Source organism: Emydura macquarii, unplaced genomic scaffold, assembly GCF_026122565.2.
Source record: "Emydura macquarii macquarii isolate MOO-44397 ecotype Brisbane River unplaced genomic scaffold, CSIRO-AGI_Emac_v2 contig_2897, whole genome shotgun sequence".
NCBI lineage: Eukaryota > Metazoa > Chordata > Testudines > Chelidae > Emydura > Emydura macquarii.
The window spans coordinates 3725913-3870091 of NW_027133034.1; the positions used below are offsets into that span (position 1 = coordinate 3725913).

At 41.4% G+C, this 144179-nt stretch overlaps 2 protein-coding genes across 7 annotated transcripts; one reads left to right on the forward strand and one right to left on the reverse strand.

Annotated features, from left to right (window-relative positions):
* The first annotated feature begins 20043 nt into the window (after positions 1 to 20043).
* Positions 20044 to 76074, forward strand: GDA (guanine deaminase). Of its 4 annotated transcripts, XM_067568465.1 has the most exons (15): positions 20044 to 20571; positions 29578 to 29666; positions 33089 to 33162; positions 36145 to 36316; positions 38051 to 38138; positions 44492 to 44597; positions 47590 to 47617; positions 49638 to 49745; positions 52772 to 52879; positions 55537 to 55634; positions 57756 to 57823; positions 58291 to 58443; positions 68310 to 68428; positions 69453 to 69480; positions 70237 to 76074. In XM_067568465.1, exons 4-15 carry the CDS (start codon positions 36155 to 36157, stop codon positions 70305 to 70307), a joined length of 1137 nt encoding a protein of 378 aa, XP_067424566.1. In that variant the 5' UTR covers positions 20044 to 20571; positions 29578 to 29666; positions 33089 to 33162; positions 36145 to 36154; the 3' UTR covers positions 70308 to 76074. The 4 variants fall into 4 exon arrangements, with proteins under 4 accessions (XP_067424566.1, XP_067424563.1, XP_067424564.1 ...); XM_067568462.1 differs by lacking the exon at positions 33089 to 33162; XM_067568463.1 differs by lacking the exon at positions 33089 to 33162 and having other exon boundaries at positions 36145 to 36298.
* A 25954-nt stretch (positions 76075 to 102028) lies between these two features.
* On the reverse strand, positions 102029 to 114829 carry ZFAND5 (zinc finger AN1-type containing 5). 3 transcript variants are annotated; one of them, XM_067569133.1, is made up of 6 exons: positions 114406 to 114829; positions 109983 to 110140; positions 109427 to 109535; positions 108679 to 108779; positions 103998 to 104123; positions 102029 to 103692 (listed from the first exon to the last, which is right to left on the reverse strand). In XM_067569133.1, the coding sequence occupies exons 2-6, from the start codon at positions 110131 to 110133 to the stop codon at positions 103544 to 103546; spliced, it is 636 nt and encodes a 211-aa protein (XP_067425234.1). In that variant the 5' UTR covers positions 110134 to 110140; positions 114406 to 114829; the 3' UTR covers positions 102029 to 103543. The 3 variants fall into 3 exon arrangements, with proteins under 3 accessions (XP_067425234.1, XP_067425233.1, XP_067425232.1); XM_067569132.1 differs by lacking the exon at positions 114406 to 114829 and adding an exon at positions 112513 to 112668; XM_067569131.1 differs by lacking the exon at positions 114406 to 114829 and having other exon boundaries at positions 109983 to 110166.
* Positions 114830 to 144179: the final 29350 nt, after the last annotated feature.

Below are 144179 nucleotides of genomic sequence, written 5' to 3' on the forward strand. Positions count from 1 at the left end.
GGCTTGGCAAAATAAGCACCTGCACAACTTAGAAACCCCATCCATTCAAACCCTATGATTATTTTGGGGATATTTCCCAATGCAGCCACCCTGTGTTGCAGTAGAGCAATAAAGGCCTTGCAAATCTTCACGACCAATGTGCCAGCAGTGGATTTGCCAACAACAGATCTGTATCTATCTGAGGTTGCCAATTTGCACAGGGTGATAGCAACATGCTTCTGGACCATTATTACCTCTCTCATCCAGGGTCCTAGTGCTCAGATAAGCGTCTCACACAGCTCCAGCAATGTGGCCTTCCTCATGTGAAAGTTCTGAGCCCACCACTGGTCATCTCATATTTCCATCATGATGTGATCCTACCACTCTGTGTTTTGGTCCTTGTCCAGAGGATGAGAATGTGGGTGTGGGGGAGGAGTGTCTGTCATGTTTCCATGGCTATGTCATGCTGATCTTGTTTCCTTTGGTTTGTAGCAGTGAGCTGCTTCCATCTTCTCCTGCCAAAAATCCACCTCTAAAACACCCATCAGTATCTCTTGGTGACAGCTCCTGCATGCTAAAGAAACACTGCCTCCATAGAGGCCAGCAGGGATTAGTTCCGGTTGTTAAGGTGAGTGGTATTCATACCTTACAGTACAAGGAGGTACCAGCACGTTAGCTTGGGTCTGATCAGGAAATGAGTTTCCTGGGCCTACACCATTTCTGCCCACAATCCTCATTTGTAGGTGGCTGCAGCACCTTTGTACACATCCCTCCTTCCTCCCCGCCCCACTTCCTCTGGGCCAACCCAACAACATGGCGGGTAATCCCTGCAAAAGCGAGCATCAAGCAGCATAGTGAACCAGAGGTATGCACCCAGAAAGCTTTGTCTCTTTCCTGACTGGATGCAGCACCAGTGTGGATACAGGGCATGACAACAGGCGCACAGAACTTGACTGCCATTCTGCAGTGCAGTCATGCTCTACAAAGTTAGGGTAAAGCAAGACGTCTAACTTGCAATTGTCCAACTTGAGGATAAACCCATGAATTAGTTTTATAGGTGTTAAACATATTGAAATTAGACTTTTAAAATATGAAATACTAATATTAAGAATAAGAATGCTTTTCTAATAGCAACTGCAATCTTTGAAAGGGTCACTCTTTAGACTGAAATTGTCCATGTTTGCTCTTAGCTGAAAGGTGATTATTTTGTTTTAAAATGTAAACAATTCTCTTCAAGCCATTTTTTAGTTCTGAAAGGGTGAAAGAAAAAAATACACTTTTCACATTATAAACAATTATTGCCACACCTTTTACATCATCTGAATAACTAAAGATATAGTCAGTAGCATTTCCATTCTTCCCTGCAGCCCCCTGGATACAAATCAGTAAGGATAAATTAACCTGTATATTGGAATGAAACAACGAACAAAGGGGAGAATTTTTTTTAAAGTATCATGGTGAACAGTTCATCTGAGATCAGAAATACAGAGTAGTTCAGTTGCCAAATGAAGACACCAGCTCAGTAAAAATAGCTGAAAGTGTCCTTCCTCCTGCTTTGGACAACATATAAAATCAACAGATGTTTCCAATCAAAAGAGGAATTGACATTAGAACCTTAGGAGTTGAGCAAGTTCCTAGCATGGCTACTGTTTTACAGTAACACGCTAAGACTAATTTGCAAACATGGATGCTTAAAATTAGACTTCCCACAATGTGCCTAAATGTGGATTTAGGAATATGCTGATCTAAATCTTTTAATACATGTAGGGACATGATTTTTTAAGAAGTGCTGAGCAGCTGTAGCCCTCATTGAAATGAGGGGAAAATAGCAATGCTCAGCACCACTGAAAACTAGTCTTTATGCATCTAATACAATCATGAAATAAAAGAAGTCAAATGGTCTCCAATGTGGGGTTAGAAAAACCACGTAGTAATGATGTACAGGAGAGAGTTGGGTGAAGTATATATAATAAAATAGGGGGCTGGGTCAAATTTCATTGCTTTCCAGTCTGGAAAATGTTTGTGAAATTAAAACAACTTTAACAAATGTTGGAAATTGTTGACAATTAATTCAGTTTATTTGCTTCAATTTTTCCCATTAAAATCACTGTGGAAATATTGCAGCAAGTGTTCACATCACTAATTACTTACACAATCACACCATGACATGAAATGACTTCTTCATCCATCAGTGATTACTTCAGCTACTGTTGCAACTGCATGAAAATACCACCTTGATCTTGTTTTGGTGTAGAGCTCAGAGACAGAGATTGCTCTGTGGTCTTGCATATGGCTCCACACCATCATGTGGTAATTCAGAGATCTGATGAGGTCTACAGGCCCCACATTGAACCAGGGGGGTGAGTAGAGCAATAGTGGGACAGGGAGGCTCTGCCCCTCACCAAGTGCAAGGCGTGTTCTCTGTGGATGAACAGTTTAAAAGGTAGCGCAAGAGAGGTGGGCAATTTTGGAGGGAGTTGAAAGCCGTAAGAGAGATTGGCTAATTGAACTGGACACTCAGAGACTGAGCAGAGTCTGCTTAGTTTGAGTCCATGCCCCAAACTGAGGAGTTCCAGATTGGTAGGAAGTGAGCTGGGGGTAATATAATTTGGGGTAGCTCAGTAATTGGGCTGCACATTTTTGAGAGACCCCTGCGGCCCTGTGTTGGGACCTAGTGGTGTGGGTGGGCCCAGGTCCTCTTGCCTTGTCCCCCTGCTCCTTTGTAGTGATGAGCTCTGGCAGAAAAAGCAGAGCACGAGGTGGTGATTGAGGCTGCAGCTGGGGCTCCCTCTGGGGTGACTAGATCGGCAGAACCTGTAAAGCCATGAGCTGACTACTAGGTCAACTGGTCATCAGACCTTCGTGCTACAAGAGAGTCAACAATTACTTTTTAGCCATAATCTCAGAAAAATATTGTGTGTTGCTCATTTCTAACATCTCAAACTACGCTCAGGAAACTCACTTTCATGCTGAAAATCTGTATCTCCTTTCTCCAAGGCACAGTGCAGCTCAGGTATACGCAGAAGGAATAACTACAGTGACTTTGCTGTCTCCATGCTGCCACACTCAAAGGAAGCCAATTATTTGTTTGCGGGTGACTTTTTTGGAAGCCTGACGTGCCCTTGTCCACATATATATGGGTAGGAAAAATGTTTATTTCTCACCCTGACAAACAACCTCTCTCGCATTCTGTCAAAAACTTGAAAAGCAATACTCCTGGTTGTATGGAATTGACTTGCTAACGATTTTCCTCTGGTACGGATGCTTCTGCTGCTCCCAGCTCTCAGCAAACTGTTTGATCTATGCAAGCTGCCCTGCAAAGTGCTCTCCCGCCCAATGCTGCCACAAGTGTTAACTTGTGCCAGCCAGGACCCTATGAGGAAGTACAAGGCACTTCACACACTGTTGTTTCTTTGTCAAACAGGTTTCTACAGAGGACAAATGTACATAACAGTAAATGAAAGGAGTTTTGACCCTTTAGTCTTTGTAGCTGAGTAGGAAATGCACAAAGATTGCCAGAAGCTGGGAATGGACAACAGGAGATGGATCACTCAATGATTATCTGTTCTGTTTATTCCCTCTGAAGCATTGGCCACTGTCGGAAGACAGAATATTGGGCTAGATGAACCTTTGGTCTTATGCAGTATGGCCACTTTTATGTTCTTGTGTAAGAAGCAGTGATTATCCAGATTATTCATCTCTCCTGCCCTGAACAACAGCTCACTAAGCAGGAGAGAGATGTGCCTTCTTCTTCCTCTGCACCACATGACCTAACCAGTTAACCCTTCCTAGGGTGAATCAGTGACAGGCCCATTCTATAACCCCCAGCAGCTCTTAGTCCCAGAAAAGCAACACTGAAGATGCACATAGTGATAGCATGCACAACTTGCTGGGACAAGCAAGCAAGTGATCAGGGGTATTAAACAAAAGTGTCATATAGGAATTGCCAAACCAGATCAGATTAGTGGGCCATTTAGTCTGGTACTCTGCCTCTGACAATGATCAGTGCAAGGTACTTCAAAGGAAGGAATGAAAAACCCTGAAATGGACACATATGGAATAACCTGCCCGCAGCACATCTGGATCCTAAATCCTGTCAGCTCCTTCTGTCTGACACCAAGAGACATAAGAATTGCAGGCACGCTAACAAATCAGCTATCCTAAGGGAGCCAAGAGAACAGAGGTTAGCAGTTCATACCAATGACTCCACTCTTTCTGGCAGTTGCATTTGTGGCATGAGTGTGCGCAAAGATGACTAACGTGTTTAAATTAGCCCTGCCCACACATAACCCAGTTTAACTCTGACATCACACTGGCTTTCAGACTGTATTCAGTGTATGAAATATCTCAGAAACCCAGATTTGCAGCAGGTTACATCGGAACCTTGGTCTCTACACAGCCACTACAGAAGCATGCTGTTGTTGCCCCTTTATGACCCAAGTGGCTAGCCAATATTTGGGGTCTTGCAGGTTGTTTCCATTAGGAAGAGCAAATTGCTGATGTTGTCAGGTATTTCTTTGATGCAGTCCTGTTTATTTACAAGGAATGAACACAAAAATCCTGTTCTCCTGAACACAGCAGGAATCAAACAACGTGCGACAGTTTCTTTGCTCACAGTTCCAGCCCGCACTGTAGCCAAATACTCTAGGCTTTCTCTCAGGGCCATGCTCCCAGTGCTTGTTCTTCTTGTCTCCTTGGCTTTCTGCTTCTTCACTGTGTCTGTTTCTGTGATGTTTCTCTCTGCTTTTCTCTCTCCCACACACACACAGCTCCACCAATCAATGCCCAAACTTCTGCATTTGAGATAGTCTCCAGGGAAACCCTGGAGCCACATGATTCAGCTTCTCCTCAAGCCTTGCCATGTGGCTGTGTTTTGGGTGGTACTCCTATTGTTTTAGCTGTCTGGTTCCATCAAGGAGTTCAACTGCTTTTTTTACACTTATGCTGAATGGAAAGCAATTGTTACATCCACCAGCTTCAGTGAGATTTAACCCAACCCATAATACTATCTTTAAAAACAAAATCTTAAAGTGATTTGGCAGTATGTCGTTAGCCAGGACTCCACTGCAGTGCCAGTTGTCCTCTGTGGAGACAACAATATCAAACATGTGTCTTTTATTAATTCCTTTATTCCCTCATTGTCAGCCTACTAAGTGACACTCTTCTTGCACTGTTGCATAGCAATGGCAAGCTCACACTCAGGAGTGATCCCTAAGTGCAATATTGCTTTGTGCACTCAGTACATAAATCAGGCCCCTCCCACCCATGTGTGCACAAGTACTGCACCTTACTGATTTTACACTGACACCAATGAATACCAGTCACGCTCTGTACTCTTAGGTGTCTAATTTATGCACAGATGTGTACTTGCGTTATAGATTGAATCACTCCTCGCTCCTATTTGTCTGTATTTTCACTGGGCTTGTGCGTGCTGCCGTAGGAGAAAGAAGCATTGATGAATTTCATGTAATACAATAAATAGAAGATGCTGTTAAAATAAAATATGTATTGAGTTGATCTATGATCACATCAGCCCTGAAAACCTGGCTTTCATCCTGAATATTGGCATGTAGGCCAACCCAATTCTTCTTGTGATTCTCTAGACTAGATGTAAAATCAGGTGACTTTTTGCCAATTCAATACAAATAAACGTTCTTTTACTTATTTAGTTTTTCCTTTTTATTCTTCTTCATGCAGACTATGCTGTGTGGGCTGCTTAAGTACATACATAATGTATTGTACAAGTGCTTTTAGTACATATTCTGCAGAATGCTTCCCTCATTTCTTTCTAGTTTCCCTAGATACAATCAATTCTTCAGAGCAGTCAATATATACCATTCTAACAGTACCAAACACTCATTTTCATACACTCATAGACAGAAAAAAGCAAAGTGTTTTTTAATTACTTCTTCACAGTGAATAGGATCTGAGAACATATGATTCAATAAAATACACTAGTTTGTTCAGGGAGAAGAAGGAAGTCAGGATCCATAGTGAGGCACTGTAATGATATTTTAGACTTCTGGCTATGCTATCTTTTAGAAGGCTGATTAGAAATATAGGACCAGATCCTCAGCAGGTGTAAATCAGCTCTACTGACTACCACTCCACACGGCATGCTGGCTTTGGATGTCAGTGTAACATAATTGCATGCTGATGTTGAGATGCTATTTTGATACTCTCTCAAATATTGGGAAATTCAACTATGGCCATGAGGATTCTCCTTTTTCGTGGATCTGATATAAATCATAAGCAAAGACAATGAAGTACTAACCTTCTCTGTTTCCCTCGGCTGAGACTAAAATGTTGTCTGACGCCCCTAAGCAGAGGAAGTAGATAACTTAGATGCATAGGCTGTCTAGGGTACTGGGGCTAATTTAAACAAACGGACAAAACCTGCAGTGAAAACAAAAATGCATTGGACATTGCATTACAGTGCATTGTAATGGTACACACAGCTAAGTCAAATTGAAACAAAATGCAAAAATATTATGAAAACGTTCACTGGTACATCCCTTTTCTATCCCTTTCTGAAGGCTGGATGTTGCCCCTTATTTATTGTGGCCCTTGACCTTGACTCATAGATGACTATTTTCACCAAATGTAGGCATTTGAAGAAGTGGCTAGGTATATATGTCGGTGTTCAGTGTCATTACAAATGACAGTTGCTTGAAGTCTGAAGGATTCAAGACTCAAAGGACTCAAATCTGAAGTCTTACTGCTGATGAAAAAATAGGGACTCTCTAACATTAATGGGTAACTAATGAGGATAATTTTACTTTATTTTGCTCAGGGTCACTACTGACATTCATTGGATTAATTTTTTTCCAGGACAATACCTGTAAATTGCTTATCTGGTCCTTTTTCACTCTATTGCAGTGGGTCAGTCCCAGCGCCTGTAAATATAGCATTGACCAAACTACATTGTGTTGTAGATAAAAGAGCTCCTTTATGCCTTTTTCTCATATAGGTTTCATGAAAAGCCAAGTGACTAGCCAAGTAAGTGACATGAGACTAGAGGCCCCTCAGAAATTAAAAAAAAAAAAAAAAAGTGAATGAGGACCAAATTGACAAAGTAATCCTCTTAGTCTAGTGTACTTCCAAACTACATGCTGTAAAGTTCTGGATTAGGGGACTGAGATGAAGAAGTCCCCTTAGAAAGCAGACTCATGGGCCAGATCTTCAGATGGGTATAAACTGGTATAGGTCCACTGACATCAGTGGAGCCAATGCTGATTTGCACCAGTTCAAATAGCTCAAACCGATGTTTTCTTTCAAATGCACAAGCTTAGCTACACCCTCATGGAGATATTTTGCTATCAGATATACTATCCCAGTAAAAGTATATACAGTCGTGTGTTTATGACCCCCAAGACAGTATTTAAACTGAGTGTGATTTAAAGGAATCGGACGTGTGCAGTGTGGATGGATGTATGTGGGCAGTGAATGGAAGTTTGTTATGGATGTGAAGAGTCTGTGAATGCTTATATGTGTTGAGGCATATGAACTGAAGTTACTGTGAACATTAATATAGCTTTAAACTGGTGATTTTCTTGATTGTTATCAATTATACTGATAGGAAATGCAGCTGATCAACCTTAACTCTAAGTTAATTAAGGTTTTGTAGGGGAATAGAAATACAAGAAGTTCACTCTTCCATAAACAAATCCTCCATACAGCATTATTCCATCATAAAACCACCCATCATAATACATCACCACCTGGCATCATCTCCTCCTCCAGAAATCTCTGCAGCATACAAATAAAGAGATCTTGATAATAAAAATGAATTACAGTTCTGCTTCATGCCTAGTTCCCCACCATCAGCGTGAAAGTGTGTGCACAAAACATTTCTGATTTTTTGCAGCCTGTTGGCTGTATGAACAGATTCAGGTGAACCTGCTTGCTTTTCCAGTGGTGTATAGATAGATGCCAGTCTGGTTTCCTCGGCAGTCCAGTCTGCACTGAAAACCTCACTCGTTCTTTCACATATGTTAAGCCAAATGCAAGAGGCATAAATGACAGTCACTACATTTGTCACTAAACATTTATTGTGATTCAGATATCATCTTTGTTTTAGGTCTCCCAAGTGTAAACTCTACTAATGTTCTACAACTGAATGTACAATTGAATCTACACATTCTAGCTGTGTTTAGTCAGGAAGAGGTTTCATTAGGCATAGCCAAAGGGGCATGCCAGGTCACCCAGAATCACAGTATGAACAGAAACACCACTAAGGTCAATGTTGTTCAGTGAGAATAGCATTCCCCTTTTAAAAGTCCAGAAGTTTCAGAAATTCTGCACCATGCAGTTTGCCTGCCCACCCTACATACATGTCCATGAACACTCCACTAAGTCCTGCATGGCCCCTTTCTGTTTAATATGCTCCATACTCGGTATATTGCTGAGGGACACCATAGTTGGCACCTGGGTTTCATCAATCCAGGAGGCCCCTAGTGCTTACATCCCTCAGTGTTCCCAGGCACACTGGTTTTATATGCCCTTGCACCACGTTATGCATTGCCTTCACCACAATACAACAGTACTCACTGCAGACCTCCCAACATCCAAATGGTGACTAACAGGCTGTTAACTATTGGTTGGGGCCCACCAAATACATGGTCCATTTTGGTCAATTTCACAGTCCTGGGATTTAAAATATAGTCAATTTCCCGGTTTCAGATGTTTACACCTGAAATGTCACAGTGTTGTAATTGTGGGCGTCCTGACCCAAAAGGAGGTGTGTGGGGGTAGAGGGGGCGTTGCAAGACTATTGTGGGGGGGTTGTGGGATTGCCATCCTTCTGCATTGCTGCTGGTCGGGTGCCAAGCTTTAAAGCCAGCACCACCTCCAGCAGCAGTGCAGAAATGAGGGTCACAGGGTACTGGGCGTGCGGCAGGGGGGCAGGGGGTTACCATACATCAGGACTGGGGCCTGACCACTGGGGCCGCAGTCTCCCACCCGGGTCGGGGTGGGCGACAGCTACTTCTGGGCTGCCTTCAGAATGGAATTTCCTGCAGCTGGGGGAAGTTCCCAGAGGTGGGTCTGTGCTGGTTCCAGGAGCTGCCCCTGCACTGGAAAAGGAAGATCCATCCCTCTCTCTTCCCAGCCTGGGCCAGGACTAGCAGCTGGAGCCTGGCACACAGTAGGAACTCCTAGCAGGGGCGCCACCCAGCCCTGTCTCTCCTCTACAATAGCCAGATTTCATGGGGGAGATCAGATTTCATGGTCCACGATGCATTTTTCATGGCTGTGAATTTGGTAGGGCCCTAGCTATTGGGGATAGCCCGTTCACTTGGGACAATTGCCATTCTCTTTTTCACAGTGAGCATGGCTCTCACCCTCATAGTCTGGGGTGCGGTGTTGGGGCCAGCGAACTACACAGCTACAGAAAACTCCCCATCTTCATCATAAACGGCTGCTTTTTCCAGATCTCAAGTACAGCTTGGCCCCACCAATCTGTGTCGTAGTCTCGACCCAAAAGCAACCCTTCCACCTAACAAACATCATCCTTGGGTACAGCTTGCAGCGACCTACATGGGAGATGCACGACAGTTGCAAGATAGCTCCATGAGCTGCTTGCCTTGGTCTCTGGTTCTCCGCAGGCACAATACCTTCCACTGTCTGACTGCAGCTGCCTGCTTGTCTAAAGTTCCTGCAGAAACCTTTCCTGATGAGCAAGGAACAAAAATTGAGCATTCACCGTGGCCTCCATTTTGAGAAAAGGACAAAGAAATGGTGCCAGCTTCATCAGATTTATGGGAATGCTCCTGGGGACTTAAGGGATTTTCCTCTCTTCTCTCTCAATTCCCCTCTCCAAAATTGCCCCAGAAGGTCTTTCCAACTACTCCAGGGATCTGGGAATTCTGGGATAGGTACTCAGAGGGCAGTTTAACTGCATTAGTGTAAAATGTGGGTCTTAGGGCAAAAACGCAATGGTCCTAAGCCTAAAGCAGCATCTGGACATGCTGCACTATTATTGCTTAAACTGGTGCTATCCCAGTGGTTCATTTCTGTAACATAGAAATGGCCAAAGTGTAACAGCTTGATGTACTCCTCCATCTAAGCAACTATATTAATTATGAAGCATTCCCAGAGAACTTGTGCAGGTGCAATGCTGGCTGTACAAGTGACTGAAACAGGAGCTGCATCCTTTTTATTTGTATAAGATAATTCCTCCGTACATCCTTTGTATCTGATTCAAAACAAAGTGCAGCACCTTAACCCAGGAAGTCTGTGAATGAGTGTGATATGCCTGAAAGTAGAGTTCTTAAAGAGAATACGCCAATTTCTTGCTTCTTCTGTCTTTCTGCTAGAGCTTGCTATTTAGAGCTCAGAACATACATATCAAAAAGGCCTATGAGTCATGTCAATAATCGTGAATCACAGAAACAACCTTCCTTAACAACTCTGTTCTGTAATTTTTTTAACCCAGTACTGATGGCATTGTTGAAGTGACATTTATTTATTAGCGTGAGCTCACCGAGCTGATGTGAGTAGGTGTTTAGAAGCAACAAACCCCACTGTTGTTCTCTGCAAACACCAACGGGAGTGGCGGGAGGAAAGGTCTCGTTTCCCCATTGTTTTTTAAAATCAGGAATGCCATTGCTATGGTGAAATGAAACACACACATAACAAGCCTCACTTCCACACTGACGTCCAATGCCAAAACAAAGTCCATTTGATACCAAGAAGCAGCGGGGCAGATTCACTGTTGGACAGCACAAAGGAAGCAGAGACTGACAGCAATCTTCTCGCTGGGAATTCCCCTGACCTGGGGAGCCCCAGTGGCCTCAGAGCCAGCACCTATGCCACACTCCTTGCAGCCCTGAACAGCAGGGGCATGTTGGGGGTATGGACAGAGTGTCCTGTGCTCCAGCAAGCTCCAGCTGACAGATGGCCCTTTGGGGACCATTGACAGCTGGTGTGAGTGAAAGTATCCTCATGGCTGTTCTGACCTGTGCGTGGGGTGTGGAAGGGAATCAGGAAGCCACATTCAGATCCCTGATGGTATGCCTTTTGCCCCAGAGCTGGGCCCAGCAGATGCTGGATGCAGCAGAGAGTCTGGCCCTATGTTTACTAGTGGTCAGAGCAGGGGTTGACTATCCTGGTTCTATGCAGCATACACCTCTGGCTGCCTCCTTCCCAGGTGATATCAGAGTGCATGTGCACAAGGGAAATCATTCCCCTCCCCAAGGGGGGAATGTCCACATGGACAGCTAGATTATCCAGGAAATATGGAGTCTCAAATACTGCCAAACTAGTCACCCTGCTACTGCCATTCCCAATGAATCAGATAGTAAGGTGACAGGTGTGGTACAAAAGCCTAAATGGAGCTAGACAGATACACACAAGTGGTGACACAACACACTTCACCTCAACCTTCTTGTCACAGCTACTCATTACAGTCTTATTTTTTAAAGCTTCCCTTCTTCTTTTGCTTCCAAACCTCCCTCCTTTCCTTTCTACCTTCTAATCAACAAAGAGTTTTTATAATGGAGAATATCTGGTATAACATTTCTAGCAAAATCCAATTTGTATTAAAGTTTTCAAAACTTCTGCCATCTCTGAATGTTGTTATGAATGAACTTGTGGTCATACAAATCCTGGCAAAAAACAAACAAGCAGGACCGTAAGCCAGTGGCACGGTCCGGCTGGGGCGTCGCGACCCTTCCTCGTTTACTACAAGGACCATTCCAGTAAGAGTGAATTGACCCACAGGTTTAATTTGTTAAAATGTTCTCAACTTCTTTTTATAATTATTTGCCCCACTCTAGCTATGTACAAAAAGGGAATAACATAGACATATCTATTAGTCAGAGCATTGCAATCTCCTTAAGTACGGTGTGTTTCAGCTTATAGTTGCAATCATTGATTAAGTCTCTAAATGTCATTAGTCTAGCAAACTGAAAAGTATAGCTCCTCTAAAGGTGATGTTTAGCATTATTAGTAAGGTTCTGAGGCATCAGAGGAAGAGATTGTATGAGCGATAAAATCCTTAAATGCTGCAGTGACACTTTTCTGAAACATGAAACAACGTTGGAAGCAAACCTGAAGCAGAATCCAACACAATCTGCAGAAAAGCTGCAATATAAATAGACGCTAGATAAAAATAGAACTGAAATAACACATGAAAGAAAGCAGTTAGTTACCCCTCTCACTGGAAAACAAAGATGAAGAAAAAAACAACAAAGCAGTCACCACATGAGGAAACAGTGTCCTTGGTAGTCCCAGACAATACTCAGCAGCAAAGACTACTGTTCCAATGCCACCACTCTGACAGCCTCCTAGCTAACTATGCATTTATAGTGCACCTGCCACAGTGGTGTCAGGGCACCTTCTATGGTGGTGTTTCCAGCAAAACAAATAGGGATTCTTAGCCTCCGGCAATGACTTTGAAGATGTCTTCTACTCCTTCAGTAAGCTCCATCAGCCTTCTCTGCTGGAGGCCTCAACGGTAGCACCCACTGTACGTTAGTCTCACATGACTATCACTTGGAGATTTACAGATAGAGATCACTATATAAAAGTGCAAAATATTATTGTTGTTATTTTTATCTCAGTAGGTAAGGAATGACTTCCACATGCCTTAGAAATAGTCAAATCATCAACAGTGTGTTCCAGAGCTGCATGTATCTAATCTACCCGACAGTGCTTCAAAGGACTATCACTGAATGCCTGAGCATCAACAAAGCGAGATGAAAATAGCAACACTAGGAAAAACAAACAAATGGCAAACAAGCTGCTAGTACAATAGAACCTCAGAGTTACGAACATGAGTTACAAACTGACCAGTCAACCACACACCTTATTTGGACCCAGAAGTATGCAATCAGGCAGCAACACAGATAAAATAAAAAAAAGCAAATATAGTCCAGTACTGTGGTAAATGTAAACTCCTAAAAAAATAAAGGGAAAGTTAAAAAAAAATATTTGGTAAGAAAACTGTTTCTGTGCTTGTTTCATTTAAACTAAAATGGTTAAAAGCAGCATTTGTCTTCTGCACAGTAAAGTTTCAAAGCTGTATTAAGTCAATGTTCCATTGTAAACTTTTGAAAGAACCACCATAACGTTTTGTTCAGAGTTACGAACATTTCAGAGTTAAGAACAACCTCCCTTCCTGAGGTGTTCGTAATGCCGACTTTCTACAGTAAATAGAAATAAAAAAAAGGACATGGGAAAGAACTAGGTACATGAATGCCCACCCTTTTGCAGTTTCAAGAAATCCACCATGTTTTTTATATGCCCACACGATCCTGTCAGATGATGCATGCCCAATATTCTAGATCAGTGTTTTTCCAGCCAGTGGCTTGCGTACCTCGGGGCAATCAGGAGGGTCACAAGATGTTGACAATTGTATTACAATCTAAAGTGAGGAAAATGTGGCTGTGCCCTGCTCCCCACTATCTTTACCCTTAAAGGTCAAGTTTGTCGTTAACCTCTCAAAACACACACACAAATTATATGGTCTTATAATCGATACATTTTTTATTCCTACTTTTATAGTAAATGTAAGGGGGTCATGAAAATTTTTTACTTTGAGTAAAGCGCTGCCAACCTGAAAAGGTTGAGAAACTCTGTTCCAGGTAAGAAAACAAGCCTGCTGCCAAGAAGGCATAGGAAAAACTCTTGTCTTCAGATCTGGCAATCAGTTCAACCGTATACATGAGAGCAAGACTCATGATCGTTAACTATTTATTCCTGTTTATATATCCAGCAATATCATTGGAATTCAAGTAATTGTTCAGATTTTTCTTCAATTTTGGTAATGCATATTCTTTGGAACATCCTGGGAAAAGAAGCACTGACAATGATAATGCTCTTGTATTTAAAGTAGATTTCATCCAAATTGATCCTAAAACATTTTACAATGATTTTACCAACTGTTAGTATTAATTACATATATAGAATCCCTTTGCCCACCACTGACATGTGTGAAAATGCCCACCTCTGGGGCGTGAAAATGGCAATTGTTAAGCAGCACATCACAAGAGGATTTGGGTGTTGGTACTGTGCAGTTACACATGCAGTGCAGACATTCTCAGTACAGCTCATTAAGTGTAAATGAATGCTGAAGAATTTAGTACAAGAAGCTCTCAGCATGCTGGTGTGTTATGTTCATGAGACTTCCTACAACAACGTCAGCCAATCACAGGCTGCCAATATGACCCGGAAAGGAGAAAAGCAATATTTACTGTTTTCTGTGTAAAACAGAAAATGGTTTCATTTGCAGCTGAATCTTTAGAGAAGAAACCAATAACCGCTGCTGGCTTCTGTTTCCCGTGACATTTTCATTTTGCCTATGTGTCAATGTTTTCACCTTCGGATAGCAATTCAATGCACACTAAAAGTTATATAGCTGTCCAAAGAGAAACTATGACAACGAACATAATAGAGAACTAAAACTTTGAAGTATATTATTTTGGTTGTGTGGGAGATATGAATATAAGAAAACAGGATTAGAAGGAAAGCTTGTATCAGCTCTCATTATAGTGGTGCATGTTGGTGTGACCAATAAATAAATATATAATATGATTAATTAATAAGCAAAAATATGCACTCTCTCTCTCTATTGCATATAATGCATGGGATCACATACCTTGCAGCCCCTGCTTGACCCTGGTCTTGCTCATCCACAAAAAGCCTCTGTGACAAAGTCACACAACAGCTGTTCTACACTACCGCCTCTAAATGTGAGGAGGAGTGGAGAGGTCGAACTATTTCACTGATTCATCCTAGGTATCTGGCAGGATTGAAAAGTGTGTTGGCCAGAGGCCTCAATGCTGAGGTCATACACTCACCATTCTACTTGATGTACATGGTATGCTTTATTCATCACCTGTGTAGTGGACTCTAGTGCTCTGTGAGAACTCCTTTGGCACAGTCACTTGACCCATGAATGAGGACTCACTCAGGTCCATGATCATGTATTAACTAGAACCAGAGTGGCAGGTCCATTCAGTAGCTCAACTGCAACTTTATACCTAAATCAGTGGGATGCACTGAGATGCTGGCCCTATAGCCTTGATTTTAAAGTAGCAATGCACAACACCACATCTCTCTCTTTTATTTCAATGAAACACTTCCCTCCTCTCTCTGCTTTCCAATAAGTGACTGTGTATCAACCGTCAATGTCTCTGCCATCACATTTGATCCATAAGTCTTAACAGTTGTGGGTCAGGAGTTACTAGCACTTAAACTGGTTTTAATGCTGATGCAATATTAACTATTTATAACTGCATAATAGGTATAGCCAATACCCTCTTCAGGTGAATTTATGTCAGTGATATTTGATGTGGCTGGCATGCCCTCTGGTGAGAGGGTTACATTCTGATAACAGGATGTTTTGCGATGGTTCATGGGACTACTCAGGTGGCTATTCAGATACAGTTGGTAGGCTGTGTTTCTTCTTATTGGTAATGTATGCCCAAGTCACAGGTGTCGTGTCTCTAACTCCCATTTGTGGATGTGTCAATGTAGACCCATGACTCTCTACGTTCCACATTGCGAGCTCTGTACTGTAATGCACATTGGATCCCCATGACAGAAAACAGGAAGTAGCCTGGCTATTTGGTCATAGCATCTTATATTTTTTTCTGTCACAATCTTTGCTTTTCATGAACTCTTTGCAGTGTGCTGCATTGCAGCACCATATATCAGAAACTATTTCAGCATTTTGTCCCTCAATACCTCTGCTGGAGAGTGCTCCAAGACAGTCACATTTCTAATCTCTTTCTTGCCTGATGCAATTATTTTGTGAAACACTGATTTAACTAATTCTCTCAGCCTTTTGTTTAGATTATACATATTCTGGGCTGGAATGACTGAGCTGCATCCCCCACATTACACATTTCTCTGCTTGCAAAAAGAACAGAGATACCCAATAGTTTACAAGGTGTGGCATGCCTTTTCAAGAAGGCTTTTCATTTTGTAATCACAGAATTTTCTGATTTGTGTGGTAAACACAGGAGTTCTGGATACTTGGGAAAATAATCTATTAGGAGCAGACATTGATGAAATATCTACAATTATCCTGTGCCAAGGTAGCTTAGGAACCAGTGAGGCTATAATGGATCTTTGTTGTTATTGTTGTACAACCTTTGTTCCTGACACATTCTGCATCCTCCTATCAATTGTTCTATGTTGTGAATCAATAAATGGTGTGTGGCTCATTCCTTTTGTTCTTTGAATGCCCAAATAATATTTGTCATTTATTTACTGCCTTCATCTTCCAAGCAGTGTGCCAGGTCAATGATATTTTGTAACTTGCTAACTTTATTGCCCTAGCCAGCTGCATAATTATCAAAGCAAATCTTGTGTATGTTTTGTAATCAAGCACATATTAAAAGGTTAACTTGTATAAAGGAATAATAATTAACTATTGTTCCTTGAAACCTGTACATGGTAGAATGCCTTTGAACTTTCCATCTTCACTGAAGTGGTTGAGCACATACCACAGAACTTATCTAGTACATTTGATCTAAATTGGAGAAAAAGACTCCCCGACTTCTCAGCTTTTCTAAAGTAGCATATGACTTACTCTCAGGAGCACTGAAGTTACTATTCCAATTTACAGAGTAGCTCAAACATTGAAAGCAACTCATTTAATCCATGTGTTGTACAATAAAGGAAGCAAACTACACTAAGTGAAATGAAAGATCAAAAAGTAGAAACCACAGACCAGGTATGTGACCACCTTCTAATGCTGCTAAAATCTTTCCTGCTTTTCCTAGAACTATTTTGCTGCATTTCCAATTGTTACTCAGCATTAGAACTCAAGTTCTAGCCCCATTGTTAAGAGCTAGCTGAAGAATGAGAGACTGAAATGCTACTGAAGAGTGATTGAGACACTGAGTTTTTACCGTATATAGCAGTAGGCCCAAAACAAAAAAAGTGGTGGTGTGGTGTAATAGGAGTGTGTTACAACACCAGAGGGTTCTTACAACTACGTAAATTATGTAACCAGGCTTTTTGGAAAACAATCAAAACAAACAAAACCTTCCCACAATGAATGGTTTGCAATGCGAGGTAAAAAGGGACTGCCTTCACCCTGGCTTCCAAATGAATTTAACCAAAAAAAGGGTTGGTGCAACAAAAGCTGACATTAGGGAAGCAAACAAAAATAATTACGAGCTAGCAATTTTCTATTTCTCCCAGGGAGGCCCAAGTTCCTAACTCAGAGGAACCCAGCATAGCATTCTTATAGTGTTACTGGTGAACTAACCTAATTCATCCCAGCTGAGCCATCCCTGCTATTCTGGCAACTCCACAGCAGTTAGGAGCTGCGCTCATTCCTTTACTTAAAAAAGGAAAAGAAAGAAAGAAGTATGTTAACCTTCCTTCTGCCAAGTTCAACCCCAGTAAGGAGTCTATGCACTCCATCACATTAGAGAAAGAGTTAGAATCTAGTTATATGTTGCAACCTAACTTTTAAGTGCCTTGAAAAATCACAGAAACAACACTGTGATCCACAAAGCTGAGTTAGGCTATACAATGGCACAGGGGAGAGATAGGCGCTTAGAAGTGCAATCCACAAAAGCCATCATGCTAGGTGAGGAGCCACCTAAGTTATCCAATGAGAGATGCCAACGACAAGGGTGCGTGCTGAGCCTGACCCTGCTCTCATAGCCAGGGACTTAACTCTGTTTAGCAAACTGGGAATGGAGTCAGCTGGTTTAGGTGCCTAAGCCATTTCTTGCAGGAACAAATTAAGTGCTTGCCTCACTCCATATAAAATGGGGTGACTGTTGCACCCCCCTTATAACTTTTAGCCAACTGGTTAACTCAGTTGGGATGTGAGAGACCCAAGCACAACTTCTCCCTCTACCAGAGAGGCAGAAAGTATTTGAACAGGGGGACACCGTCCTCTCAGGATGGTGCTTTAACCACTGAGCTATGGGGCATTCTGATGTGGGGAGCCTCTTCAGTGTCTGCTGTTGAAGCTGCTCCATTGTGCCACACCTTTCAGCATGAGGCACCCCAGGAGTTCTTAAAGTGTGGCTCACACCACTTCCTAGCTTTGCAAAAATATAAAGCTCTACAATAAACAACCCCAGATCTCTATTTTTTAATTTGTAAAAAGTCCAAATTGCTCCTTGATTTTGAAATCAAATTTCAGACTTCATATATCTACCCTGGATTCCTGTTGGAGGCACAGTCTCCCTGGGTTCCCAGTGCTGACCTCTGGACAAGAAGAAGGAACCAGTGCAGATATCTGTTAGAGTATAATGGAATAAAATTCCCCTGAGCAATTCTTATTTCTATCTCGGTGGAATTTGTACTTTCCCTCTCCTTCAGCCCCTATTTCTTACCCTCTCCATGCCCCACATTCTTTTTCCCATCTCATGGTGCTTTTCATCCCCTATGAAGTCCTCGCTCATTTTTCTCTTTTCCCATAGACCTTTTCTATTGGGTCTAGACTCAACGGCTTTCTGCTTACAGTTCAGGCTGTCTGTTGGCATCTCTGTTAATCTCCACTCCTATATCCTGCACAATGAGGGACTCATACATATGCACAGCACAGGAACTAGCAACCAGTCCATATTAAGGGAGGGAGCTACCTTTTCCGTTCACCAAGGATACAAAAATGCCTTCCAGCGCCGGGTGTGAATTTGAACAAAGCATAACTGTTAGTCAGCATATGTAGTGTAAGAATTACAACCCTGTTAAAACCAGGTCTGTTCTGCTGAAATTGTCAACTGGTGTCCTACGGGTTGGGGCTCAGGGTTGCAAACTTACCTTCTGGGACCTAATAAACAAGCCTGATATGAGAAGTACTTTTTATACTGGTTACTCTCCTGTCCTGGTTACACTCCAGTACATAATTGTTTACTAGATGTTTTGCCAACAAACTGTTGTCTCCTTGGCAGTTCTCCCATAATTTGCACTGGAAAAGTGCAAAATATGTTTTAAACTCCAATATGCAGCCCACCACATTACTGTGTTCCCACATTAAGCAGGTCTATCTCTTGAAACCTTGCAACTCCTTGTTTTTAAATAAAAGCAATTTATGAAGGACAAAAACCAGTGTGTAACCAAGTTAACAAGACTGACGGCTGGCTATCATCTTGTACTTTGTGAATACTATGTTTTAAAAACTGAAGTCTTGTGTACTTTGTGTACTTTTTGATAAAAAGTATTTATCTGTCCAAAAGGCCATTTTTCGTACATTGAATTAAAAAAAAAAAAAAGGGAAATACACACTTCGCAGAATTAAATAATCACATGCTTCCTTTCTTATCTGATGATTTCAGGTCAACATTGTAAATGAGCACATTAGAGAAGTGCCAATCCAGAAGTGGTTTGCTGTAGTTTCATTTTTGCGATATCTTGTTGGCTGAGTTTTCATGCTGACAAAGCAAAAGCAGTACTGATATAGATTCAGATTCTATTTTACTGGAACCCTTCAATCGGTACTTTGGTGGTTCTGAGTGGTTAGAAACATTTTTGCCCCCTCACCTCACTCTCGCCTGCATTCTGCCCTGAAGATATCTTGGCTGTCGCTGAGGATCTAGACTAGAGAAGGAAGAATTCACTGGGATTCCAGAAGTTGGGATCATTTCAAGTTTTTCTTTTTAAATTATGAAAAATTCATTTTCTGTGGGTACTTTGGAAAGAAAGGAGTCTTTAGGAGGGAAGAGAGATTGGTAGCCTAGCAAACTGGGATAGGAGTAGGGTGAGCAGATGTCCTGATATTATTGGGACCGTCCCAATATTAGGGGCTTTATCTTATGCAGGCAAATATATCACCCCTTGAAGAAAAAAAAAAAGGGGGTCCCGATTTTTCGCACTTGCTATCTGGTCACCCTAGATAGGAGAGGGCAGTCTCGTTTTATCTGCAGCTTAACTCTGTCAGGAGTTGGGCTCCAGATCTGTCCCTCTTCCCCCTCCTTTGTTGGTTGTTTTTGTTTTAAGAAGAAGTAGCCAATGTAGTTTGCACAGGTGTTTCGCGCTGAGTGCCGAGGGCTGGCTGACACGAGTGCAACAGAGGGGGGCGTTTGGGGATGCGCCTGCAGCCCCAGGGGTGGATCACTGCCAGGTTCCCCTCCTTCTAATCGCAGGAGATGCTGCTCCCAGCCCAGCGGCTTATCAAGTAAGCGGACTTTGGTCTCGGCTGGCAGGAGATCGGGAACCTGTAGCGTTCAAGGCTGACTCGGCAGCCGCGGGAGAAAGGGAAGCCTTCCAGGAACAGTAACCACTCCCCAAAGAGAAAGTCGTTAGGGGGTGGAGAGACAGCGCTAGGTGCAGGGGGAGCTGCTATTGGTGCTAAGGGAATAAAGACACCACCCCCTGGAAGCAGCCAGCAGCCCCCTGAGTGCAGGAGGCAGAGGCACTGGCAGCCAGGGAGCGCGAGCGGCCGCCTAGAGCAGCAGCAGCATCCGCATCCCACCGCCACGCCCGCCCGCCCGGTCCATGTCTCTTCCAGCGGCAAGTCTGAGCGCCTCCAGTCGCCTCCCTCTGGGCACCGCGATGGGCTCCCCGCAGAAGCCGCCCCTCGCTCACCTGTTCAAAGGGACCTTCGTGCACGCCACCCTCTCCTCGCCCATGGACGTGCTGCACGGCCACCTGCTGGGCGTGGGCGACGACGGGAGAGTGAGTGTGGGCGGCACGCGGGGGCTTAATCCCCTGTCGACAGGGGAGGGGGAGGGGGCTGGAAGAACGGGGCGCGTGGGCAGAGGCGGGCTATGGAGCGTGGGTGTGGCGGGGTTAGGTAACAGTGAGGTGTGCGTTGCCCTGCAGAGGCGAGGAGGCCTGTAGTACTGGGGGGGAGGGGGAGTGATAATGGGAGGGGTGGGAGGATACAGTGTTGGGGATTCGCATGTGGTACCAGGCGAGCGTGAGAGGGGCTTGCTGCAGCAAAGGGGGCTAACAGGTGTGGGGTGCCTGTGGGCGCACGCAGGCTGTGTTTGGGAGTGATTGTCTTTGAGATGGTAGAAGGAGCTTTTTAGCAGAGGGGACTGAATAGCTGTCCAAGAAAAGCAGCGAGATGCCACGTGGATGAATTTTTCTCTCCGCCTTTCTTTAAGAAGATTTGAAATGTCAGACTGTAGCGGCGGTGGTATGTTAATGTCCAGCTATACAGATGTCTCCCAAAGTAGCGACGTGCTCCCACTTGTGGCTTGAAATTGTTAAGTGATTTCTTGAGTCCCTTTTCTGCAAAGGCCAAGGGAGAAAAAAGATGTTCTAGACTCATTTTTGCTGCAAATCTTTAGGAAGAGGTTGACAATGTTTAGAGAAACAAGGTAAACGGGAAAGCAATAGAGGCAAATATTTTATGATAGGTAGGAGTTATCCAGAGCTAACTGGAAATTCAAAGACTTAGATTCAGAGACGGGATAAGCCTGTTGGCATCTTTAGGAAGGAACCTGCACCTACTGTATAGATTTTATTTTCACTTTTTTCAAAACAGCAGTTAATCTGGATCATAAGTGTTTCCTCCAATTTTTAAATTTTATTTTCCATTTTCAGTGGAAACCAAATATAGAAATAATTTTAAAAGATACATTCTGAAAAAAATAACACATGATTTTTTGTAATAATGATGAATAGTCTCCCTAGACATTTTCTCTGGTCAGACGCAAAATGTACATTCAAAGTCAGAGTAATAATTAACTGATTATACAGAACTTTGAAATTAAAAAGTACTCTATAATACTGAGTATTACTAATATAACTGATGGATTACTGATTCAGTGATGTGAGCCAAGTTTAAAAAATATAAATTACTTTTACTATTTGTGCAAGATCAAATATGATGGGGAAGCTATGTTAGTGCCTTAACATTACTAAATGTAGGCCTCAATCCTACAATGAGCTCTGCACAGGTAGACTCTTGAACCTTGTGGAGTCCCACTGATTTCAGTGGAGCATTATGTGTAGATAAATTGTAGAAAAATCATTTTCTTCATCACCATGTCCCCTTTTTGTTATAAGGAGGAACACAGCAAAAAGTTTTTCACTAGGAGGGTGGTAAAGCACTGGAATGGGTTACCTAGGTGGTGGAATCTCCATCTTTAGAGGTTTTTAAGCTGTGGCTTGACAAAGCCCTGGCTGGGATGATTTAGCTGAGGGTAGTCCTGTTTTGAGTAGGGGGTTGGTCTAGATGACCTCCTGAGGTCCCTTCCAACTCTAATCTTCTATGATTTTATGATAATTTATGTCTGACTTGCATGACATTTGACAGTCATAACTAGCAGACTTTGAACTTTGGAGCCCTTAAAACACACTTTTCCCCCCTTATTATTCTCATTATTAACTGAATTTTGCCCTTTCAGGGTTCCCATCACAGGCAGATTTGATAGGATTAAGACCTAACTTCCTTTTTCAGGGGCCATTGTGGGAGCTTTATGACTCATTAAGACTTGCTATAAAACCTATCAAAGTCAATGGAAAGACTCTTATTAACTACAAAGGGCTCTGGATAAAAACTTAAATTTTTATACATTTGAGTGGCTACCATCCAAAGACAAAATAGCTGAGTGGTTAAATAGTTTGCTTAATATATTTCAAAGCTAGTCAGTTCAATTCTTCTACTGTTGAACTTCAGTTTTATGTTATTATTGCAGTTTCAGCTGAATCGTATTTTTCCACACATATTGCCTGATTCTGTAGTTTTAATTCATGCAGAGCTCCCGTTAGAATCAATGAGAAATTGATTGTGTAAAGACTGTCAGATTAGAAACTTGATTAGCCTGATCATCCAAATATATTCTATATATTCTGAATATATTTCAATACTTTTGTTGAAGGATTAAAATGTAAGACTGTAAAATGGGATACTTCAGACCCACAGAGCACCCCAGGGGTTGTGTGTGGGAATCTCACAGAGGTCTCTATAGGGAGGAGTGAGCCCCACAGAGGGATGTGAAGGAGGAGCTGCTGGTCATGTGATACACGGGAAGAGGGAGAGACTGTCCCATGCAGAAGGGGTGGCATGGAAGGCAATAAAAAGGTGATGGGGAGAAGGTTACAAAAGAGAGGAGGGGACTTGGGCTGAGCAAGGGGGAAGCAGGAGGGTAGGTAGGAGTGGAGCTAGTTAGGGCCTTTGAGGGAAGGAGAAGTCTGACCTGACTGCAGGAAGCATGAGGAGGACAGGGAAGACTCTGAAGAAGTGAGTGATCGGAGCTGAACAGCAGAGGAGAAAGGTGATTATAGCTGCAGCACTTTGGCTGAGCCAAGTGGGAGCAAGTCTCAGCTGGGCCAGAGAGGGAGGCAGTTGCAGGAGTCCAGGGGAAAGATGACTTAAGCAGGGGGAAGAGTTTACTTGCTATGGGGGGAAGGGGCAGGGATGGAGAACAGAGAGAATTCAATGGCAGCTTGGGTGTGGGCATCATGGAGGTTTCATGCCTGAATGGGAGGTCCGGGACAGAACAGAGAAAAAGAAGGAGTAGATCAAGGCAACAGGAACTGATTGTAATGAATCTTATTTTCTTTTGCCTACAGTTGGCCTGAGGTGAGGTGGTAGGGGGAATTCACTGAGGCTGTAAAGTTCTTTCAGATCCTCAACTGGGTGGTGTTTTAGGAGGGCAGGGCATTCTAGTTCAGGGATAGAGACTAAGTTCCTGCTCCTCCTACGACCTACTGCAAGAGACAATTCTACTGGTTACTTAGCAATCACGTAAGCCTTGGCTTGTAGGGTTGTGGCACCACGCGTCCAACCAATTCCAAAATTTCCAGGGATGTTCAAGGCACCAATAGATAGAACTCTAATGGTTTTGGTGAAAATTGGAAAATTGTAAAAGACTGATTTCCAGTGGTGTGAGAAGAAAATTAGGCCCATAGACTGCTTCTTTGGTGCTGAAGTCAAGGTAATTTCTTTGGTGCCCCTGCTGCTGCATACACATATCAAGGCATCAGCTTAAGATGCTGCTCTTCCTCTTTGGGTGTGCAACTCAGCCTCCAGAAGCAGTGAAGTGTGCAACCCTCTAGAATGACATCTATTTGTATACGCTTTGCATCTGTGGGGGACACAGTCAGAGGCATGATGGCTGGGTGGTTTGGGTCATAGGCAGGGTCCTAATCTTCCTACACTCAGCCAGTGCTCAGAAGCCATCATTAGGGGAGAAGACACCACATGGTTTTTTGCCATGTCATTGCTGAACACACTTCTCCCTTAGAGGAGGTATGCCTGTCTGTCTCTGCACTGTGCAAGCATAATGCTTTCAGCTACTGTCATGCAGGCACTACATCTCATTCCATCCCTATGCACTTCTAAGAGCTATAATTAAGCCGCAAAAGCTGTGAGATCAGGCACACAAAAAGCAATAAAGCACAGAAAACTCCACCGCTAAGGCTGATTCAGCAACATTAACTCATTCATATTACATATCCTGTGTATTTTAAAGGTGTCTTAATAGTCAAAGTAAGACATTAAGGTTCATAGTTAAAATTACTTCATATATATAATTGACTTTAGCATAGCTAGAGCAACCTTAATTTGGTAAAACAGTGAGAGTCCTGTGGAACCTTAAAGACTATGCCCAAATAAATTGGTTAGTTTTTAAGGTGCCACAGAACTCTCGCTATTTTGCTAAAAACAGACTAACATGGCTACCCCTCTGGAACTTAATTTTGTAATTTCTTCACCTTTGAATGTTTAGACTGTCAGCCGTAATATTTCACTGCACATTCTTTTGCATTTAAGTTCCTATGATTTATTAAAAATAATAAAAAGTAATTGGTTTGTGCAGTTCACAGAGTTTTCTGCCTTCACTGGAGGATCATGTGAGTGTCTTTTTCTGCTGTTAGTCTTGCATATCATACAAGCTCTGCTGGCTTGTCCACCTCAGCTTGTCAATTCGTTGAGCCAGCAAATGTTTATCTAATCAGTGGCTCACTTAAGAAACTATGCATATATGGGCAGAACGTTTATCTTAAAGTGGGCAGCTAACAATTTATTGGAATGTAATACTGTGCATGTTCAGATGTACATTTTCTAATGTGTACTGCAATGACATGATGATGTGGGGTTTTATGATGGTTTAGTTGGCATGAATTTAGGATGACTACTTTCCAATAGTTATACAAGTCATCTAAAACAAATGCCAAAAAATCCACTTCTTTCTCACCACACGATCATATATTCTGTTTATTCCATGTTTTACAGAGGTTTTAGAGTGTATGTGTGGGTTTTGTTTTTTTAATGGCCTAATTTTTCATCCCTCTGCCCTCATAGATTCAGACTCTAAGGTCAGAAGGGATCATCAAGATCTTCTAGTCTGACCTCCTGATCAAAGATTCTGTCTGATTCTATCTTTAATCAAAGATAGAAAATTCCAGCCATATAAAGATGGGATAATGATATTTGGTGCAAAGTGGATCTGCCAAGATGGAGCTTATTTAGCCTGGTTGAGATAAAAGAGGTTCTGTAAATATCACCATAATTTGATAGTAATTTAAGTAAACAATTAGATGTGAACTTGCCTCAATTGAATAACAATGTGATCTTATTGCTGTAGACCTTTTTCCATCCCACGTCTTCTGTATGTTATATTGATTTGTCCCTTACTGTCTAAAATTAGGCTCTGGTCTTGCAAAGGTTCACACACGTGTTTAGCTTTAAGTATGTGAGTAGTCCTAATTGATTTCTATGGGATTAAAATCTTTATAGGATTGGGACCGCAGATTTGCAGCTTCATCTGTGAAGTGCCAAGCCTGTTATAATAATAATAACAAATATATTAATAATTAATGACCATACTGAAAAGAGTTGGAACATAACTGCAAACTTCAGACTACGTATCCTCTGAAATAAACCATGTTTAAATTCCTCTCCCATTGGTGACATAGTTTATTTAGAGAGGTTTATTCACTAAGGAGCAAAAATGTACATAAATGACTCACCACCTCTTTTCAGCAGTGGAGCGTCAGTTTCTACTGTACTTCAATATGATCAAATAGAAGTTTGGGCAAATTTCTATTCTGACTTGTATTTACATCTGAAGTAGTAGGTAGTGAAAAAGGTAGGAGTGTGGGATGTCAACTTATTGTGCCCGTGAAATAAGAGCCTCACAGTTACAAACAGACCTGTAAAGCAATTTGCTCTCTTAGTTTCCCACACTGCAAAAGTTGGTTCCCAAATGCTGTAGGCTACCAGGAATTATGGCTGACTGACTGATGTGGAGAACTTTGTTTCTGTTTTGAATTTTACAGAGTTTTATTAACTCATTCTACATTTTAATAACTTCAGAAAGCCCAAAGGTACTCAGGAGTACCAGCAATCTCTTCTCAGTACTAATCAGCAGTCCCATCAATATCTGGGTTAATTTCATCTGAAGCTATTTGACCATGGGAGCTGTTCCATTTCTTCCTATTACAGTGCACTAGATTGAAACTGGACATCAGTTTCAATTTAGTATTCTGTCACTGGTACAGCCAATACACCCTGGCCATATGGGAGAACTGGTTCCAGATCATGTAACTGTACTTGGATGGGAAAAGGGATTTTGTTTGATTCCTCTGAAAATAATATATTTGGAATTAATTTTCTTGGTGCATTCATCTATTTGAACTATTAGGCAGTAATTAAAAAAGTTCTCTCACATCATAAAGTTCCTGGTTGATCTCTAGGTCTTTCTCAGACACAGATGCTCTGATTCTCCAATGTCATTGTTTACACCAATGCAAGATGAGTGCATGCACTACCATTCTGATTTGAAAGCATTTTGCCTCCACTTTCCATTGATATCAATAACTGTGCAAGGTGCAGAACAATGAAAAATGTGACCCAGTGACCATTATTAATTAGGTGTCAGTTGTTATACACAGGCACATAAGACTCAAAAGCAAAGACACGTTGGTTGTATAGGTGACTCCTTGGGGAGAATCTACATTTGTGTGAACAGCATCAGCCCATGTGTATGCATGTTCATTGACCTAGGATGATTTTCATGGGAAGTATTAGAACCCACCCTTACTCTGCTTTCAGTTTCATTCATGGGTCTAGACTAACCTTTCACACAGCCCTATGTTATTGTCTAATTTTTCTGTGTTTTGGAACTGTATATTCCTGCTAGGATGGATTTTGCATGACTGATTACAGTAAGGCTTTCTGTTTTTTCCAGAACTGAATCATTTCAAAACATCTTGAGTAATGGTTTGCTATGAATAAAATACCCACTCCCGTTCCATGGCAACAAGTCTGTCTTCAGCATTTGCCATCTGGTATTTCATGTTTGTCTCTCTCTTACTTACTCTCAGCTAGTTTTTGTTCAATAGCTAGCATTAGTCATTCCCCATCCATTTTTACTTCAGTATCTCTGTGACATTTTCTTTATTGCTCATCACAAATTTCAATAGGTCTGGATTATAAAACATATGCAGGTGCTCTACTTATTGAACTGGCAAAACACACCAAACATGGTTTAAAAAGAGAGAGAGAGAAAGAGAGATGTTGCCTTAAGTGAAGTGTCAATAGATCATTACACTTTTGTGATTATTGTTAAATATTTATTTTTTTGTGGTGTCCTAAGGTTCCAAAGGAATTTAGTGTTAAATCTGCAGTGACACATCATTTTAAAAAAATCTGCAGGATTCTGCACACCACCAAAAAAAAAAAATTCTGCTTTTTCAGTTGAAGTCTTCATTATTGTTTAAAAATTCTTATATTTTCTTCATGGAGACCCTTATTTATATCTTTTCTTTAAATAAAAGTAACGTATAATAATCATGAATCCAGTTAACTAGCTGATCCATGTTAAACCATGGGTGGGTTTTCTGGTTTTTTGTTGTTGTTTTGGTTTGGTTTTTTTTGTGTTTTTTACTCTTTTGTTTTCCTTGTTTCCTCCCTTCCCCTGCTCTATCCTATTGTTTGTTACATCTACTGTTAAAGCTTTTTTAAGGACTGGTCTATGTACAGCTTTTATACCACTATAACTATATTCATGTAGAAATCAGAATAGTTAAAATTGTACAGCCCCCTAGTGTTGATGCAATTATGCCAATATAAAGTTGCTTATAGCCCCATAACTTTTTCCTTTACATTTATGCTAGGCAATTCTTTTGACTCTTATGTTGCTAGATACTATACAGGTGTATTCCTGTAAGACCACCATAGAGCTGCTGCTTCTTCCGTATGGTATTTGAAAAGCAATTGGCTGAGATTATAGTTGAATTTTAAGATTTGAAAGCCATTCCAATGCTTCTGGGGTAGCTAGGTGGATCCCCCTCATACCACCATCGTAAGTGTGAAGGGGGCTGTTGTCCATGATGTGTTGCATTGTTTCTACCTCACCACAGTCACAATTTGATGATTTTTTTGATTTTGTATTTGTGGAGGAAATATCCACACCATCTGTGCACTGTTTAAACACAGTTGAGTGCAGGTCCCTTTCTACAGGGAAGGCAGAATCTCGGGACGTCTTTCGTTGGCTCTTCAGTTGAGTCTTTGTTTGGGACGTCACAAGTAGCCCAAGATTCATGCCAGCAAATGCTGGCATCCTTTTGGTTGGCCTGTAGTGATGATGTGTGGATCCAGAAAGACTTATTGGATTTGAATTGGGAGAGTGGTAGCAAATTGAGCTCTTTGTGTATTGGCAAATCCAGGAGCCAGGATTTTATTGTGCTCTTGGACCACAGCAGCATCTTGCCTGATGGCTGGCATGATGCCCACCAAAACTGGGAGATGTTGGCGTTGATTTGAGAGTGTTGCTAACAATCCTGAGCATGGCATTGATTTCAGTGTCAACAAAATTGGTGTGGGAGTAGTTGCACTACCTGGCATGCAGTGCTCCATTGGTGACAAAACCAGGGCTTGTACTGACATTCGATGTGTGCATGCATCACATCTCCAGGATGTATCAGCAAGCTTCTGAATGATGTTAACCCTTCTTTTTATTTTGTTTTTGGTATTGTCAAGGTGTTGTCTATAGCTCGGCATCTGATTAAGGGTAACTCCAAAGTACCATGGATTATGGTCATGCAATAAAGGTAGACCACAAAAGTTCACTTTCAATGAATTTTGGCTTGTAGTTTTTCAAGTGGAAGGCAGAGATCAGTGATTTCAAAGCATTGGAGTTCAGTAACCAAACTTTGAAATACATCTCAAGTGTCTGAAAGTTGTTTTTCATAACCTTCTCTGTGGCCTTCAGAGAGGATGCTTGGGTTGCTGGCGCAATATCATCTGCATTGATGAATTTACAGGATGATGTGACTGCAATGTCACTGATATAGAGATTGAACAGTTCAGGCGCTAAAACAGATTCATAGAACTGTAACCTGAGAAACCCAGTACTGCTAACAGAATTGTTGTACACTAGCTATTATGAAGTGTGAAGGTGCGTGCTGGCACTATGCCAATTACATAGTGATGGACTTCTTCTTAAGTATATATAGTGCCTGCGTTCACTTCCCATAAGAAGTTACAGGTACAAGCTGGGTTGGCTTGCTTAATAGCCCATGAGTAGGCATTTCAAAGTCAAACCTAGGTAGTCAGGCAGAACTTATGTTTTAATACAAACTAATTTCTGCTGTAAAAAAGTGTGCACTTCACAAAATCAGATGTAGTAAAATGATTACTATTTTGTGATCATGTGATGTTAATGGTGTATATATATTTAAATGCAATATACAATCATTTAACTATTTTGTTTTTTTCTTTAGATTGTGTTTTTGGAGCAAGCAGATCAGCAAGAGCAACTAGCTAAGAAGTGGGGCTTCAAAGCATCTGATATAAGAGAGCTTAGTAATCAGTAAGTGTTGAGTTTAAGTTCAAGTAGTCATTTTGGTTTCAATTTGTTCCCTAGATGACTGATGTCCCTGGATGACATATATGTATGTGCATATATGTGGGCTAAAAACGTTTTATGGATCCAGACTCTGATTCTGTTCTTTGGGTTTTGCCTGTGTAAGGCATTTCTGAATGGGCTGTAAGTGTGTACAGTGAATATGCTTTTTTCATTCCTTGAGTTAAGAGTTTAGCCATGAGTGCATTGTGCTAGCTGATCCATAACTCACAGATTGAAAAGCCGTATTAGACTCTGCAAATAACCTATTCTTTTTGTATAGCAGTAAACAATGTTCTCTATATTTTTTTTAGTAGTTTAAACTTACATTCTGTTGTCCATTTTGTTGGCAGCAGGCTATGCCAGTGGATCCTGGCTGAAAACTCCACAGCTGAGTTAATAAGTATGTGTAGCGCTTCAGTTTGAAATTCTGGCTCAGCTGCCAAGTAGCATGATGTCTGTTTGCTTTAGCTACATGTCTGATAAGCCTGGGGGATAGATTTCAAAAGTATGACACATTTGTGCATTTCACACTATTGAACCGAACTGAGTGAATAACACATACAAACAAAATTCAGCTAATATTCATCCAAATTAAAAAATGAATTTTGATTCAACCATATTTGCAATTCTTTTGTGGTTGCTTTTTGAGAACATTCAAATTGTCAATATTTATTGAAAAAAATAGTAATGAAAAGCAAATTTGAAAAAAAAAATGCGTGCATATTTGGTAAATGTGAATTTTGACTTGTATTCTTAATTGTAATATTCAAAACACATGCTGTGTAGGTTAGTTACATATGTCACCCAATTGCGGGGGCAGAAACTGTAGCATGTACTATGGAACAAACCAACCCAGAGTAAATTTCAAAAGTTTCAATATAAAATGTTCTTAATTAATGATGCACAAACTATTCATACAGGAAAATGTATGAAGAAATTTGTGAATAATTTTGATCCACAAATAATTTTAAGATTTTCATGGTTTGTTTATGAATAAATATTTCATAATCCAAAAAAAGTGAAATTCAGCAAATACATTATTATGGACTATTCACTCAGCTCCATTGCCAAATGCATTTTTTTTTTAGAGAGCTCATCACATTTAGAAGAAATATTTATATCCATAGAAATTAGTTTGCAAGAAAACAAGTTTAGAATATGAGAAAAAGAGTCTTGTGGTACTATAAGAGGGGAAAATTATTATTTTCTACTATTTTAAAAATATTTGACATCATATTTACTTTAATTGCTGGCAGAAGCTGTCAGAGGCCAGGACCCAGGGCTTCTGGTGCTGAAAGTCTACTCAGAGGAGTAGTTGTGGTGACACAAGGCAGCATCCAGGAGTGCCTGATGCTAGCCAGTATTAGGAAGCAGGCAGCTTGGCTAGAAAGGGGATATGGCCATTGGTAGGCCCTGGTCGACATATGACTGAGGGCTTCCTCCTGTAGCCTTGGTTGGTAGGGCTCCTTTAGATCCTTTTACTGAAGCCAAAACTGCTCTCTCCTGACAGAGCCCTGTGAAAGTGCCAGTGAAAATACTTTCGATCCTCCTTGATTATGTTGGAAGCTGAGAAGATAAAGGGTGTGTGTGTGTGTGTTCTATAAATATAAAATATGATATTTTTAGGGTCACTAACCTTTCGTTCTTTTCCATTATGGGGGGGAGGATGTGAATAGTCCAAACAATTTTCACTTTAGGGCATAATCCATTTCCCAAGTCAGTGGGAGTAGGCTCAGACTTATCAGCATGACACCCCAGGTTGGCTCTGGTAGCTGCTTCAGTTTTGAAGAAAATCACACACTCTGAGATTCACTCAGGGTATGTCTATACTGCGACAAAAGAAAACAAAAAATCCAGAGCAGTGAGTATTAGAGCCTCGGTAAACTGTCTTGGGCTCATGATGCTCGTGCTATGGGGCTCAAAACAGCAGTGCAGACGTTCCCAATCAGGCTGGAGTCAGGGCTCTGAGATCCTTTCCCCTTGCTGGGTCTCAGCTGGGCTCTGGCCTGAGCGGAAATGTCGTCGCTGCTATTTTTTGCCCCATAGCATAAGCCCCGTGAGCCCGAGTCAGTTGACCAGGGCTCTGAGACTCACTGCTGTGAGTTGTTTTTTTGCGCAATGTAGACACACACTGTTCTGATTTTGCATTAGAGAGACTGAAAATCAGAATTTTTCTTGCATGACATTTCTCATGTACTTTTTCATTGTTAACTTTTCTATAATTTCACACTCCAAATTTTGTGTTTATTTGCAGTTTTGACAAAATGGTTCTTTTTGTATGAAAGGATATGAAACCACAAATCTCCAAATGTCTGTCTTTAAAAAAAAACAAAAAACAAAAAAAATCTTTTTTTCTTCAGAAAAACCAGCCCATTTTCACTGGAAAAGTAGCTAATTTTAGCTTTAAAAATATTATAAAACTTGCTTTTCTTAAAAATAAAATGTCTTTACAGATTTTAAAACCATTCTATAAAACTATGCATTCAATAACATACATGTCAACAAAAAGCAAACACTTTACATAAACAAGAGCTTGACTTTTTATGTATAAGATGCTTGTACGAAACAATGTCTGCCATATCAGCATCCCAGTCTTTTAAAAGTGTAACATAAGAGCTTTATTATCATCTCTGGATGAATCTTTTTGTATATTCAAAGGAAATAACAATCAATTTTTTAAGATTGTATAGTTCTATATCTTGAAGAAGATCATGTAGCAAATATAGCTCTGACTCATCTGGTGAATGATGATGCTATATTATTTCTGAAACTTTTATATCTTTGACAAATATTTTATAATATTAGGACTCTGTTAAATAGTGTTTTCAGATGACCACCTTGATTCTCTCACCACCAGCACACATCGTTGCTCAGTATGCCATCGCATAAGTATGCAGAAGTCCAATATATGATTTAAATTTGATATAACTTCATTTTAGAGTTGCTAGCAGATCTTGTTGTATAAATATTTTTGGTCTTTGTCTCTCATCAAAGCATGTATTTAGCATTCATTCTTCTCTGTCTGAGAGAGTGAAATGCACAGGTAGAATAAGACAATCACTCAACAGTTTCATAGAAAACCTGTCTTCTAAACTCCTGTATTTCAGTCATAGAGTTTATGACCAGAAGGGACCACCAGATCATCTAGCCTGACCTCCTGTATAACGCAGGCCACGAAATGCCATCCAGCCATCCCACAACTTTTTATAGAGCCTTAACAACTTTACAGACCTAATAATATTAAGGTCACTTGAACCTAGGTTTTCTTTAACTTACTTACTCCACTTATTCATTCCTAAAAATCCTCCGAACTGGTTGTTCTGTTCAATAAACTGTATAAGGAAATAATCTCTTACCACTAACCTAAATATGCATTTTTATTTAAGGCTTGATTCTACGGCTTTTGCTCACAATGAGTGTGATTTACTCCTCTGAGATATCCCACTGGCTAGTTTCATGAGTAAGTACTTCTCAGTGGGAGTAAAGTTAACAAATTATTCCACTGTTGTTTCCTCAGTCAGCATTTGTATCATTTGGAATCCCCTACGTCCCCTGCACTGGTCTTTTACTGGCCTAATAAAGTGGCTTTCAAACTCTCCAGAATACAGTACCCCTTTCAGGAGTCTGGTTTGTCTTGCGTACCCTCAAGTTACACCTCACTTAAAAACTACTTGCTTACAAAATCAGACATAAAAATACAAAAGTCTCAGCATATTATCACTGAAAAATTGCTTACTTTATCATTTTACTATATAATTATAAAATAATTCAACTGGAATATAAATATTGTACTTACATTTCAGTGTATAGTATATAGAGCAGTATAAACAAGGCATTGTCTGTATGAAATTTTAGTTTGTACTGACTTCGCTAGTGCTTTTTATGTAGCTTGTTGTAAAACTAGGCAAATATCTAGATGAGTTGATGTACCACCTGGAAGACCTCTGCATTGATGTACCCCCTGGAAGACCATGTACCCCTGACTGAGAACCACTGGCTTAATATATCTGCAAGAATTTTCGTACTTTGCCTTTTCATTCTGTCTAAGAGGTTTATAATAACCACCCAGATCATCTTCCTTTCTTCCTTCATTCCTTTTTACCTAAATCCAAATAGCACCTCTTTTGTCATACAAAACAGTATATCACTTCTTTCTCTTAAAACATTTACTTTCTCATATCTGTTTTGCCAACTCCTTCTCCTGCTCTATGTTTTTCTATTCCTTCTGGTAATATAATCTGACTCACTGGGTTAGTTTAACCAAGCATTTGTCACTTGAATTACATCACACTTCTCCCTCAACATGTGTTTCTAATTCAGATATGTTATTACATATTAGGGCTGTCAATTAATCACAGTTAATGCATGCGATGAATGCAAAACAAATTAACTAGATTAAACAAAATAGTTGTGATTAATTGCAATTTTAAGCACACTGTTAAACAATAATCGAATACCAGTTTAAATTTATTATAAACATCCAAAAATATTTCTGTACATTTTCAAATATACTGATTTCTGTATCTGTTGCTGGTGTCAAAACTAAATGACTCCTATTTTTCCTTTTGTGTTGCTCTATTCTTTCATCTACCTTTATCATATTCCAGTTCTCATTCATAGTCTCAACCTGTTGGGTTTCTGCTAATTGTCTCTTTCAGGATCTTCAGCTTGTGTTTCAGTCCCTCTGTTTTCTTCTATAGAGAGGAAACTAGTTTTCATGCTGTGTTATGGGTTATCCTGTAGACAAAGGAAAATTGACAATTAAGGAGGTGTGTTTAACACTAGATCTCTGTTTTTCATATCTTTTCCTATCTTTGTGTACTCACAATCTTAAAAACCTCCAAAACTCATCTCCTTAAGGCATGTATTCCCAAAACTAAACTGCATGAATCATTAATGCAGCATAAAGACAAAACATTTTTAGTTCCTTTGCACAATATCCATGTACCTTGATTTCCAGCAGATAAGCTCATGAACAGTAGACCTCCTTTCCTATTTACTTCATTAAGTAAATTACAAATTTGCATTTCTAGTGACAAAACTAACTTGTCTCTAATGAGCATTAGCTCTATGTATGCACAAACGAGCTGCTTTGTTTATGAAAAACCTCCATGAACATGAGAAAATTAGAGTGTGTGAATTAATTTTCTACTATTCTACAGCAAGGGTGAATTACTTTTATACAGAAACCCAGTATTACTCAATGAAATTCATCTTGTAGGGCAGGAAATCCCCCTGCTAGTCAGGCGGAGTGAAGAAGGTCTAGGACTGTACCTACCATCACTTTACATATCAAAATATCAGCTATAAAGAACTTATGGCTCTAGAATTCAGAGTCTAGAGCGAAAGCAGCTCTTTAGGATTATTGTGCAACTCTTATGAAATCTGTGTCTCATGTTGGAGCACTGATCATAGGAAGTGGTTAAATTACAAGAGGTTTCCTCATAATGCAAAACGCCTGAAATGGCAGGGGGGAAGGGGAATTGCTGAACACATGGATTAGATTTATTGGGTTCCCTCTGCAAATGTCCAGCACCCAGGAAGTCGGGAAGTATGGCAGTGATAAAGAGAAGAAACTCCCATTCTCTGTGCAGTCAGGAATTTGTGGAGAAGCGGAGTTTCAGAGAGCCACAAAATAATCACAAAGGGACTTCCATAATGTAAACATCCCAGTGCCAAGTCAAGACATCACACTGAGATTATTTTATGATTCTGTAACTCCATTAGTGCCAAATGGATCTTTATCTATTGAAACTTGAGTTCCACTGATATAGACAGAAATACCATGCTATGGAAGAGAACAGCATTCCCAATATCCTGATCAGTCAAGTGAACCTGTCTTAATACGCCTATGTTTGGAAACACGATTGGGCCTGGTTCTCCTCTAATTTGCACAGATTTTACAATGGTGCAACTTTAATGGTTATCCCACTGTTTACATCAGTGTAAATGAGAAGAGAAACAAGTCTATTGCTTTTACTGAGAGACTATAGTAAAAAAAATGCATTGTGAAGAGAGCAGGAAAATAATTCACTGTCTCCAGAGGCCTATTGAAATAATTCTTCTGATCTTGATTACATTTCCCCCATTTATGTGTACTTTCAGGTTATGGTATTGGGTCTTGCTTTCATCATGTTCTGACTGCATTAATTACCAGCAAATATAAAATGCTTTCACAGTGTGTGTCATTTCCCCCTCTAGTGGCTAGTCCATATAGAGGATAACAGCCTACTACTGCACACAGTAAAAGTATTTACTTCCTTAGTAGAAGTCTGTACTTTGGTGCTGAAGATCTGGGTTTCAAACCCTGCAGACCACTCATGCTGGGGGCTATCACACAAGCATATTGTACAAGACAAAAGCATAAGTTACTTTTTAAGAACAATTATTTAAAAATCCAGACAAACTACTATGATTTACTTTTTTTTTTTTCTTTAAACAGTGAGTTCTTCATGCCAGGAATGGTTGATACACATATTCATGCACCTCAGTATGCATTTGCTGGATCAAGAGTAGATCTACCTCTTTTGGAGTGGTTAAACACATACACATTCCCAACAGAAGTCAAATACAAAGATAATGACTTTGCTGAAGAGGTATACACCAGAGTTGTAGTAAGTACAGCAAATGTCTTCTACCTACTATTATAAGGTAAAGTGCACATTAATGAACCATATAAGCTTTCTGAAGCTGACAATACAACTCAAAAACAAATAAAACCCTATCCTTTAAATAGCATAGAAATTAAATAAATTGGGAATGTTGCCATTGTTCATGGTTGTCAACCAAGATTATCCCTTTCTAGTTCTGATGTCTAGCAGTGTGACTAGTAAGGATACGATTCTGCCATGGAGGTCACTGATTCCGTGACTTTCCATGACTACTTCTGGGGCAGGGCTAGAGCAGACCCATGGCCATGGAACAGCTGAGAGGCTGCCAGCCCTGGGAGCTGCTAACTAGGTGCCAGAACAGCTGAGTGGTGACCAGCCCCGGGACCGCCAAACATCTGACCACAGCCAGCCTCAGGTCCATCAGAGCAGTGGCCAGGATTGGGTCAGCCCGCCTGGGTCTGGAGCAGCAGCAGCCCCTGCCACAGCAGCAACTGCAAGCCCCAGCAGTGCTCTCTTTGTCCTTCTCCCACAGGGTATTTTTAGTAAAAGTCAGGGACAGGTCGCGGGCTTCTGTGAATTTATGTTTATTGCCCACACCCTGTCCCTGACTTTTACTAAAAATACCCGTGACAGAATCTTAACCTTAGTGATTAGGGATGGGTGAACCCAGCAAAGTTCAAGGTATTCTTAGCTTCTCTGGTTTAGGGTTTAAGTGGTTTGCAAAGCTGGTTCAAGTTTAGCTATCAAGTACAATAATCATGATGTAGTTCCACTGAAATTGGAAATGCCAGCTTTATGCTCCTTGTCAATATGTATTTCTGAGCAAAACAGCATTTGATCTATGACGTGGTCTCATCTTTATTACAGAATGTATTTTTACATTAAATATGTACTTTGCTAAATATTAAGATACTACTGTGATGGGGACAAATATAAGAATCTAGACAGTCCTTTATATAATGTGCATCACCAAGATAGTTCCTACTTAAACAGTTGTAAAAGTCCATACAATTTAATATGAAAAAGTTGGGAAATTCTCAGTTAAGATGGTCTATGGATAATTTGCATGAATTTATACTAAATGTATATGTGTCTTTTTTGCCTAGTTGCTTACATGAGAACTAATTTAATCACATAATAGGCAGCAACCATCATGTATATCACCTGTCCTAGGCTCCAGGCACCTTTGCCAAAATTTAAAAATACAATCAACACAACTAAAGCCAGTGACTGTTGCACAACCTCAAGCCAAAGGAGACTATCAACATCTACTTTAGGGAGACTGTGCCTAGATACAGTTTCTCTATGATGTTTTCCAAACATGAAAGATTAGATAGTGTATTGTCAGCATCACATGTTAGTTTACTGAGTACAGGACTCATAGCAGTTTCCTTAAAAGATGCCTACTTCCTGGAGCAAATGTTGATAGTCTCCTTGCAGTTCACCATTGAGGAGTACATGAATCCAAAGGCCACATGGTGGGATGAAAGGAAGTATTACAGTTTCGAACTAATAACTATATCAGCCCATATCAACCATAGTTTTTCTTTTAAATACATTAATAAGAATCTGCTATAAAATGTAGTGTATTTTTATTCCTGTCTTCACTCACAATACCATTAGTGCAAAATTCAGTAGAACTATCTTGCAGATTAAAACCACTGATTGCATGTTCTGTCATTTTGGCAATGTGACAATCTTTTTTTCATACAGCTGAAAATTGAATTCTTTTTATAGAGAAGAACACTAAAGAATGGCACGACTACAGCATGCTACTTTGCAACAATTCACACAGCTGCTTCTTTGCTACTTGCTGAAATTATAGGTAAGAACATGAGTGAATTTTAAGAGAAACTTCAGCTGAAATAATAATTTGCCTCAATCAATGGATCTATATTGATTTACACCAGTTAAGAATCTTCCCCCTATTTATTATTTCCTCCTTCATTTTTATTCTCTCCCTGAAATCCAGCTATCCTCACTCAATTGTTCAATCCCTTTCCCATTCATTCACTCGCATTTACCCTCTGCTCCATCAGTTACCACCATTGCCACCCCATGTTCCAAAAAACAATTAAAGCCCCCAAATCAACTAGTCCTTCGCTCACCTCTTTATGTGGTACTGCTACTACTGCTCTGTTGCTGCTATTCCTGAAGGGCAGGAGAGAGAGTCAATATTTTCACTCCCCACCCCACTGTGCCAAGATCTTTACTCACCCTTCAATTATGGAGAGAGGAGCTGCACCAGGATCTTATCTCCAAACCACAGGGAAAGCAATGTTGTCCGCTCCCACTATTTTATTGCAAGGCTTGGCTCCTTTTAACGCTGTCGGCTTTACCCTGTGGCCTGTTCTCGGCCCAGAGGGTGTTAACTGAAGGCCTGGCAGTGGTAGCTGCGCACTTGAGGCAAAAGGGGGTGCAGGACTTGCACAAGGCAGGTCCAGGTCTCAAGTCAGAGCAGTGTGAGCCAGTCAGGCGCCACTTGCGGCTGGTGGGTCCTGCTGGTAAACAAACAAAAGTTCACGTTACCTCAGGTACAGCCTATGGAATGTGTCGGCGTGACCGGTTGCTTCCCGAGCCAGGCCTTTGTGCTGTGAGACAGCATCCTTCAGGATGGCCCACCTGCACAAATGCCTGACAACAACAGCCAAACGTGGCCAACAGCTGGTAGGTCACAGGGTGGCCTGCACCTATGTGGTGAGACTAGCGAGTCTGACGCTTAGGCCGCTTTAGTCACGGCTAGCGTCTGTGTACAGTCCGAGTAGGGATCTTCTGCTACAGTCCCCTCTCTTCTCCCCCACCTTCCCCAGTCCAGTCCCCCCCAAAAAAAACCCAAACAAAAATAAAACAACCAACCAAACAGCAGCAAGCCCTAGCTTCCTTAGACTGGTGGATGACTCCTCAGGAGGTGTGAAGGGGTGTTCAGTTTGTGGAGCTGACTCCCTCAGTTACCCTGATGTCGGACGCTCCGGGCAGAGGGTGAAGTGCCGTATTGGCACTGACCTCGGCTCACAAGGTGTCAGGCCAAGGGAGGAGGGGCGTCGGCACACCAATGTAAAGATCCACGAAACGCTCGCAGGGCTTGCAGAATGTTCCTCCGCTTATCGAGGGCAGGGTAGTACAGGTGCTGACAGACAGCAAAGCATCCATGTACTACATCGACAGGCAGCGGAAGCCCATTCGTCAGCTTCATGAAGGGAAGCTATCGGTCCTTAGGACCTGGCGGTGATCACCTCCCGGGGTGATGAACGATGAGGCACACCGCGTCAAGGGGTCGCTCTCCCTCACCACAATGGGTCGCTGTGCCCACAAAGGGCGTCTACGGCCGTCTGGAGGGGGGTTTCCCCAAAGGGAATCTGTCCGTATCGGACTGGAGCATGAGGTGTCCACAGTGCTGCTCTTTCCGTGATCAAGGGGCGGGGGCAATCACCAACGCCATCCATCTGTAGTGGTCATAGAGTTTCATATTCACTTCCTGCCTTTCCCCTCCTGCATACAGTCCTGCTAAAGATGAGGAGGGGTTAAACAGATGCTATCTCGATTGCTCCGGCCTGGCCACGCCAGCACAGTTCAGCATACTGCTGGGCTTCTTGATTGCCCACCTCAGGAGCCTCCAGGACAGCGTGATTCCCAGATCCCAGGATCACGGTCACCGGCGGTGCCCAGACCTGGACCCTTGACACCTCAGGGAGTGGTGGATCGGTAACCAAGAGATGACAAGCGAGCCGCTCACAGCAAGTCCAATGAATCCTGCTGGGTAGCAGGAAGCCCTCCACGAAGGTCATTTACCAGGTTAAGTGGAAGTGGCTGTGGCCTGCAAGGTAGAGTCCAAGAATATTCTGCCCAGCCTCTCGCCAGTGCAGGTGATCCGGGAAATACTTGCCACAGTTAAAGCTCCAGGGACTGGCTGCAGCCTCCCTGAAGGCCCACCTAGCAGCCATATCAGCCTTCCATCAGTCACTGGAAGGGGGATTGCGGTTCTGATGTTGGTTAGGTTCCCGGGTGGGGCTGGGAGGCTCTATCTGTAGGTCTACGACCCGGTGCCTCCCTGGGATCTCGACCTCATCCTTTCACGGCCCACGGGGCCCCCACCTTGGAACCTGCGGCGTCATGCCCTATAATCCTGTCTTCCGGGAAGGTGGCCTTCCTGGAGGTATTTACCTTGGCAAGGAAGGTCTCCAGGATCAGGGCTTTGACCTCAGAGCCCCCCCCCGCATACTGTATCCTATAAAGATAAGGTTCGGTTGAGGCTGCACCGGGCCTTCTGGTCTAAGTTGGTTCCCTAGTTTCATTGTGACCAACATATAGTCTTCCTATATTTTCCCTGAACCACACGGTTCGGAGAGAAGGTGGCACTCGTTAAACATGAGAAGGGGCCCTGGCTTCTACATCAGGTGTACGAGGCCGTTCTGGAGAGCGATGCAGCTCTTCGTCGCAGCAGCCGACCGGATGAAAGGTTCACCGGTCTCCACCCGGCGCATCTTCCTTGTGAATAACTTCCTGCATCGATTTTGGCTGCGAGCAGGTGAAGGTGCTGCTTCCAGGTGCCGCCGCAGCTCACTCAACAGAGCTCAAGCTCCATCTACAGCAGGGGTGTCAAACTCGCTGATGGTGACAGGCGAAATTAACATAAAGTGCACTTCACGGGGGCCATGCAGTACCTGCCACTGAAAAATTCGGGCCATCTTCCCCTTTTCGGCAGCGGAATTTCACGGTGGGCCCTGTTGGCGGACTAACTGCATTGCTGCTTTAAGAGATTTCTAGGAGCGATGCCCTCCGCCGAAAAATTCAAGGCATCTTCAGCTTTTCGGCGGCAGGGTTCTGCGGGGAAAGGTATTGCCACTTTAACACTCTCTTAAAGTGGCAATGCCATACGCAGAGAACTGCGTCAGCACGACTCACTTACGCTGGCCGAACACGGGCCAGATCAAAAAGGTTTGCAGGCTAGATCCAGCCCGCGGGCTGTATGTTTGACACCCCTGATCTACAGCCTTCCTAACAGAAGTGCCAGGGCAGGGCATCGGCAGAGCAGCTGCCAGGCCGGCGGTACAAATCTTCACTTCCCACCACACCTCTGTCCAACGGGCGCGGGAAGACACAGGCTTCAGCAAAGCTGTGCTGCAGGGAGCTCACCGCTAACTCTGGCCCACCTCCAAGGTATTGTTTGTTAGTCACCTATAGTGGAATGGACATGAGGAAGCACTCGAAGAAGAAAACAAGGTTACTTACCAGTAACTGATGTTCTTCGAGATGTGTTGCTCATGTCCATTCCACAACCCACCCCCCGTCATTTTTGCACAGTTCTAGAAGCTCAACAAATCCTTGTTCCCTGGGTAATTCAGCCAGGGTTACTCCAGGTCAGTTAGGTCAGCTGAAACCAATTAAGGAGCTTGTCACAGCAGTTAAAAGCCTCCATTTCAGGCAGACAGGGGCAGCTGAAAGGGAGTTCAGAGAAGGAGCAGAGCTGCTCTGCTCCACTCTGCTCCAGAGCTTGGTGCTATTGCTATCAAGGTATGGGAGTTAGGGAGAAGCCCATCTGGGCGGGGCCGAGGGTCATAGGCCCACAGGCCTGAAGGAGGACCTGGCAAATCAGACAACCAAGTGAAGGAGTTGAGGTGGGGGAACCTCACCCAAACAGGGGAGGATCAGAGATGGAGAGACTCAAGATGAGGAAGGTGGAAAAAACCCTCTTCCCTGGTTCCAGGAAGTGGACTGCAAGCAGAGGGGCCACGGACAGGCCAGCCAGGGAAGATAGTAGTTCTCATGGACTAAGTAGTTTGAGGCTACTCCTCGCAGGGTCCCTGGGTTGAGGCCTGGGGTAGAGGGTGGGACTAGCCCCCTCTCCCGCTTCCCACTGCCCCCGCTTCCACCCAGCCACACCACCAGCGTAGCCGAAGAGAGCGCAGGAGCCGCAGGGGCAGAATAGGCCTCCCTAGCCACACTGTCTATACAATTCATGTCTCCTGGTTTCTGCTGTTCACATCACAAAATTCTGTCCAGTACTGGTGTCTTTTGACAGTTTGTCATTCTTTTGATTTTCTTGACAAATTCCATAAACTCTCTGAAAAATATGTTTGTCTTTTTTTTTGGTGTAAGCTTTAATGGGCTTGTATCCTGTGTGTCTTCATAAACTGTAGCTCTCTCACAGAGGTAGAAATGAGATAATTAAGGGGGGTATGATCGATGTCTATAAAATCATGGCGAAAGTGAAAAAGGAAGTGTTATGTACCACTTCACGTAACACAGGAACCAGGGCTCACCTAATGAAATTAACAGGCAGCAGGTTTAAAACAAACAAAAGAAAATACTTCTTCACACAATGCACAGTCATTCCCATTGCACATCGTTGCCAGGGAATGTTATGTAGGTCAAAACTATAACTGGATTAAAAAAAAGAATTAGATAAATTCATGGAAGATATAGTACATTAATGGCTATTAGCCAAGATGGTCAGAGATGCAATTCCATACTCTGGGTGTCCCTAAGCCTCTGATTGCCAGATCCTGGGACTGGATGACAGGATACAGATCACTTGATAATTGCCCTGTTCTGTTCATTCCCTCTGAAGCATCTGGCATTGGGCACTGTCGGAAGACAGGATACTGGGTAGATGGACCATTAGTCTGACCCAGTATGGCTGTTCTTACATTCTTCTGTCAGTATCAAAATGGCCATTTTTGATTAGTGAGCACTTTGATAGAAGTCCAATATGAAGCTGTTTATTGTCATCTCTAATACTAATACTGAACTGTGCATAAGTGTTACTGAATTAAAAAGCCAATTTTTAGCCTATTTCAAAGGCTAGTCCTGTATGCAGAGGCAATTACAAATTAAAACCTTCTACCAGGCAGACTAGATGCTACATTGTACATACCAAAGCTTACAAATGGAAGCATTACAGTTGCAATTCACATATATCTATCTCTACCCACTATGCAATACAAACTATGGGCACGCATTCTACTGCTACTTGTACACAACCTTCAGTGTGAGACTGATCTGGTCAGCAAATTTCAATTGAAAATATAGAAAACTATCATAATGTGTGAGGTACTTTGATAATTAAGAACATTTCATGCTAGTATATTGCAAAATGTTGATATTTGCCATTTTTGCCAGATGCTAAACAACTGCACCATTTCTGGAAAAAAAAAACAATGCTTGTCCATTCAAAAATACAAAATGATCTTTTAATGCATTGTCTGTTGGTAGTGTTGACCTATAATTTCAACACCTTAATGTGATGTTTAACTTAAACGGAAAAACTGTAGTCATATTCAAGTTGCAATGCTTCTAGAACTGCGCAAAAATGACACTTTTTCATTCTGGGTACCATTGTTTTTCCTCACCTACAGGCCTACAACACCGCTTGACAACTCCATATTATACCTCTTCTAAATGTACATAAAATAAGCTTTCAAATGGTGTGCGTGTGTGTGGGGGGTACATTAACCTCCAACAATATGGCCCTTTTTGGAGAATTGCCACATGCCTATGAGGACAGCAACAGTATATTAATTAATGACTAGATTCTGCCTGGCTCTTATGGAGGTGTGCAGCAGTGGGGGGGGGAGAGGAGAGGAAAAGGGGAGATGAAGACTCCCCTTTCAACCACCTTGGTGTGGCCTATGAAAGATCTGGGCAGAATTGCAATCACTCCCCAATACCTAGTGCATGCACAGTGCCCCAAAAGGGACAAGTAGGTGGGTTATGACCTCCAGGCTCCACCTGACCTGCACAGTGAGACTGGCATAAAGGAAGGAGCAGGCTGCATGCCACAAAAGGTTGTTGTGGCACATGCTGCCCCTGTGGATTGGGGAATTCTGAGAAGCCTTCTGCCTCCCGGGGCTCTTCCTTCAGCAGTGCAAGTGTTGCACTCTGGATTATGTGTAATTGATACAATCTAGCCTTTAATAACGTTTGCAGTAGTGAGTACTAAGGTAATGTTCAGAATTTCCATTTAAATCCTTTTTCTCTACTGATCATTTTCCATTTGGGCTAAAAAGTAACATGGACAGTCTCAGTCTAAAGACGAAGAAAAGAACTTGGGCACTGCTCACTCTTAAATGATGTTATCAGGGCTAGAATTTGTTACGCTGGTTTTAAGTGTAGCTTTTACTAGCAGTTTGTGTGGAAAACAAAATGATTTTTAGTTTTATTCTGTTAAACATTTCACAGATAAATTTGGTCAGCGAGCATTTGTTGGCAAAGTTTGCATGGATCTCAATGAATTTGTTCCAGAATACAAGGAAACCACGGATGAATCTGTCGAGGAGACGGAAAGGTAAAATGATTATATTGATCGTATTATATTTAGAAATTGTATTTTTAATAAAAGTAGAAAAGGAGAGGAAGGCAATTTAAGGATTAAGCCTAAAACTTTAACATGTAGGAAGTAACTTTTATTCATCCATTTAAAAAAAAAGTTCTGATTTTCATCTCACACTAGTTTTTCACCAATGCAACAAAATCTGCTTCAGTGGAATTGCTCCTAATTTACAACAGTGTAAATGGGGGAAGAATCTGGTCCATATAATGCACATCTATGAATTTGTGAGTACACATTCTTCTTTTAATGTCTCCTCTGAAAAGGCTGAGCTTTATCACGAAGGACCTGATATTACAATGGATTAGATGGGGCATCAGATTGTTGTGTGGAAACATGCTGATCTGAGAGTCATTTTGTGAATATATAGATCACTACCCTGCATGTATTTAAGCACATGTGTAATGTTACTCATATGTTACTCACACACATGCTTAAGTATTTGCAGGATCAGAACCATTGAGGGAATACATGTTAATGTACCATACAGCAATCTAGATATTTTTATGGAGTGAGTTTGGAATTGCCACATGACTCATGCAGGCCAGTAAAATCTTTTTACCACTACAAATTATCATGGATTATTTTAATGGCATATATTTAAAGAAGAGGTATTTTTTTTAAAAAAAGTTAAATTGTTATTAGTACTGTACTAATGTTTGTTTTCCCTTGGCTGTTCACCCATGTTTCCTTAGTACCAAGTCCTGCTGTGTAGGCCTTAGAGAGAGAGGACTTTTTGTTCTAGTACCTTTTTAAAACATCAGAATTATCTAAAAGAGTAAATTCTGTAAATTCCTTTCAAGTGTTTTGAGATCCACTATTTCATGACTTTATTAATAATGGCTGCACTATGGTTTTGGAAAAGAGAAATTACAGCTCTCATGGATAAGATAGGTGTGTCCAGCCTGGAAGGTTTGCATTTTGTGAGACCTGGACTTCAGCTATGAACTATGGGAGAAAACACTTCCTTTCTGTTAAAAAAAGGAAACCTTTTTGGCATGTTGAACTTAATTTTTTTAAATATGGCCACTGTTTGAGAACTGCTCAGAGTTTTGGAATGTTGGAGGAAAATTAGTGAGCATAGTTAGGTTAGGAAGTCAAAAGAATGAAATAAATGTGGTTTATCCCATAGTCCCATAATTTATCACCTGAATTCCAATAAATTACAGCTAATTGCTTATATCATGTATGTGGAGGTGATATATAATACCTTGCATTTATCTTGCACCAAAGTGCAGAGGGAAAGTGGTAAATAGGCAGGACTGGGGGAAAAGTAGGTGGGAAGGTCTTAAGCCTAGATGAAATACTTTGTACTTAAACCTGAAACAAGGTGAAACTCACTGATTTCAGTTTTCAGTGTAAACCTCAGAACTATCCAAGATTTTCAAGAGCCTCTTCCCCCCAGTGAACTTCTAGGACAGTGGTTCTCAACCTATTTACTATTATGGGCTGCATATGCAATTTTCTGTGTTATGTGGACCACATCCACACAATATCATTGGTGATCACTTGTGAACGAGTAAGATTGTCTTCCAGGGATCTCAGTAGTGGGTTCGCAGGTGGCTCCATAGCCCAATCCTATATCCACATGTCTTGTCACAATAAGGACAGGTGTTTCCAGGAGGGATAGGCACAGTGTTGCTGTGTTGAATGTTCTGATGTTCTTTCCACTTGTTCCTCTTTTCCTCTTCTACCTGTCAATGAGCTGTTTCAAAGTATTGAGATCCCTCCGACAGAGTCTTCCTCCATTTTGGACAGTCCTGAGCGAGAGTCTCCCAAGTATTTATGTCAGTGTTACACCTCTTCATGTTTGCCTTCAAGGTGTCTTTGAACTGCTTTCTTTGCCCTCTGCAACTTCGCTGACCTTCTTTCAGCTGTGAGAAATGGATTCTCTTGGGGAGGCAGGAGTCAAGCATGCGAACAACATGACCTATCCAGCGAAGTTGGCTTTGAATGATCATGGCCTCAATGCTGGTAGAATTGTAGGGCTCTGTGGATGTCACATGGGCCACAGTTGTGTGCTGATTGGGCCACAAGCAGCCCATGGGCCGCAGGTTGAGAACCATTGCCTTAGAGGTCTAGTGCTGGCCAAGGATCTTTCCTACCCCTATCCAGCTACCCATTGGTGGGCCCCCAGGACCCTCTCACCTACAGGAACATTAGAATCCTGTCTCTCTGATCACAGCCCTCAGGGTACTCCCACATTCCAAAATGTGGGGACATGGTATGATTTGGGGACAAGCTTTAGCTCATCTCGAAGGTCCAGACCTGATTTTAAAAAAAAAAAAATATATATATATATTTGTAGAGCCACTTGTGCGCCATTCTTTCATTTTGAATGGAACAAGCAAGTCCATATCATGTTTTCAAATGTGTAAATACTGTATGCTCTAAAGCCCACATAAATGCTCCCTGGAAAATCAAGGTATAACTCTTTGGGCCCTTTAAGTGAATGAAGGATAGGGGGTCTATCACTTTAAATCTCAATATATGTAACTATTGTAAATGAAGCATAAAATATTGCAATATTCTAAAAATAGGATTTTAAATAATAGAATAGATTCAATGCCATGATTTAAATTCATGTACAGCCAAAATTAAGGTGTCTCTTTTTAATACTTCTGCTATAGCATATAATTATGCTTTCAATTGACTTAATATAACATGTATTTGGTTTCCAATGAGAACACAGAGTAATTATCACATGTCTGGGGGTTAATTACTACAAGTGATAAAACTTCTGCAGATTTAGGGCCAGATTCTCAGCTGATTTAAATTGGTGTAGCTCCACTGACTTCAGTGGCTCTGTGTTGATTTACACAAACTGAGAACCTGGCCCTTAGAGTTTTCAACTTTCAGCATAAAACTGATTCATGTGTGAAACACTTAATAAAACACTAAAGTAAAGATTTTTCTTAATTTATAATACAGATAATTTTTTCCCTTTCAGGTTTGTTAGAGAACTACTAGAAAAGCAAGTAAGTAGAGTTGCTGTTTTATCAACTGCATAACTTCAGTTCTGTGCTTTCATGTATTTTTTTATTTGCTGTCTGAATTAGAAAAAATTGACTTCTTTGTTTATATTCACTTTTGTATTCTATTTTTTCTATGGAAATAAAATGACGATTTGGAAGAAGGCAATTCAGTTTGAATGAATACAATTGTTAATGCTTGTGACAAATCAATAAAGATAGATCCTTCAGTATATTATAAATAAATATAACATAGTCCCTTTAATGACCAATTAAATCCTGAATCTGTACAAACTTGTTTGGGAGTTATGGGTTTAGTGTTGGCAAGTGTCAGTGTGACACCATATATTCAACATGGTTTGGTCAGAGCCATTGTAGCATGCTATACTTTGAAAAATAACCTTTATTTTCTTAAAAGCTGCTCAGCTTCCTACAAAGAACAATTCTCTGGTCATAGGAGGAAATAAGCTAATAAATCATTTCACCATTTATAAACGATGCTGTGAAGAGAAATCTTTGTTTAACTCACAAAAATAGGTGCCTTTTAAGATAACAGCAGTATGGTGCCATTGCAGTTAATAATCCTTTTCCACATTGGATTTTTGGATCAATACATTTGGTCATGTGTGTGAAGGAATTTCTAAAGAAATTCTGCAGATACATTTTATGGCACTGTTACTACAGTCAAGGAATTTTACTGCTTTTCCCTGTCGACCTTCCTTTTTCAATGGTTTCATTTGTTTTACACTTGTTGCCAAGATTTAAGCTTGATGGCTAAAGGTTAGGCACCTAAATCCATGTTTAGTTACCTAAATAAGTGACCTGATTTTCAAAAGTGCTGAGCAGCTATAACTGGGAGCTGAGTTGCAGAGACTGTAGGCCAAAACATCCGGCACTCTCCTCTATTGGTGTCACACACACAGTGAACAGGAAAAGTGACAGGCCGGACCGCTGCATGTGAGGACCATCAGGGAGAACAATAGTTTCCTGGCACTTTCCTCTGGGACCCCTTTGAATGCTATGCCATTTTCATTTCTGTTTGCAATCTTCAACCCAAAATACAATGCCTAAATTTAACAGCTAATTCTAGTTTGTTGAGTATAGTTATCTTAGAGTCATAGAGTTTAAGATCAGAAGGGATCCTAGATCATATAGTCTGACTTCCTGTATCTCATAGGTCATAAATGCCTTTCTTGCTTAATATGTCTAGTCATCCCACTTATCTTCCTGTCCATGGAATCCAGGAGCCAGACTGTAGCTAACACCTGCATGAGTGGAAAAACTGAAACAAGAGGAAGGCAACGGAAGCCTGTTGCTTCCTGGAACTACCTGCAGCCTGCATCAACCCCTACTCTAAGATGTGTCTTAAGTCATGTCTATACTGCAATAAAAAACCTGCAGCACCAAGTCCAAGAGCCTGGGTCAGCTGGCTTGGGCTTGCAGGTCTTAGGCTGCAGGGCTAGAAATAGCAGTGTAGATGTTCAGGCTTGCGCTGGAGTCCAGGCTCTGAGATCCCATGACCCAAGCCCAAATGTCTACACACTATTTTATAGCCCCACAGTCCAAGCCTCATGAGCCTGAGTGGTCGTGCCACGGGCTTTTTATTTCACAGGAGACGTACTCTTAGTGATACAATCTGAATCAGAAAACAGAGATAGGAAAAGCATATTAAATTACCTAATTCACCCCTCACTGGCCAATGCATGGCTGTCTTTTGACAATGGACATGAATATGTATTCTTCCAGTCCAGGGAAGGTTGCCTATGAAAAAACCTTTATAGTCCACTAAAATGATTTACTGAAAAAACTTTGAATTTCTATTCCTCTGACAATGATTGTAATAAAAATCAGAAAATGGCTGTACAGTGATTCATTCATATGAGCAATGGATGCAGTAGGAATAGAAAACCATACAAAACAAAACCCATTCCTTTTTCATCATCATGTAAGCTTGTAGGTCAGCGCACTCTTGACTCTGATGCACAGATTATTTTCAATCTCAAGTATGCAATTTGAATATTTTCAGTATCAGAGGGTACAACCCATAGTGACACCTCGTTTCGGACCTTCCTGCACTGAGTTGCTGCTGAGTAGACTTGGTGACTTCGCGAAGGCTCGTGATATCCATGTGCAGGTAGGATTTGTGAACTCTCTAAGTCAGTACATTTTCACTGTGAGAAAACCCATAGGCCAGGACATTTTTCATGAGAAATCAGTTTCAAAAGCTTCACTGTTTATCTGATACTGCCTGTCACAGTTCAGGGCAACTGCACCTGTATTCCCCTTCACAGACCTCACTAGGCTCCCAGCTCCTCATCTGTCACCTGACTCTTTCTCTCTCTCTCTCTCGACTGAAGTTTTACTAGGTTGCGCGGTCCTCTGCCTACACTGTGATTTTCCCGGCAAGTCAGATTGCCTAAGCAGGCCTGTTTTGATTTCTCCTCTGAGGCTACATACAGTGTAATTGTCCACAATTAGAAGTTCCCAACCTTTTCTAAGCAAGCATGTTTATTCTTAAGATAAAAGCATTACAAGGAAAACATATTTAAACAATAAAAGAACCAACACACATGCTGATAAGTTTACCCAAGATCAACCCCCTTCTCCAACATAACTCTGGCTGGTGGTCAGTCCTTCAAGCCCCACTAAGGGGTTTTTCTGTGATTATGAGTTCATAACAGCTATTAGCTCAGAACAAGCACATCGATACATCTGAGAGTCACTCTTTTATACAGTTTGGGCCTTTGAGCTTGGAACGCTGGGAACAGGAAATCAGCAGACAGTCTCCCTCGCCTCAGGGCATAGCTTCACAGGGCTGCGATTTTGCATAACTGGAGGCAGGGGAGGAAACTTGCATTCATTTCCGTCTAGATATTTCCCAGTTCACTTGTATTATCTCAAAAGTTCATTCTTGTCTGCCACATTGTTCAACATGGTCCTTTGATAACTGAGGCCTACAATTATACATAACCTTTGCATTTAACACAATAGACTCCAAAGATACATAAACTTTTAATTCAATAAGATCTCCCAAAGATTTTGCAGGAAATTGCCATATCAGAGTGCTCAGTTCAGCAAAACACTTCATCCTCAGACTTAACTTTGAGCCTGTCTTAAAATTCTACTGGGCGTGGACAGGAGGTCATACCTGGACCACTGTGTGCTTCAGCAGTCCCAGCTGGTGCACGGCCCTTGGGGACCATAACTAGTCCTTTGTATAAGGTTGTTGCTCTCTGGCATAGGTGAAATCATCCCGGAGAACTATAACAAACAGCCCCTCATTTCTCTGGCACAAAGCAGATCTCAGCACAAAAAAGAATGAGCCTTTGTATTCAAAGCATCTTAATTTAACTTCATTAAAAGAGAAGTGCATCTTACTATGTCATTAAATTGCTGCAATTGAGAATTAAAGTGCTTTTTAAAGCTTACAGCTGGGTTAAAGCTGGGAGAGGCATTTTTGGTTACATAGTCTTAATTACATACTACACTAAAACTAGCCTACTTTGGGGTTATTTAACATGACAAGAAGGGATATTTGAAAGTATTGGAAACGTATTTTCCAGAGACAGCACACAATGGACCAGATTCTCAGCCATACCTGAGGAGTGCTCAGCAGATCAGAGGAAGCGGGGGCAAAGGAGTCCTTTGTGCTGGCCTGATCCTGGGTCTATTCAGTGTTGGTCCGGTACCCTCCCCCTTATCCCGGTCCTAAATGCTGCTTTAACATTTGCTAACCAGCAGTGACCCTATGGGGCCATTGTGGCATCTGGAATTGCTGTGCTGGGATACCCCAGCCATACCCCCTTTTCCTGGTCTTACACCGATACCAGCTTTAGGAGAAGAGGAGTGTAGGAGTTGCTATGCTGATTTCTTCTATAGTGGGGAGAGCTTCCAGGGACAGGGTCCACAGGTTTAGAATTGCTTTGTGCTAGTAGAGCAGCACAAAGTGTCTAGTCATCATTATGCGATTGTAGTCATGCTGCCTGGAGTGGCCCAGGACCATGAGTGCCAACCTCAGGGCAGACCATCAAAAAGGACAGAAACACCAAACTGTTCTATACAGTATGTTCTATACTTAGATTTCACCAACCCAGTAACCAGTGTAAACTCCTCAGGCAATATTCAGCCTTAACTTGGAGTCACAGACAGTCCCCTTGGTCATTCTGATCTATCTTGCCAGCCAGGCAAGCTTGACTCTGTGACAGATGGTCACTTTACACCAACGATCACAAAATATTCAGGGCACTCTCAGTCCCAAAGTACTAGTCACTTACCCCAGGTCAATTTGTACCTTAGCTCTCACACCAAAGACAATGCTTGTAGCCCATCCTGTAATGAACTAACAAAAGATGTATTAACTAAGAAAATAAATGAGTTATTTATAAGGTTAAAATAGGAAACAAATACACACAAATGAGTTACAGTCTTGGATTTAAAAAGGTCATATGAGCTTCTGTAATAAACAGCTCTATATGTCCTTTAGAGCTGACCCCAGCCAAATAGCATGGGGGATCTCTTGCTTATGTTAGGAATCTTTGCCCCTCAGACTCCAGACAGCATAAAGCTCCAGTTTCTTCATGTCAGGGATTTTCATCCTCTTTTCCCTGAGTCCAAACTGATAGAACACGTGTTGGCCTCTGATTCTTCTTCATGTAAGTGGGGAGGGCAATCAAATAACTCTTTGCCCTTGTGATGCCTTACAATGACTCATTTGATTTCAAAGGCCCTCTTGTCTGCAGGACCTGCACTTTACATTAATTAATGTTTCTTTCCTGTTTGGCGAATTACACAATTACAGATATTTACAATGCAAACACTCAATGTAACTTTATACTATGCGCTTCAGAGGTTATAAGTGAGATCAGTACTTGCAGCATCCTACACTATTCATAAGGGCTAGACACCAAACACATTCTTACAATTCTAATATTTATCTTAACAATGCTAACACACAGGGCAAGACAGACTGGTTTCCAGCTATGTATTTGTCAGTGTTCACTGAGGTTTGGGTCCTTGGCATGAGCTGGCACCTGGTCTTCCAGTGTCACAATTGTAAGTCTAGTTAACTGTTAAGACACCCAGAGTATTTGTATGGTCAGTTTTTTACATCTAAATAAAAAAGAAAATACTGACTACTGGTTGTTCTTTTTTTCCTTACAGAGTCATATAAGCGAGAATGATGGAGAAATCAAACTTGTGAAGCAAATGTTTCCTGCCTATAAAAATTATACTGATTTATATGATAAAAACAAGCTACTAACAAGCAAGGTACAATTAAGGAAAACTCTATAGTATAATTTGTTAGATTTATCAATGTGGACACTATACTGGCGAATTTTATTCACTGCCCTCAGGCTTGAACAAGTTGCATTGCTGTACCTCCAAGGAGATGCAATGAAATCTGAGAGAAGATAATGTAAATATAATTTATTATAGGACAATAAAAACTTTGGATCTTCAGGTGTGCCAGAGCTCTGCTCAGTACTCTTTAGGAGAGGAGAAGGCTATAGACAATTAGTGCTTCCACTCTGGCTAGTAATGGCCCCCTAGCGAAGTGGGTTGGAGAGGGGACAGGAGCAGATGGTTTTGAACTGATTGTGCAGGATTTTGGGATACCCCCAGAGGAATCTCCAACTGTCCTGCTACTATAGTTTTCCTGCCCCTTTGTGCTGCCTGAAGGTTTGGCCTATTGACTTGTGTATGATTCACTTCATTTTAAAATTCTATGGATTGTACATTTTAAATTTATTTATTATTACTAGCTCTTGTCACACACACACTTTTTCAAAATATTTCAAATGATGTTTACAAATTCCTAATAAGTTGCATGAAAACTTGTTTATATACATGTGTGTGCACGCATGTGTTTGAACTAGTGGTAATACAAATCTCCAATTTATCACACACATCTTGTTTGTGTGATGTTTTCCAAACCATATTTTAAGGTTGTAATGTCAACTTCCAATTTATCAATGAATACAGTTGTGTTTAATGTTACTATCAGGTTTATATTAACATTTAAATTTGGAGGACAAATGTGCATATATTACTTAACGTTTTCAAACATTTAAAATCTTAGGGGAAGATTTACAAGGCAAAAAGGGCAGTTGGAATGTCCTTGTGAATTAGGCACTGAACTCCCACTTAGGCCTTGGAAAAGCCTCCTCCAAGTGTATACATCTACATATAATTTTAATTAGACAAACCAATATAAAATTACTAGTTTATAATGCAGTATTAACGGCCCTTATCATGCAGTGATAATAATTCTGTGCACAATAAGTTGTTATGCAACTGAAGATACCACAGATAAAGACTGACTAATGATAAACAGGGGTTACTAAAATACATATCCTTGCCTCTTGTACTGTTATGTAAAGTACTGAACATTCCTATGGAAAATAGAGCAGCCATACACTGCTTTCTGACACAGGACTCCTTGCTCTATAAATTGTTCCTTTAAAACTAATCATAACTAAAGGGTAAAAAATTCTAAAACATGTTTTACTTCTTAACAGGTAGTGCCAACATTTCAAAATACACTTGGCAGGTTTGGAGCTGATTCAGTGGAGAACTTTATGCATGTGCTTAACTTTAAATGTGACCAATCCAGTTGGGCTGGATTTTCAACTGCCTGAATTTAGGGAGTCCTGAGCCAGGTGGCCCTTGTGCAAGTTAGAGCAGTTCCCTTGCAGTCCTAATTTATTTGTCAGCAGAAGATTGGGCCTAACAGAGTTTCACTCTACCATGGCCACTCTTTCACTACACCAGTTGTTGAGGGGGCATCTGGAACAATTATGGTAGACTCAGCAGAATAGAAAATCCAGCCCAGGGGCTCCAATGGGATTACCCAGGTGGAACTACTTAAGTGTTTAAAGTTAAGAATATGCTTAAGTTTTCTGCTGGGTTGGAGTCCATGTAAATGTTTAGTACTCACCGTGCAAAATGTCACTGCCCAAAACTTTTACTATATTTCCAGATTCCAACACCTTCACAAGGTAGGTGGCATGCCTCAGTCATAAACTAGTGTGTGACAAACTTCATTAAAACACTTCTACCGTGATCCAAAATGCCGCACGCCATTTGTCCAACTTAAAAAAGCAATTTTAATCTTTTGGGCACTCTAACATACTGTGCTCTAAAACAGTGAAACGAAAAGTGCAGCCCTTTGGAATCTGACATTTATCTGGGGAAAGGGACAGGCACTTGTTATCTTTTGAAATGTCAGACTGCTAGTTGGAGAGTACTTGTGTTTATGTCTTTGTTAAATAACCTAAAGCCTACAGGTATAGGATTTTATATATGTTGTGTGCTATGAAAATGTTGGGTTTTTTAAAAATCTACATTTTAAGAGGGAAAAAAAATGAAAAAAAACCCCAAATCTAATTTCCACACCAAACTTTAATTTAAAAACGTTCCAGAGCAGATATACTTGTGCAAAACATAAGAGGGAAATGCAGGAAAGAAGTTACTCCTAAAAAGTAGCCCAGAATCTCTATTGTGTTGAGTGCTACCCTCATGCCCTCAATTTACCCCAGCATATTCCCTGTTTCAGGGCCTGTGAGGGGTGCAATGTAAGTTTACTTACATCAGCCCTGTACTGCTCATGCACCTGGGGAATTCATGCCCGGTCCCTTGCAGCTCCTGCATGACAACTGTAGAACCAGGGCAAGAACCAGCTCCACTATTTTTCCTCTAAAGAAAGAAGAGAAAGCCAGGGGAAATGATTAAATCATTTAAGGCCTGATTCAATGCTCAATGAAATTAATGGGAGGTTTCGTCTGACTTCAATAGGTATTGGATCAGGTCCTTAATGCACACTTCACCTCTGACAATGGGAAATGGCATTTTGGATAATGAAAACAAAATAATAAATTCACAGGCAAAAAAATAAGTAATTTCTGTGTTATGTTGTTTCTCTCTAGACGGTGATGGCCCACGGCTGTCATCTCTCTGACGAAGAACTGAAACTTTTTAGTCTTCGAGGAGCTGCAATTGCCCATTGCCCCGGTTCAAACATTTCGTAAGTTAAGATATAGCTAGTGGGATACAATAGACAGGGCTGTGGTTTCGTGGTGTCATTTCTACCTGCAGTGAATAGGTGTCCTGGTTTATAGGACCATAGTCCACCAGGAGTAGCCTGAAATACTAGAGTGAGGATTACTTGCTCATGTTCCATTGCTGCATGATGTGGATTAGGAACTGCTTTGTGCTGACTGAGAGCTCTTTGGTCATCCATTGAACTGTGAGAACTGAGGTATCTTCCCTTTTAGTACATTGCTCTGGTTGAAGCACATAACAGATTTAGTAGGAAATCCCCACCCTTACCTCTGGTTTAACAAGAATCCCCATTTACTGTTCCCCTCACTCTCTACACAAACTCAGACATTAGTTCCTATTCTTTCCTCATATTCCTTGTAGGACTGAAAAGCACCCATCAGACGTGGCCAACCAGTTTGGGGAAGGTACAGGGGGAGAATGTAGAGTTGATCAGAAATTTCCCAACGGAACACTTCAATCAAAAAATGCTGTTTTGTCAAAATTGAAGCTTTCTGAAATGTCGATTTTGATTAAATTTCATTTTAAAAAATTGAAGCAAAGCATTCTGGCAACATTCTCTTTGGAATGGAATATTTTAATTTCTCATTTCAAAACAACTTTTTGTTTCAAAATTTATTTTATATTATAAAAATATCAACATTTGAAGAAAACATTTGACTCTAAAACAAAATATTTTGCAGAAAATTTCTCAATTTTCTGGTTGTGTTCTTATCTGGAATGAAAATAAATGTCAAAATCATGGAATTGCCCATGGAAGAGAAATTCCAGTTCCTGCTCAGCTCTAGTGCCATGCTAGTTTACATTAGGGTTTGCACAGGTGTGAATTACCTTGGGAACACTGTCAATGCACGTTACCGAGATGAGTCACATTGTGGCAAGCCCTGTTTTGCTCAGTGCAGTGGGTCTACATTAGAGCTTTGCATAATTTCCCTAGAGCTAGACAGGCCCTGCAGCCAGATAGCCTCAATTATTTGACTCGATACGGAGTCCCAGATTTGTTTCAACTGCTCTCCTGAAACAGATTTTATAATCATAAAATGGATTTTGTTTTAATTTTTCATATTTATAAATCAACCACCTTGACTTTCTACAGCAACATATCACTTCAATATATATATATATGTAAAGAAGAAGGCCAAGATATTAAAAATGGAAGCCTAAAGCTAGGCTTAGTCTATATTTAGGCACTTAAATAAGTGACCTGATTTTCAAAAGCACCCAACCACTCCTATTGACTTGAGCGTAGTTACTCCTGACTTACACTGGTGCAAGTGAGATCAAAATCAGGTCCTAAAGAAATCTCCACTGGTATTATTTACATGCCAAAGGATAGAAGACATGTAAGTCAAAGAAGCAGGGAATCTAGCCCCCCTTCTTGCCTTAACTCATAGCCTCCTCAGTTTGCTTCTATGGCCATCTATTCTCCTCTAGCTCGCTACTCTCTTGTGTAATGTAACCATTGTCCCTTCATGAGCTGTCTGGAGAGCTGTGGTCATCAGTCTCGGCCCTGAAACAATCCTTGGTGGTGTGCCAAATATACCATCGTCCAAGCAATCGCTGTCCATGCTCCTAACGCCCTCTATGTGTGGCTCAATAATCCCTGTCAACCATCTTCCAACTGCCATGGAACTTTCCCTTCCTGTCAGTTGATTCCTTTATGGCACTAAGTTACACATTACCTATGTGTAATTAACACTACTTCATTTCTGCTTTTGATTTTTGGCCCTCTTTGCCTTCTTTCCTGAATATATTTAAGGCCCAGACTTTCAAAAAGTGAGGCACTCAATGAATATGAGACTACAGAAGTGTCATTGTGAATTTTTATTTAAATTTTACTTTATCCTTTTAATGATCAAGGTTTTATAATTCAGGTTTGTGAACACAAATTGTTTATTTCTATTGTGTAGGACTCATCTTTTACATACATTTTGGGAAATGCTTTGTATATTGAAAAGACTGTTTTATGGCAATGTCTCAGGGCCCTCGTCTGTCATCACTCAGGCAAAATCCCCACCGACATCCTGCTTGACTGCTGGAACAAGCTTTTAATTTTTTTGTGTGTATCTTTTTCTTTCCAATCCAGGTTGTGCAGTGGCATTTTAAATGTACGAAATGTTCTAAAGCACAATGTGAAGCTTGGTCTTGGCACAGGTTAGTAATTTACTGTGGAACCCCTTATTTTAAAGTCTATTTAGTGCACAAATGGCTAGCCACATATTCACATTAAAGGATTAACATGCTCCCAATCAGTGGACCTGATTTTCCACTACCTTGCATCTAGAAGTAGTCAAAAAAATGTAGAGAAATGTTTTGAAAGTGAATGAGGATAGTTTTGTTCTACTAGTCAGAAATAACTGGAGTGCAGTCTGGAATTATGATTTTCTAGATTATAGGAAAATAATATTATTCTGTATATGATCTGTATTATCCTTATAGAAATGATCATGCAAATATAATAAAACCTTCTTTAGGAATTCTGCAATAGACTTCTTGAAGACCGAGCATAATGATGAACCTTATCTTGTTTGCCATTACGTAATATTAAATTAAAACTCATACCGTTTCCACCCAGATCATTATCCCGAAAAGCTAATTTTTAAGATTTTGATCTATTGTAGACGTTGCTGGTGGGTATTCAGCTTCCATGCTTGATGCTATCAGGAGAACGATGTCTGTATCTAATGTCCTTCAAATTAATGAAGTGAACAAGACACAGACAGGCTTAACCCTTAAAGAAGCTTTCCGACTAGCAACTCTTGGAGGGAGCCAAGGTAAAGAAACATTTTTTTCTTTCTCTAGAATATGTATGTGATGCATTGATCACAACTTTGCAGTATACAGTCCTCTGTTCTTAAAATGGGGCCATATTTTAGGATCCCTACACTTAGAACTTCTGGCACCAATATGGAGTTGTTTGACACAGTGGCATACCATGGGGCCAGTGTTTGCATTTGCCCTCCGCCCCTCCCCCCCCAGGCCTCCTGCGCAGGGCAGGAGGGGTCCTTGGCTCCCACCAATTGGCACCATCCCTCAGCTGCCCCGGGGAGGGGTTGGGTCTGTACTTGTGGGGGAGACATGCCACTTTCCTTCTGCGCCCCAGGGACTTTTGGATGCTCATGGTGGCATCTCCCCCGGCTCTGGCCAGGCTCCACTGACGCTCCCCCCCTGCACTTACCTGCCGTGCGGCACCTGCCTCTCCTGCTCCAGCCCCGCAGCCCAATCAGGTCCTGCACCAGCTCCCATCTGAGCGGGGCGGCCTCGCCCCGCTGCCAGGAGGTAGCGGGAGGGAGTTCCTCCTTCTGGTCTCCCACAGTTCCCTGCCCACTGCCTGCCCCTGGGCTCCATCCAGCAGCCCATCAGAGCCTCCTGCATCCCTCACCCCCTGCCCATTCTGAAGGGCTCAGCTGGTGCTCCCCCTCCCAGGTTGGTACCCAGGGGTCTGGCCCCTTTCCGCCTTTCCCTGCCTCCCATTGGTCCATCACTGATTTGACAATGGCCTTCCTTTCAGTTTGGTAACTGCTTTAGCCTCTGACTTTTGCAACCACATATGTTGTGCAGAGAAAGATAAGATTTTCTGAAGTGGTATGAACCTAACACTGGTAGGTGATTCATGGAGATACCAGTATGATGGCAGAAAGGCAGTAAAGCCAGTTTGAGTAGTTGAATCTTGTTAATTTTTAAGTACTTTATTTAATTTTTTGAAAAAATCCTCAGACTTTTCTTTCACTGGAGGATGATGGATTTCTAAATGTCGCAGTAACTTAAAGGCTTTGTATTCTAGGCTGCCAACACTTCAAAACATTGCACAATTGCTGTAAAACCATAATCTTATATTTGTCATCACATTCATGCATTTTCTTTCCTCTTTTTGAGTCCTCATTGGGACAAACTGCCAAAACAAAACAATCCTTCTTGCCAAATCACTTCTGAGCCAGACCTGAGCTCCAACAAACTATAAACAACATATGCAACATGTTTTTTGTGAGACTCCTTAGCCTATAGCAGTATAGCCAGCACATCCGGTGTTCCAGTTAATGATATGTTTTGAATGAATTCTTACACTTCATGTTTTCTATATGGTTTTTAATATAACCGAGGTTAGTCCTGCTCTGAGCAGGGGGTTGAACTAGATGACCTCCTGAGGTCCCTTCCAACTCTAATCTTCTATGATTCTATGATTATACTGTTTAGTGGAAAGCAAACCCAAGATACATAATTAATACTGTTTAATTAGCAGAGGTACTGTCCTCAGTCATATCGTGCACTAGTCTACATTTAACCACTAACTGAGGTTCTCAGGTTCCAGTAATCTGGTGTCTTTAAAGAGGCACACCATTATATAGCTTATGTTACATATTGATTTTTCAAAATTATTTAAATTTTATTGAATTGCCTTTTTGTCTTTTTCTTTTTCATAAATTAATTATTTACACAACCCCCTGCTATCTCCCTTACATCTCCGCAGTTTGGTTAACTCTGGATTATATAGATTTCTTTTTGTTGACATCTGCTACACTCTCTTATTACATTTGACTGCTGTGACTACTGTTCTTTTAGTACCCTCTTGTGTTTAGCATAGAAACTGCACTAGGCACACTAGAGAAAAATCTCACTATGCGCTTTCAGGTGAACTAGGGGTATGTCTACACTGCAAAGAAAAACCCACGGCTGGCCCATGCCAGCTGACTTGGGCTTAGGCTGTGGGGCTGGACATCTACACTACAGTTATGCAGCCTGAGCCTGAGTTGGCTGGCATGGGCCAGCCATGGTTGTCTCGTACTGTGTAGACATACCTTTGGTGTTTAATTACATTCAAAACTATGTTCCACAAAGTTAACGTTTTATCATTTATGATATTTTTAAAAAAATCTCGGTAATGCTGTGAAATGTCTGTGGCTCTCAAATTTCTTCAAAGACTGAAATTCCCTTGCTATCCATTAACCATTTAAAAAAACAAAATAGCAAATTCTGTGTTGATATTACACCCTATGCAGTTCCAATGCCCAGGGACTTCTCAGATAATTTTGGGGTGTTTGTAAAGTTTATTTCACGTTACAAATTATTCATACAAACATAAAGTTATCCTAGATCATTTCAAAGGAGACTAGAATGACAAAAGCCCTGATTTTTAGAGGTGCCGAGCAAATCCCATTAACTTCAAATGAGATTGTGGACGCTCAGCACTTCTGAAAATCAGACCCAAAGGGCTGCTATTTTATATTACTGTATGAGGCTCAAAATAATAAAGAAAGAAAAAAAAAAAAAGGAACCTTGCTAACAAATAAAACAAGCCTTACAACCCTCTATTTGGCCTTCATTTCATCATCTGCTGGCCAAGTGCAAGGAACAATTCTGCAGACAATGTACAGCTTTAAAGAATCTGGAGTTCTTTTCAGCAAGGCTTTATTTCCAGCACCTTCTTGTGAGATTTACCTACTGAATGCTAGATCAGTTAGAGATGAACCAGAAAAATATAAACTGGTTGCAGACTCAGTAACATCACAACAGAATTTTTGCTGTGTTTTAGTTGAGAACAAATGACTTTATAAAGAGCAATTTCATCCAAAGAGCCCAAAGCAATCTGAAGACATGCTCACCTTAATTACAAAGTATGTAGACACCCATCATTGAAACTGAAGGGGCTAATCCAGTGCCCATTAAAATCAATTTGAGTTTTTCAATTGACTTCATTAGACATTGAGTCAGGCTCTAAATGAAGAATGCTTTATCTGATTGGACTATAGCACGACACGTCTGCAGGCAAAAAGTAATAACTACATAACTGGAATTTGCCCAGGAGTTGTCTACAGGAGAAGGCTTTTAGGCTTCAATCCTGCAAATGGCTCTGCACAGATAAATGCTTGAAGTCAGTAGGGCTCTATGCAGACACTACCTATGCAGATCCAGTTGCAGGACTGAGGCCATGTTGTGTTCAGGTTCAGGGCTGCACTAGCTACACTACTCACACCAAATCCTGGCAAGGACAGTTTAGCTCTACACACTTTAAGCTAGAGAATTAGAGTTTCACATACTTCTATGAGGTATTCAGCGCTTTCAGCTTCCATTTAAGGGAACTCAGCACCATGCATGATCGGACTGTATATGATGGTCTGTTAGATCAGATCTTGGGGAAGAAAAATCAGGCTAGCGTGAACCTTATGAAGAAAGTGTGAGGTTGTGCAAACATCTAGGACAATTGGGGGTGGGGAGTTGCAAAGCTAGTCTGAGTACACAAACCAATTTTTATTTATAGTTTAAGCCCATTATATTGCAAGTATCATTCCATTTTAAAAAAAACATTTGCACCTATGATGCTTGAGTAGATTGTTATTGCATAAAATTATGTTGTAAAACAACTTCTCTGTGTGGACATTAGACATCCTGTGACACTTTTTATATAAATTAGTGATGTGTTCCATTGTCCTGGTCCAAAATTTTCCCTAACTGTTATGATCTGTGTGCTTATTGGTTGTTACACCCTCCAGAATAATAATACATACATACATTCCAGACATTAATGAGCTAAGCCTAACATCCCCATCTTGAGATAGGCAAGTATTATGTCCATATTATCCCCATAAGTGGCTGAATTTCAGTAGTCCTAGAAGTACATAGCTTTAAAGTGCTTTCGGATTCTTCAGGACAAAAGGAATTTTGGAAATGTAACGATTATTCATCCTGGTGTTTGAAATTAGAATAATCAATCACTTGATGACACAGTGGAACCTACATATGGGACGCTGTTAAAGAGGTAAAACAAAAAGACATTTAACAAAACAAACAAAACAAAAAGACATTTAATGAAGTGTGCCTCCGTGCACAGCTACCCGGAACTTTTTTCCCCTTAGCAGATCCTGTAGAGCGGGCTCTGGCACCCCCTGGAGCTCCACGCACGTGCCACGGTATATGAGACACTGCCAGCCCTACGCCCCCTCAGTTTCTTCTTTCCACCCGTGATGGTTGCTGGAACTAGCCTTGCCCTCAGCAAGAACTATTCCCCTTGTTCGGACTTGTTTGATATTCTAAGTTAGTTTTAGTTAGTTTAGTAGTTGTTAAGTGTTGTTAAGAGTAGTTAGAGATAAGGCAAGGACTTCGAGGGGCCGGGCTATGCCCCGGTTGCCGGGATCCAAGCCATGTGACTCCTGTGGGAAGGCTTTCCTACTCAGTGACCCCCACGACCGCTGCCTTAAGTGCTTGGGGGAAGCCCACAGAAAAGAGAAGTGGAAGATCTGCAGGGCTTTTAAACCGAGGACTCAAAAGGACCGAGAGAACCGGTTGAAAGCCCTGTTGATGGAGGCAGCATTCTGCCTGGCGTCCGTACCGGCCTGCTCCACCTCGGCATCACCAGCACCACTCTCAACTCGGCACCGTGCAACATTGCCAGCACTGAAGAGGAAGAAGCAGCGTGCGGAGCGCGGACATTCCCCTGTGCTGTCGGTATGGGCAGAGTCAAGTTCGGAGATGCACTGGACCTCACCTGTCGAGTCTTCTCCAGTGCCTGCATCTCTGGTCAGGGAGCTTCCCCGACTCCTGGGAGTGGGAGAGTGCCCCAGTTGACGCCGTCGACACTGGAGGCTTTTCAGGCGGCAAGAGCCTTGTTGGCCTTGCCTACGCCATCTCCGCGCCCCGCCCCCCCTCCACTGAGGGAGAAGGAGCCAGTGTCACGGGGTAAACCTGCGTTGGGTCCCCCTGAATGGCTGTGGAGATCCCCGGTACAGGGAGGAAGATCTCCCGCCGGACGGTCTCCGAGGGTAGAGCAGAGCCGCTCCCCCAGTAGTTGCTTCAGGTCGGCATCATCAAGCTGACCTGCCCCAGCACCGGACGTGGAGTCCCCCTCTCGGCATCGACGTCGATCCCCGGCACTGGAGGCAGTGCATGCCAGGAGGCGGCACCGGTTGAGGTCTGCCAGGAGGCGCTCGAACAGCTCCTGTCCCAGATCCCCGGCACCAAGGAGTTTGCTCGTACCTAGATGGCGCAGAACCCGGTCGCCGTTGGAGGACATGGTACCAAGGAGTTTGCCCACACCGAGATGGTGGGGAACCCAGTCGCCGGAGGAAGACCCGGCACCGCGCAGTCCACGACACAGAAACAGGTTGCTGGAGTCTGCATCGGCACCAAGGAGTTTGGAGCTGTGCCAACCTCGGTCACCGAAGGTGTCTGCTGGGCCACAAGGCAAGCGACAGTGGAAATCATCGGTACCGAGATGACGTTCCGGTACCTCTAGCTCTTTGGAGCGCACCTCTGTTTGTCGGCACCGCTTGCGGCAACGGCGGCAGTCCTCATCATCCTCCAGGTCGGAGGCATCGAGAGGGCAGTCCCCGGCACGGAAGGGTGCCTGGGACCAAGGATGTACACGGCACCACTGATCCAGGGCCTCTGACTATGAGGATGACTTGAGGTCTCCCAGGGGGGACAGTTTTCGGGAGAGCCGACGCCCCCACAACATGTCACAGCCTGTGGCGCAGTCAGCTCTGGGTTGGCCCCAGGGACAATGGCCATAACAATGGCCTTAAACAATTGGCCGGGGCCCCAATCCATATGTCATTGGGGGTGCAGTCTGTGCCTCTGGCACAGGAGAAGGTCTGTAGACACTACTCCTTGGACGAGGAGTCGGACCCCATGGAGGGACCCTCAGCAGGTGCAACCCTTCGTCAGGAGGGGACTCACCCATAGGACGCACCTCAGCAGACTGCCTCATCAGGTGAAGAGGAAGAAGTCTCCCGGGACCACTCGGTGCCACTGGAGGATTTCAGGGCGCACCAGGAGCTGCTCAAGAGGGTGGCCTCCAACTTGGGGCTGGAGGTGAAGGAGTTAAAAGAGGCCGAAGATAGCCTCTTTAATGTGCTGGCCGTGGCTGTCCCAGTGAGAGTGGCCTTCCCAGTCTACGAAAGGGTCCTTAAGATTGTAAAGGCCCTGTGGCAAACCCCTTCCTCGGTCACCCCTATGTCAAAAGTGGCCGAGGAAAAATTATGATGTCCCAGCTGAAGGGTTTGAGTATTTGTTCACACACCCCTGCCCGGGAACCCTGGTAGTAAACGTGGCTAACCAGTGAGACAGGCAAGGTCAGCCAGGGTCCACTCCCAATAAGAAGCTGGACTTGTTTGGGAAACAGGTTTATTCCACAGCAGCCCTGCAGTTCAGGATTGCCAACTATCAGGCCCTCCTCGGCAGATATAATTTCAACCTGTGGGACTCCCTCAGGCGGTTCGCTGAGGCCCTGCACCAGGACCAGGCTGCAGACTTAAGCACCATCGTGGAGGAAGGAACCGCAGTAGCTAGGGCAGTGCTCCAGACATCCTGCGATGCTGCTGACTCGACGGGCAGGGCCATAGCCTCCACCCTATTCTCCAACTAGACCCATGCGAAGTTGCATGGTCTAAAGGACTCCAGGGACATGCATCGCTCCCTTGGCCTTTACACGCCCCAGTTTTCCAGTCGTCAGTCACGGCCCCAGGCACAGCAGCAGCCAAGGCCTCCGCCCAAGTCTTTTCAACCCTATAGGAATAGGAATAGGGGGTTTAGAAGATGGAATCAGCCCCCCTAGCTCGTCCTCAGCTCCCCAGCAGGGGCCCCCAGGAGGTCGGGCAACCAGAGGAGGCAATTTTGATGGTGCGCCTGAGGGTGGCACACCGACTGCTCTCCTGGATCTTCCCCGCCCCTTCCTGACAGGTCCCTTCTATCCCAAATGGGCAAAAATCACTTCGGACCGTTGGGTCCTTTGGGTAGTCTCAGGGGGCTATGCCCTACAGTTTACATCTACCCCCCCAACAACCCTCTCCCTCCGTCCCTCTTCAGGGACCCCTCTCACGAGCATCTCCTCTTGCAGGAGGTGGACACCCTCCTCAACCTGGGAGTGGTGGAAATGGTCCCTCAAGGCAGAAGGGGGAAGCGTTCTATTTGAGGTACTTCCTCATCCCCAAGGCAAAGGTGGGTCTGAGACCCATATTAGACCTGCATCGTCTAAACAAATATGTCAAATGACTCAGGTTTTGCATGGTCTCCCTAGCCTCCGTAATCCCTTCCCTGGATCCAGGAGACTGGTATGCCGCCCTCAATCTCAAGGACGCATACTTTCATGTGTCTATCCTCCCCAACCACAGGCGCTTTCTTCGCTTCACGGTGGCTGTCAGTTTACAGCCCTGCCCTTTGGCCTATCTTCAGCTCCAAGGGTGTTCACCAAGTGCATGGCGGTAGTGGCTGCCCACCTGAGACGAAAGGGTGTGCAAATTTTTCCTTATCTAGATGACTGGCTGATCAGGGGCAGGTCCAGGTCCCAAGTGCAGGAAAGCGTGACACTCGCTCCATGTTCAACAGGCTGGGACTGCTCGTAAACAAGCAGAAGTCCACACTAACCCTAGTGCAATGAATAGAGTTCATTGGGGCTACCCTGGACACTTCCCAGACCAGAGCCTTCCTGCCTCAGCCACATTTCGAGGCGATGGTCTCTATCATCTCCTAGCTGCACCAATGCCCCATGACAACAGTCAGGCACTGCCTACAGCTGTTAGGCCACATGGCGGCCTGCACGTACATAGTTAGACTAGCTTGCCTGAGGCTCAGACCACTTCAGGCATGGTTGGCCTCGGTATATATTCCAAGCAGACACCCATTGGACCGGGTGGTCACAGTTCCTCTGTCCGTCCTAGCCTCTCTAAACTGGTGGCAGACTCCCAGGGCATTGATGAAGGGCGTTCAATTCAGGGAACTGGTTCCATCAGTCATCCTAATTTCCGACGCTTTAGACGTAGGATGGGGAGCCCAGATCAGCGTCAACCTAGGCACTCAGGGGCTCTGGTCGGGGGAGGAGAGACGCCTGCACATCAGTGTGAAGGAGCTGAGGGCCATTCGCCTAGCGTGCAAGGTATTCCTCCAATTTCTGACAGGCAGAGTGGTGCAGGTGCTGACGGACAACACCGCAACCATGTTTTATATAAACAGTCAGAGGGGAGCGCGCTCCTTGGACCTCTGCGAGGAAGCTATCTGTCTGTGGGACTTTGCCGTGAGGCACGATTTCTACTTGACTGCCTCTCACCTCCCGGAAGTGAGGAATGACGAGGCGGATTGCCTCAGCAGGTCATTTCTACCCCGCCATGACTGGTCGTTGCACTCTTAGGTGGTGGCTATGATCTTCCAGAAGTGGGGCATTCCCCAACTGGACCTATTCGCATCGGCCTGGAACACAAAGTGTCCAAGGTTCTGCTCGCTCCGGGGTCACAAGACTGGGTCGATTTCCAATGTGTTCCTCATGGACTGGACGGTGACCCTCATGTATGCATTTCCGCCCATTCCGCTCCTACCCAAGGTCCAGCTGAAAATAAAGAGGGACAGGGCGAACGTTAAACTCATCACTCCGGCCTCGCCGAGACAGCACTGGTTCAGCATGCTGCTGGATCTTTCGATCGCCCCACCCCTGAAACCCCTGAGGCGGCACGACCTTCCATCCCAGGACCACGGTCACCTGTTGCACCCAGACCTGGACTCCCTGCACCTCATGGCCTTTCATGGAAGGCAGCCTTCCTGGTGGCCATTACCTCAGCCAGGAGGGTCTCCGAGATTAGGGCCTTGACCTCAGAGCCCCCTTATACAGTATTCTATAAAGATAAGGTTCAGCTGAGGCTGCATCTGACCTTCCTACCCAAGTTGGTTTCCCAATTTCATTGTAATCAAGATATCTTTCTCCTCATGTTTTTTCCCAAACCTCCCGGTTCGGAGGAGGTGAGGAGATGGCATTCGCTGGACATGAGACGAGCCCTGGCCTTCTACATTGAGCACACAAAGCCGTTCCGGAAATCGACGCAGCTCTTCATCGCAGTGGCCGACCGGATGAAAGGCTTATCTCCACCCAGCGCATTTCCTCGTGGATTACATCATGCATCAAGTTCTACTACGAGCAGGTGAAGGTGCCGCTTCCGGGAACCATCACAGCGCACTCACCCAGAGCTCAAGCCTCATCTACAGCCTTCCTGAAGAGAGTACCCCTGCAGGACATCTGCAAAGCTGCTACCTGGTCGTTGGTGCATATCTCCACGTCCCACTACGCCATCGTCCAGCAGGCAAGAGAGGATGCGGGATTTGGCGGAGTGGTGCTGAGGGCAGCTCACCGGTAACTCCGACCCACCTCCAAAGATATTGCTTGTGTTAGTCATCTATAGTGGAATGGACATGAGCAAGCACTCGAAGAAGAAAACAAGGTTACTTACCAGTAACTGATGTTCTTCGAGATGTGTTGCTCATGTCCATTCCACAACCCACCCCTCGTCCCCACTGCCGGAGTTGGCAGAAAGAAGGGACTGAGGGGACTTAGGGCCGGCAGCACCTCATATACCGTGGCATGTGTGTGGGGCTCCAGGGGGCGCCGGAGCCGGCCCTACAGAGCCTGCTAAGGGGAAAAAAGTTCCAGGTAGCTGTGCACGAAGGCGTGCACATACCTATAGTGGAATGGACATGAGCAACACGTCTTGAAGAACATCAGTTACTGGTAAGTAACCTTGTTTTTCACTATTTTAAAGGTTTGTTTTTCCTCATAGCAATTTCCATCTGGATGTAAGTCTCAAACAATTTTTGCCAGATACTTGCACATAGTGGAAAGTGGAATGTGAAGATGAAGGCTCATTTATTAATTAATTTTCTTTCACAGCCCTAGGACTAGATGATGTGATTGGAAACTTTGAAGTTGGCAAAGAATTCGATGCACTGCTCATCAACCCCAAGGCTTCAGACAGTCCTTTTGACTTGTTTGCTGCTGACACTTTTGAGGTAATCAAAGCACTGAGTTATTGAAATGCTTCAGAAAGTTACTGAAAAAAAAAATGCTGCAGATCCAGGAGGCAGGACGGGGTGCTGTAGCATTCAGGGGCTGAAGCATCACCAATCCCTTCAGGAGCACCTTAGGGACAGCGAGCATACTGCATCATACAGTATTTCAGCCATATTACTCAGCGTCTGTAATGTGGTTGACAACTGTGACAATATTGGTGAGGCTAGCCCCATTAGTCCCTAATTACCAGCTGCTCCTGAACATTGGCATTATCCCATTGCAGGATTTACCTACCTCTAGTAAAAATAATCCCTAGGATTGTTCCACTGAAGTCTAGTGACATAGACTCACAGACTTTAAGGTTAGAAGGGACCAATGTGATCATCTAGTCTGACCTCCTGCACAACGCAGGCCACAGAACCTCATCCATCCACTCCTGTAATGGAGCCCTGACCTATGACTGAGTTATTAAAGTTCTTAAATCATGGTTTAAAGACTTCAAGGTGCAGAGCATCTACCAGCAAGTGACCCAGTCCCCATGCTACAGAGGAAGGCGAAAAACCCCCAGGGCCTCTGCCAGTCTGCATGAATTTGAACCTGTTGATTTCAGTGATATAAGTCTTTTTTTCTAATGCTAGCATAATCTTTTAGCTAGGTTCATTTGGTAAAGAGAAAAAAACAAAGATTTTACTGGACAGAAATAAACAGTTATTAGCTGATCAGTGGGAAGACAAAAGAATGGGGAGAGGGAAATGTTATACTTGAACAGTATACTTGTTGAAGTGTTATCCAATTTATAGTGGCACGTTTTTCTGATATTGGCTCTTTGAAGAGATATAACCTCTATTTAAAATATACATAGTTATTAGCAAATAGACAAATTAAATTTTGATTTTACAGTTAAAAAGCATGTATTATGAGAATTTGTCTTGGCAGCCTTCTTCTAGTCTCATACAGTCATAAGTTGTGTTTTGAGAGGGGAGGAACTGCTTTCTGAAACTTTGGCTTTTTCCATATTTTCAGGATATTATCCAGAAGTTCCTGTATCTAGGTATGTCCCAGCCTTCATTATACAGAAAAATTCTCTTTTTCTCATACTTATCTAGATAATCTTCTGACATAATAGAGAAGAGATGGATTGCTTTTCCTTTTTTTTTTTTAATCACAAATGTTTAAATAAGCATTTTTGCTTTGTTATATGGTTATACTGTTTTACACAATGTTATAATGATCTTCTAGGCTAAGGTTAACCCAACCAGCTAGCAGATTTTTAACCATGACTATCTGTGTTGACACTGGAAGCTAAGTGCTGTTTAACAGTGCATTAATCACTTTTTTAAACACAAATCTCTTGCCCAGTCTATACAAAGCCTAATGCCCTTTCATGAATTGGTCTCTAGTGTGCCTTTGTTTTCAGGAAGAAAGATGGGAAGTCATTTCTCATGAATACATTACCCACGCTTTCTGTGGGATTGGCTGGACTAAGGGCTGACCTACATTCAATTTTTGCATCAATTTAACTAAATTGTTTGAATAACCAAATTGTTAAACCGGTGCAAAAATGAGCATAGACCAGCCTTTAGTTGTACAGAACTAGCACTGGCTGTTTCATTCTCTCAAGATTCAGGGCAGGGTATGGAATTCTTAATAGAAGGCTCATGAACCCTTTCCCAGTCCAAGAGGGGGCTGTGTGCTGCAGTCTTTGGAAGTGATCAATTCCACACCTGGTGCTGAATATTGTGTCACTTACACTAGTTGCATAAGACATGTAGATTTATGCAAAAATCTTTTGGCTTTATTGTTTCAGGTGATGATCGGAATATTAGTGAAGTATATGTGGCTGGCAAGCAAGTGGTTCCTTTTTCAAGTTCAGTATAATTTCATTTCCCTTCTGCAAAACATTCTATGGATCATTCTGCATCTGGGTTAAATGCAATGCCTCATTGTCAAGAGTGAAACCTCACTTTCTTTGGTTAATGCTATTAATTTGCAAAATAATTACAAGCCTTGTTAGATTACAACTTACCTTACCAATATTATCACATTTGTAAGAGGAAAAAGGCTTTTAAGTCCATCTTTACAAATCACATCTATAAGCATTGGGAGGGTGGGGGCGGGCGGGAGAGAAAGCAAGGGCAACAATTGCTCCTTTTTGTATAAGCACCATCCAACCATGAAAATGTAGGAAGTGTTAACAACAGTGACAAAACTCCAGGTCCCTGATCCATCTGAATCTAGAAAATACCAGCAAATCAATTTTGCAAATAATGAATGTCATTTGACAATGCAGTTTCTGTAATATTGTCACTCAGTATGAGAAACTGAGTGTCCTTTCTCGAGTTCACAAATTTGGAATATTCTTTTAAAAGTTTTGGAATGCTCTGACTTATAAAATATCTTTTCCTTTAGTTTAAAACATCATTTTTCAATAGAGATGTAACAAAAAAACATGTATTTGTAAGGAACTGCAAGTCTATGTTAAACAAAAAGTAAAGATTGTTGTTTGATAGTGTGTGCGCCCTGCTTCCTAGGTCTAAAGGTATATCTATGCTGCAAGTGAAAGTGTGATTGTAGCACAAGTGGGTAAACTCTCATTAGTTCTAATCTAGCTAGCACAGGTTATAAATAGTAACATGGTAGTATGGGCTAGTAATGAGAGTACAGCTTGCCTGTATATACCCTGGTTGCTAGCCTGTACTGAATCCCATGCAGCCACATCTACACTATTATTATTCATGCTATCTAGATGAAAGCTAGTGCGGGTATACCCACCAGTGCTACAATCATACCCTCTCTTGCATTGTAGGCGTACCTTAGCAGAGGTTCCAGATAAAAAACGTGCAATTGTCTGGTGCTCACAGATTGCCAGAGCCAAATGGAACTCAAGTTTTTAGTTCTGTTCTAAGCCTAGAAACCATGGGCCTGCTTCTCTTCACACACAGCAAATTATATCCATTAACTAAATTGACTTCAGTGGAGTTACTCCTGACTTAAACTGGTGAGAGATCAGACTCATGATTTCTGCATGGACCAAATTTTGGTAAAGAAAATGCATAGATTTTAAGGCTAGAAAAGGCAAGGTATCCCACCCCAATTGTCACAACTGTCCAAATGATCAAGAAGGTTTGTATAAAAACCTTTTCCTTTTTATGAGAGAAATTAGTGGATAAAAAGAAAGGATCCATAAATTTTCCTTGTCTGTTCACAGTATTTATAATTCCTTAATAACAAAACCAAAGCAGTCTAAATTTACAGAATGTATTTGTTCCTGCAAGTGCTTGTCAGGAACTATTATCTGTGTTTGAGCACAGAAGCAGGCATAATCCCAGTCTGGTTCGTTTCCAGTTAAAGCTGCCCTTTTTATTTTTGAAAAAGTCTGTGATTAAACTCCTGCCTTGAAGTGCACACATTCCTATGTGTTAGCTCAGCCATTTTGCCTCTGGGGTTAGGCGGTTGGTTTACTTCCTGCTGGCCTAATGCCTCTTTTTCATGATTGCTTTGTAACACAAAGGAAGCACACTTGAATTTAAATATCCGCAGAGACCTTTCCTCTTAGGCCAGGTCTACACTAGGAAATTAGGTCGGTATAATTATGTTGTTCAGTGAAAAATCCACCCCCCCCCAAGCGATGCAGTTAAACTGACCTAACCCCAGGTGTAAACACTCAATGGGAGAATTCTCCCATTGACGTAGGTATTGCCTCTCAGTGAAGCGGAGTACCTATGCCAATGGGAGAAGCCTTTCCATCGGCGTAGATAGCGTCTTCAGTCACGCGGTGCAGATGCGCAACAGCAGTGTTTTAAATATAGACCTGCCTTTAAAGACAATGCTGTGTAGAGTAACTTAATTGTTCACAAGCTGAGCCAACATGTGATTTTCAGGCATGATCCAAACCCTTTTGAAATCAGTGGGCATTGGATCAGATCTTTAGTTCATCGCTTAGTGCTGCAAAGGACGCTGACCTCCCCTTTTTCACTGGACTGGGGAGATCCATCTCCTGTCACACAGTGTTCTAAGACAATGATTGGGCCCAATATTGCTGATAACATATGCTCCAATTCAAAGACTATTAGTTTCAGAGTGCTCAGTTACCATTAGGATACAAAGAGCCTTCTTAGTATCCATCATACTTAATCATATCTCGAGTCTTGAAAGTGATTAGGATTTTTCACACTCTTACTCTTGAAAGTATTCCTAGAATGTGTAGAATTCTATTTTTCATCTGCTCCAATCTCCCACATAATAATCCATTTTCCTGGCCAAGACAGCACCATGACTTGATTCAGGTAGCATTTTTCCCCATTGATTTAATTGGCCTCATTTCTCCCTTCCAAAACCAAAGATCTGTGAGGCAAACATTGCAATCTTCCTAGCTATTGCTTGAGACTGTCCTTAGAAAAATGTGTGGTTTGCAGCTATGGCTGTCCTGCAGGAATTTATTCTGGGCTTGAGATAGACTACACGGGTACCAAGTGCCATACAGTTTTATACTGCACTTTTTTCCTGCCCAATTTGTGGGCTAAATAAAGACTTCTATTAGGCCATAAGCCAAGTTCTCCCCTTGCCTTCTGCGTAGTTGCACTAGTGTAAGTAAGAGTGGGAATTGGTTCTTCTTTTAATGTTTGCTTTTACTGGATGTTAGATATATAAAATATAACTAAGCTGAATGAAGCTTAGCACCACCTCCAACTGGCTCAGCTACGGGAAGACTCCCCAGTACAAACTACTACCAATAAGTGTTCCACTTTGAGTCTTGGCTGTGGTCAACACGCAGGATGCACTCCCAGCAAAATCCTGCCCCCCTCCCAACCTCATTTACATAAAATGGCCTAAATGAAGGCGAATCAAAGCACAAAACCGCCACAAAAAATAAACACAAACAAAATATGAGCTGGCCACAAGGCATAAAGGGAAGGTATGAAACTACTAAGGAAAGGGTCAGATCCTTGGCTGGTGTAATTTGCCATAGCACAGTAAACTTCAGCTGAGCATCTGGCCCCAAGAGTACAAATGGGTGAGAGAATCTCTGGAATGCATATAACCAGCTGCTTCCCGTTGTCACTCACCTTAGTTGTCTGCCCAGACTGTGGATGGAATCTTTTATGTTGACTGTGTCTTTCATTTACACTCAATGGCAGCATGCAGTTCAGACAAATATTAAAAAGGATGGGTTGTGTGAGGCTAGCTTGCTGGAAAAATACGCTTAATGTGCACTATGTTAAGACCAGCACTTTTTATTTATTATAAATTGAATCTATTTGAAATGTTATCTGTCTTTATCTTACTGTCACTTGTTAACCTACTGTTTTTAGTTATTAATGAAATTGCTACTAAATATTGCCTATGCTTTATGCAACATTATTTGAATTATTCATGTGTAGCAAGTGGTGATCTGCACTTTAAAATGTTGCCTTGGCCTAATGTTTATAGTTAGTCTGTAATTTTTGCAAACAGAAGGCATTGTAGACTGGGGAGAGAGACTGTATTTGTTCATTTGTACTGAATGTTTTCATTGCTGGAATGTAATTTCTGCTAGTAAAGAAAGAGTTAAAGGAACCCTGTCAAGTAGTTTATGCTCAAATGTATGTTGTGGGGGAGGGAAGGTAGGGAGCTTTTAATAGGTTTATAAAACCTGATGTGTATATAAATATTTTCATTGAATTAAAAAATGTTCTGTGGAAACAGGCTTTTAAATTTAGCCTACAGTGTGGACAACTAAACACAACAAAAAGTAACATAAGTGGACAAAGTAAATTGGAGTTTTTTTAAAGAATATTTCAGCTCTAAAAATCAAAGCTATTACCAGCATAATGAGACAAGGACATCAAAACGTGTATAATCTTAAATGTTCCCAAAGGTAATCAATAACACATGACAAGATGCACAAGTTTTGAATTTTATAATACGTTTATATAAATCAATGGTACAGCGTCATCTGGAATACTGTAGGCAGCACTGGTCACCCCATCTCAAAAAGGATGTTGCAGAATTAGAGGGAAAGACCAATAAGAATGATCAAGGGCTACAAAAACTCTCATATGACAAGAGACTGAAAAACATGGGATTATTTTCCACAGAAAAGTGGTGAGTAAGAGGGAACATAACAGAATATAAAATAATTATTAGTATTGAAACGGTATGTCAAGATCGTCTCTGTGTCTCATAACACAAGAACAAGGGGACACTGAACGAAATTAAAATGTGGGACATTCAAAACTGATAGATGGAAATATTTTTTCATATATGGTGAAAATTGTCACAGAAGTCAATGAGGCCAAAAACTCGACAAGATTAAAAAAGGGACTGGACATTTACATGGATATCAAGAATATAATTATAATTAGCAGTGGGTGAATAACTGATGTTTTGGCTCCCTGGCAGTTCTGAAAAATAAAAAGTCTAATCCAGAAATTTCAAAAATTTTTGATGAATCAAAAAAATCCATTTAGTAATGTTTTATTTCAGATATTTTTAAAGGGCTAGAATCATAAAATGCTGTTGGTGGGAGGTACCCTCCTTATGACTTTTAGCCCAGAGGTTAGAGTATTCATTTGAGATGGGGAAGACCCAGGTTCCATTCCCCCCTGTGCTTGATGTGGAAAAGGGATTTGAACTTGAGTATCCCACAGTGCAGGAGAACACTGGGCTATGGGACAGTCTGTGGTAGGCCTTACTCTCACTTTCTCTTGCTGAAGTTGTTCCACTTGTTATAAATGGTAATTGGAGCAGTGACTTGAACTTTGGTCTCCTACATCTTAGGCAAGTGCCTTAACGTGACTTGTCCTAGTCTACACTGACCACACAGTCATGGTCACCATCATCTCACCTAACTCAAGTGCTCCCAATTGTGTTGAAACACAGTAACATCTTCTACTGTAGATGAGCCTTCAACAGCTTGTCTGCTGAGACTGCCAACAGGGAATGATGGTGGCTTTTGTTAGGTGGATGCCTATCCCAGAGAATCTGCATTGAGACTATCCCCCTTTACCTTTATATTCCAGTTCCACATGTAGTAGAGTTCCAAGCTAATAGGTTAGGTTCATTCCGGGTGACAATGACCTATGTTGATGTAAACTTTAATGTAGGTCACTGACAGTAGAAAATTCACTAAGGGACCAGGCTGCAGTTGTGCAAAGCAAGTCATACAACCTCTACTAGACCGCAGTAGCTACGGGGGGCACAAGAAGCAGTGCTGGGCAGCACATCCCCTCAAAGGATCCTGGGGGGGAAGCTCCTAGGAAGCTGTTGTGCAACTTAAGCTGTTCCCTAGGCAGGAACTTTCAGGGAGGATTGTGGCAGCAATACTGGCAGGTCTTCTCATGCAACGCCCCCTTTTCTCCCCAGAGTGTAATTTATACCTCCTTGGGCCAGTTTTACTGAAACTGGCCAATGGTTTCATCTGCCTGGTTCCTGTTGTACCTAGGTCCTGGTTCTCTCTTTCCAACTGTTTCTGAGGAAACATCCAACAGAAATAATGTTGTTCGGTTCCTCTTTCTGTTCTAATTATGTATATTTGGGCGGGGGGAGCATATTTGGAATAATAAGAATTGCTTTTTGCACTGTTCTGCTTGTTTCTGATTGTGCTGAATGAGCACCCATGTACTGCTGAAACAAAATAAAGAGGCCTTGTGTTTACATTAATCACCATCTTATTCAGTGTTTGACTTATAAACCTGGCCAGCTCAGTATGTAAAACATATACGGTGAGGATCACTGCACAGTGCAGAGTATTTGCCAGATCCACAGAAGTTACCTTTTGCCCTATCGATCTCTGACATGCACATTACACGTAATTTGTAAAGCCTGCTTAGTATGTATAGCTTTGTTTTATGGGAGCTACTAATCTTTTTTAGAATCAAAATGCTAGTTGTGCTTTATGTGACTTTATTACCAAGTTTACTGCCCTGATAAATCAGCGTAACTGCTTCACTGACACTTTTATTATTTTGTGCTTAAATAGACCATCCTGAAATGCCTCTTTCATGCATTTGGCAGCAAGTATACAAATGCAGAAAAGAATCACTTATTTTTTAACGTATTTTTCTCCACTTTATAATTTTGCAAAGGTTAGGCATAAAAGAGTTCCATATCTCAACAGTTATGAAGCACACTAGATGAGGATTTCCTTAAATAAAAATCCCTTAGGAGAACCATTAATTACACACTGAGGAATTATGTATCAAGGTTTTGAGAATTATGCACAAGTGATTACTAAAATATGCAAAGTTATGTGCAAATGATTTTTTTTCCATCAAGCAGCTTGTCAACAGAAGTCATCCAAATTGGTCAGAAAAATATTGAAACTAAACTGCTTCCATTTGTTACAATTCTTAATAAAAAGACCCATTTAAACTGCAGTACAGGAATTCTGTTGCTGTAAATACTTAACACTTCATTTTGGAAAAGAGCTGTGATAACTGTTTTACTAAATGTTTGTTAGAGATGCTAGGTAAAGATTTTTCTAAAGGATTGTCTACCTACAACAATTGTACTGGTTGTATAGTTAAAGTGGTGAATGCAGTTAGGCCATGTCTATACTATAAAAATTACGTCAACCTAACTTATGTTGGCATACAGCCACTGCAGCTATTAGATTGCTTGTGTGTGTGTGTACACACTTGGCTCTCTGTGTCTGCAGTGTATCCCCTCACAAGGAGCACTTGTATTATCAGTGTGGGGCATTGTGGGATGGCTCCTGAAAGCCAGTAACAGTTGATGTAAGCAACGCAGTGTCTAAACTGACACTACATCGACCTAATTACATCAACCCTGACTCTACACCATTTGGGGAGGTAGTGTTACTAAATCGGCATAGAGGGGCACTTACGTCAGCAGGAGCCAAATTTAAGTGAAGACATTTCCACAGCTAGGTTGATGCAAGGCAGCTTATGTTGACCTAACCCTGTTATGTAGACCAGGCCTTGGACTGCTTATACTTATATAGGTGCTTATACTTACATAAAAACTATGAGTAGACCAGGCCTGAGAGCCTTTGGGTAAGTAGCCCAATAAATCTCGGGAGACAATTAGATTTTTCACTACAGGGAGTCCACATGGATGTCTTGTAAAAGCCCAAATGAGCACAAAATTAGGAAGTAACTAATTTTTAAAACTATCTGTTGAATTTTAACCAAAATAAAGATAACCAGGATAAAAACATTACCAGTATGTTCTTCATGGATCTCATCCCAAACCCATGAAAGGAAAGATTTTTATTGACTTCAATTAGTTTTGGATTAGATCCAATGTTTGCATCATTTATAAATTAGTTTATTGGTTTACAGTTTGTGGATAAGGGCACAATTACGATGCAAGAAGCATGGTGCTTACACTCTTCTTTCCCTCTGTGAAAGCCGTCTGTTTGAAAGAGCAATGTATGTATAATGAATTCACAAGTGCATCCTTGTATCTAATTGCAAGCAACAGTCATCTTTTAGATAGCCAGAAACGACACAGGAACAAGATTCAGCAGCAGCAGCTCCTTCATTTAGAACGGATTTATATTCAGAGTCCAAAAGATAACTTTTTGTGGCCACACCTTCTCAGCATCCCCTCACAACATGTATCGAGGACCTAGATCTCCTGCTACACAGCCGCCACCACCCTAACTTGAAAGGTGAATTTAGACTCCAGTCATTTTCCACCTCATCTCCAGTGGCAAGTGCCATAAGCCACCTCTCAGCAAACCAATTCACTAGGAAAAAGCACACTACTGTCCACCCCCGAAATACAATGCACAGGTTATGGACGTATGTGTAAGGCTCCCTTGCATGTTTTATTTTCAAAAGGGCCCACAAAGCCTCAGTCTGGTCTTGCCCCCTGCAGTTGAACATGTATAGAAGAATTTAACATAGACCTATTTATCTGGCGCTTTCCCTTTCCGGAATGCCCTGCATTATTCACAAAGACATACATGGAACTGACCCATTTAAACGCTGATATCAGGGCTTTTTAACTATGAAAACGGCAGTCTTTCTGCTAAATGCTGATGCAGTGCATGTTTTCTGTATCCAGATTCTACTGAAGTCCCACTTTCTAGAGGGATAAAGTTTTTCTCCTGAATTAGTTACTAAAAATCAAGCCTAAAAAGCAATTCAGATAAACACTCATTTCTATCAAATATACTTCTCATAACAGATTTTTGCTGTGTTTTTCCTATTCTTTTCAACATATACTAGAAGATGGCCCTTTTTTTGTGTTTGTTTAAGCAGCTAAAGCATGAAGTCTTCCTGCAGGAAAGGAGTGGCAATTCTTGCATGTTTTCCATCAAACTACATGGGAGACGTGCAAACTCCTCACTGCTGCCTAGATGGGATGCTTCCCTTTTTGGTTGTGTTAATAGTTTCCTTTTCATTGTGAACCAAGAAGGGACAAAAATGTCAGCACTAAGACAAACATCCCCGTTCCCAACTGGAATTGGGCAGTGGGCGTTAATTGGTCTTGCCAGTCAGCCAATTACAGAAAATTGTGAATATTCCATTCGGCAGAACAAAAATATTTCCCTAATATTATGCAATAATGTCCAAAACTAATAACTAGGGGGAGTGGTTCTGCTCTTAGATATGTGGGTGAAACTCCCACTGATTGAAGATAGAATTCTGTTCTGTCAGTGAGTTCCGCTTGATACCACTCATTCACTCTCTGGCTACCCGACTGCCTCTCACTCTATGTGGTTTATCTGTAGCATCATTTAAAATTAACAGTCACCATTGTTATACTTTATGACTGATGAAACTGCGAATAGACGTGAGAAACAAAAACCCAGCTGAAATGCCGAATAAACCCGACTTTACTGAAAGTTGCTTCATACCCGAGCTGTGTGCCTAAAGACGTTGGTGTCATTTCCAGCATCATAATGATAAAATTCACACCCTCAACAAAAATACTTGAGAAAGAAGAGGAACTGGTGCTGCATAGAAGAGTCCATTTCCAATTGAAGCTTCAGTAAGGGGTCATTAAATGAGAGATTCATAGGAACAGGAACACCAACAGGAACCATTATAATCATGTAGTCTGATCTCCACAACAGAGGCCATAGCAGACGGGGAATTAAGGCACCAAAAAACGATGAGGCAAAGTAATAAAAATATTTAGGCACCTAACTCCCTTAGAAATCAGTGGGAGTTAGGTGCCTAATACCTTTACAAACCTGCCCCTAAGTGACCAGCTCAGGGTCACATAGGAAACCTGTGGTGGAGCAGGCAATTGAACCCATGTCTGCTAACCTAAGCTACTGCACTAACCACTGGACCTTCCATCCTTCAACACCCTCTTTAACCTTATTGATTAGCATAACCACTCTACTACGAAGGCAAGATACACTCAAGGCCTCCATAATACCTCACCCAACATGGAGTAATAAATTACTTCTATTCAGGGCCATAACCAGGGCGGGGTGAACGGAGCTCAAAGATGCAGGGCAGAAAAATGATGGGGGAAAAAACCCCAGTAGGGGGCACAAATATGCTTGCTCGCCCCAGGCACTAAAATGCCTAGTGATGGCTCTGCTTCTATTTAACTTCTTTGCTGTTTTCTCAGTAGCTCAATGCTCCTAAACAGGTATTTTAATTAATCAAAACCCACTCTTGCCATGCTTGTCCCTTATATTTAATGCTGCCTTTTTGTCTGTGGTTGATTCTGGGATGCACAAAGCAGGAGGCTTTATTTAAGATTCAGCCATGAGATCTACGTGTACAGACTCTGAAAAAGTGATGGCAGTGGGGGCTCGTGTTGCCCCCCCCCCCAAAAAAAAAAAAAAAAAAAAAAAAAAAGAGGCAGCATGACCCCAGTGGTCAAGGTCCCACGTTGGGCGTCAAGAGATCTAGGTTTTCTTCCCAGCTCTGTCACTGACCTTTCTTCGTGAACAGGGACAAGTCATTTAACCTCCCTGTACTTCAGTTTCCCCCTCTTTAAACAGGGATCATATTTATTTAATAATCCTTCTAGCCCCACCTTTACAGAATTCTGGTAGTTCACTTTAGTAGATTCTTATTGATAACAGAGGGTGAGATAATAAGATTACAATCTGCCCTGAGTAAGGGGCAGCATCTAGCTGCGTCAGCCCAGATGCCAACCAGAGAACAGTTCCTGCATTTGTTATTTAGGACCCCATGGCCTCTCATCTGGCCTGCCCCATTGTAGCCTTTTGTTCTGGCCAATGTGGGGCCAGCATGGAAGCGCCTCCACCCAAAAAATGCACAGGCTCCCTAGAGACTGCTTCATCCAGAGTTCTCACGCCCAGCCTCTGTCCTGGATTAAGCAGTGCAAAGGGCCTGGCACTGGCCTGCTATACCATGGGAGAATTTCATCTGGAGTAAACGTTTCCTTCTCATTCATAAAGTAAAAGAGATTAAAATAAAAAGTTTGCCAGACTCCAATGCGCTACAAGGTGAGAGCAGACAGTTTTAAAGAGAGAAAACACAAAGCAGCAAGAAATAACCAAATCCTAAGAACGAACACCTGCTCAGCCCAGGACACTTCAACCCCAGCACATCAGCAATAATAGCAGCTGTAAGTTAGGCGAAACCCAGGAGACCATCATGTGAGAACAGCCTTCCCCACAAATGCACACACTCTGCTCCTTTCAGCAACCAAGCAAGTAGATTTAAGCGGGTTTATGTTTACGCATTTGCTACTTTTGCATTTGCTACTGGCAGGAAAAAAAGCCAAAATTATTGCCCCATTGTGCTGCTTTGAGGGTGCCCTGCTGTATTTGTCACTATCTAGCCGTACATACATTTTTCCATACATGACTATAGTTCAGTTATAAAAAATTATTCCCATTACTAAAACAAACAACTTGATGGGAGAAATAAATAAACAAATAGCCCCCCGTAAGTCTTTTTTATTTAGCCAACAAATTAATGGCATGTCTGGTGCTATCGGGGTCAGAATATATATCAGCATCTCTAGCAGCACTGGCTTCCCTCGAACATAAAGGGAAAGAGACAAAAGGAAGCAGGAAAATCTCCTGAAATTAAATGTGTCTTACTGACTCTTATGAAAGAATAGGACAGAAAGATTGTATATGACTTAAAAACAAACAAGTGTTAACCTGCCACTACAAGGTACGTGAAATATAACAAACATTAAATCTCACTCTTAGAAAGGATGTATGTGTTTCATACACTGGACAGTGTGACAGACTCGTTAGACATTACATGTAACAGCCGCAAGCCACTTAAGCTGCTCTTGTATGGTTATCAAAAGCTTTTGATGGAGTTGTACAGAGCTGTGTAGTTCTCTTTGTGCTGTAGGTTATATTTCTCTCTTGCCAATCTATGCTGTAGGTTCTGGGGCCTGATTTGGCACTGGTTCAAACTCTACTCTCTGAAGTCCAAATTCAAGACTCAGGGCTCTGATTCTGGCCTTTGTGTTATAACCCCTTTAAGTAGGATCTGCGCTCTGGGAAATACCCCTGGGTAAGTGGCTTCCTTGGGTAGCACAAAGCTTCCAAAAAGACACTTTGCTATTTCCCACCCTCAGAGTCCCCAGAATAGGGGTGTGCTGAGGACATGAGAAGGCATGGCTGGGGAGCCCTCTGGCTACTGGCCAGAAAAGGACCACAAATAGTCAAAGCATAGCAGCTAACGCAGCCCTCCGGCTTCTCTAACTCATGACAAAGACTGGACCCAGCCATCCCCAGAGGCCATAAAGGTAGCATCTGTGCTCCCGCCCTTACCCCTAAACTGCACATAGCTTAGCTCAACCACAGTTCAGAACTGAGGCTGGGTGCTTATATTTGGATGGACATTTTGTCCACTTGATTATTACAGCGTCTCTGATTCTTTCCCTCATTTTTTCACCACTAAAAAAATTTTGAAGCCTCTGGGAGGACTGTTCTTCATCTTTTGGCTGCACGAATACGTTATTTTTGCAAGGAAGTCAATTGTGATGGACTTCTGTGAAGGCATCTGGAGGACAACAGGGTTATTATCTGTGTGTGACATTAGGATGAGCTTTCTGCACATGGCAGTTTAATTAATGTCTTGCTCTCATGATTTTAACTACTTCACTCCACCTGATCGCACAGCAGCTCATCTCAGTGTATTCTGGGGCTTCTTGGCTAGCAGCAACAAAACCCTTGGAAATTCTTATCTGTGTTGTCTGCATATGAAAAAATCAGCTCTCACTACCTGTCAGAAGAAATTACTCTTTTTCCTCCGTGCCGTCTTGGATTCACCTACTCAGTATTTAGGACATCAACAGCTGCCAGAAGATAATAAGCAGTACTGTTAGAGCAAGCTACTGGAAGTCATGAGATTCATATACGTTCATTTAACCTCTCTGTGCATCTACTTCCCTGGCAGAAAAATAAGGTTTATGCTACCTTACTTCATAGTGGCATTATATGGAATTAATGTTTGTAGAACACTTTGAAATCCTCAGATGAATGGTGCATAAGATACATAAGCAGTAGATGAGAAGAAATATATATCTGCTACCAAACAGTTACCACTATTTTAGACCCTCTTTTGTTTAGTCACTTTCAATCATTCCTTTAAAAACTGCTAGGTTATGGGAGAGTGCATGTCCTAGAGCTACACCAGTGGCTAAAAATCTAGTGTAGACAAAGCCTAAGAATTGTAGCTAATACGATGTACAAGAATTGGATACTATTCTTTCCAAGCATTGTTCAGTCATCTTGTGGTGCTCACCACGTGTTTTTAGAACCCACTAAAAGCCTACCAGAGAAGCAGTGTATATAGGTGGCTAGGCCTTGCATGTTACCTATAATTAATAAACACAGTTACTGTGCTCATATGGTTCTTTAGTTTATGTTTGTTGTGTAAAAAGTAAAAGATACAGCAAGCAACAATGTCATAGGCTCCTGTCCTGGAAAGACTTAGACACGTGCTTAACTTTGTATAGGTGACATCACCGTCTTCTTATTTGTGTGAAGTTTGTATAGATGCCTTTGTAGGGTCAGGGCCATACTTTGTAACCTAAACGTCTGACTCCACTAGCAATGTATTTAGCAGTATTACTCTAAGACGTGTTTGCATTTGACTCTTGTATTTTGTGATTTTCTCTCTATTTCTGTCAGTAAACTTTATTTGAATTTAAGGTTTCTGGAATTGTCGTTTAAACTATTAGCTCAGGGAGAGCTACTGTTGGGGGAAAGGGAACCTGACTTCTGACCTTCAGAGAGTGGAACGAGAAATAAAGAAATTATCTGAGCAACCAGTAATGGGAGAAGGGGCTTGCAATCCCCATCCCAAAAGGTGCCATGAAGGGAGTGGTCAGGAAACCAACTTTCTGCATCATAAAGGAGCAGCAAACACTCCTTTGCATTTCAGCTTCAAAACTTTTTCGGAGCATTGTGTTTTAGAGTTTTTACTGGTAATTATTGGTAATTGGTTTTATTGGTAATTATTTTATTGGTAGAGTTTTTATTGGTAATCATGGCTCCTGGGCTCCATGAAGTTCATTATTAACAGCACCACTGTTTTGTGCACACAGCTATAACTCACTCATTCCCTGGCTTCCTTTAGTTTCAGTAAGAGAAGTTAATGTAGAAGATTTTTAACAGGGAAACTAAGAATGAGTTTTGGCTCTAGCTGCTAATAGTATGGAAATAAGAGCAGCCTATAAGATTTCTTTTATGGCTTAATTATTGCATAAAATAAAATAAGTTAAATATCTGAGAGTGGCAGAGGCAGGTTTAAGAACAGGGGAGAGGTGTCACTTACTCATAAACACTGAATTTCAAATAAGCCAAAGGCATAAGAACTGTCTCCGGTATTAGCACTGTCTTTGGGAGTTAGAGATACACACCTCTGAGGTGTGGAAGAAAGACGTAGGGATGACAGGGTAGCAAACTGAGGCTGGTGAAAGGAAAGTTATATGGCCAACTTCAGACTGAGAGATGCTGTGCATGCCATTTGCTATCAAAAAGACCCCCAACACAATCTACATTTCTAAGTACTGCTGGTGAAGATGTTGTCATAGACTGAGCAACATGATGAATACTGTGTAATCAGGTATAGACATCTCGGTCATAGAAGAATCCTCAGCTGATGTTAATTCTCTTTAGAGAAACGAAGTGTAGGTCAAAACCTGGAAACTTGAGTGTAGCATCTGTGACAGATCCATCTCTTTAACTATGTCATAAACACTTCAGTAAGTAAGTCGAATGTTTCACCTTCAGAAGGCTACTGCCTTTTTGCAAATGTTGCCAGGAATTGAACGCTGGTGTAGTAAGTATAAGACCTGTCATAAGGCCTGTAAAACAGGCTAAGGCATAAGTGAAAAAAGCCAAGTGAACAGGAGTATAAGTGGAGAAAACCAAGCTAACTGAAATTGGCAGAGAAAAGTGCTGATACTGCAAAACATATATATTGCCAAAATATTATTAAAATGCAAATTATGTAATAGGTGCAGAAGGCACCAATATACCAAAGAGAACTAACTCCCTAAAATGACACTTTGATGAAAAGAAATGACTAAAAGGTGATAAATGGAGTTGTTTTGCCCAAATCAGCCAATTAATGGAAAAAGGTGGTATTAGACTACGTCAAGAGGGTGGCAACTACCTACGTCAAAGGAGGCAGAACGAAATTGTATGAAACAATGTATAAACGAGGGTGTCAGAGGGAATAATATTGTCCAGTCTAGGGGATAACGGAAAGCCCCGTCGTTGGGCCGTGGCCATTGTAATGCCACCTATACGAAACTGACCCAGAGATACTCTGTAGGTCATTTCTCATTGGGCCGCACGCAATAAACCTGGCCTGGGTGCCTTTGTTGCTCAGCTAATCCGTGGTTGTGTTGATTCATTCGATCGTGAGAGCCGTCTCGGTTTCCTGATCAGAGCTGGGACAGCATCTATTCGGGGATACACGCACGCAGCCTACACTGACAAACATCGGTGACCAACATATCGATTACCACAGCTGGGTAATTCAAAATGGAACTCCAGTTCTTCTCTTGATAGGAAGGAGAGGTAAAATGAGACAAAAACAGGTGGCTTAATTGCTGAATTCCAACACTGACCATTCTCTGACCAGCTTCTGAAGGTTAGGCCTTTTCTACACTACACAGTTTTGTCAACAATTGTCAGGTTTTGACGACAAAACAGTGGAGGGGTATACACTGCAATGCTCCTCCTTAACTCGCCTGCTTTGCTGACAAAATAAAACCATTTCGACAAGAGGTGTAGAGCTTTTTGTGGCAAATAGATTGACACATTGTCAGTGTAGATACTGTGTTTGCCTATATTGCTGTAAATGGCCCCCAGGAGGTGTCCCAAAATGCCCATCCTGACCCCTTTGGTCAGCAGTTCAAACTCTGCTGCCAGGTGCACAGGCATCCGCCCCTCCCCCTGGAATTTTTGAAATTCCACTTCCTGTTTGCTCAGCATGGACAGCTCACATCGCATCTTTCCAGCTGACCATGGCGGCTCCACACACTAAATGATCACCCACGTGGAGTACACCGGAGTGGTTGGATCTGCTGGCTCTGTGGGAAGAAGAGGCTGTGCAGTCTCAGCTCCACGCCACTTGTAGGCACTTTGATACCTACGAGAAGATTTCTCATGGCATGGTGGAGAAGGGCTACGAAAAGGACACACATCAGTGTCGTGTGAAGATCAAAGAGCTGAGGCAGACGTGCAAGAAGGCAAGGGAGTCAAACCGTTGCTCAGATGCTGCACTGAAGACCTGCTGCTTCTATAAGGACCTGGAAGCCATTCTTGGCAGCGACCCCACCTTCACCATCAAGAGCCCCATGGATACTTCGAGGGGCAGAACGCTGGAGACAGTGGCTAGCAGACTGAACCCTGAGGATGAGGTGGTGGACAAGGAAGTGGCGTTGGAGGATGAGATGGCACAGGTGACAGGATTGTCTGCTAACATGGCGAGCCAGGATCTCTTCTAGAGCCAAGAGGATTCAAGCCAATCCCGGCACTACAGCTCTGATGCACATGATGCAAGAGAGGGGCGCTCTGGTGCTTATTTTGATTTGATAATGATTGGTTACATGAGATAGAGCTGTCCTTTGTTTCATTACATTCTAGAAGTGGTTTAAGGGATAGAAATGGTCAAGCAGTGTTTGCATCTGCTTCCCTTTCACCTATTTAGCTAAACAGTGTGTGCCCCGTGAAAAAGTATGTACTTCCCCGAGATCTCATGGGTAACATCCAGAGAGATCTCTAGGAAACTTTCCTGGAGGTTCTTGCCAATCCTCTTCTAATCCTATTGTGTAGACCAGACCTTAGACTTAAAGGACAGGTAAAACAGAAGGTTATGACCAATTTTAGTAAGCATATAAACCCTAGGTTCTGGTCAAATTTCAGCTCAGGCAAATTTATTCTGCCTACTTGCATTTCCTTTGATGATTCAAGCTGATGCAGGAATGTTCAAACTTTGTGATATTGGGGGCTACATTTGCACCAAACCTAAATACACAAAAGAATATTTGCTTTTGCTTGAAACTTCTTGGTGACTAGGAATTTCAGGTTTTATCCTTGGCAAACTTAACTAACAAGCAAGCTGATCAGTTTTGTACGTACCCTGCACTTGTGGTAAAGGGAAGTCACGAATCACATTTGGCTTATTTATTTTATTTCAATTTCTGTGTAAATAAAAAGTGCCTCTCCTAAGTTTAGGGTGCCATGGGCTAAATTCAGAGGCTGCAGACACTGGGGCTGCTTTCAATGAGCTGGAGGAAATAAAGTGAGGAATGACTCATTGTGGTGATGATTCAAACACAGTGTAATGTTGTTTAAACTGATTTCTCTTGCTCAGACAACCAGCACTGACCACATTAACAGGCCAGCCAGGGGCAAAACATCAAATGGAGCTCTCTGGGCTGACTTCAATGGAATTATGCCAATTTACATCAGCTGAGTGTGAACCAGGCCTCTTTGCTGACCTTTTTAAAGCTACTTAGGCACCTAAAGATGCAGATAGGCACCTACTGGGATTTTCAAAAGCACCTAGAGCCCTAGCTCTTTGAGATCAGGTGTGAGTGATTCCTTGGGAATTAGGTGTCTAGGTGCTTCTGAAAATCCCACTTGGTACCTATCTGCATCTTTAGGTGCCTAAATAACTTCTAAAATGTGCCCCTTGGTAAATGCTATGTCAACTAACTGCTTCGGACTTGCCTCACTCCTGTGTAAGTGGCATGGGGGTAGGAAGGGGCAAAATCACAATGTGCTTAAGTCTAGCAGTATGTCCCTTGGGAACTTTTTCTGCCAGGGCAAGTTAGAACAGCCTTGAGACTGCACTAACTTGCACCCCAGGATAACAGGAGGTGCTGACAGAAGGTCACCTATGTCCCTAGTGCGGCTGAAACACATAGGAATATAGGACTGGAAGGTATTTCCTGGGTCACTGGGTTCAGTCTCCTGCTATCACATGCGATCCTGTCATAGAATGACCTCAGCATCTGCTCCAAAGTTTCAGTTCCACCCTTAGAAATGTCAGTGGGGTTACAAAGGCAACAAACTTTGGCCATAAGAGAGCTATCTGAGCTTGAGTCAGGCCTCTGCTGTGGCTTTGTTTCTCTCTTCGTGCAGAGAACTGGTGTGGCCGATTGCAAAGAGCTTCCCTCAAACCGAAACAGCATGACTATAGACCAGTGTCCGTAACATGCTGCACAGGCAAGTTCTTTAAAAAGCAACAACATGCGTTTGAGTTTTGAAAACCAATGATTTAGCTCTCCACAGGAAGCAATGAGTATTGACACTGAGGGAGCTAGAGTGGGTAAGAAAGACTATATTCTGAAAGAGAAAAGGTCTTGCAGTATTAGTGTTCATCTAGAACAATCCCATAGATGGAGGAAGACAAGCTCTTTAGAGCAACAGAGGCAATTCACACAATTTTTAAACAATTTACAAAAAACAGGAAACATTTGTTTCAGGAGAATATAGGGACTTGGTTTGTATTCAGTTAAGCAAAAACTATATAAATGTGCAAATTATACAGAAATAGAGGGAAGCTATCAAAAATCCCTTGGCATTTACCACCAATAATGATCTTCTTGTGTCAGCTTATTTTTTTAAATATCTTGGTATTTTTAGCTTCAAACAGCATTCTACTTATACTTAGAAGCAAGCAATGCATATATTCTGCAGTATTAATTAATCCAACAAAGATGTATTCCTGGCATACTCTTCTGCTTCTGTTTAGTTAGTTAAAAAATAAACCAACTCAGCAGCTTCTCAAATCACGTGACTGCTTGCTTTAAATAAATCTTGGCAAATTTGCTCCAGACAGTGTTAATCTGCTATCAAGGAGGTCTGAACAGTGAGGTAAAGTACAAACAGGGTAAGCAGGAAAACAAGCTGGGCACAGATGGACATTTTTGGGAAAGGGTAGGGGTATTTTGGGACACAAATATAAAAACCACAAGAGTAAGAGAATTGCTGCATGCTGTTTTCATTGTGTTGTGTGGGTGTGGTGCAGTCTTTTCCTGTACAATAAATACCAACAATTGAAGGTTATTTGCAGGCATTTTGGTGGAAAGAGAGAGAATTAGGGACACATCTTTAGCCTTCATTAAAATACATTGGAGCAGATGGATATTTTTGCTGAGACAGAATGGAAAAACAGTACGCTGTCTACTAATAACCGGGAAAGTTGCATCTAGACTGCAATTTATCTATTAACAGCATGTGTTGGAAGCATGACTTGCAGTTTAGAGGCCTGCTCAGTGACAACAAGTGCACAGCCTATCCTAATCCCTTCTTTACCTTGGAAAGCAGCTGTCTTGCCAGGGCTTGCAGGAAGTTGGGTCTGTGGAGGTGGTATCTGGGAGGGAGCAGTGGAATTCTGGGTATCACTGAAGAGAGGGGGTTTTTGGTTGTTTTTTTTTTTAAATATATATGCCTCTAAGGAGATCAGGCCAGAGGTAGCTGTGAGAGATGATTGTTATGTAAAATTAAATGTGGCCTAATGGATGGGTCACCAGTATAAAAGACTGGAGAACTGGGTTTGAGTCCCATCTCTATCACTGAAGTGTGTAACGTGAGGCAATTTAGTTTCCTTATCCCAGTCACTGTTTACACTGAATGCTTAACATTATGTACGATACCACAACTCCTCAGGACCGTTTTCTAACAGTGTAAGTTTCCAATGAGATAAATGCAAAAAGTCTAGAAAAGCTCACCAAAGACAACTCACCAAAGACACACCACTTTTATTCCTCTTATCAGTCATCTGTTGATGGCTACGTTTATAAAAATGCACCTTTCACAAATGTATCTGGGTGCATATATGTTAAAAATCAACAACCAATCGTAGTTAGCCCAAGTCAGCTACAATGCCACCCTCAAAATCAAAGGTAAACATAAGACTAGTACTCTCTGTCTCTACTGCCTAAGGCAAAAGCCAGAGAAAACAGATAAGTTCTGAAGTTCAATGGGCTTAGGCTATCTGAAACAAAGAGGGGGACTGAGTGTCCAAAGATACCCTTCTGCCACCAACCCCCCGATAGCAGCCCCAACTCATTAGATGATATTATCTGTTGTGATGGAGGATAAGGAGAGACCATGGCCCAGATCCTCAAAAGTATTTTGGCACCTTGATTTCAATGGGAGTGAGGTGCCTAAACTGCTCTGAGGATCTGGGCCCAGGTGATCACGCTTGAAAGATCAAAGCCCCTGAAAGCTAATAGTGCAGTCTTTGGGGTGCTGGTATAATGTGCTCCCTCAGCCCGCCCCATTAAGCAAGTGGATTGCTGCATTCTCCTTCAGCGGTAGCTTCTGCATATGCTTCACAGCTTACCATATAGAATACCCATGACTGAGGTGACAAAGGAATGGAAGACAATAGCAAGAGCCACATATGAGGAAAAAATAGTGTCAGTCAGCATGCCAATAGAATAGAAATCAGCAATCCCAGCAACCCCAGCGCCTGATATCACCAGGAACTACAGACCAGCTGGGATCGCATGAGCACCCCTATTTCACAGACTACACTGACAAACCCTTGAGTAATAAAGACAGACACCACCCCGTCATCATCTTTGGATGCTTCCCCCAGCCAACTCACCACCATCTCTCTCTCTACCACGATGCAGCCTGAGCCATTCATCCAAGCTCCTGTTTTGCCAAGCAATGGGAAACCACTACAGCATTTCCTCTGGGTTTGATGACAAAGAGGCACAGAGTTGTGTGCCATCGACATAGTGAGGTCATTATAGCCCAAATCACCTCACTATCCCCTCTCCCCCTCCCCCGAGAGGCCTCATGAGCATGTTAGACATGAGAGATTGTAAAGGAGAACTTTTCAGATCCTACTGAAGAGAACCCCCTGGGTTGATGAACAATAGCAAACACCACTCTGTGAGATCTATCTGGAAGGATAGAACAGAATAATTCATATTTGATCCCACCCACCCCAGTAGAGTCTGCAAATAAAACAACAAAATCTCATGGTGAATGGTATCAGAGGCTGTTGACAGAAATAAATGAATCAGCATGGAATCAATTGCTTGGTCCATGGCTAGGAAGCTATCAGCCACACAGACCGTTTCCACTTCTATCTTACACTTAGGCCTGAAACCTAACTAAGAAGGATCAAGGTTTATCCATGGTCATAAACTTATTTTCCCCTCTATAAACCCTGAGGAATTAGTATTTAAGATAGGACAACAAACACAAACAAACAAAAACACTTTAATCTAAACCCAGTCCTGTTTAAACCTAATCTGATCTGGTCTTGCTGAAGTCAAAGGGTTCTCTTCACATTACATTTGTTTCACCCTTTTGTGCTTGGGAACCTGTGGAAAAGGGTTCTGTCCACTCACCCCACTGACCTAATAACAAAGGCCAGAGTAGTATAATATACAGGGTGTCACGGGATATGGAGTGGCTCACAACTGAGAGTGCCAATCTCAGGTAGACTGTCAGAAAACAGGGCAAACACCCCAAACTGGTGGTATGTTCTATAATTAGATTTCACCAACCCCAATAACAAATGTGTGCTCCTGGATTACTATATTAGTCTCACTGTGGAGCCACAGGCAGTCCTCTTAAGTGCTCTCGCAGACAAACTGGACTTAATGCTTTTGGTCACATAAACCAAAAATCACACTGTATGAGATTCTTCCAGCCCCAAGGGGCCAGTCACTTACCCCTGGTCAAGGTATACTACAGATCTCATAAAAAACAATGCTGAAGCCAATTTCTCTAGTAAACTAACTAAAGCTTTATTAGCAAAGAAAAAGAAATGAAAGTTATTGAGAGATTAAAGCAGGTAAAATACATTATAGGTTAATCAAAGTTTGTAAGTCCAATATGATAGCAGAGGTGCAGTAATTTGCCAGTTTTCCATACGTCTCTCTGATGTTGCAAATGAAGATTAACTGAGTGGTCTCACCCTAGTTTCCATTTGTCTACATTGCAAAATGACAACACAATTTGGTATCAAAACAGAGGTGTTGCAGATCCAGATTAGAGGTGCATAGTCACAGCCATCTAGGGAAGCTTTCACAAGCCTTGTCTGCACTGTGCTTAGTTCCAGGTTGAACTTCTAATTCTTCTCTTTTACAAGTGCTCAATTCACTCACAAACTGTACATCAAAAACAAAAAACAAAAACCCTTTAAGGAAACATGTGATAAATAGAATGTGTGAAACCTGTTGGCCATAAGCTTTAAATGTGAAATCAATCCCAAAACTGAGAGAGATGTCAATAGCAAACGTATAAATATGTAATTTAAAATACGTACAAGTTTATAGCACTTTTGTCATTAGATATGCTTTTTACAAAGTACCTAAGTACCATAATCTTCAAATTTTACAGATAGGGAAGATGACTCGCAGAGATGTGAAGTGATTTTGTCTAAAATCATATGAGTTTGAAAACAGAACCTCAGTCTAGTCTCCTGGCGACCACTCACATACCCTATCTTCTGGGTCATGCTGTCTCTATCACTTATACTAGTTTTATTTTGGAACCATCAGATGTTGCTATATGAAAAGCCTGAACTTGTGTGAGAGTGAACTCGAAAAAGCAAGTTAAAAGTGATGTGCAGAAACTCCGCTTGGCACTTGCCCTCCAAAATACTTGTGTCCTTTTTTGTTTCTTTATGAAGTACCAAGAGGACCTGAAAGGTTTTATAAAATAAAATATTTAGAAAATTCAGGTCCTGTCTTGGCTGTCTGTCTGTGATAACTGGAGAAGAGCTAAAATAAATATACAGCCAGAATTTTTATTAATTTTTGGGCAACTTGAGACACCATGAACGCACCTGAAAGCAGGTGCTCAAGTTGGTTACCCAACAACTGAGGCACCCACAATCATTAGTCATCTTTGAAAATGGAGGCTATATACTTAAATAAAATTGCAGGATGAGAAACCATTTGAAAATTCTTGACACACTATTTAAAATATATATAAATATATTGCAAGGGCCGAGGATGGGGAGAGAACCATGCCCCAACTCACACATTCCATGGGATGTTTGTGAAAAAGATGGTTGCTTCCACAACCCACACTTCTGACCTGATATAGACAATTATAGTTATTTGGGGTAGGGGAACACTTAAAGACAAAGGAAATGACCATGAATTTTTTTTTTACAAAACGTACATCTTGTCACATATCAAAACAGACATCAGAAAGACAAGGGCTTCAAGAATATATGGGCTCGCTTCGTTGGGTAAATTATCACCAGTATTTCATTATTTTTGTGAAAAAATATAGAGAGATTTATATATAGATTCAGCACATAAATACTCAAACCCTTCTAATTTCAGCTGCCTGCTTGCTTTAGGAATCCTGTACTATGCCCCTGAGGGGCCTGTAAGGAGAATATGCAGAAGAAAAACAATGTATAATAAAAATGGTAATTTATGCAAGAAAAGCATATTCCATGCACTTTCCCAACTAATTCATGCAAAGTGATGATTGCAGTGATTCATTGTCTCATGAATAAGACTAAAAGTATAGAATGCTGGCTCACTGGAGAATGGTAGGTACCGGATGAGATTTCTCCCCTGCATCCATGATTCTTATATACATTATGTGTTGATTTTTCCTTTTTTTGTCAATAGTCCTATTTGATATCAGTTTTCTAATCTGTATTCTCACATCTCGTAAGGGATACTAATTTTTCACTACAACTCCATTCCCCTTTATAGTGTGTTCCCATGTCTCCTCTTTGATGTTACCCTTCACAGACATCCACTCTCATTTAAGATTATTTTTTATAGCCTGTCTGCACTGTGATAACCCTGACTCTTTCTAATCTGCCCAAGCCCTTAAGCATTTGGACCATCTCCTTTTCCTTAATCATTCACCACATATTTTCTTATTATAAGCTTCAGGTGAAATTCTGCTTGCTTTCATTCTTACACATTGACACGTTTCTCCCATTGAACTAGATTGGAGTTGTGGATGGGAAAAGGAAGAATCTGGACCGCAGGCTTGTTTCCTTGCTGTTGATTTCCTTTCTTTTCCAATGACTGCACTGCTGTCTCCTCAGATGAATTTGCTCTCAGCATAAACAAGAACTGTCCATGTATTCTCTTCAATTGAACATAGCAAATTAAAACAAAAACAGGACTTCTTGGCCATTAGCAGGTTAACGTTTAATTAGCAATTTAAAGGCCAAAGTACATTCTGCTGAAGTATGCATTCTGCTGCATATCATACAATGCCAAGGGGAAACCATACTAGTTATATCAAAGCTCTGAGAAGTAAAACTACATATAAAATTTTCTTCTGGTGGATTTTGACTCCCCATCACTGCAGTAATTGATGCTTATTGCACTCATAGCAAAGAACTTTGATCTTTGTTTGTAATTTCTAAAATTCTCTGACAAGGTTATCACTGTCATTCTCCTTCCCCCGCCTCCAGATTAGGCTTCCTTTTTAGACTGCTGTTTTAGTACTGTTCAAATCTGTCATGTATTATTTTCAGTACTGAGTGGTAATTTCATATGGTCCATTATGTAGAGTACATTGAAGTTTTGTGGGGCTATACCTCACTAGCTCCTCTACTTAAGTTTCAGTAGAAATTAGCCCTATGTAATACCCTTGAATACTTAAAGCCGAAATGGATATCCTTATTCAGCGTATATTTCCTCTTTCAAGTCCCCATGCTGGTTTGTTATTGTAGGGTTTCTTAGGAATGCTGAGCAAGTGTCACAGGTTTTGTTTCTGTGTCATTTGGCTTACATTGTAAGTCAGCTATCCTGTAACTGATCTTTGGTAGCATGAGACTGATGGACACAGCATGTACAAAATTCATGAACGTGTGCTGGGATATAAAAGTTTTATTTACCCTTGTGACTAATGTGGTCTTCCCAAACTCATATTAATTAAATATTTGTATGATAACTCTGCTTACTGTATACACATACATAATATATGTATATACATTCTCTATCTGGCACGACTGCAGCTAAGCTTTGTTTAGGGTTTCATTATAAATCCATCTTTTGTGAGGAGGCTAATGGGAACATTTGTCTCACCCAGAAATTTTCATTCGCGGTAGGATAGGTGAATAAATTCAGGAGTTATGGGTCATTCAGAATTCCCCACTATAGAAGGTAGAGTCAGAAGTTTTTGATTGGCTGGGTTGACTCACCAGATAACTCCCGTCAGTGAAGAGCCTCTCCAGAGTCACTTCCAAAAGCTGCTGTTACATTGAAATAAAACATTCTTTCAAACACATTAACAATAGCTCATAAATCTGCCCAACAATTTGGAAGTAAAGATGTCCAACCTGACAAAAATGTATTAACTGGGTCATAGATTAAATGTAAGCACATGAGTGTGCATCAAATTTCTCTGAAATGGGGGGAAACCAATGCAACACCCTTGAAAAAACACCTCTCGGTAGAATGAAATGAAAAGTAGTGTGGGATGAATTTGTGGATCTCTCTCCCTCCCCCCCCAGAATTAAAATTTGCAGATAAGTGAGACAAATTTTCTCAATCTCACTTCAGCAGATGGGTCTATACATTCAGTAGTGATGGGAGTTTTGTATCAGCAGTACCCTCCCACATGTCACTATCAATTGTTGGGTGGGCCACAGATGAGTTATGGGTCACAGCTTCCTTCTGACATGGTCTGCTTCCCCTTCACTTCACTGGTCTATCAACATTATAGAATTTTGTGAAGGTATGCAGGGATGCCCAAGATTGCTGCCCTGCAAAACTGTTCAGATGGTGATTCATCTCATTAGCTCTTGCCTTTAGCAAGAAGGTTTTCTTTTGGAAGGTCAGTGTCAGCTCCCCAACACTATCAGCCTTTCAGCCACTCACATGCTGTCTTCTGAACTATGTCAGTCCTAACTTCCCCTTGCAGGTTAACAAGGGGGCAGCCCAATCCCAGAGTCTCTTAGAATAGTCTCATTATGGTATCCAGCCTGACAAGAGTCAAGAAACTCCTGATTCTCAACATCCAAAGGTGCACGGTATCCTAGTTGATCCATTTTGCCTTAAGCCACCTCTCCTGTAAACCACACCGCACTTCTGAGCATATATAATAAAACAAAAGTAGGTTTACTGAAGAAAGATTTAACTAGAATTAATTAAATAGAATTAGTTAATTAGAAATGAAAGTGGTGGAAACAAATAGTTCGAATACATTAAAAATAATCAGAAAACAAGAACCTAGGTCTATGCTTATCAGCAGTTATCTTTCCCATCTCATAAAGTAGATTCCCATCCCCTACAAAGTTCAGTCTGTTGCAGAGAGGGCTGGTTTCTCAAGAACCATGATCCAAACATCCATGAAAGCATACCGTGTTACATCAGGGGTAGTCTCAGTAACTGGACACAGGTCTTCTCTCTCCTCTGTTACAGCCTTTTGTCTCTATTCACAGATAGGACAAAATGCTGTCTTGTCAGTTTCTTTTTTACCTGTAAGTGGCGATTGTTTGAATGGGAAACCATCAGAGGCTACAACAAAGTCTTGGGCTTTCTCACTGCAATAGTAACAAGACTGGCAAATAAAAGGAACACGTTTCCCCTTTGATGCACTCAGCCAAGGATACGGAGCACCGACCCTGCACTTTCCCTTCTTTTTTGCTTTTTGGCCATTAACACAGCTAATATGGGGGGAGAGCTTGGTAAAAGTCCCCACAATTGCCTGGTGTGTTACTAAGTAATTTTAATGGCCCTTCCAAAGGCAGTTACCCTGCATTACCAAGTGGAGAACAGAGGAAAATAGACCCTAGAAAAAAGGGGAAAAAAACCAAGTTAATCATGGTACGGACATTCTACAGAGCATCTGAATCTGAGTACGCTACTTGGAGGCAGGGAAACTTCTGGAAGGGCTCTGTAGTGGGAGAAGTTCTCTGGAGGAATCAGCACAGCCAATCAAAAACTTCTGGCTCTGCCTCTTACAGTGCAGGGGACTGACAAACCTCCCACTACCCATTCCCCAAAGTAAAATTTGTGTCAGACTGAAAATGTAAAAAAGAGCTTTTTAAAAAATTCTGTCAAGTGTAAGCCTAAGATAAGAGCTGCTGGAGTTGCCAACAGAATCTTTACAGGTTCGCTATGATAAATAGGCACTCACATAGGGATACTGTGCATGTTGTGGTGACACCAAGCACTTGCAAAGACATCTGTAAAGATATTACAGACAACCACTCTTGCCAGGGAATGGCATAGTGGGTTTGAGGTGCCAGCCTTCCAAGTTTATTATAAATATTACTGCCTGGCTCTCTGTGGAAGGACCAGTTAGATAGACATTGGTCTTGAGGGCATACAGTTGCCCTCACGTCATGTTATAAAAGCCAGATAGCTCCCATAGATCTCAGGACACCTGCAGAAGACTATCCACCATAATCCCAAAGGCTTGTCTACATTGGAAAGCTGTACAGTTTTAACTACAGTGGTATAGTTTAAGTGGCATGAATCCCTTAGTGTGGACAGTTATACCAGTGTACAGATATGGCACAGGAAGGGGAATAATACCAATAAAAGACACCTTTATACCAATAACTGCATTCATACCATGGCTGTTACCATTATAGCTATTTCACTAAAAAAAATGAGTCCTAACTGAAATAGACTACACAAGTGAAGACCAGGCTTAAGTCATCTCCTTCCTTCATGGCACCACCGCTCCCTCTTGAGTAGTGCAGGGTCCCAAATCTCCACTTTGCCTGATGGAATCTTTGCAGGATTGGAAATGGGGCGGTGGGGAGGAGTAATGCCATGTTGGCTCCCATATACCACTAAAGAATTTTGGCCAAACTAGTAAGTAGTGTATCCCTTTTTCCTCTCTCTACAACCAAAATTGAAGGGGATAGAGGCCTTAGCCTGAAGGTATGCATTCAAATGGACAAGGACCTTTAAAATTAAGTTACAAAACACTATCTTTTTAAACATCATGTGTGGGATTACTTATAAGTGCTGCAATGTATAAACATCTTCGTACATCTTTCAGATCCCACGTTTGATGCCTGAAAAGTCAAGTTTTCCTTTACATCTCTGTTATGTTGAATATACTGCACTATAAAGGAGTTTATGGTTACCTTAGCTCAATAGGCACCAATGAAACTAAACAGTCTTCACCTTCATCAGTTTGCCATTGCCCCATACAGATTAATTTATAGTGCAGATCTTTTACTATTATATTGCATTAACTTTTGCATACAATGAATTCATCACAACCAAAGTATATTTTGATTTTATTTAACTTAATCAGGTCATTCCTCCCTCCCCCTCCCGATTTTTTAGTGTAATTTATTTGTGAATGATAATATATCACCCCAAGTTTCAGGGGCTCTCATTTATCTAACAGAGCAAAAGAATATTAAGTGATTGCTGTAGTCAAGTCTGCTGTTTCAGTCATTTCAAAAATAGCATTTAAGGATGAAGACTAAAAAAATGCAAAAAGTACATTGTGAAGGTAGCTAAATGAAAGATTTGACAGCTACACTATTTATAAGTTAAAATTACCAAATTTTGCAATTTAAAGTTGATTCTATTGCAAGAAATATTTCTAGAAAGCTGTACAAGTATAATTTTTTAGGCTATACTCTGGGATGCGATGCAAGGTTTTTTGAAAAGTCAGAAACCTAATGTCTACACTTAAAATGCTGTAGCAGTGCCTGCACCGCTGTAGCATATTCCTGTTGATACTGCAGCAAGGAGAGAGGTTCTCCCATCACTGTAGACAATCCATCTCCCTGACAGGCAGTAAAGTCTAGAATAGATCAGCATTAAATCAGAGCATTGAATCACAGCAATCTAAAGGCCAATTTCTTTAAGAATTTAGGACATGGACCTTTCATTCTAAGTTTGGGAGCAAAAACCTAAATTGTTGGTAAAATAGGAAAGTACAAGTACACCTAGTCATTATCCCCATATATACATAGTGCAAACCAAAACTATTTGTGGTTGTGTTTATTTAGGCACCAATTCCTAAACTAGTAGTTCTAACCCATATTAAGGATTATATCTAGAATATTTATGAATCTGTATTTAGGATCCTTATCCTAATAGGATTAGGAAGCATTTCCAAGCACCAAGTGCATACAAAAAGAGGTTGCTAGGAACAAGTCAGGCCTTTCAGATTTGTTTTATGCCTAGCAGCCCCAAACGGCCAACACACCAGCTGGCAATCACAAAGGTTTAGGAAAAACAGACATCTCCCTTATGCTGGCAGCTAGGAAGGGAGTGTTTAGCAGCCTGTCCTGCCCCCTCCATTTAGAGAATAGCAACAGCAGTTAGGAATAGCTTGCCAGGGGAAGACTATGGAGATCCCCAGACCCTTTAGGCTCTTTTCCTAAAGCAGCCCCATTATCTAGACTTCTCAAAACATGTATCATGAGCCTGACCACTTATTTATACATTCTTCCTCTAGGTCTTCCTGTGGTTGTACAGCATTAGCAAGTGCTGGTCACTACTAGAAAGTAAACTGATCATTGGGAATTATAAAAGATACTTCTCCAAGACATGTTTATATTGCACTCTGCAATTAAACACATCTCAGCCACAGTTGTCTAATGTTAAATGAGGTTTAGCATCAAGAGAAGTGATCAGGTTTCTTTCTTGGCTAGTGGTTTTCCTGTTTGTAGCTATCTGAAGCTATCTGAATTTAAATCTGAAGACTGATTTACACAGAAAAATTGTCAAGCTAGCCCTCTAATTAGAATAATTAACACCTATTAAAGAAAGTACTATAGTGGATTGCTCTTATGTGTTTGGATCATATAGAACACACACACTTCTATTAGGCAACGATTTCATCTTTTTGCCAATGCCAGATAGCTAGAAAATCTACTGCTGAGAGAAATTTATCCAGATTAATTTTAAGCATCTCTGGCAATGGACTGCTGCTATTTTCTTTAAGAATATCCCATAGTGAGACCTCACTATTACGAAGTCTATCATATAAAGACAGAAGTTACCCCTTTTTAAACTTAATGCCTTTGCTCATAGTTGTACCCTTCACGACAAGCTAAAGAATATACCTTCCTCCTCGGTGTTTACACTAGTACACGTAGACAATTACATCCCCATAGTAATGTATGTTAAACAGTTCTTCCTCTCATTTGGGCATTTAATGGTCTTTGAATTTTGATTAAGAGGTTTTAATGTGTACAATTAGGGGAAGTACACAATGAATACAACACATGGCATAAAATTTAGCCAATAGCTCTGGCCTCAGTCACATAAGCATACCATTGAAGGCCCTGCTGGAATATGAATGTTCATGCTTTTAGAAAACATTACTTTATAAGGAAGTTTTATAAGTTTTCATAAAGCATGATATGATGCCATGTGCTACACTGCATGAGGATGTGAAATGAAAGCTAGAGCTGGTCTACTAACAGACTAAGTGGAATTACAGCTCTAAAATCAGTAGTATGGTTATTTCAGTACCAATACAATTCAAATAACAAAGGGTTAATGCAGAATATCCCATATGCCTGAATTTGGCTTCATTAGTACAGCAGACCAGATGTTCTACCCCTTTGTTCCAAAAACAAACAAAAAAACTCAGCAGAGAAACTGACCTTTCATGCACTGCTGAGGATAGTCAGTGGGTACAGCTATCTCCTACCAGCTGGTGTCCACTAGATTGGGCTACTGCACCGGGGCAGGGCAAAGAATTAGGGAGCCACATTCACCTTGCCAAAGGCCTGGACCCGGCTGTGCTGAGCAGGATTCTTGCACAAAAGAATTCCAGCGATAAATTAGACCTGTGTGCTAATGGCAAGCTTTGTGTAAAGTGTTTTATAGCACTCATCTACACATGACTGAGGCTATCTTCTCAAGTTATGGTTTTTTTTTTTTTTTTTAAAACACATTCATTGGGGCAGCACTTTGGTTTGCAGTTAATTTTATCTGAAGTGGTATATTAACCACCTTTTTGCTTTCTTAGTGAAAGATTCAAGCCCCACAAGTTGAAAAATGTACTGTATAATTTTCATATATACTCAAACCCCACCCGTAACAAGCTCACATGTAGATTAAATGTGATTGGATGGATCAGTGTGGGATTTACTTCTCTCCCACTGTTCCCCTCTTCTCTCCCAAACAATACACTTAATCACCTTACAAGTCAAGGGGATAGGCATTTGTCTGAGAAAGGTGAGGAAATCATGTAAACTATGTCTCTCAGTTGGGATTTTTGAGAAACCCATCACATGAATTTAAACTCGTGAAGTATTGAATTCAAGTGTCCAATACTTCCTTTGATAACCCCTATGTCATACTAACACGACATCACTGACATGTTTTCACAAACTGTTCTTGATGGCATAATTATGATTAGGGGTCTCTACCCACAAACTCCCAACCTGAATTCTCTTCAAAATATCCATCTGCAAATCTCTACTTCTCAGGATCTGAAGGTAACAGACCTCCTTGTGCTTTCTACTTCAAATTCCAGGGCTGGAGAAATGGTACTTTTCACTGCTTTAGTGTGGTTCCTTTTGGCTTATACCAATATAGATTATCCTCAGCTTGGCATGTGAAGCTCCTGAGCAAGCCCCTTTCCCATGTCACAAGAATGTGCTGTGGAAATAAGCAAGCACATGCAGTCAGTAGACCAGATGGACGACAACTTCTATCTCTGTTTCCATTACAAGAAATTCCCATGTATTATCCATTGGTGAAGTCTGCCTCTTTCCAACAAGTTACCATGTGCCATGCACACCAACCTGTTGCTCCTTTGCGTAGTTGGGAAGGGCAACTCTCACAGCCCCGTATTTGAAATCCACATTTAGGTATAGTTCCCAGAGGCCCAGTGCAAATGCTCCTGCATTCAGAGGTTTGGATAAAATGGTGCTGTCAGTATACTAGTTATGTGTTCCCAGAGATCCACTGGAAACAGATTTGTAGGCAAAGCAGCAAGAAAAAAGCCTTCAAGTTCACAGCTAATGCTTTCCTTCTTCCCTGCAGACATGATGTTGCTGTTATTTGCTGAAATTATCTGGCCATCAAGAAAGTTAGTTTGTATTCCATCTGCCAGCCATGCTTTTCTCACCCAAAGAAGCCATCTTAAATTGGTAAATGAAAGCCAAACAACAGGTTAGAAATATGCAGACTTAAGGCACATAGAAAACAATGTCCACATATATCTAGAAGTAGAAACTAGTTTCAGCGCTTTCCTATCCACAAGACTAAGCCTCAGGATACCCAGTAACTGAAAACCCAATGAACTATAACAAAAGGAATTATTTCCCTCTGTACATGATTTTATTATTTACATAATACAATATAGCAGAGATGCTGGGTAGCATGATTATGTGCAATACATAAATATGAACTATCTGTACACATTTGCATATCTAATAACTCAGAACTGAAGGACAAGGTTTAAAGCAAAATCCTGATGCTTTTAATAGTGAAGTAAAAACTAAGACTGAACACTGCAATAAAAATCAGAAGTAGCGCCTTGTGTACATAGTTAACTATTTACAGATGAGAACAGGCATTACCACAACACTAGTCTAAACTGTACTGGTTTATATAAAAAACACAAGTTTCATACATCACAAAAAAAACTTCCATTATAACACAGAAGTGATATTACCAGACAAGCATCAGTGAAGTATACTGCCTTTTCTAGAGTTATTGTACAATGCTGTAGATAATGCAGCCCATGCAATACACCCAAGAACACTACAGTCCTACACCCAAATACAATTAAAAATGATAAAGCAGCCCTCAGAGTGGTATCAGGTACCACTTAAGTCTACAGCAGCCATGTTGGGTACAGTTTTCCATGCAGAATGGTGCCATCTTACTACATTTTTAAAACTATTAAATTTAAAAAAAAAGCTCTTATTCTCTTGAACCCAACTTAAGATGCATGAAAAATTAAACTGCTCAAATATCTTTGCAACTTAGATTCAAACATATTGTTACTTGATAGAATTGCTGTGGTAAATCTAGAAACAAGTAGCTTTTTTCATTTGTAAAGAAAAATATTACAGCATTGTGCTACACAACATTTTTAGCTATGCAAGAGTAAAGCAGACAAACCTCCTGTTGCAGGCCAGTTCATAAAGTTTCTAAAGGGACATTTCCTTTGGGAACCTGCTCTGATGAATTTGAACTATTTAATGTAGTCATTTCCAGCGCTGTTCACCCTTTAAGTCTCAGAATTTCTCACTTTTCCCACTGCATTTATTAAACAACTTTATAGGTTAAATATGGCACCAACACTCCTCGCTGAAAGGTGGATCCTCTATGTAAGCTACATTCTGCTTCAAAACAATGAATTGTGGAAATTAAAGATATAAGATTTAACTATGGTAGAAGTAGACTGCCAACTTTTTTCTGGTGTATCCTTTTTTCCCCTCCAACAGGCACATAACACTAACCAAAGATGATATACCTCAATTACATTCTCAAAAGGCAGATCTGCTGCAGACATGCAGATTTTACACATTTGTTTGGCACATGTGAACTAGACAATTTGTCCTCTGTGCACTTCTATCATTCTGTGCAGGTCTTAAGTCATCCAATTTTATTCTGGGGAGGGCATATACATTTTCAAAGGGCTGTATCTATCCAATTCTGCCTGTAACAAACACCCAAACATCCTGAAATATCAATAAGACAGACAAGACTGAAGTAAAACTCTGGAGAACATCAAAAGAAAATGGCCATGCATCTGCCCTTTAATGTTTTCCTAGGATATATTAAAATAAAAACAAAGTCAGTCTTTTCGCAAGTGGATTAGTTTATATTCTCTGGATTTTTTCAGCCACAACAACTGGATTTTCTTTCCTGATTTTAGCTGCAGCTTCTGCTTTGTAATCATATGGGCAGTTGTGCTTGTCAGAATAACGGTGAAGTCCACAAAACAAGTTTCCACATCGGCAGTCAAACCCTGTACAAACAAAAGGAAGCAGTGTGACTTTCAGCTCTAGTTAAGCTGAAATTTTAAGGCTTGGTCACTACAGACAAGGAACCGAATATTTGCAACTGTTCTGTTAACAACAATATAGGAAGAACAAAGATTTCATGTATTTCAGAAACATATCCGCTATTTCACAGGATTTCATCCCAATGAATTTTGGAACGCTTCCTACCCCAAATGAGTTTCACAAAATACAAAGTTTAACCCTGAGAACTAGTCAAGGCAAACACTAGTTAACAAAAGCTGTTAAGTACTGACAAAGTCCTATCATATACCTGTAAGGCCAACCTTCTTTCTGCACATGAAGCATCTGTTCTTCTTTGGTTTGGGCAATTCAGGAGCTCTCTCTTCATTTTGAGAAGTACTGGGTTGAGAAACTGATGGACTTGGTTGAGTAACAACTATGGAAAAGGAATACAAAATAAAGCAAACTGAAATGAGAACTCCAAATTAATTTAAAATAATTCAGTAATCAACATTTGTTGAAGAATGTAGGTACAACAAGACACTGCATTCTTTTTCCAGAACCTACACAACATTCATAGCATATACAATGTCATGAGTAAGGTTATTTTATATTAATACTGATGTCTACAGCTATAAAGCTGCAGCTGTGTCTATTGCAGCCTTGCACTTAGTGACAGTCAGGTGTATGGATTCAAGCCACTTCACCATTTACAGATACAAAAAAGAGAAATTTAAATAACGCTTACTCACCTACATAAAGGACTGAAGTCTATGAATGGGAAGTGTCAAATACACTGTAAGGGCCATGTAAGCAACTTTGAACATCAATGTACACAGGAAAGTTTAAATTTCAAGTCACATGGTGAGTCAAGTGTATAATTCTCCCCCAGTGTTTAATAAGTAAAGCATTTTGATCATCCAGTCTTTTTTTTTTTAATCAACTGTACATGAGTTTACTTAATTTTTTTAAATAAAAAATTCAAAGCCTTGAAAGCATTGAACTATACAATACTTATTGCACAATTAACACAATCCAGATTAAAGCATACTGTTTGTAATAAATGTGAGATTAATATGGGTTTTCCAATCTAACAGTAGCCAGGTAAGACTTAGGTCTTGTCTCCACGGAAGTGCTACAACTGCTGTAGCATTTCAGCGTAGGCACTACCTATATCAATGAAAGATTCTCCTGTTGGTAATCTGCCTCCCCAAGAGGTGATAGCGAAACCGACAGAAGAATTCTGTCAATTTAGCATTGTCTACACAGGGATTTAGGTCAGTTTAACTATGAGACACAGTTATGCCAATCTAATTTTCTAGTGTAAGCCAGGCCTAAAACTGCAATATCAGCTGAATTTCTGAATCACCATTAGAGCTCATAGCACAGAACTGTATGAAACATCCTTAGTCAGAGAACAGTTACTTTTCCTATGAGAATGCTCCCCACTTTCCCATACAAGTACTCCTCCAATAATTTAGAAAAGAACAGTCCACATTTGTGCTGAACCCAGACATTCTTGTTCTACAATAAATTTAGTATGGAAGTGAAGGTAACAAAGCTAAAGTGACTCACTCTAAAGCCAATTTTCAGTTGCTTTTCCCATGAAGCTTTAGGGTCCCTACGGAGTCTAATTTCATGCAACAAGCTTTTTTTGGATTGTATGTCCACAAGTGCAATGTAGTTTTACAAAGGGCAAGACTGTTACTTTAAAATGAAAAACAGGGATGATTTTTTTTGCACTTATTACTAAAACACGTCTTTTTGACATCCCCCCTCACACCGAGTAGTTCTGAATGAGGTACATTTTGCCTTTTTTTAAAGCATAGACATCTGAAAATAACATCCTAAGCATATACAGCACGTTCAGACCCTGCTCTAACAGTTTATAATCTAGATTAATGACAAAATAAAACAGCTGAAAATAACAGATAAAATAAAGTTTCGGTTACTTGAAAAACTGGGACATGTAGATGTAGGTAAACCCTATTTGCCAACACTTTCCTGATAGACTGTTTATGGAGCATTACCATTCTCTCCCCAACTCTGACATCTACAAGCTTCTAGCAATCTACAAGATTGCCAGGTGCCATAGTCTGAAGTGCCTACAATACACAGAGATACTCAAAATGTCTTTACCTCATATGCTAGTAATACCCACATTATTTATCCCAGTACCTGGGTAATATTTATCTCTGGAGGAGCAGCTGACTGAAGTTCAATCTTGGGAAAACTGAAGTGACAGTGGGTAGAGGGAAATAATGAGAAGATCAACAAGTTGTTTCCAACAAAAAGTATCTTTCCTACTGTAACCAAAATGGTATGTGGTTTTGGACTCTCATACTAGACAGCTAAATTCCAACAGGAACAAGAAAAGCACCCTTCTACCTATAGCTGGCCAGAATATTGCATCCTGTCAGTTACAAGTCTGACCCAAGCCAAAGGATTCCATGCACCTGGGACCACCAGACTGTTGTATTTGGGCACACACCCACAAATCCACATGCTGGCAAAAGTTGAAGGACACATATCACTGGTGCTCAGGTCTCTAATGACTATCCACTAAATGAATGGATCAAGTCCGAGTATTTATCCTCAAGATGTTAAATGGGCTGTGACAATTTGTTCAGAGGACACCTTTTTCCTTTGTGATCATGATCTCCGCAAACAACTGTCATACTGCTAGACTATACAGACTCAGACAGGGCAAGATTAGTAAGAGGAGCAGCCAGAGCCTTTTCAGCCAGCCTGCGTACTGATGTTCTTTTAAAGAGTGGTGGATGACAATGAACCTAAATCTTGCCCAGACTAGTCTAATCTCTTTGTTACAGTTTTCTCATAACACACTATTTCCCCCATGACCTTTCCCCCCCCCTCCTGTTTTGAGGGCAGAGTAAAAATTCTAACAAATCCGAGACGTTACTGCTGGATGGAGGAAGAAAAGAAAGACGTGAATAGTCTGCACATTAGTTATTCCATTTTGAAAGGTGCTAAGATACTACAGTAGGCATACTATAAGGACTTGATAAGCAAAAAAATTAGAGGCTAGATTCTTTGGTCTGGCAAAAGTGGCTTTAAGATACCCATGGAATGGCCATGTGTGGAGCTTATGGAGGATGGACTGGTGAAAAACACAAACAGACAGCAGCTTTCCTAAAGATCCACATATGCTGGAAGAGTGCCACTGTAAAGATTTCAAAGAAGAAAAAAAACACTAAGGTTTTCCTGGTAGTTATAGGCTTTTTAATTCAGTTAAACTTCAATAGAACCCTTCGTTTGAGTTCCACAGATGCATTTGCTATTTGCCTTGTAAATTGATAACATTTTTAACAAAATATTTTTTATGAGGAACTTTCTCCAAGCAGCTTCTGTTAGCATAGAAAGACTAGAGTCCTGTTTTGCATAGCATAATTTTTGGTGTCAGTTAGTTGTCTCTGTTGATCATCAAGGAGATCAGAGGCTTACAAGTTACTAGTTTCAAAGATGGACTTCTGCAGTTTGGTAACTGAAAATTCTTAACAGTTCAAAAAAAATTAATGCGACTCACTTGTCACACTGTCATTACCACCATATTTTACATGTACTGTTTCCTTCCTCACTGGCACTCAGGTATGTTTTCAAGATGTATTGTTAAAAAGGCAGAAAACTGAGTTACACTGATAATTTGAAACTTGCATAGTTTATTAAAAAAAGTCTCCTTAAACTCTGTATATATCCCATAAAGGATCAGTGCAATAAATACACTTGTATTTATCAATCCATGTCACAGAATCATCTTATCGATACATGTCTTTTACATCCCAAATAGCCAGAGACTAAGTATGAATACAAAACAATTTAATGCAAGATGTTAGAGCAGCTTAAACGGGGGGCGGGGGCTAGACAGAAATAAATGGTTAGTTAATGTAATCTTCCTGCAACTCCTCACCTTCAGATTTTTCCAGTTTTGAAAAAGGATAATTTTGTGTAAATACCCCAGAAAAGTTTCTTATAAAACTATGGCAGCATTTAGCATAAACACCAATTTTATAACACTATAATAAATTATGTATTTTAAAGGAGACTCCCATTTGGCGTGAAAGGAAAAGAGATCACATTGGGGTTGGTAACTGTAGAATAATGTCTACATCAATCAAGTTTACAGGTTGCAGTTTAACAAAATATTGACTCAAGGACTTGGTAGTTGTTGGTTTAGGCCTGCTTTTCACAAAAAAAAGTAATGCTTTAATTTTTCTTTAGTTTAGAAATATCATAAGGTATCTGCAAAAAAGTACAACTTCTAAAGTAACCACTTGGATTATAAACATAACATGGCCCAAACTATTAAGTTCACTCCAACTCAAGAACAATGGATCAATTATATCAACAAGTACTTGATCAGTCTGTCCTTCAACAGATTTGTCTGTCACAAGCATTAGAGTAAAAGCACAGCCCTGGGTAAGAGTTATAAAATAAATATATTTAAAAAAAATTTTAGCCAACAAGTTCAAGTAATTATTTATCCTCCATAAAGCTGCACTTTAGAAAACATCTCCTTCTCCACTATGGCTGAATATAAGAAGCCATATTGATTTCCACAAGCCAAAAGAAATTTGAGACAAAGTAAAGCCACTCCTAGATTTTCAACAGAAGTTTCGATCCTTTAATTTTAGCACCCTGCTTTTCCCTTACACACGATTTTCCTTTTAGAATTGTATGTTTACGTGTTTCAAAATTTAAACTGAACATTTAAGTGCCAAAACTTGCCCTCTTGTCAAATTCTTCAATGGGAATTGGGTGCCTGTCCAATGGTCAAGCTTAGCCCCAGCTATTTTTATCTGCACTACAAATGTACACTTAAGTATTGAGAACAACCATCTTGAGTTTTTAACATTTTTTTCATGACAGTGTTATGATGTAAGGGAAAGACCTACTGAAGAGAAGATAAAATATAAACGGTCAACTTCTGTTAAAAGTCACTAATGGTATTCAAAATTAATTTGAAGGCACACCTGGCTCTGTCGTCTCTGTTTTCGGTGTTACTTTTTCCTCTCTTGAAATGCTCATTTCTGTCATTTGCTGTGTTACGGGCAAGGCGGCAACAGGCACATTTCTATTACGTACAATGAGAAAAGTAATTCATGTTAGTTTTACGTTTACACTAAAGGCATCTGTTGTCCAAACTCTACTTAAATATTCTCAATAGTTTAGACTATTTGTTTCACCATTAATGATATATTATAAACGTAATTTCTACCATATTTAAAGAAAGTAATGAAAGATGCTTTTTTAATAATTACTTCACTCACTCACTCAGTGTTTCTCAATGACTTGTCCATGGGACCTGTGCTGGTCCTTAAGCTCTCCCTGACATCTCAGAATGCAGCAAGCCGGTCTCCAGTATCAAAAAGATTGAGAAACACTACTTTGGAAAATTGAGGGAGCTATGTAGCAAACTGCCATTCAGCTAAGAATCAAGAAAGTGTTCTTGTAATATCCAGCAGTCCAAGGCCAAACATTGTATACCACTTACATCAGAATTCTCAAATGCTACCACTGTGTCTTCAATCAAATTCACAAAACCATGTGTCAATTATAGTTCTCCACCAGGCACAGTATGTCAGCTATTTATTCCTCCAGAAACTAACTGTAATAAGTTGATATCAGTATGCCTAGGCCATGATTGTTTTGGGTATAAATCCTCTATTTGTTTTATGGCTTTAACTCAGTTTAGCCTCAAAACAGTAACCTACAACTTACCTTAATTTGTCAGATGTGCTGCCGGCAGCACCTTCACAGTTTAAACTAGCATCTGCTCTCTGTACTGATGCAGAGTCTGAGGTAGGACTGCTTGAACCACTGCCTGTTCCTATGCAACAGAAATTTGGAAGTTAATTTATAGTCTACATATTTACTTACTGTCAACTACTCAAGTACTTTTCTATACAATATTCGTTCAACTGTTCTCACCCAATTACTTGATATTCAATTAGATTGCTTCATTTGTCTTAAAGCTGCATGCCAATAAAATACAACTGAAGTGATCATCTAAATATTCGGCTCAAGTGCTCAGCAGAGATGTGAAATAAACTAGGGTGCAGTGGGGCAGCAAGTATAGTGTGTTGTCCTGAATGTACAAATTAACACGTATTTTTATTCTTTGCCAAATATGTAAGCATTGTTTCCTTCAACATTCTTCACCCCCTCCCCAATTCATTGCTTATTTTCATTATAGCCATTTCAGATGTCCCCATCTCCAACATTTGTCCTACAATTCCAGCCATCTCAGATATGATTTTTCCTAATAAAGCTTTACCCATTGGACTGATTCTGCCACTGTTCTGTTGTCGCTGAAGATGTTCTTTGTAGCAGACGGAACACATTCCATTTGTCCTAGGATTCCCATAAAATCCACATCCTGTACTACACAGCATGGGCCCTGGGGTCTGGTTTGTCTCCTGAGCCATCTCTGTACTGTAAATAAAATCAGAAAACTGCATTAGAAACTGGCATGTCACCAAAATCAATCATAGTTGGAATAAGACAGTCATTAGTATTTTTACTTTTTCAAGAAATAAATTATGTCAGCATTCTTAACAAAGGCTACAATTGTGTTATGTAAAGTTGCAGTAGTGGAAAGTATTGGTATTTTTATACCTTTATAAAATCCTAGTAGAAAAATATTTTAATGATACCGCATATGTTGAAAGAAGAAAACAAGTAATTATGCACCCTTATGAATAGATTCTCTTCATTCATCATCAAGCAGTTAAAAAAACAAAAACAAAAAAACATTGTGTAACCTGTCACTGACTTTGGCTATTTTCTATCCCTGAAGAGGTCAGATCCGCTGAATAAGCCACACCAAATCTGTGTATATTAATTCCCAGAATTGACTGGTGTAATCTACTTCTCAATGGACTAAACAGCAAATAAACTGCTTGTATGACATGTGGGCCGTGAATCATTTCAATACTCAGAAGTTCCATGAATTACAAACACTGTATTTTGATAATAGGATCCATGAATCGGAGTGAGGAAAGTTTACTAAGTACTAGCAAATGGTCAATTTCTATATGCACTTTAACTAACTATAGGAGGAATTTCCAAATCACAGTAACTAGTCTTGTTGTGTATGAAAGCTGACACTGCAAGTTAAATGGCAGCAACACGTGTGCAGAACCTTCAGTATACAGGGTCAGCTGGCATTTCTGAAACTAATTCATTTTTCAGTGCTTTAAGAGCAGTATTTGCAACAGGTTTGAACAGAAATCTTGCAAGAAGTGATGCCTTTGACTGCTAAAATACACCCATTTACACAGCCTACTCATTTTCTAAAGCTTAGCCAAGTACTCTGGCTCAAGAAGTTTATAGCAAGGTATCCATGTCTGGCACTGGATGATAATAAAACCCCTCACCCTCTGCATAACATGAAGAGAAAAAATTAGCAATGTAAATACCTCACCTTCACTAGTGGTTAATCTCTGCAATGCAAGTTTAGTAGAAAACCTGATATACCAATGAATCCTTGGTTCCCAAAAGCACTATTCTAACTTGAGCACAGTATAATCAAGTGATCTGCTACAAATCCAGGGCAAATTAAAATATTAAAACTCAGCGATTAGAAAAATAAAGTTTTAAAACAATACGTCTTTTGGGGCACAATGAACTTTTTAACACTTGGAGACTAGATATTTTGACAAAATAGCCTTTCCAAATTAGTGTCTTCCTTTCTACTAACAACATCCAAAATAAGTTTTAGATATTTGAAAAGTCTAGTGTAAGGTTCACAGCACCCCAATACAATGGCAAGCAGTCTGATGTTGATACTTAAGTGCTTGCTATGGATCAAAACATACAATCTGTAAATTAAAGGTCTGCATCTTCCATGGGTGATATTCCAGAGTAGTTTCAGCTACCATATAGCATCATCATAGCACTTGGGGCTCCAAAGGAGATTGAGGGCCCATTATAGTAAGTGCTGTAAATACACATAGAAACAATCCCTGACCCAGAAAATTTACAAACTAGACAAGGCAGAAGGTGGCAGAAAGGAGCGATTACATGTACTTTTTACAGATCAGGAATTAAGACAAAGAAATTAGGTGACTTGCCCAAGGTCACTTAGGTAGTTTGTGACATCTCTTGATCTAGATCTCTAGTTCAGTACCTTGATTACAACAAGACTTTTTTGACACCTGCCATAGGCATCTCCTATCAAATTGTGGTTTTGTAACCACTATTTTTATTTTAAGGATCCTTTCAGATGGAAGTGATCAGCTATATAGCAAAAAACAGTGGACCATACAAAATGCTGCTAGATGAACAAACTAAAAATACAGAAAATATTTTCTTCTAATCTATGGTAACTGTAGGTTTCACAGTTTGGATGTTTAGAGGACCGAAGTGCTAATTTTAAGTGAGTGGTGACCCCTTTAATGAGCAGAAACATGTCAATATCCATTAATGAGTCTCCGGTACTCCAACTTGCTTCTCTTCAAAATAAACATGTTTCACCACTTACTATTTAAATCTAACTTTTAGGTTTTAATAGTTGTTTGGATAGAATGTAAATACAAGAACCTTCATGGCTCCTGTCAGCAGATTCTTTCCCTACTAGGGATACATGCCCCTAATTAAAAGGTCACGTTGTTATTCTCCAATGACTGTTGAGAAATGGACCTGGTACAAGAAGAAATTGTGCCATTTCTTCTTGTACCAGGTCCAAGTATCACCTGACTCACCATTTCCTTTAAAAGCACACATCAGCATGAAAACAAATATACCACCATCAGCATCCATTAATAAGTATTTATCAATCAAAAACTAAATCATGCTCTTTGTACCTTTGGATTAACATGCTGAGAAAGCCCAAATGACCGTGGGTTTCATAAACCTCATTGTTTCAAGCTCTTTACAACAGGAGAGTTTTGCTTGTCACACATCAGCAATCGCCAACTAGGATGGGACTTTATAGTTTAGCAGTCATCCACTTTACTTCACACATTCAGTTCTTTTCCTCCTAGAAAACCAGCTTATAATAGTAACATGTGTGCCTGCTTTCCTTAATATTTCTCAGAAGCTTAGGTCACATGGGTGAATGCATTAGCTTCCGCCTGTCACAAGGCTGCAATGTGACAGGCTGAACTACAGGCTCAGGCAAAACCTCCTCAACAGCAGCCTCTGAAATCAGCTTCTATTTATATCTCAAAAGGTTGCCAACTCCTACACAATCCACAGAATTGAAGCAGCAAAGCATATACCCACTGTAATGGGGAAATATAAAATCTAATTAACATGACTACAGATTCCTCTCTGAAGAGAAGGAAACAGATTCTTAAATTCTACCTACAAAATGCAGCATCATGGGCTAGTCATCTCAAACAGCCATTACCATTTCTAACACACAGCATGAAGACAAAACAGCTGAGTGTGATCTGAGGCCCAAAAGATGACTGCTGTTACGCTTCCTCTGCATGCACACATACAGTACTCAGCATTTTTGGGTGGGTGGCTTGCCTACATATCACAATTTGTTCCTTTTTAGATGGAAGAAAGAGACTAACTAAAAGGTTACGGATATCCTTGTTCAACCCTGCTGTTTCCTATGACAGAAGGAACTATGTTTTGCAATTTGCATTAGCATTCTATTACAGTAATCTGGACAGCACCTAGTTACACAAGTTAAACAAGGGCAGGAAAATATGTGACCACCATCTGTAAGCAGATGAAGCCCTTATAGGAGATATTTTTGGGTGAATTACCGCTAGACTCCAAAGCACTTTTTAATAATCAAAATTAACAATGAATTCGGAGTGGGCTTAATAAAAATACCATAAAACAGCAACTATGAACTATGGTTAATAAGGCACTTTTGCATGGAGAACCAAACCGCAATATTCATACCAGATAAATTCCCATTTTAAAACTGACAGCACGGGGGGAAAAGAAAAGAGAAAAATCAGAACTACACCTAAATCAACACTAAATCCATGAGAGTTGCGTCAATGATGGGGCAAAATGGGCTGGGTGACCTTACTTCTCCTGACATCCTACTCCAAAAGGCAGGCCACAGACACGGGGTTGACCCAGGGGACATTTTGCGCTTGAGAAAGAGGAGCCGAGGCGCTCCGAGGCCTCCTTAGATACATGGCGACCACGCATCGAAATGGACAATGACAAAATTACGCCGAGCCAGCGAAAGAGACAAAAGGAAACGGCGCCGCCAGCCTCTCGCGGCGGGAGACTCTCGCCAGGGGGCGGGACTGGCGGGGCCAGCGCTACCCAAGCCGGAGCCGCAACATGCCTTGTTTCTCGCCCGGCCATCGCCCGCCCTAGGCCTGGGCCCGGGCCCCTCTCAAATCCCTGAGTCACGCTCCCAGCCCAGCCGCTCGCTCAGCGCCGCCGCCCGCCCGGCCGCTTCCCCAGCAGGGGCCCGCGCCGCTCTTTGTTCCTCCCGGCAGCCGCGGCCCGCGAACCCCGGGGCTCCTCCAGAGCCCGCGGCCGGGATCCAACCGCTAAGAGCCCCGCGCGCCGCCCCCGCCCGGGCCGGGCCGGGCCGCTTTGCTGAGGGGCTGCGGGCCCTTCTCCCCGGAGCAGGGGTGCGCACGCTTGGCCCGCGGCACCGTCCGAGCCCTTCCCTCGCCCCAGCCCGGCCGCTCGACCCTCCCCACTCACTCCAACCCCCGCCCACGGAGGGCTGCCGGCGGAGACACAAAGGGCCGCGGGGCGACACTGACCTGCGCGGAGCGACTGCTGGCGAGGGCCCCGGGCGGGTGGTCGGTCCTGCTGCGGGCGGCCAGACAAAGGCGTGGGGGGGGAGGGGAGTGGCTGTCCCGGCGCGAGCGGGGCGAGTCCCAGCCCGGTGAGACGCTCGCGCCGCCGCCGCTCCTCTCCTTTGTTTCTGCAGCAGCGCGGAGCGAGACACGCCGGGCGAAGGGGGGGCGGCTCTCGCTGCTCCGCGCGCGCCGGGTCGCGCTATTGCTGCTGCTGCCGCGAGGCTCCGGGGCCGGCTGGGAGCACCGCCGCCGCACGCGCAGAAACCGGCGCTGGTGTCGATCTGTCGGTTCCGCCGCCGCCGCGCGCTGTTCCGGGGAGGGAGGGGGGAGGAGGAGGAGGCTTCTTGACTCGAAGTGGCCGCTCAGAGCCAGCAGCCAGCCAGCCGCCGCCACCGCGCGCTGCCGCTCTCTGGACTCACACTGGCGGGCGGCGCGCGAGCGAGCGAGGACAGGGAGGAGGCGGGGGTGGGGGCCGGGGATTCGAGCAGAGGCAGGAAGGGGCGGGGCTCCCCGTGACGTCACCGAAGCCGTCGGGAGCGGAGTGGGGCCGTGTGCACAGGGGCGGCGTAATCACCTCACAGTTACCGTCACGGGAGGGGCGTACATGGGCGGAGGCCGGGGGTGGGGTCTGAGGTGGTGCTGCATGTTGGCAATGGGCAGGGGTGGCGGATGAGGAGGGCGAAGCAGTGGCAGAGTGCATGCATGGGGTAGTCAGTGAGGAGGCTGGGTGTGCATGGGGTACGGGCAGCCATGGGGGGCGGTGTGCACAGTGCATGGGGCAGAGGTAGCCATGGGGGGCAAAGTGTACACATGGGCAACGTTGGGGCGGGGGGCAGCGTGTGCATGGGGCAGCGGCAGCAATGGGGGCGGGGTGTGCATGGGGCAGCGGCGGCCATGGGGGAAATGCACAGAGGGCAGGGGCAGCGGAGGGGGTGTGTGCACTGCATGGGGTAGAGACAGCCATGGGGGTGCACAGTACGCGGGGCGGAGGCAAGGCGTGCACGTTGCATGGGTAAAGGACATTGCTTGTTCTGAGGGACGGGTATGGGAGAGAGAGGATCCTGGGAGGCAGCTAGAGCTAAATTGGACTCTGTGGGGCTTCCTTGCAAAAGTGTCCCCCTCTCTATGCAGTGCAGGCAGCCAATGTAACATGGATGCGAGCACCATTGCATCAGATTCCTGAAGTTAAGTGGCCTCACATTTTCAACTGTGACTTTCATTTGAGCAGCTCTCACCTGAGTCGGCACTGGGCCATTGGGGGGCACTGAGCAGGAATGTTTGTGGTGACTCTTTACCCATTGCTTACTCTCTAAAAATACCTATTGCATTATTTCCACAAACCAAAGAAAAAACCAAACCCAGCAGACTGCATACTGATACCCTTGTTAAAAATTCCACCTTAGATTAGTAGTAGATATATGGTAATAAATCAGGGTTCCCTTGAGCTGTTGGTCTCTTAAACAATTGCTTTTCCTGCTTATACGTATTGCTGGCTCTCGCATCTGTTTGCAGCCAGGCAGGTTGAGTCCCCCTCTAGATAAGTGGAGCCCTGTGCAGATACAAAAATTTGGATCCTCGATCTGCAATAATTAGCTTGTATCCAACTTGAGATCTGCATGCCACCTTTCATATGTATCTGCACCCACACCCTATCTCACTATTAGAGCCCTGTGTGGATACAAAAATTTGGATCTGCATCTGATCCATGATCTGCAAAGATGCTAAATAATACAACCTCATCCACTGATGCAGATATCCGTGGATATGAAGTGAGCATCCATGGATTTACAGGGCTCTGTAGATGTGTCTTTTCTTTGTCCTATGCAATTTCATTGAGATTTGGCTGTTTTGTAGTGCTTAAGTGAAGACACTGCTATGCTAAAGGGAGAGAGCTCTTCTGTCAGCGTAGCTAAGCCATCCTCCCCGAGAGGCAGTAGCTATGTTGATGGGATTTTTCACAGCCCCGAGCAACATAGTTATACCAACATAGGTCTGTAGTGTAGACCTGACCTCTAACAGCTTAAACTGTCTACATGGGGGTTAAAAAAGCTTTCAGTCAAGGTCAGATAATTCAGTTTAATGAACTTGGCAAAAAGGTTTTGTTTATCAATCATGTAGACAGAGCAAATGGGGGTTGGGACATTTGACATAATAGACATTCTTGTTCATAAGAAGTGCTATAAGATTTCTAATATTCATGTAGACCAGACATACCAAACACATAATTTTCAATATTTCTGATACAAAGTTTTGTATGAATCCTTTTAAATATGTAGCACAAAAATATATTTATAAAGCTGAGTGTGTAACTAGGGTCCTAAATCCATATTCTGACATGCAGATGTGAACTGACTTTTCAAAAGTGATGAGCATTTGCCCATTCCTATTGGTTTAAGTGGGAGCTGCTGGGGCAGGGGACAGCACTTCTGGAAATTATACCATTCATTTAGGTGTTCTAACAGGGGCTTTGAAGGCTAACTTTAGGCACCCTTTTTTAAAAATCTTGGCCATAATATGGATTCATTGGCCTATTTGTGTTTGAAGGTTTGCTTGTTTAAAAAAAAAAAAAACAGTGCTGGCTAGCTACTGTCTGATGTAAGATACCATACTTCATGGATTGAGTAGCCATTTAAACCAGCAATAGCAAATTAGGATAAATAAGAAATTATATTATGTGATGCTATCTCCCTTGAGAGTTAAGGAGAGCTAAATCTATTAGTTTGATTGGTAATGCCTAGATACAAGCTTAAAATAGAATTCCTTTGTGCAGTAATGTATATTTGTCATGTTTTATAAATTAATAAATCTTCAATTTTTATTTTTTTTAAAAAGTGTACTGTAAATATTAAAACTAAGCAGATTAATCTTCATGATGTACAAATCGACTTGAAACATTTCTTCCTGCAAATGGAACCTGGGCCTAGATTAGTCTGTGAAATAAACCTTTGATTTTCACCCCCACACAAACAAATTTATTTTTTTTCCTCCAAAACTCCCCCTGGAAAGTCAGCAGTTCTGTCATTTGGCTAGTTTCCATGCCTAGTTTTTTCTCTCTCTTTCATAGGCCCAAATGCCACCACACTGAATTCTTTCATACTTTGGGGCTTTATACTACAGATGAACCGTAACAGCAGCTGCAACCACTCCTAAATTTTATAAGTGCTTGAAATCCAAACTTTGATCCAGATTTAAATGGTGCAATTGATACCATCTTCACGTGACCAAACCCCCAGATTCAGCTATGGCCAAACTTTTGGATGTTCAAAATCTAGATCTAGGTCCAAATTTGGATATTTGAGCTCATGTCTTTTTGATATCCTGCAGATTGTGTTGCATACTAAAAGATGTACACTTAAGATATGGGCATGAAGACTGTTTCACAGACTTGGATGGAAGACAGAGAAAGAAGGGTTATTTCAATCTTGATAGAAGGAGGTTCGAAGGTCATGGAGGTCTGGATAGTGTGGGAAGGGGAAAAGAGAATAAACGCTTCTTGCTCATTGTAGGAGCAGCGGAGGTTAGTTTTATACTTTAAAAACATTGTTAGTAGTTATAGTATGATGTTCTATGTGCTCATTATATATTGAGTAGTAAACACAATAAAGTTTTTAAGTGGTATTGCTCTCTGGAAGGGAGAATATTTGTGTGTATTTATATATACAGTATACTTGAGAGATAGATAGTGATCATGTGTAAAACACAAAGCTATATCAGGTGTACAGGATACTGTTTTACTGAATTCCAGTTCTACTGAGCTTACAGTTTGTCAGGCACATGCATTGTCCCTTCTTTCAATTTTCAGGAAGAAATGTTCCAAAATGACCATTGACCCACTGGAAGGTAGGGACATATGCAAAGCTCAGTGAGATCAATGGAAAGACTCTATTGACTTCAGTAAACTTTGGATTGGGACCCCAGAGCTGTCAGAGAGATGTCTCCTTCATTCAAAATCCCATTCAAAATTTGAAAGTAAATGAAACATTCAGATAAATGGAGTTATACTGCATTAAAGTAAACTATAGTAAATGCAAATGGCTACTACAAGAAGTTTACCTCTCCCGTCTTTCAGATTGTGAAGTAGCAGCAGCCACTCCATAATTAGAGTTCCCACTGAATTTCCATTATAAGCCTGATTTGGGGCTTCCCGTGCAACCCCAAAATCCACAAAGTCCCTGCATTGGCCTGAAACTGGCATTTATATGTTGGGCCTGAAACATTTTTTCCCCTGCAAATTTGAAGTGAAACAAACAAGACATTCCTGAATCATTACACTCTAAAAGTAGAGCTGTGAATGTGCAGGTGTGATTTGGGCACCATTTTACAGGGGAGGAAATTGGTAAGGAGAGAAGTAAAATCCATTTTATTATATTCCTCTTGCAGAGATCATGTGACCAGGACAAAATTTAGCTGATTAAAGTTTATTTTCACAATTTATTACAATTTGATTTAGTAATATTGTCATGGACAGTCAGTTCCACCAACTTTTAGTAGCAGATCAGAGGACTGATGTAGACCTAAGTTTCCATTTAAAAACATTTCTCTAGCCCTTTTTCTTTCCAAGGCAGACCTTGAAGTGCAATCAGATTTTTCAGGTAGGCTTGTCAAGGGAAAAGAGATTTTTTTTTTTTTCAAAGAAAAGGTTCAGGAGGGCCACAGGAATGGGATGGAGGGCAATGACCCACTGAACTTCTTCTCCCGAGCCTCCTTTTCTTACTTGTGAACTTCTTGATGTCCTTAGAAAGGAACAATGTTCCTGCAGGCCACAGGAGATCTTCATAGAAAAGTGGTCCCTAGAGAATGGGATCTAAAGAGCATATTGGGGAGGTGTCATTCTTCCCCCTTCATATGATTCTGCTGAGGTCTGCAGGAGTAGACAACCTGCCCTGAACCTTAGGACTTGGAAACCATCTTTCTAGTCTCCAACCTTGAGGAGGCTTCAAACCATAGGTTCATTGGGGACTCATCTCCGCAGACCTTGATAGGTTTTGGGAGCACCCATACACCTTGAGATCCACCTCCTCCCCCAAGTCTTAAGAATCACATTGGGAATAACTGATCAACCCAAATATTTACCGTTCTTAGATATATGTAAACATTAAAAAGAGATTATCTTAGGTGCCTTATCCTATATCAAAAATAAAGTCAATCAGCAGCCTCAAAAACTAAAAGAAACCTCCCCCCTCTCTTTCAATTGCCAATTAATTGATTTCACTGCACATTTCCTGGCCCATGGCTCATTTCTAGCTCCCAACATTCTTGGGAAAAGAGGTGGGCCCATATTTTACATTTCAATTCAATGTGACGTTCCCCTCTGCAATCTGGACTGTTGTATAGCGGTGTCACCCCAGTACCCCACTCTTGGGCACCGACTTGCACTTGTCCCTGCTGTGTGAACCTCCTACTCCTGTGTCAGCCCATGCACAGCCTCCTGCAAGCAAGCAGTCCCTGATTTAGTAAATGAGTGCTTCTAGCCAGCCACTCATGGGATTATGCAATTGAATGACCCAGGAAATACCTCCAGTCCCAGATGCAGCCCTAGGAACTGCCGTTTTACAGAGTTCAGTGCTGCCCACTGGACTCTGCAAGTTTATGTCCATCAATTTATCAAAGAAATTGATATGCACCATCTATGTCACTTTAAATTAAGTCTCTACACACATCCAAACCACATGCACTGCTTTAGAAACAAACAGATAAATGTATTAAGTACAGAAAGATTTTAAATGATTATAAGCCAGAGGAAGGTATGTCAGATTTAATCAGAAGTAAATAAAAGGGAAATTGCATTCTCAACTAAGCTTAACACTTCAGTAACCTTACAGTCTTAGATGGTTCTCACTACAGGCTAGTTGGTCGGCCCACAACCAGGCTCCCTCTCCCCTCCCCTCCCCCCCGTGGATAGTCTTGATGTTGTCTTGTAGATGGATTGAAAGAGAGAGCTCAAGAGCCAAAATGTCTCCTCTTTTAACATGTTCCTCCACCCCACCCCACCCCTTCAGGGTCAGGTAACAAAAGTATCCGTGCATGATTTTCTCCATGTCCTGAATCAATGAGCATCCCCTTATCAGATGCTTAGGCCAATCAATTGTCCCTGGAAGAGCTGGGCTGTTTATGTGTGCCTTAGCAAGGCGTGAGCTACCTTCTTGCCTTTAGTGTTTACCTGGATCTGCCTCAAGCAATGTGAGACACACATTTGGGAATATTACATAGCAGAGCCTCATAACCGTACATATATTACAAGAAACATACTACTACAACAGTAATGTTCAGCATTTCATGAGCATTCCAAAACCACCTTACATGACATACTTTGCATTAAACAATATGCAGTTACATTATAAGGATGAACATGATTATACACCACACGATAAGGGTGTATGTGAGATGCAGTGCGTCACAGGAGGTTAAGTTCTCCTGGGGTGTGGGGAGTTAGAGACCATCTTAACAATAAATATTTAGTTCTTATATAGCAGTTTTCAGCAGCAGCATTAAAAATGCTTTACAAAGGAAGACAGTATTATTATCCTTATTTGGCAGATGGGAAGTTGAGGCACAGGAAGGTGAAGTAACTTGCCTAAGGTCACCCAATAGGCCAGGTAGAGCTAGTAATGGAACCTAGGTATCTGGAGCCCCAGTCCAGTGTTCCATCCATTAGGCAACCCTGCTTTTAAGATTCATGGTGCTGAGCCTAACTGCCTTCTAAGGCTTATGATGGAAGGAAAGGTCAGGAGGTGCACAAATGGGAGACTCAACTCCATGGGAACTTGAACATGGGGCCCAAGGAGCAGTAGGGAGAGAAAACAAGGGATTCTTCACTCCTCAGGACCCCCTGCAATGAGGAACAGGAGGAGGGTCTTCCATTTCTACTGATCTCCCAAACCCTCTTCTGCCATGTTTTCCCCCACTTATCCTTCCTGAAGACCACAGGCAAAGACCTCCAGCCCTTCAAACATGGAGACAAAGGAGGGAAGCCACATTTCTATGCTCTTCCTAAGTTTTCAGGAGTGGAGATCTACATATTTGCAAGGGTGGAACTCTGTTTTTGCAGAGTCATAGTTAGTTTTGCTTACTTATTGGAAAAATACCACCTTAACTCTGCCTTTCCAGGCTCTATCCCATCCAGCATCAGATGCTGGCCCTACCTCAGCTTTTCCCCTTCCCAAGCCAAACAACCAACTATATGCACTTTTGAATTATTCTCCCCTTCTGGGTCTGGTTTATTAACATAAAATAATAGTTGAACTCAAATCTAGAACTCCCCCCCCACCTCTTCTCCAGCTCACTGGTCCATTTCATCCCTCCTGGGGTCATCAGCGTCCCTTAAGGGTTTTGTTTCTGCCCCTCATAGCAGCTCCAGCCTGACATTTCCATCTGGCTGGTGAGATCTTCCTCCCCAGTTCCTTCTGATCCAGTATCCCCTGTTGGTTTCTCCCCTTCCTACCCTTGTATCATGTTCTAACTCATGCTCTGTCTAGAAAGTCCTCAAGCTACCTTCTTGTGATACCTACTCACCAGACCCAAACCCATCATTTGGGAGGGAGGTAACTAGGCTGAGGCAACTCCCCTTAAAGGTCCAGCCCAGCTCATGACACAGGCTTTCGGATTCTTTTTTTCTTTCCCCCTCCTTTTCCTTTTTTTCAGGAAAATGCTAAAATTCTTCTAAGGACATATGGATTCCAGTCACTGGCAGACTTCTGCAATATTACCTTCACTTTAACAACATTTGTCTAGGTTTATGTTTTTGTTACTTCTTTTGTTCTGGGAGGGGGAAGCAGGAGAGGTAGACTGTATCATGATAGGTCATAGAGTTGTAATGACTGAATCCTTGCATGATCCCACAGTAAGTGGCCATTGTGATATGCTATATTTTAAGAGGCATATTTGTAAAATGAGAATACAAGTAATGCCAGTTTTAATAAGCATTCCTAGTTTTATCTTGTAAAAATTACCTTCAATTATACTTTTTTTCATTATTATTGAAATGAAATCTATGTGCATACTACTTCTAATTTTTTTTCCTAATAAATATTTAATGTGAAGTAATAAACTGCTAGAAAGGTTGTTACTCTTTCTTAATAATAAATTGAATTTTTGATGATACATACAATAATTGATTCTTAAAATACTTTGTTTTGTCATAGAGGCCTAGTAGAAAAAATTAAAGTAAAATATGTCATGATAAAATGTACTCGTAGTCCCATGACATTTTGAAACAGACACAATCTTTTTGCCGTTTTCTCTTGTATTAGTCTAAAATTAGTCTAGAATTAGTTTACAAAATTAAACATTCAAAAGAGCTCAAGGGAAATTGATATTTTCTGTATTTAGTTTAATGAAAATATGTTAATACTTGTACTAACCTTTCAAATATTTATTTATGTCAATTTATAAAGCACATGTAGGTCATCAACAACAATTAAAAAATTATGACAGAAATGAACTGCCCAGAAAGAACCATGTAAAACCGAAGAATATCACTGTGATGCTTTGGGGTTCACTCAAACCAGTAAGGGGCTCTCTCACTGCCTGCCCTCTATCTTTGGGTGCTTCTGTGCTGTGCAGGTTTGGCCCAGAGCACTGATACCAGCAGCTTGCTACAGCACAGTGGCCTCACCCTGGCTTTCACCAGCCAGGTTTCTCCTCGTAGGGTGACACTAACAGCCCTTCCAGTCCTGAGTCTCCCCAAAACCATCTCACCTGCATGTCCAGTCTCTCTCACTGGATACCAACAGACGTTATTAAGTTCTCTGCCTCCAAAGAGACAGAGCACACATCAGCCTGTTAGTTTAACTGAAGAGCCACCCTTCAGTTTAACACACAGCATTGAGATGGTTTTGTGATGAAACAAGATGAGTTTATTACAGAGAACAGATATCTAAGGCATGGTTACAAATCAAGCAAAAGAAACCATGCTTTCTAGTAACTAAAATTTAACTTCAGCAAGTTGCAATCATTGTCAAAGCAGGTTTCACACCTATAGTCAGTTCCTAGAGACTTCTATCTCCTTTAGCTGAAGGATCCACCTTTCTCAGATTACAAGAGCTCTGGCTTCTTTTGTCCCTCCAGTTATGGATGCCAAAATGGCTTTCCGCCTTTGCTTGTATTTCCTAGGAAGTCTATAGTGTCTGTTTCAAGATCTAGGAAGTTTCCTGAGAGTGCCGGCTCAATCCTCCGTTGTGATTGTTAAGCAGTCTTCTCCCCCACCACATTAGCTTGATGACTTTGTTTACCTTCTGTACAGATGTACATCTCATTGTCCTCTGCGGTGTTGCCTGGCTCAATTTACACTGGAGACACAGGAAAACAGGCAAAACAATATTCCTTTGTCTAGGATACACCAGGCTTATGCACTGCTTGCAAAACGTCTTTTAAGAATATATTTTCATCACACATGTGATACACCGCCTGGACATACCCCACACAATAATATTAATGACCGGTGTGTTACCAGTTTGCATATTACCTCACATGACATCTTTTAGATTCAGATTATGACAACAGTGTGTGGGGAGCAATGAAAGAATGAGGCCTGAAGTGAGTTATGTAATGATGTGCCCTCTGCCAGTTGGCATTGGGGGATTCCTTGGGTCACAATCACCCACAGCTAAATAATGATAATCTCATTCAACTTCCATCATCCATCAGAAGCACCATATCACAATCCTGGGACAGCAGACGAGCATTGCAGTTTATTCAGAAGGTTAACAAATCCGGGATCTGGTGACCTGAGGCATGGAGCAAAATCCAGAGTCAAGGAGCCTCTGTCACCAGTCACCTCTGTCACCAGTTCCCTCTCATTTGAACAGAAACCGCTCTAATTCAAAAATCTTTGCTGACCAGAGCTGTAAAGAATCACATGGAGAATGATGTGGTCTCTTTGGGTAATGAGGTTCCAAACCATTTAGGTCTTGACATGTCAAAATCAACGCCTTGAAATATATTTGGTACCTAATCAGTAACCAGTGCAGATTACAGAGCAATGGGGCAATAATGTGCTCTGCATGAAAACCCACCTAAACATTTTGCATTGATTTCTGATTCTGAGTGGTCTCAAGGCAGAAAGCAGCTTATAATGGTCTAGTCTCAAGGTGGGAAACATTGCAAGGCCTGCATCTGAGAGAAATGGTACTCTTCATCAGGCACAGAAAGGAAAAGTATTGTTGGCTATGTTGTTATCTCAACATCCAGGAGTAGCACTTGTTCTTGGAACCTTCGCAACAGTTGGATGGATACACTATTTCAAGTAAGGGTGCCATTATAACCCTGCCAATGTTTCTGGTTTGTTTCCCCACTGCACCACTGTTGTCTCCGTCTTGTCTGGATTCAGTCTCATCCACAGAATCTGGTGTGTACCTGCTGTGGATAGTCTGTTTTCTCTCTCTGTCTCTCTTCTTATTCCATTATCTTATCTGTCTCCCATTTAGTTGTTGTGAACTTTAACCAAAGACTCCTCTCTAATACTCCACGCTGCATCTGCTGGGGTTTCTTAAGATATTGCTCACAGCAGCAACTAGTCTGAATCTAACTTTAACTTCGACAGCTTCTCTATGGTTTTGAATGGCAGACACCTTCTATAAAATTTTAGATGGAGAACAATGCTTTACTAATTCATAGCCTGCAGTTGTACAGACTGGGCACCTTTCTAAATCTTGTAATACTGTTATCCCACCAACCTGGTACTGACAGGATCTCTGCTAGACTGTCAGTATATGATGTGGGTTGGATATAATCTGCCTGTATCCCAAGTTTGGTCCAAGTTTGTGTTCATAGGCTGAAGCAGATAAAAATATACTCTGTGCCTAAAACACACATTTTAAAAAATATATTACTATACATCACAAACTGCATCAAGGTTGCTAGCACAGTAACTAAACATTCATTCCTGAAACATTTATTATGCTTGACATTGTATACAATATGTATAGTATACTATGAGTAAATGTGATTGAAATTTTTCAAAGAAAATGATTTTTACTACAAAACAGCATTTTAAAAAACAAAACAAAAATATTCATGAACTGGTTGGCTTTTTTAAAATGTATTTTTGTGAAAATTTTATATTTGTATCAAAATAATTGTCAGAATATTTAAATCGTTACAAAAAATGGTTATAGAAAATTTTTGTTTACTGATTACTCAGTTCTCAGGAAATGAACAATTTTGATAACCATTTTAATAATGATTTTGCTATAAATCTCAATAAAATTTTTGAGAAAACACCATGAAAAATGGATCAATTTCAAATCTTATGAAATATAAACAGCTCTGACATTTTCAATGATTGTTTTTAATTTTTTAAACCACTTCTAATTATGACTTTTTCAGAAATCCTTTCGGCCTTCTCAAGTTGTTTCACACAATCTTGAATGTCTGATGTTTTTGATGAGGGAAGAGGTCACAAATTTAAAAAGAATGAATTAAATAAAACAAATTCAGGCATGCTCCTGCTCCCATTGAAGTCAACAGGAGTTTTGATTTTGATGGCAGTGGGCACAAAATCAGGTCCCCAGCAGATTCCCTGATGTCTGTTAATATTTTCTGTCTGTCACAAACTCTAATCTGTTTCACTGAACCATTCATCTGTATTCAGATTTGAATGAATAATTGTTAGAAATAATTTCAGTTCTCCTTATCTGCTTTTCCTGCACTTTCAGGATAAGTGAAACATATGTATTTTTTTCAGTGCTTAAAAGTGTAACTATTAAGCAAAATGAATGAAAAAAGAACTGAGATATGAACAAGATTTTGTTTGGTTTTCTACCATTTGTCTTTTTGCCTGTTGAACTGCTGTGACCTTTGCCTTGTTTATTCATCACAAAGCACGTATGTTCTTGATAGGATCTAGGAGTTCCATTCACACAACCCCTATTTGTCATGTTCTAATAAAATCCTACTCTAACTGTGGTTTGATAGAGTGAAACTAGCATTCTTTACATCAGAACTCAAGAACCCAATATTCTACTCTGCTAGGTCTTGTTCCTGACTTCCTGTTGAAGTCAATGGAGGTATCATCTCTGCCATAAATGGGAAGAGGACTGCATCCCTCGGGTTTATAAATGGTGTTATAAATGGAATGACTAAAAGTAAAAATTAAGTGGCCAACAAAATTTATAAATTGTCTGGCTGTCTTAAGTGTGTATCTGAATAGGTAGGGACCCCTTAACCATATAATCCTTCCTTATATAACAATACAATAACAATAAATCAACACAACAAAACAACATTCACTTATGTAGCACCTTCCATCTGAAGATCTCAATCCACTTTATCAATATAAATGAAGTTCAGTTTCACAACACCCCTCTGAAGTAACTGAGTATTATTTCAGTTTAATAAAAGAAGGAAAGTGAAGCGAAGAGATGTTAAGGGACTCCAAGCTCCCCATCACATATTAATCACAAGGCCATTTTTCCTCTTGCTTATGAAAAAGCAGGACAATATGCTGAAGATATATTTCATGATATTGATGAGAGAAAGAGAAAGACAGAGAGATTAAAAATATCTTTATAGTGTACTTTAGGATCCTAGTTCATCTTAAAGTCTGTTAGTGAATGCTGTCATGAAACTGGATTCTCAAGCTTATTTACCATTCAAAATTATTCACTGAATAGTTTCAATAAATAAGCCTTGGGCAGCTGATCATTCATGAGCAATTTACTGTAAATATTTGAAAGTCAAGAACTGTTGGTGAGTTTTGATTGAACAGTTGGGTCACCTGGTATTGTTCTGTTCCCTAGTTGGAAGCAGCTATTTCTGATGTGAACACTTGCACTGACAAATATAAAAAATCTTTCTAGGCATAGAACCTGATTCTCCTCTCTCACACATGGGTTTAAAACAGAAGTAACTAACTCAATTGTAAACTGAGGTGCCAGAGTGAATTTCATCGAGTTTCTCTTGCCTTTGAAGTAGATCTGAGAACCACTCCCTAGCAAGGGTGAATTTCCCCTCTGTGCAAGGCCCCAGCATGAGCCTACGCACCACTTCAGTCCCACTTAAACCTCTTTTGAATTTCAACCTAAGATAATTTACCAGTTTTATAAGATATCTTTTAAATCAACATACTATTTAAGTATGAGTGGTTTCTTTACTCTGAGATTATTCATTTGCAATACTTCAAAGGCAGGAGACACACTGCTAAAGCTGTGCCTAAGGCTACACGACACAGTTTCAGCTCAAACTATAGTTTTGAGGATCCTTGTGGCCCCTAGAGCCACCAGTACTTTTAAAAAGTATTTTTTTTAATTAAACTAAATTTTAAAGCATGAAAACAAACAGTATGTGAAAAATCAAAGATTTTCCCCCCTCTCATTATTAGATTTCTTGGACTCAATTTTGCTCTCATTTAAATCTGTGCAAATTAGTAATAGCCTCACTGAAGTCACCAGTGTAGAATTGTTGTGTGAGAAACATTCAGGCCTGTACAGCTTTGGCATGGGATTTTCAAAAGCACATAGCATTGGCCAGACTCTGCTCCCACTGGAGTTAATAGTACAATTCTCACTGACTTCAGTGGGAGCAGAATTATGGCTATACAGGGTGCTTTTGAAAATCCCATGCTAAAGTGCTAACAAATTACAGCCCACGCATGTGTTGTCCACAGTTTGTCACATGCCACATTCTCAGCCCCTATATCATCCTCCTACCATCCATCCATCCATCCACAGGGCCATTTTAAGACCTTCGTAGGCCCTATGCACACTTGCCTTCATAGGCCCCCCGACCGAAATAACTAATTTGATTTTAAGCTATTAATAAATAGTTTTTTAAATAAAAATAAAAAATTATATATAACATTTTTTTTTCATAGGCCCTGAAAGTTTCATAGGTCCTAGGCACTGTGCCTATTGTGCCTAATGGATAATACGGCCCTGTCCATCCATCCATCCATCCATCCACTCTGAGAAAACTGCAGAGCTGGCCATTTTGTTTCTACTGAGCACCCAATTTAGATGCTAGCCTTACTCAAACTCTTTTATTTTACTGTCCTGACGAATTATGTTGTATGATTTTAATTTTTTAAACACTTTTAAATACATTTTAATAAAATTCATTGAGCAGGCATTGCCCAAGTTTCCACATCTTGCTGTCCTGTGAGGAGGTGAGACTCATCTTATTTTTCCTGTTTTGACCTTCTCTTTAATTTCTGGGTGAGCAAAGACCATCAACAGGTGTTTGATGGTGGTGCTGACCTGGACAAATATCTACAGTCCATATATCCAGACATGGAAGCCTTATCATTACCGCTGAAATAATGAACATGTTTTCATTCATTCAGAAGACAGGAAACATTTAAGGAATGGATTTTGCTATTACAGTGCTGACTGATGACCATATAAGAGGATAGAGGTAAATAGATGAGAGTATTTTATGAAAGCGGGTGTGAATCATCTGCAGTGCATGTTATTTTTTAATACAATATTCTTTTGATTCGTCTAACACAGTCACATGACCAAATTCTGCCTTCAGTCATGCCTGTGTGAGCACATTGTCCCCTGTGGAGTTACATAGGTACCTAGGAGACAGTTTGGCTCACTGTGTTGGTAAGTGCATCCTTTCTGACTGACAAAGGATGACAAAATATGAACTGGTCTTGGTTGATTAAAGGTAGTTTGTGATGTGAAGAGTAATTCCTTAAGGTCACAGCAATTATTCAGGTTTCTACATATGCACTTTGTGTTTAATGAATCATGTACTAAGGGCAGGGATTGTATTTAGAATTGGCAGCCTTCCCATCATTTCAGAAATGGGAAATTTCCTGAGTTAACTTGGGTACATGTTTTTGCCCAGCACAAAGATGTAAATATTTGGTCAGACACTGCCAATTATTTGTGAATATCCCTGTGCTGGTCAGGAAGGAAGAAGCCTATTTATTCACAGAAGTTTTCAAGGCAATTTTATTTTGTTATTTTCTCTAAAGCAGGGAAGGGTTAAAAGGATGCTTGATCAATTCACAAGAGTAAATAAAATGCCTTCTCCATTTCCCCATAGGTTATGCTTCTTCCTTCAGGTAGGTTGCTGTATGATCATTGTGCATGCACTGTCGCACTAGATCATAAACAACTTATAGTATATGTCTTGAGAGAAGGAAGGTATTGAATTTGGGGTAAAAGAAACCCGAGAGGAATGTATGATACTACCCCGCAAAGCTGGTTAGCTGCTTTGCGCAAAAAAACAAAACAAAAGAAAAAACCCAGAATTATTTTGGCTTTGCGTGGTTAAGACTAGAGCCATAAAGAAAAGAAAAAACCTTGCATAGTCTGAACTGTGGAAGCTCATGCAAGACTGGAAAGGGTCTGAGGAATGGGCTACCAGAACTTTGGGTATACAGAAGCAAATATATATTTATTTTTAAAAACAAACTGGGACCTTTCAAAAGACCAGAATTTTAAAGACATATTTCAGAATTCTATATCAGTTCTTTCACAAGAAGGAAACTCTATATAGTGATTTTTTTTAAAGTGTATAGTGGGCCTGCTCAAAAGCCCACTGAAGTCAATGGAAAGTCTTCCACTAAATTCAGCAGGCTTTGGATCAGGCTCAATAATTAAGGGTAAAACTCAGCCCAGTGCAAAGGATCAGAGCAAGTCCTACACAAATTTACATCCCAGTGAAGTTCTCAAAACTGCCCTTAAATGGCATTTAAATGGTGCCTAGGCCTTGTGCTGGGTGTTTGCAGAGGATGAAATGTTTATTACAGATGGTCATGTGTTACTAGGTGGACGTCACTGGGAGTTGAGGGTACACAACAAAAACTAATATTCCATGAGAAATCAAGAAAAAGTGAATGTGACACAGTTTGCTTTGACCTGACAGATACACACATCAAGGCTGCACTGCTGAAGATGGCACCTGGAAAAGCAGCATATCCAGATGAAAGCCTAGTGAAAATGATCAAATTCTTGAAAGAGGTTGGAGTACATTGGCTCATGAGAGTCCTATGCAGAAATTGGAAAGAAGAAAATGCCAAGACAATGGAGAAAGTCCATGCTAGTACTGCTATACAAAAAAGGGTGACCTACATGACTGTTTGAAGTATCAAGGACTTAAGATACTGTTAGAGAGAATCATAAGTAGTTGCATTCACTGAAAAGTGGAGCTCATTTTAAGAAAAGAGCAGCTTGGTTTTAGAAAAGGAAAAAGGATAGCAGATGGTATGTTCACTGCTAGACAGTTGGTGGAAAAGAAGCTGGAGGGAAACATCAAGCACAGATGGGCTTTCCTTGACAGGAGTGAGACCAAGGTCTGCGGAATCAGAGCAGCTTTAAGAGAGGAGGCTGAGATGATATGGTCATCTACAAAGGATGGATAAAGGAAATCCTGTTTGGGAGGCATGTGAGACCAGAGTTTGCATGGCCAATAAAACAGTGGATAGACTGTACGGGAAGTCTATATATTTTTGGACTGGCAAGCCTGGAAGAGATTGATCCAGTGACCTGACCCCAGCTAACTGGGAAAAGGGAAAGAAGGAGTGGCGTGTACTTTTCACTTCATACACTCCATTAATCTTAATCACACTTGTATACTTTGGCATTACCTATTTAAAAATAAGTTTTACATTTGGGGCCAAATTTTCAATGAGGCACCTAAAATTATATCTCCAAAACTTGTGCATGCAAGTTAAATGAAGGGAAAAAAGGTCTTTTTTGCACATGCAATCACATGATTTCCTTCTGCAAACGTTGGTTATGTTCACAAGTTTTTCTGGGATCATTAAGGCCAGTTGAAAATTTGTCCTATATTACACAAAGCATGTAAATGTCAAAAGCACCAATACTAAAGTTGTTCTGCATAGGAGTTGATAGCACACACCACCCACATGTTTTTTAAATTAAGATGTTAAGACTTATGAAGTCTATTTATTGAATTGAATTTGTTTCAGTTCATGTGCCATGTGAAATATGCAATACGAACATTTTAATGTATTGTATGTATGTGAGATTGTTGGCACAGAATGGTAAAACTGGTTACAATTGTAAGCATAACTTATGGTTGCAGAGAAGTGCCATGTCTGTCATTACAGAGGGATGGACTAACTAGTTCATAACAAAATTTTAATAGTTAGCACTTACATATTGCTCTTTACAGTGGTAAGTAAGCATTATTATCCCCATTGTACAGCAGAAACTGAGACACAGGTTAAGATCATGTTTTCAAAAGTAACTAGCAACTCTGGGCACCCAAAAACTGAGGTGCCCGACCTGAGACATCTCAAAAGGGTTGGTTTTCAGAAAGTTCTCAGCACTCATTCTCTGAAAATCAGTTACCTTCAAGATGTCTCAAGTTCAGCACCTAAAATCTCAGAGACAAAAATACGAGTTAAAAAGGTTGGCTGATGTGACTTGCTGTCATGACTGGGACATGGGCAGTCTGACCTAGTGGTCAGAGCAGGAGTCAGAGCAGGCCAGGTCAGTTACCAGCAGGTCAGAATCTGAGACAGGCCAGAGGGCAAACCAGGGTCAGATTACCAGGAGATCAGCAGCAGGGGAAAGCCATTCTAATCAGGGAGGATCTAATGGTATGGACCGCTTCCTGGGCCTGTGCTTGGTTTAAATATAATGTAGGAACCAGTCAGGATCCCCATCATCTTGCCAATCAGAGCCCAGGACTGGCATCCTCAGTCAGTGTTCAGCTCCTCATTTGACATGTTAGCAAATCCCTGGATGGTAAGTAGGACTGTACTAGCACCTCAAAACCCTAGGGACTAGTGTTCAAGACCCATGATCCCTGTTGTATGCTCAAGGTCCCATAGCAGACCAATAGCATAGTGAGGAATAGAACAAAGGTCTCTTGCAGCCTGCTTTCTATAGACTGTAAGCACCTGAGGTTCCCCATGACTTGAGCTGGAATTTTGGATTCTCAGCCCCTCTAAAAAAGAAAAAAATCAGGTCTTGACTTCTAGGCCAGTTTCTGTCCATAAGACTATGATAGCTGTGTGTTTAAAAACATAATGTTCCTTCATTCATAAGCAGTTTATTTCAGACCTACCACAGAGGACCCTACTTGTTTTGGGTGGTCAATAACCCCATGTGACCTATCCTACTTTAAGCCCTGATTGTAAACAAGTTTTCACTAGAACTTTTAAGAGTATCATTCATGTTACCTTTTCAAAGATAAGATACTTTTTAAAAAAAGGTTCCATAGAGGTGCCCAAAATACAGTGTGAGAGATGATGAATATGTAGAGTTAGCAAACCAGGCCAAATGGTTTCCTTATTACACTCCAAAGGGACAAGCCTAGAGAAACCTCACTTAATCTTCCCCTCTATCTCTCAGCATTTATGAGATTTCTTTGTTCCTTTGTATTATCCTGGCCCCTTACAGATATCGGACAGACCCAGTTTATAAATTCATAGCTCTGGACCAGCTTTGCCTTTTTGAGTCTTCATACAAGAAAAATAATATTGAATTTCCTTTATGAAAGATCAAAAACAACAATATATAATTGGGCTTCAGTACAAGGCAGTGATAGTATGAAATACAGTACAGACTTCTTAAAAGGGAGTATGGCCACAGACATCCTGGACTAATGCTGTATATTCCATTGCATCTTGTGTCTTCTAATCTGAAATCATCAGAAAGTAGCAACTACATTAGTGACCTTTTCACTGAGAGCTAATTATATAGTAATTTCATTATGCATTAGTTTATATATTTTGTTTTATTACTTCTTTAATAAACATGTCTATTACAAAGGAGAAAATCCTTGGCTGCAGAGGTCCCCCTAACAGTGGAAGTAGGAATTCTGTTCCAAACCTTTGAAAAGAGGCCCCTTTACTTAACAGTCACCCAGTCTTGAACATTTTGATCTAAATCACCTGCCCAACGGCAACCGGTTTGTCAGTGGCAAGGCCAGGAAGAGAATCCAGCAGGGGTGCTGGCACAATTTTTATAATAGGGGTGCTGAGAGCCATTGAATCAAACTGTAAACCCAGTATATAAATGGAAATCACTTCAAGCCAGGGGGTGTGAAAGCACCCCCTGCATCCCAAGTTCCAGCACCTATGGAATCTAGGAATCTTGATTCCCAGGAGTATGTCCTAACCACAAGACACTAGTATATGTACAACGTTATTCCTTAAAATAAAAGATTAGCACAGCCAATCCATGACAGTCTACACACTCTCACCAAATCTGTTTCCAGACAATCTTGAGCAAATTTGCCTTTCCAAATGTGTCTCTGGATGATGTTGGATTGTTATTTATACTGTCCTAATTTTCACTGAACTGAAATCTTAAATTTACCTGATGGTACAATAACTGATTGTCCTTAATCTAGAGGTCAAAAGACACTGTAGCAGGCTGAAATACAGAGAGAATCTCCCTTGAAAGCTAGCACCATGTCTTTCAGTATTAACTTGATGGTTTCTTAAAGAGTCCCAATAATAATAAAGAAAGGTTTAGGCTGGGTCTGCCATAGCCCAACAATACCCCTTTTGTTTACTCTGTATTGTTCAGGCGGACAAAGCCAATTCATTTTCTTGTAAAATAAACATCCCAAAAGCCAAACAAAACACAATAGCCTTTTGTGTTATCAGTAGAAAAAAGGCTGGTACTTACTCTTCAGGCAAGAGTACTGTACTTATCTTGTCTTTCTTTGCTTCTTCTTGCATTCTGTTTAGCATTTCATTTATATCTTCTTTTTATCTGTTTATCTTTCATTGATTGAACTTCATTTTATTTTCTTAACTCATTTTTGAACTTTTCGTACTACTTCTTGCGTTGTGTTTTCTTGGTTAACATCACTCCTGGTACCTTTCTGGCCGTAGATTAAAATTTTTTCTAGATCTTCTGATCATAAGACCAATGATCTGGAAACCAAAAAGGTTTTAAAGTTAGATACAGTTGGGTGCTTCTCTGAAGTTTATCAGATTTAACTAAACTATGGAGCCTCACCCTATACCACCACCAAGCTCAGCAATATGATCTCTACCCCATCAACCCTCTTTCTCAATGAGCCCCAGCTGGCCCACCTAATGCTCTCTTCTGGGAGGAAGTTCATTGGCCTGTTACTCTACCTCAAGTGCCCAGTTTTCAATGGGTAATTAAAGGCCTATTTCTCAGCACTGGTATCTACCCTTCTCTTCTGAATGTGGCATGTTCCCCAGTTCAGTCCTGACTTATCTTCTGGGGGAGGCTGAACAACTAAAACTGGTTCATCAGCACCCAATAACCTTTCCACTGCATCTGGCTAATTTGTCTCTTAAAAATTAGAAAGGCACAATGGAATTTACAGCCAAGAGTGCTGCACAGTATTGTAAGCCATAACGTTCCCTCTTCCAGCACTCCAAAGAGACTGGTTTCCATCAAGACAGAGGCAATACTGTGTATAAAGTATGATTATTTATAAATCTCCTAAGTATACGAAGTAAAGAGAAATTCAGAAAATGGGATAACTCCATGATTTCTGACTTTAATGGGAAAAGAGAAATTTATATCTAAAAATATAACCATAAAGCTGAAATGGATATTTGTGAGAACTTTTCCTAGGACTAATAACTTTAGAAATGCTTTCAGAGTTAAAGCCTCTCTACCCACAGAGCCAAAAAGTCCAGAGGCAGTGGAATCATGTGATGAGTCCTGGTTGTTAAGGTTGCCTAACTCTTTCCATTATCAGTCCCAGTTTTCATTTACTAATAACTTGGCCAAACTTGCAGTTGTGTAATTAAAGACTATAGCATAGTGCAAATGCACAAGGGGACTGACTTGTGGTTGCAAAAGCAACCTTAATTCTGGCATTTCCTAAATGATGAGCGCTTGACTTTGCAACCTTAATGACCTTGTCATATGGGTATTGGTTTTTTTTTAACTTAATGACAGTACAAATCAGGAGTGAAGACAATGCAGTGACAATGGTGTAAAACTAAGTGTACATAAAAAGAGACTTAAGCCTTGTAATTCTCCCCTTCATGGGAGTGGGTCATTGGTAAGGCTAAAATTTAGTCATGGGTATTTTTAGTAAAAGTCATGGACAGGTCACAGGCAATAAACAAAAATTCACTGCCTGTGACCTGTCCATAAATACCCCCCTGACTAAATCTTAGTTGCTCCTGGGATGCTGATGCTGTTCTGGGAGGTGCCGATGTCTGGCCCCTGCTCTAGCAGTGGGGGCTAACTGCTCCTGACTGCCAGCTGTTCCGCCAGGGACTGCTCTCTAATGCCCTCTGGGCTGCCCCAGGGGCCAGTTGCTTGGGTGGCCCTGAGGTCAGCTGCATCGGCCACTGCAGCTGCGGAAGTCACGGAGGTCACGAAAAGTCACAGAGTCTGTGACTTTTGTGACCTCCGTGACAGACTTGCAGCCTTGGTCATTGGGAAGCAATTGGGAGGCTGTGAAGGAAAACTGTGCATCCTCTGTGACAAATTACATAAGGGATATCTCTGTTGCAGCACATTGGAGAAGGATGGTAGGGGATTGACCAATGGGTTCATAAACTACACAGATCCACTTGCCAATATCCGGTAGGCTGTGCAGAAGGTCACATTTGCTACACCTCTTATCACCACTGGGGCCATCCATTAGGTGCCTGTTGGCTAATACGCATTGGGGTTAAGGATTCCACTTAGTCCTCAGCCTCACTTGAGTTGCTTTGAGCACACAGCCCAGCTATGTGAGCTGTGCACTCATTATCAAGATTGAGTCTGTCATGACAAAAGTGAAGATGAAGCCAAGTATTGGTAGAATCAAAGAATGAAGAAAGGGTGGAATTAATTGAGTTATTAGAAAAATCAAAGAAAACATAATGCTGATTGTCATTAGCCTAGAAATGATGCCCTCAAGCCTATATTTAGAAATTACATGACTGAGATTAAACTATAGCTATGTCAGGAAAATAAATAAATACATAAACACCCCACACCCTTGGTCAACATAGTGATTACAGTATAACTCCTAAGTATAGACTTGCCCTTAAACTCTCATTGCTGTTCCTTTAGGAGTTCATGCAAAGTGATTCCATCTTCCACTATTTGAAAGCTACATACATTTAATCATAGTATGACATCCTTCTGCCACTGTGCTGCTAGCTGTCTCCGGAGGCTTTGTGGATTAATATTGTGTATCAAGGACATCTTTCTGGAACAGGTGCAGAGAAGAGCTACTAGGATGATCAGGGGAATAGAGGGCCTATCTCATAACAGGAGACTGGAAAAAGTGCGGCTTGTTTAGTGTAGCAAAAAGAAGGCTGAGAGGGAATATGGTTACTCTCTATAAACATATCAGGATGGTAAATACCAGGGAGATTTAAGAGCTTCTTAAACTAAAGGACATTAGCACCAGAACACATGGATATAAACTGGCCATGAACAAATTCAGGCTGGAAATTAGAAGAAGGTTTCTAACCATCTGAGGGGTGAGGCGCTGGAACAGCCTCCCATTAGGAGTTGTGGGAACAAACAACATAATTAGTTTTAAGAGAGAGCTGGACACATTTATTAATGGGATTGAATGATGGGGTTGCTTGTGATGGTAGGAGACAGGACTTAGCAGCCTTGGTGCTCAGTTCCAGTTTACATCTTAAATTCATAAAAACTCATGCTTCAGGGTTTCAGCTGGCCACCAGCAGGGGTCAGGAAGGGATGCTCCCTCCTGCCCCCCAGTGCATTCTGGGTGGAGAGTTTGTTTGATTTTTTAAAAAAATCTTCTTCCTCTGATGAATTAGGGATGCCCATGGCTGGAGACGGTACATTGGATGGGGTGGACCAGGGCTCTGAGATGGCACAACACATTCTCTCTCTCAGGTGCTTAGCTGGCTGGTTCTTGCTCACATGCCCAGGGTCTAACTCATCGCCATATGTGGGGTTGGGAAGGAATTTTCCCCCACATCAGATTGGTAGTGACCTTGGGCTTTTTTTCACCTTCCTCTGCCATGTGTAAATGCAGGTCACTAGCCGGGATTATCTGGGTATCTCTCAATCATTTGCTTGCTACTACGGGGGCCTCGAGCATTGGTGCATCTTGGTCCATCCTATTCTCTGCCCATGACACACAATAGTTTAGTCTCCTGTTGGCTGTAATACTTTGGTCTCATTTGGTTGTTGAGTTTAGTGTATGGGTGCTGGGTGGTGTTCGTGGTCTGTAATATAACCATAAAGTGAATTGATTCAGTGCATGCTCTTAACTGCTAGCTGGTTGAGATCCGTGGAATTCTCCTGATTTCCACCCTCTGGTAGAAAACTGTGAGGGAGAGTGGAGCAGAAACATTGTTTGCTGTCTCTTAGGTCCTATCTTTGAGCAGGGGGTTGGACTAGATGACCTCCTGAGGTCCCTTCCAACTCTCATCTTCTATGATTCTATAATCTTGACGGGCAAAAAGGTGCTTTCTTCAATCATGTTAGCTCAATCAAGGTTGTTTAATGTTACTGAAAAGTCCTCTTAATGCATGTTAAAGCACAGACTTATCCCTCTGAGCCAGGTTAGCTGGCTTTTTTCAGCCTAGGCTTCAGACATGTTCATGAGCATTAAGAGGGCTGTCAGTCATATTAAACTACCTTGATTGAGCTAACAATGATTGAAAAACACACCCCTTTAGCTCCTAGACAGGGCCCTAAAGTTGTTGAATCTGGACCACAGGCAAAAACACACACACAAAAATGGCCTCAAATGTAATTTCATTGCTGTTTCTTTGGAGAAACCTATTATGGGCCAGAGTGAGGCCTTTTTCCAGCTATACAGGAGCGCCCAGGAAACTTCACCTTTTACACAGTTGCATGTGGTTCTGCATAAGGATTTGTTTAACTTCTGCACCCCATACTGAAAAGGAGGCAGGAAGAGGCATGGACACAGTCAGTCTGCCACCCCCACACACATTGGCCTGCAGAGCAGGGCTGGCACATCAGGGAAACAATCTGCTCATAATGGATCGAGCAGATTGTTCTCCATTGTCTCCCGTCTCTTCCCTCATGCTCAAGGAGCTGTGCAACCTCCCCAGTGCCTCTTAGTTTCTCTCTCCACCATCTCACCCAGAGCTGTGGCATAATTGCCAACGTCCCACTGTATATTATTAATTCACAAATTAATCGCGTCAACTTCTTGTCATACTAGTGGAAGACTCCATTGGCTTCAGTGGGGTTTGGATCAGAAACATTGCAAAATTAAGAACAAACCTTTCCACCTTGTAGCTGCATGTCATGTAGTTACAGATCTACAAAGTCAACTTGGCATAGGATAATCTGTGATTTGTTTTACTATGCCCTCTATAAAGAAAGGCTCAGCCAGCATGTACACAGGTGTGCCCATGACTCTCAGTTTTTCCCCAGAGCTTCAGCATTGCCATTTTAAGTAGCTGTGAATTAGGAAGCATTTTAGGTATTGGTGAATGCCAGTGAATACCACGCGTGTCCTGCTTCAGAATTTTTGTTCAGCTCACACTGTTTCACACTCGTGCTGCTGACTGTGCTCAAGGAACAAATGAAAACAGAGGGCTGGGCCTGTCTGTACAGAGTGTTCTTTTTTAAAGTTCTGCTTTGTGCAGGGGAATGATGGATGGCTTTCCAGGCTTCTGGCTTTCATCTCTCTTTTGTGTGGGGTGTTTGCTTATTTCATGTACAAAATTAGTCATGCTTGTAAGTGCTGTTGCCAAGTCTGTTGGTTACCAGTGACTTTGGGTAGGTTTTATTCAGGATTGTGAGTTTGCTCAGAGGAACTAATTACTCTGTGGACTGCTGATGCCAAGACAAGCTCAAAACCGCTGAAGAGAAGAGAATTCACAGGCTATCACTGCTGCATCATAAAATCACATTTCTGCTTACGCTGTTATATTTAGCTGACTTCATATCAAGATAAGGGGTAAAATCCTGATATCATTGAATGGACCCAGGATTTCACCTGAGATTTCTTTCTTCTTCTTCTTCTAGGTTACATTGACTCCCTAATATTCATACTTTATGTCTTCTATTCCCAGTATTGCTGCCACTGATTTTTTTATTGGGAGACTCAGAGCCTGACTACATATTTGTAGACAACATGGATACAGTTTAAGGCTTTTTTGTGTGTGTGTTGTCATCATTAAAAACCACACAACATTATGACTGTATCAGTTTAAACTGATTTTGGAGTAATTGTCAGTTATTAAAGGAGATTACAGCTGGTTTTACCTGCTGAAAGTCTGTTTTTAGTCTTGTTTTAAGCTACTTCGTACTGCAAAAAGTCATGAGCTTAAAAGGTTATCTTTGAAAAATGCTGATTGTGTATAGTATTGCCTGAAGTCAACCAGCTGTCAAAACAAACATTCCCGAGGCAGTGACAAATGTGGCGGCATTCAGACACTTCGACCTTTTGAGTTTTGCTTGTTTTAAAAGCTTTCTAAGTTTGTAGAGGATGAGCTTTATATTTTAGACCCAACAATAGTGACAAAGTCCCATTTGTGTGTCTGATTTCCTTTAGTAGTTCTCTCTTTTTCTTGGTCAGTAGGAGCAATTTGTAATCATAGTGCTTGTTTTTCGTTTAGCTATTGGAGAATACAGGGCTGTAGCTGGCAGTACCTCAGTTAATTAAAACAAAACAAAACCAAAAGTTAGCAATGTCTGATTAAGATAATACTTCAGGGTATATTAAGTACACTGTAGTATGTTTTATAAAAAGCTATGAAATTTTAGTAATATGGGATCTCATTACAATATTTGGTATTAAGGCCTTGTCTACACTAGAAAGGGCTTGTCAGTATAGATATACCTATATCAGCAAACCTCTGTAGTGAAGTGAAACCTTATAACATCTAAAGAACAATTTGGCCAGGTATAACTGTGTCTACACTGGAGTTTTTTGCTGGTATGAAAATGTCATAATGAATCATATGTCTAACATTATTATACTGTCCAAAGTTTCAGGCATACACCTGGCATCTGTCTCTGCTGAGGGGAAAGAAGAGACCACTTATTTTTGTGATGATTATATTGTGTGGTTTAACAAACTGTAGATTAATGAAATTCTACTATGCTAACTACTTAAATAAAAATCTTAGAGTCGAGGTTCTAATAGTGGAGCCTCTAACCCAGCATATCAGCAAAGTGCCTGGGTACTGTGTGCAAAAAGTGTGCAATAACATAAATATATTTACTGGAAAAGAGAACAGTGAAAGGGGGTTCTGCAATGGTTTTCAAAAATTAGAAAAGGAATCAGTTTAATATCAGCAGTCAACATTACCTTAACTTTTGGCCAGACTTTAGGAATGGGTGACCCTCGTGCACTTTGAGACTTTGAAAACTAATTTGAGTTGTTAGTGTAGTGTAGCGTACTGTATCTTCTGTTTTTGTGCAAAGGTGATTCAGACTATTTTTAAAATCTGTGTTTTTCACTCATGTGTATAAAGTAAGTATGGTTTTCAAAGCAAAGCCTGTGCTTTTCACATACCCCACCAGCAAGACTGACAGAAGTAGGTACTCTACAGTGCATATATTGTATCCAAAAAAACCTGTGTTAAAAGTACATTAAGGTTCCAAAAGTTTGGACTTAAACATTAGGAAATGCTGGAACTCAGGTTGCTGGTGCAACCTTAATTTAGCCTCTGTGCACACACAATCTATAATTACATGATCACATGCTACTTTTTCTATGCTACTAAATTTGGTATTGGCAACCCTAATTCTGACATTTCCTAATTTTGGGGTGCTTGACTCTGGAACATTAATGTTCTTTTAATGGGTGTTTTTGTTTGTTTGGAATCGGATTAGGTGGAGCATACAATTCCCTAAAATTTTTAAAAATTTGAAAAACAAAAATTTCATCATGTGGAACCATCCTGACTCCCTACCCATGAGTTATCAGCAGGGTTGGTATCTGTAGATCCACAGCAGAGTCCTCTATCATTTGAGACAACATAGTAACTGGTAGCCTCAGAAGCCTGAATGATTTAAATTTAGTGAAATTAAAAGCAATTGAAAACAGGGTGATAAAATGGAAAGTCTTGGGTGACCTTAACTATAGGCATCACCACCTGCATCATCTCTCTTTTCTTTAGCATATTTTCCCCTCTTCTCTCTCCCTTGCAATTTTTTCTTAAACTGAACATGAATGTAATGGTGTTCAAATCTGTGTCAAATATCCAAATCTCTGATGCTTCAGTAGTTTCAAATTAGGCAAAAGGAGTACATTTAATTTATGAATTTATACCTCATTTGTTCCCATGGTATCTATTCCATCCATTCTTAGTTTGATGAACTATACGTGCAGCATTTTCCCAAATTACCCTCAATGGTTGCTGAGGTTAGGCCCAATCCTTCAAGGTCCAAAGTACCTCTTGTAAGGAGCTGATATTAATACTTGGCTGATCTTCTCATAGGTTCAGGTCTGCGTGGTAAACAAGAACAGATTGCTCTAATGAAAAAAAGATGTAGTGACAAAAGAAATTAACTTTTAAACAAACTCCAGGAGAAAGTCGAAGACAATATTGTTTTTAAAATGCAGGCATTTTAAAAGGCTCAGAGGAACAACAACATATTTTAAAAATCAAAACGTACAAAACTCTTAAGAAAAATTCTTTTGGGCTGGGGGATGGAATGTACCCATTCAGCTTTACCACTTGTAATTAAAATCTAGAGCATATGTGGTGATTCTATAAAAATGTTCTAGGAATGCTTATGGAAATCATCAGCCAGCCTGGTGATGTGCCACAGGAAAAAGAATAAGGAAAGAAACAAAGGCCCCTCTACTACTACAAAATGCTCCATGTGGGCAGATCTTCCACCCACAAAGAGCCCATTTAATTTCAGGAATTAGCAGGTCTTGAGAGTGTAAAGGCAGGGGTGGGGGGACAAGTCAGAAGCACAAGGGAAACTGGGTGTTAGGCTTGGTCTGTGCTTAAAAGTTTTATCAACATAGTTATGCTGGGCTTGGGGTGTGATATTTTAGCAACACAGCTGTTTAGACACTACAGCACAGAGGGTCACGTAAGTCCCCTATCTATATAAATAGACTAGGCTGCAAGGGGCTAAGCAAGGTTACAGAGCTCTGGCCAGCTCGATGCCTACACAGCACCAATGTGATGATTTTGACCATTGTGTTTATCCACTGAAATGATAAAAAATCCAGCAGTTGTACCAAACAAAAGTATGACATTTATCTTCCTCATATATTATATAGAGGTCATTAACATCAGAGGCCTAGGTCAAATCTAAGGCCTTGTCTACACTATAGAGTTTTGTCAAGTTACGCTGACGATCAAAAAGCGCTATAATTATATCGCTTGTGCAGGTTCACATAACACTCCTTATGTTGGTGGAACGTGTCCACAGTTGTTGCTCTAGCCTCGACAGTGAGAGCAGTGCACTGTGGGTAGCTATCCCACGGTGCAATGCACCACCTTCTGAAGGTGGAGTGGATCGCAGTGCATCATGAGTGCAGGCTCAATGTCCCATGATGCAGTTTTTTCATCCCATCCTTCTATGGGTTTCTGACTGCGTTTTGTGGCATTTTTCAATGGCCTCTGTTTACTGTGTGCCCACCATCTCTGTCTGAAAGGATGGAGCCTGCTTTGCTCTCCATTGTTGTGATCACTGTTATGAACGCATCGTGGATGGTCATGCAGTTTATCATGAACTCCCAATCTGAACAGGAATCAGAGGTGCCTGACCTGCTGCGTACCATGGAAAGAAACACCACCAGATTACTTCTGTCATTCACAGAGCAGCTGCACATAGTGGACTGTCACTTTTGGACTCAGGAAACAAGCACTGACTGGAGGGATCGCATTGTTATGCAGGTCTGGGATGAAGAGCAGTGGCTGCAGAATTTTCGGATGCGGAAAGCAGCCTTCCTGGAACTGTGTGTGGAGTTTGGCCCAGCACTGTGGCGCAAAGACACCAAAATGAGAGCTGCCCTCTTGGTGGAGAAGCACATGGTGATTGCCATGTGGAAGCTGGCAATGACTGCTTCCGGTCGGCCGTGAATCAGTTTGGAGTCAGGAAGTCCACCGTTGGGGCTGCTTTAACGCAGTGTGCAAGGCCATTAATTGCATTCTGCTACGAAGGACTGAGACTCTTGGAAATGGGCATGAAATAGTGGATGGCTTTGCGGCAATGAAATCCCTAACTGTGGCAGGGAGATAATGGCAAACATATCCCAATATTGGCCCCAGACCACATTGTGAAGGAGTACATCAATAGACAGGGGTACGTCTCTATGTTATTGCAGGCGCACTCCATCATATTTGTGAGGTGAAGGGTGAAAAGTTTCCCCTGGGGTGGAGAGCGAAGGTGGATCTCCTGGTGGCTAATTTTGAGCAACAAGATACCAGAGCTATTAGAGGAGCACAACAGGGAGCTATTCGATCAGGTCGGCCTGGAGGCACCATTTTGACAATGAGCATAAGTAATATGTCTTTCTATACAGCACTCTGCCATGCTTTGTTAACTGCTGTCTTGCATGCAAATTTTGATGATTCCTGACCGTGATTTGGAGTCTGCAAATGATCCAATTGCCACTGTGTATTAATTTCAGCAGCAACCACCATGTGTAGGAGATAAATAAAGATTGATTATCTTTCAGAAAGTCTGTTTTTATTAAATACCAATTACCAACACACACACAATGCTTGGTGGGAAGGGAGATAACGGTGAAGGGCAGGGTAGGCTCTCATTGCTATGTGTAAGTCCAGCTCTCGTTTTGGAAGCTGTCCAAAGGTGTGGAGTGAACCGGGTACCAAGATGGGCAGTGACGTTGAAAGGAATGTGTGGGAGGAGTTTGGGGAGGGCTTGGTAAGCAGTTCTGTGTCAGCTGCGGGTGGGGGGGCCAGCAAGCATGAA

Bases quoted from the DNA above. Each gene is read 5' to 3' on its own strand.
- GDA (XM_067568462.1), top strand. From the start codon at position 20,392: ATGTCTCTTCCAGCGGCAAGTCTGAGCGCCTCCAGTCGCCTCCCTCTG. The intron at 38,139-44,491 runs GTAAGAACATGA...AACATTTCACAG, and splicing joins GCTACTTGCTGAAATTATAG to ATAAATTTGGTCAGCGAGCA. The intron at 69,481-70,236 runs GTATGTCCCAGC...TTATTGTTTCAG, and splicing joins CCAGAAGTTCCTGTATCTAG to GTGATGATCGGAATATTAGT.
- ZFAND5 (XM_067569131.1), bottom strand. From the start codon at position 110,166: ATGCAGTTTTCTGATTTTATTTACAGTACAGAGATGGCTCAGGAGACA. The intron at 109,536-109,982 runs GTAAAGCTTTAT...TCTGTTGCATAG, and splicing joins TGGCAGAATCAGTCCAATGG to GAACAGGCAGTGGTTCAAGC. The intron at 108,780-109,426 runs GTAAGTTGTAGG...TGTACGTAATAG, and splicing joins AGCACATCTGACAAATTAAG to AAATGTGCCTGTTGCCGCCT.